We start from the raw sequence: 144,179 nt of genomic DNA on the forward strand, positions 1-144,179 counted from the left end.
TCTCATGACCTCACCTAAATCTGATCACACTCCAAAGATTTCTGCCAGTTTATACTATTGTTTATACTATTGTCTGGGGGATGAGGGCTCTATTGCGAATTTTTGGAAGGATGGCTTTTCAGTTACATTTTCTTTTAAATCTATGTCTTTGTTCACATCTACATGTATAATAGTACAACAGTGCTCGGAGAACCCAACCATCGTTTAATATTTTCTCAAACAGATTTCCATGTTCCCGACTATAAAATGGCATTCTCTGCTAGGGAGACCTGCCTCTTGTACTGGAGTCCCCGTGACTGTGTTCCACCTCTGTTGCTCAACCAGAGGTGCTTGAGCCTCTGAGAAGACAGCAGGTGATGGTTCAAATACTTGGGTTCCTATCTGCCATCCAGGAGATCCTGATGGCGTCCTGGGCTGCTCCTAATGGCCCACTCAATAAGTGTTATGGGCGGTTGGAAGAACACTATCAGATGGCAAGTCTCTGTCTCTCTCTCCTCTGTTCTTTGTGTTTCGCTCCACACCCCCCCCCCCGCTTTCTGTTGCTCAGTCTTTTAAATAAACAAATCCTAAAACGATATGTATCGATGTTCTGGTTTTTGCACGTAGCATTGCTGTGCGGAACATTCTGAAGGTGGTGGTAGTCAGTCAGAAGTGAAGGTGGTGTGAAAATTGGCAACTTGCTAGCACGCTTGAATGCAGTCCCTCCACCTGCAGAGTGTGGGCAGTGAACTCTCCTTTCATTGTGGCACTCAGTGAATGAAATGCATATGGAAATCACTTGGCTGTTCCTCTGCCTTTGGAACTAGGCAGTGCCCTCCTCCTGACTGAAGGGCTGTGAATGAGCCAAACGGTTCTCAGTACAGACAGCATTGTGCCGGAGCTGAAGGGAAGCTCTGACATGAGTCTTGGATATTACTGGGTCAGTGAAATCTGTATGTGTTCAATCTGTATGTGTATAACTTTCGTAGTAACTGTGTAAAGCTGGAATTTAGCCTTTCTAAGTGGTGAGGGTTAAGTGAATTCTCTGATTAAATAGTTGAAGTCAGTGAATTTGTAGTATTGGGGGAAAAGCCTTTAGTTTGTCTTTTTGTGAAACTGTATAGTCTTGTGTCCTTTATTAATGGTGATACATCCTGAGAAATGAATCCTTAGAGAATTTTGTATTGTACAAACACCATAAAGTACTCTTCTCCAAGATCAGCTGGCTCTGACGTCACTAGGTGAAATCATCTATGAGACAGCTATTACATGGATGCCATTGATAGAATTGCATTCTACTAAACATAAAGCTTATTATATTCGTTTCAAGGACAGATTGCTGAACATTGCCTGTTTATGTATTGTATTCTTCCTTGAGAGGGCAAATTTATAGCTATGAATTAGCCACTTGAGTAGTCTAAGTAGATTTTTGGCAAAAATTCAGAAAGGGAAATGTTTCAGAATAATTTTAGGTCAAGGGTAGAGAAGAAATTGGTGGAAATTTGCTTTCACAGTGCATCAGTTTGGTTTCCTGAAGAGTTTGGTGTAGACTACAAACAAAGCTATATCTTTAGTTGTTACCAGAGTTTATTTCTTTCTGAATTTGGGCTCATGGTTTAGGCAAAGAGATTAGATCATCTACTGCTGGAATAGGCCACTGGGAAGAAAATAGATTCCAGTCTATATCTTCTGTTTGCAGCAAAATATCCAGTCACTTACTTGAAGACAATCCTCAAGTATGGTGAGATAGCAAACTTGAAATAAGCTGAAATATTGGTAATGAACTCAACAAGGCCAAATAATGCACTGTTATATGTGCATTGATGGAGCCTCTTAGGAATATTAAAGTTTATGCTGCCTGTTACATATTACTATACTCTTGCTTTACCAATCCATTTAAAATACATTTGAGTGTTTTACATGTTAGAAGTTATGTTCTATATAAAGATAGCTAGGAGAATGATTCTATCATCCACGCCCATCAGGAATGTGAATCAATGTGTGTATGAGGGGTCTTCAAATAGTTCACAAAAAAGTCATGTTAAGAATTAATTATGAAGGGTTTTCAAATACTTTTTGGATGCAGCTTTACTTTATTAATTGAAGTCTTCTATGAATCTTTTAAAGTACTTCCATATTCATGTTTGTATGTGGAGGGTGGGATGGAAAGAGTTAAATAAGTGACTAAATGCTAGAATACAAGATAATAACATTAGGACTCCAGGAGAGAGAGAGAGAGAGAGAGAGAGAGAGAGAGAGAGAGAGAGAGAGAGATCTGAGGAGATCTGAGACCTTTTTCCTCCTGGAAAGGCAGGTCCCCTTGTTGATGGGAGAATGTCGGTTGATGTCAGTTGGAAGGCTGCCTTGCAGCTGAGCCCTTCAAGGTAGGTGGGAGGAGTGGCTTGACGCAGGGCCAGAGGGAAGACTGAGCGCAAAGGCCAAGGAAGGAAAGGTTGAGTTCATTTAACTTTATTTGTGGGTTAGACATATTATGAGCAGATTAAACCTAAATACTAGAATGATGGGATTTGATGTTGGAGTACATTTAATAAAATATGGCTTTTAAAATGATGATTTAAAGTGGCGGAAAAGGAGGGGAACACAAACCTTCCCACCCCAATTTGCCCCAAGTTTCTTTGAATCTGCCTGGGCTTCTCAACCATCAGCTTTATGGATATCGTGGACTGGTTAATTCCTTTTGAGGGAGATAGTTAGCACCATTCCTGACCTCTGTTCAACTGGGCCTAGCTGGGCAAGGAGCAGGCAAGGACGTCATATTTAAGGAGGTAGTCATTCTCAAGGTCTTGTACATTTAAATCCTGCCCTTCTACAACCTTGCAAATAAGTGCCTCCTTAATATTTGGCTCCAGACATCATTCTTGCTTCATCCAGTGCTGGCACTGCCTTTCTCCCCAGTTGTGACAGCCACTGGTGTCTCCAAACACTGCTGAATGTCTGCTGGGGGACAAAATGACCCTTCGTTGAGACTCTCCGTAGTCTTTCTGAAATGACTTTGTGTAAGAGCCCGGAGGAGCAGCCAGCAGGATGACCTGTGTGTTTTTTTTTTTTCTCAGTCATAGCTGATCACAGGTGTACACTGGGTGTGTGTGAGCAGCTGGCCACTGGAGAAGTGACGATCCGCAGAGAGTGCTGGGGAAGGAAAGCACGGTGAGTGAACGGGCTGGTGGGCACTGTTGGTAGGGAATGGCTTGTATCAAAGTTACCCACAGGGGGATCTGTTCTGCTGTGAATCAGAGATCTGACTTGTTGCTGCAATGAAGAATGAGCATTCTCTTGTCCATTTTGGGATGATTATGACGAGGATTTCAAAGTACACTTTTCTGATCTTTGTAAAAATGCTCAAAAAAAAAAAAAAAAAGCTACAGGGCACTTGAACTTTATTTCCTTTAAAAATATTAGGAGCCTCCACAGTGAATACCTCATTAGTATCTCAGCCCTGTTGTACCTGCTCTGTTTTCGTGGGATTTGAAGGAGGCAGTGAATTAAAGACACACCAGGTGATAGTGTACTGCTAATAGGATTAGATCGTAGGAGATCACAGAACCGCAGAGGGTTGTATGCTTGTATGTCTCGGTTTAAGTAAGATTGTTACTTCGTGTTTGGCTGTGGAATTTAATCCCTGTAGCTGTGGGTGTCTCACCTCAGCGATGTGTCACTCCACTCTTTTTCCGTAGCACTTTTTTAAGCAGCACATGGTAATAACAACAAATGAAAACATGCAGTTTAATAATAGCACAGTGACTACAGCCAGCCAGTGTGCTTTATTGTATTTGGACTTCATGTCCAGAAACCCTTACTAGTGGTTCATAATGTTAGCCCTGCTTTCTAGATAGACGTATCAAACAGCCAGGTTCATGAACTTTCTGCGCTTATATACCGCTTGGATCATGTCATTCCAGACAGGCCAGCTCTGGAGTTTGTGTCCTTCAGTAATATTTCAGGGCTCCCTGTAGATGGGCTTACAGATTTGTGCAGGAGACCTTTAACTGGTGACACCCTACAGAATGCACTCTGTGAAAAACACCATCATATTATATGGGCAGGTATACAACAAGCACCAAGTGAATTCCAGTGCTTTCAAGTATTAATATAGTTACTAAGAAAAATTTTTTCAGTGACTCCTGTAAAAAAAGTGTGGTAAGGCAGACTTTATTCAGGATAATTGTAATAGAAAGACATATCATGATAGTGTATTCATAGAACCAGAGCAGAGTGAATATGTTCAATTGTGAATGCAGAATGGGCAAGTGCAAATTTATAGTCAAAGAACAGGCTGTAGGTCAGTGGATGGAGAATCACTAACAGGACATTTCATGGGTAAAAGGGCTTCTGACTGCAGACAGAAGTGTCTAAACCTTCATGTGAGAGATGGTGGAGGATTAGGAACCTGGTCAGGTGGTGATCTGCTATCAAGATAGACAGCATCCTGACATGGCCGGACCCTTTATTGGTAAAGCTGGATTTTATATGGAAGTGCACCAGTGGTTTGGAGAATGTTTAGGAGGCTGATTGAAGTTTGGCTAAGCAGAGAATTTTGAATTTTCAAATGTTCTTCCTGAATGCTATACAGCGGGTGATGGGCAAGCAGGGAGTAACCGTTCCCTTCTCCCCTCCCTCTCTTTTTTGTTTGCTTCCTGCAGGACCAGGCCTAAGAAATGGTACTGAGGAAAGGATGAAATTTAATGGCAAGACTTTTTTTTTTTAACCTACTTGTTTCTCCTATTCTACTGCAGCTGATTCAATTCGGAGAGTGAAGTAACCCCTTTAGAACTATTCCTTCAGCTAGTGTTAGGGAAGATTGTGTAATAGTATTAGAGTTCCTTTTCCAAAGCCCGGTGCTAGAATATTCTCTTGCTGTGATTTATTATTGTCATGGAACCATTAACTTTTACCATTAGAAACTGTACGTATGCAAGAGGTGTTACAGTTGGATGTATGTGTTCCAAATTCTCATTACGTGTTGCTGACCTGTCCCTATAAATCTCATCTTGGTGTTACTAGCTTTCTACTTGCTGGCCCTAATTGGAAAGCTCTCTGCTATGTTCAGGTCCAAAATGCACTATCAGACCTTGAGTTTCTGCCTTTTATTAACGTTGCCTTTGTAACTTATATCCTCAGTTCTCTTTAGTTGGAAATCCAGCTGAAAAAAAAGTTCCTTAGTTTTATATACAAAGTGAGCCTAGGGTAGAACACATTACAAATCATGCAATGCAATGAGCAGAGCAGTCTTAATACTTTTGCCATTAGGTCTTTTTTTTTTAAGGCCCTTACTAAATAATTACTTTTATACCTATTTTTCCACTTAATAGCCTAGGAACAAATCATGCATTTTTAAGCAGTTTGATACTCATTTTACTGTTTGAAAGCCCAAGTAGCTGGTTAAACATAGCAAATTCTGTGAAGAGTTTGCAAGGAGCTGTGTTATAATTTCCTAAGACCTTCCTACACTTCCGCTCTATTTTTAATCAAAGACTCTTTGCAGCAAAAACAGTGTTTTTGACTTGGTTCATATGTTCTTAAGAAAAGAAAAAATTTTCTTGAGAGATTCCTTTGAGTTCCTCATTCTAGAATTTGAGGCTGCTGTCTGTCAAGAAGCAGGAGACTGCATTGTGAGCTTAACCGCTGGAACAGCACTGTCCCAAGCTCTTGGGGTATATGTTCACAGTATTGTAGAAATCTGTATCCCTCAGAAAGTTATCTGAAGCGCATACTTAGAAGTATTTGTCTTTCGAAATAGTTAAGCCCTTATTTCACCAGTTTCAATGAAATAACACCTTAAAACAGCTGCAAAGTATATGTTGAAATACGAGCTTGGATCTACTTATTTTTTTTCTGTTAAAACTGATCAAACCAACTTCAACCGAACAAAATTTGAACTTCATGAAGTCAGGAAATAAAACGACCAAAAATGATGTATAGGTACTATTATGTTGGAATTGATTCTAGGAAATTAAACATGGACTTATTTCTGACAGCATTAATGTCAAGAAACTAAGAGACAAACATTTAAAAATGTATTCATCACTGAAAATGATCATTTTGTAAAATCACCTTGTTTTTTTTATCTATGGGACACAAGCTCTTCACTTTCTTGATGCAGTTATTTAACAACTTTCAAGTAACATGCTTCTTTAATGTTTGTTGATATATATTTTTTATGTTTGCAAATGAGAAGTGTATTATTGATTATTGCTACCTCAGGGTTCATTCAGCTGGGCAGGTAGTAGGTGGAGCACACGTTTAGATATATGATTTTGATTATGTGAATTTAAAGTCATAGATAGAATCCATCAGTACATCTGTTTCATGTAGTGTTGGCACATCGTGTTAATCCAGTTGCTGATATTTAAGCAGATGGGCCTGGCATGTTGATTTTCAGGTGATATGAAGATTTTGAGAAAACAATTCCAACTGCATCTAATTTAGAGGGTTTGTTTCTATTTCCAATAGAAAGCCAATTCATAAAGCCAAATTAGCAATGACTTTACTCATGTCTTTATTACAAAAATAACAGACATATTATTGGTGTAGAATGATTGGTTTCCTAACTTCGACTATCAAAGGTGCGACCACAACAGACCATTCAGCAGTCAGTCCAGCGTCCTACCGTGTTGTCACTGAAAGATGACCTTTGCCTCCAGCTCTGATTGCGTTTAGTGGAGGGGAGGCCATTGCCCACTCTTCCACTGTTTCTATTTGGATATTGAATGGCAAGAAAGAATGTCACAAATATATGGGTTAAACCTTTTTTTTTTTAACAGCATGTATATGTAGAGTACTGCAACATTGACTTTCAAGTCCTGAACACATGCCTACGGCTCAAAAGAAACTGTACAAATTGCATGTGGAAACAAAAGGATTATTCCCCAAATATTTTAAAGATAATTATTTGATATTTTGTGACTAATGATGTTTTGTTTTTTTCTGGTGACCTTTCCTGCTCCTCTGAGATTTTCTATATTTTCACCTCCTTTTCTTTCTGTTGTGCCATTCTCCTGCAAGTGATATCGTCTGCCAATGTTATGGGTGTTTTATATTTTCAAATTGCCAGTGATTTTCAATTTCCTATTTTTATAGGAACAACAGTTATTGAAAGAAATACTTTTAAAAATGAAGCTTTTAACAGTACTCTTTCTGTTGTGTTCCAATTGCATAATCCCTTTTTCTGAAAAAAAAGTTTAGTGTCATTCTATGTCATGCGAGTGTTAAAGTGCTTGCAAACTATAAAGTCACATATTATTTCAATGAAGTAGAAGACGGTCCTGTTTCTGAAATAAGGAAATGTTGAGTTTTAGAGGTTAACTGAAATTTCCAGATTCATGTTATGCATTTAGAATTGATGAAAAAGAGATCTGGCTCGGGCCCGACGGCGTGGCCTAGTGGCTAAAGTCCTCACCTTGAACGCCCCGGAATCCCATATGGGCGCCGGTTCTAATCCCAGCAGCTCCACTTCCCATCCAGCTCCCTGCTTGTGGCCTGGGAAAGCAGTCGAGGACGGACCAAAGCTTTGGGAACCCGTGTGGGAGACCTGGAAGAGGTTCCTGGTTCCGGCTTCGGATTGGCACGCACCGGCCCGTTGCGGCTCACTTGGGGAGTGAATCATCGGATGGAAGATCTTCCTCTCTGTCTCGCCTCCTCTCTGTATATCTGACTTTGTAATAAAATAAATCTTTAAGAAAAAAAGAGAGAGATCTGACTTTTATCCTACAAGTAGTTCTTATATTTTGATAATTTAAATATTTAAATTTTTCTATTTAAATATTTATATTTATGCCAGTTTTTATCTAGCATTGGGAAGAATCAGTGCAGTAGTACATGAGCTGATTTTATAAGTGTTTAGCTAATGAACTTTGATTTTTCAAAATATGTTAATTGTCTTTTGGAAAGTGATTACAGCTTATTATATTTAAATTTGGTGAATGTTTCTGCTTCTTATTTGAAATGAAATCTTGCATTGAGTTGGATTCTTCACCCTCTGAGACAAAAAAAATACTAATAACTTCACTTTTCTAAGCATCACACTTAGTAGTTTTGCTTGTTGCGAGAAGTTAAATGACCGAGATGCTGCAAAAAAACAAAAGCAAAAAACAAACAAACAAAACAGTGTTACCTTTCCTAAAATAGCCTCTGGTTCTATCTGCCTCCATAAGAAGCAGAGCCATAATCCTGTTGACTACTAAAGTCATTTATCATGCCGAGTGTTTGCAGTTCTTAGGATTTTTTTTTTGGGCAGGGGGGAATCTTTTTTTTTCTTTTTTACCAATTGGTTGACAGATATAATGAAAGTTGTTGGCAGTTCCTATCCAAAACAACTGCTGCCATGTATTAATAACTGAAAATATCCAAGTTTCTTTTTGGCAACCTGATAAAGAGTTTGATATTCTAAATGTCTTTTTTATATATACATATCCATATGTATATGGATATATATGTGTGTGTGTGTGTGTATTTTGATGTTTAACTCAAGTTTTCCCTTTTAATCTTACATTAGGAAATTTTTTTTAGAGGAATTGTGTGAATTAAAAAAATGACTTATATAGGCCAAGTGACATGTCTTAAAAAGGATTGCAGTTGAATAAAAGTTTATATTGAAATGTTACATGATACGTATTGTGAAAATGATATTTAACTTCTTCAGTTAATTTCTGTACAAATTGGATTATGATACTTGGATGAACTGCAGTGAGTACTAGAGGGGATAGCACCTACAAGTAGGGGTGGATTTCAGAACAGCTTTACACAACAGTAGGCTTATCTTTTAATTTTCCAAACTCTTTTTGAAGGACTGGCTTAGGTGAATGTCCATCCACTGCTACCTCTTGAATGTTGGAGACCTTTGTTGGTCTTATGGACAAAAAGAACAATTTTCCCACTACTTAGTGCTGTGATTTTTTTAAAAAAAAATTATTTACTTCAGGATTCCCTACTCTTTGTTCATTTGTTGCCAAATTCTCATAAGATTTTTTTTCTTGTACATAATAGATATTTATTCAGTCATTCGTTCAAATGCATTTCTAACCATTAACTTTGCTTTTGATGGGGATATTGTGATGGGAAAAAAGTGAAGGCTCCTGCCTGGATCAATAAAACTAGTTGTATTTCTAATGGACTGTCTTTCCTTATGGCTGCCAAAATATACTATGGTTTGTGGTGGCCTTGTCCTAGGTGTCATCACCAAGGCAATTTAGAGCTTGTTTTTGATGAGAAGATAAGCAATAATGGTGATGCTTCTCTATTTTGAAATATCAAGACTACTTCCTGGGGGTTGGCATTGTGGCATAGTGGGTAAAACCACTGACTGGAGCACTGGCATCCCTGGTTTGAGACCCAGCTGTTCCACTTCTAATCCAGCTCCCTGCTAATGCACCTGTGATAGTAATGGAAGATGGCTTATTGGGTTAGAACCCTACATGCATGTGAAGCTCTTGGTTCTGGAATTCAGCCCGACTCCGTTGTGACTGATGTGGCCCTTTGGCCATTTGCGGAGTGAACCACTAGATGGAAGATTCTGTCTCTTTGTATGTTTTTTCCCCTTATTCATTGTAACTCTGCCTTCAGAATAAATAGAATAGATCTTAACAGAAAAGACTGCATTAATATCATTAAAATTAGCACATAGTTCCTAAGAGAAAAATGTGTTTGTACCTACAGATTTTATAATTATAACGTTAATTTACTGCAGTTTAAGCACAATGTGAATTAAACTTTTTCCTGCATATTTCATGATGAAGACAAACTCTGTTAACTGATAATTAAGAGTTTCAAAATGAGGTTTTTACTTTAGGGAGGACATATTTCAGGGACAGTTGCTTTTTCCACAGTGATAATCGCCAAAGTTGTTGAATATAGGAACAATAATGAAAGATGATTGAAAGAGAGCATGTAATTTAGTTCGCAGAATTGAATTAATGATGAAGCAAGATTGTGCTTATGGAGATCAATATAGAGATTCTATAAAAAGTTGTGAAGAATTTGAAAAAGAGTTGATGGAATTTAATCAAAAGCAACTTGTTGAAAAGGCTTATAATAATTAGAAAAGTAGCATTCAGAGTTTTAGAAAATTCATTTTAATACTATAACTTTTAGAAAGTTATCATTGCCAACATATGCTCAAAATCAATGTGTGTTTTCAAATTTCAAAGGTCCTTAGATAAGGCAGTTTAATATAATTCTCTTAAAAGCTGTCTAAAATATTAATAATGGATACTACCTATCTTATTTGGGCTTTGCCCCCTGCATGCAGATTTTATATGCCTATCATCAGTGCTTATTCCAGGATAAGTATTTTAAGATTTATTTATTTTCTTTGGAAAGACAGATCAGATTTATGGAGAGAAAGAGAGACAGAAAGATCTTCCATCTGCTGGTTCACTCCCCCAAAGGCCACAGTGGCCAGAACTGAACCTATCTGAAGCCAGGATCCAAGAGCCTGTTTCAGGTTTTCCACATGGATATGGATCCTAAGGCTTTGGGCTGTCTTTTGCTGCTTTCCTAGGCCAGAAGCAGGGAGCTAGAGAGATGGAAAGTGAAGTAGTTGGGACATGAATTGGTGCCCATATGGGATGCTGGTGCTTTCAAGGTGAAGGATTTAGCTAACTGAGCCATCACACTGGGCCTTCCAGTATAGCTGTTAATGTTTTATAGATGATGAAACAAAGGGTTAGACAGTTCAGTACATTTGTCTTAGTTTAATTTGATTGTTTTAAGAAAATTTACTTATTTACTTATTTGAAAGGCAGAGAGACAGTGAGAGATCTCTGCTGCTTCATTCCCCGTACGGCTACCAATGCCGAGCCCAGGCAAGACCACAGCCAGGAGCCTCAGTGCTCATCTGGGTCTCCCATGGGAGTGGCAGGAGAGCAGGAGTTTGGACATTGCTGTTTGCCTTGGCGCATAAGCAGGAAGTTGGGTCAGATGCAGAGGGACCAGGATGTAAACCAGCATTCGTATAGGATACCAGAGTCACAGGTGGTGACTCACAGTGTTCCATCACAGTGCTGGCCTGAAAATACTCGCCTTTGATTTCAGAACTGTTAAATATCAGGCCTGAAATTTAATCCAGTTCTTTAGACTGTGGTTTACAATGACACCAATTTGTAACACGCCAGATTGATTTTCTGCATGAGTTTGAAGTGACAAGCTTTAAGTGCGTACAGGTTATTACTTTGGCCATTGATTCTGTTATTCAGCAAATGTGTGTTGATCTTTGAGCACCATGCTAGGAAGTGCTTATGTAGCACATGGCCATATTTTACTACTTGTCCTGGTGGGATTTAAAGGGAAAGATACAGGACTTGAAAATACAAGTAACACTTCCGATAAATGCTAAGAAGGAAACAGTTCGTGCCTTGTATTAAGTCGATTTCAGGGTGGGGTTCTATATCGTTATTTTCCTGTGGGTAATTGTAATGAAATATAAACATAGCTCATTTAAGAGGATGCTGAAAATAGCTTTAGATAAGTGGTAGTACATCTGTGTACTCAAGCTGAACAGTCAGAAAGCATTGGTTTGAACAGCTGTAGTGTGGCAGGCAAGGCCAAGTGGGGGTCTGCGGGATAACCTGCGTGTCTCTGCTGTGGGCTGGGAGCTGCCTGTGGCAAGCATGGGCTCCACGCAGACCCAGCAGTGGCTTGTCCAGCGTCAGTTAGAGGCTCATTCTTAGGAGCACGTCGCTGTATTTGTCTGTCTTAGATGTAAAAAATAGTATAGCCGGAGACTCTTAAGGCAGTTTACTTCATGCGACCAGATGTAAATATAAAGTGTGTTTAGAGGATAGGCAGTCCACGGAGGGTTCTGCATCCATGCCTCTAGACTCCCCTCACTTATATTCCCATCATAGAGGTAGGACACACTGAGCTTGGTGGTGTTTCAACATGTGTTCATTAAGAGCACTTGCAGTATGTTTGGCTTTATTCCTTTTCATGCTTAAATGTTAAATACAGCACCAAATAAGTTGTATTTGTTTTCAGTACTCAATGATTTTTTTTTTTTTTTGTCTTCGACTTTCTGAGTTAGAACAGATCATTTATCTGGCTCTGTAAGATATGTGAGATTATTAGTTGATTAAATATCTGCAAGAGTTCTGAAATAAAACTTTTTACTCTAGTTTTTTTTTGTTGTTGTTGCTGTTTTATTTTCCTTTGAGATGTCAGGACCTCATTCCATGAGGTTTCACCCGTGTAGTTGTGTTACGTTTGTTTAGAGCTGAGTTTATATTTCTGATGAATAGGAACACAGCAGAATTTCTTAAAGTCAGTGTGAAAATAACTGCTCACTATAGCCATAAATAGGTTCTATGGTTCTCATGTCACAAGCTTTCCAGAACATCCTGTGACTTTCAAAGATCACCTTTGATGCTTGTATAAACTGCAAACAATAGATTTGTTTCTGGATATCTGGCAGTGTGTGGTGTTGTCTCGTGTCTGTCATTTAGCTGTGGAAGGCGTGTGCCTTTTCACTGTTGTCTTTATGCCCTCACATTCTTTTCAACCTTGCTGTAGTCAGCCACTCATCAGCTGATGTGGTTTTGCGTTTTTGCCTGCATCATTAGTCACTCATGTTAAGTTCTCCTTTCACAAGGTTTGTCAATTGCTGTCAAAGCAAACATGTTTTCTGGGCTTGCGTGGAAAGGAAAGGAAAGGAGAGGGAAATTTCACAGAAGATAAGAGCTGAATTTTTAATTATCTTGACTTTATTATTAATGTTAGCCATTATCCTATAAACTATGGAATTGTGATTGAGAATGTAATGGATACTTTATTTAAGGAAATGTTTTTCTGAAGCACTGATGAGCACTGAGAATTTACACATGCGACTGGACAATGCTGATGGGTCAAAGGGAGACATTCTCTTTCCCGAACAACAGATCATCTGTTATTTCTTCTGAATATTTGAGTTACGTAATACTGAATATTCTTTTTAACTTTGTTTTCTGAAGCAGTGCATTCTTTTTGGCAGACTCTCTTGCTTTGTTAACTACTAATAAAATTATGTCTATGGGCTGATGATTTTTTTTTATTCTTTAGATAATCATCAACTATGTATAAACATGAATAAGAAACTTGCACTTCCTCAATGACGTCATATATTCTTAGCCTTTTTCATAAACAGCTTTGTAAAAATATATTTTATTTATGTCTTCATTAGAAAAGGCTTGTGAGCCCCGGTAAAGCAATTTGACTGTAACTAGAATTCTTAAGACAATAATGAGGTATGCCAGACAGAGAACTTCGTGACATTAGACTGTATTAAAACATCAGTATGGAAAGAGCTGTCAGCTGTCTTTAAAATGTATTGGCATTTAAATACCAATACAAATCATAGCCTCTGAAATTATAGAATTTAAAACATGGTATCGTAGGGCCTGCATTGTGGTACAACGTAATAAGCTGCAGCCTGCAGTGCCAGAATGCATCAGACCAGGGGTTCTAATCCAAGCTGCTCTGATTCTGATCTAGCTCCCTGCAAATGTCCCTGGGAAGGCAAAGAGAAATGGCCCAAGTGTTTGGGCCCCTGTCCACCTGAGTGGCTAGGGTTCTGGGCTCCTAGCTTAAGGCAGCAGCAGCCCTCGCACTTGCTGCTGTTTCAGGGCTGAAACAGCAAATGGAATCCCTCTGTCTCACTGTCTTTGTCTCTGGCCTTCTTTCCACCACTTTCTGTCATTCTGCCTTTCAAATCCATCAGTAAAAACAAATCTTTAGAAAAATCTTTTCCACTTGATAATTTAGTAAGAGATTAGGAATTAACTTAGCTTTCCAGATGCCTAGAGATTCCTCTTTTCGTTTTGTTTTTGCTTTTTGTTTCCTTTGTCTTTATATTTGTCTTGAATTTCACATTCATGTAAATGGGAATTGTTCTGGTTCATAGACTTTTCTAGATGAATATAGTGCAACACGATTTTATTGTTAGTTTTACATTGATATAATTGAAAAACACTTTGCTACTTTTGGTATTTATTTATTTGGAAAGGCAGATTTACAGAGAGACAAAGAGAAAGATGTTCTGTGTGCTGGTTCACTCCTCAAATGGCCACAGCAGCTGGAGCTGAGCTCATCTGAAGCCAGAAGCTTCTTCCACTTGGGTGCAGGATTCCAAGGCTCTGGGCTTTCTTTTCCTGCTTTCCCAGGACATTGGCAGGTGGCTGGGTGGGAAGTGGAGCAGCTGGGACCTGAACTGACAACCAAATGGCATGCTGGTGCTTGCAGGTAGAGAATTAGCCTGTTGAACCTTCATACTGGCCCCTCAAGTTGCTTTTTAAAATCAACAACATTCTCTCTACAACTTTATCTGTGATTTAGACATGTATTTCTGACGGTCAGACATACTAACATTGCTACTGGATCAAAGTAACTTGCAAGGCCAAAAGGGCATGCTTAAACAAATAGAAATGTTCTATTTCATTTAAACTACCTAGTTTTAAGAACTCTTTTATTTGGCAGACATGATATATACCTGTCAAATTAGCTTCTCTCTTCTTTTTCTGTTTTTTTAAAGCACATTATTCCATAAACACTTATCTGTTAAAATGTGTTTTTTCCCCTCTATATAGACATACTGTAAAACCTATGTCTACTGCCTTATTTTTTCATCATAAAATCCTGTACATTAAAGTTAACCCTGTTGCTCTAATGTAGAGGGATATAAAGGAATGGTCAACCTCGCATAGTTGGAATAAGATGTTGACAAAAAAAGAAAAAGAGAACTTTTCAGGCTCGTCATTCCAAGAATTAGTAAGATTTAGATGGGAGATACTCCTATTAAGGAATGGCTTTATACAATAATGGATTGCAACAAATAATACCAATATGTTATTACAGCCATAAAATAAATTACGTATTTCAGAGAATCACTAGAGCAAGAAATTTAATCAAAGCAAGATGTTACGTCCTAAACAATACTTACTGTATGCATCCTGTTTTGCGTAATACTAATACGTTTAATTTTGTCAAGTATATTTTAATATCGATTCTAAATTAGAATTTATTTGATTTTGCTCTGAGAAGCTTGTTTGTGGATAGAATTTATCATGTTATTGCGATTTGTACTAAATTGAAAAATTATATGGAAATACCTTGCTTATTATAGTCTTGGAACTCACACAGTAAGCAGACTGTCAGTCTAAAATTCTTTCCATTTTAGACTACAAGGTTCTCTTGTCAAATGAGGCAACATTCCAAATGCTATCGAAATGACCTCATGTTACCTCTGTTCTCTCCTCTTTGTCCTTGCTTCTGTGAAGTGTACTTATACAACACCAAGCTACTAGAAAATAATCTGAATCCTGTTGGTGTTATGTGCAAGTCGATTATATTCGTTGAATAGTAAAAGAATTATCATAATTTGTGTAATAATTCTTCTGTTTCAAAAGGTAAATTAGTACTCTAAAAAGTTTTACCCACAGAAACCAAAGTTTTCTCTGTGTTACAAGTAGCAACTAGTAACAGTAGTGATCATTTTTGTTGCTCAACAATTTAAGCACTTTGGAAGTGTTAATTGACTTGACCAATCCTTGCAGTTTGGGGAGTAGATAATACTATACCCATGCATAGGAATTGCATAGAAAATCAAGGGTTTGTGACAAAGTCCAAAGTACCTGCAAGAAATGGTCCAATTGTGATGACCTTTTTATAGCGTCTCTGATATATTGTCCAGTCTTGGACATGTTATTGAAATATTGCTTGTTTTTAACTAACGAATTTAATGTAGGAGCTGATGTTTAGGTGCAGTGGGTTAAGTCAGTGCCTGGACAGCAGCAATCAGTGCCATTTTGAGTTCTGGTTACTCCACTTCCGATTCAGCTGCTTGGTTTTGAGCCTGGGAAAAGCAGTCAGAGTTGGTCCACGAGCTTGGGCTCTGCTTCCCCATCCACGTGAGAGGCCCTGATGAACTTACAGGCCAAGCCCAGCCTTAGTTGTTCAGCCATTTAGAGCGTAAACCAGGAGGTGGTAGATCTGTCTCTCTTTGTTGCCTCTCTTTTTCTGTGTGTGTATAACTCTTTCAAAGATATAAGTAAATCCATTAGAGACTCAGGAAGTGCGATGTTTTTATTTTTATTTATTAAAATCCCAAATATACAGGTATACTTTACTATTATGCTACAAACAGTGGAAGAAATGACACACCGGAGTTAATAATAAATCACTGTTTTAAACTCCAATGACTTTAGACTGAAATTAACCTCTGATCTTTTTGCAGAAACTCCTTTGCCTTTTTGAAAATGGCACTTGCAAGAAGAAAGGCAGATACCATATTTATAGCTTGGCTTTACTGATTTTGTCAACTAATTTACCTAAATAGTCGCTCCATGTTTAGAAGAAACTTCAAGTAACACCTTCAAGTTTTAGAAGGGCAAATAGCGATTTCAGCTAGTGCAGCTTATTAGATGCCTTCTATCGGTTTAAGCCACGCATCTCAGTGTTTAAGTAGTTACTGTCTTTCTTCTTTCCTTCTAGGGGCCACTGTTAAAGTACAATGCTTTTCTTTGACGCCTCAAACAAGTGGATCTTGCAAACCAAAGGACTTTAGGACTGTTGGCCAGTAGAGTTAACTTTGTGAGTAGCTTCGGAGTCCTGTTTTAGCTCATCCAGTTATTTTATGTCTTGTTTATGAAGTTGGAGGATCTTAGTGGGAATGTGTTTCTAGTTTGCGCCTTTGATTTCCTTTTTGCTCTGCACTCAGAGAATAATTGTTGACATAAGTGAAAACATAGGAAATGCTGCTCCTGGATGCCTGGTTTACTAAGGGAGCCAGCTTTGCTCCTGTGTCTTCATTATTAAGAGCTTGCACTTACAGGCTCTGATGCTCATTAATTAAAATCTAGTCAAGCATCACTTTTTTTTTTCCTGTAAAATGAAGATAGCAGTTCTGTTGTGAGGGTTAACTGTGTTCATTTATGTTAAATATTCATCACAGAATTCGGCATGTTGTGAGGGTTTTATAGATGTTAGCTATTATTAGCATTGCTTCCATAAATATTAAAGTCTGCAGACTTTCTCTGTTTTTCCAGTTATAAATAGGACAGAGCCATTTTAAATGCACCTAAATTCCATCAGTTTCATAATTTGTTATTTAGTTCATCTAGAAATGTTGCTTGTATTTTCAAATCGCTCGCTTTTGCTATTTTCATTATTACTAATCTGTAGATGAAGCCGAGTTTGCCTTAGTAGTCATAACTCATTTTTTTAATTTGCTTGTCTGCTTTAGCATTTACACATTGTGAATCTTTTGAGTTTGTTTTGATAAGTATGAAAGTTTTCTAGTACTAGGGAAAGTTTGCACATTGTGAAAGCTGAAATTCTATATGAAAAATATTTTGAAAGTGAGAAAAACCTAGTTTGAACATTGAGTTTCTAAAGGCCCAGAATCTATGGAATTGTACCATAATTAAAAATAAAATAGAAGAAAAAGAATTTTTTTTTATTTATATGAAAAACAGATTTTGTTTTTTAAAGATTTATTTATTTTTATGGGAAAGTCAGGTTATTAGAGAGAGGGAGAGACACAGAGAAAGATCTTTCTTGTGCTGGTTCACATGTGGCCACAACAGCCAGAGCTGAGCTGATCTGAAGCCAGCAGCCAGGAGCTTCCTCTGCGTCTCCCACACGGGCGCAGGGTCCCAAGGCTTTGGGCTGTCCATGACTGCTTTCCCAGGTCACAGGCAGGGAGCTGGATGGGAATTGAAGCAGCCACGATATGAACCAGGATCATATAGAGGATTTTGGCGAATGCAAGAGGAGGGCTTTAGCCACCAGGCTACCATGCAGGACCCAAGAGAAAACCTTTTATCTGCTGATATTACTTGATGGCTGCTTGTTGCCCCCCTAGGGTGCACATTAGCAGAAAGCTAAAATTGTTGGTAGAGCTGGGACTGCAACTGAGACACTCCAAAATGGGTTGTTTATATCCCAAGCTGCATCTTTTATCACTCTGCTAAATGTCCACTCAAATAGATGTGTTATTGAGAGCGGTGTCTCTTAAATGGACAACAGAAGTTGCTGCTTTTTGATGCTTGGCTGTGAGAGTTCTTTAGCATGCATTTGGTCAGCATTTTAGAGCACCACAGTAACTATGTTCCAAGGCACAGTACGTTAATTAATTTAGCCAACATGTGTTATAAGCCAAAGCACATTACAACATCTCTAACAGTGTTCACGGCTGCAGCAATTGGTGAAACCTACCCATGTGATGTCATTGTCTTCAATGAGAGATCCCTTGTGTATCTGTGCCTTTTTGCCAAGGGATTGGGTCACGGGCAAATGTTTGTGGAACACAAGTGGAGGTTTGGTTGCTGGAATAACATCTGGGAGACTACCGAATGTATTGAAGTTATATGGGAATGTAGGAAGGGAGGTGGAGTTGAATCCTTGTGGAAATGGAATCTACGAGGGTTGATGTTTGTGGCAGACAGGGGAAGGAACTTGTGCTGAGTCCGTGGCGGAATTTAAGAGAAAGCTGTGAGATCACAATGTATGCTGTGGGTGATGAAGAGGGTGCTACGGCAAAACATTCTGAGCTAGGGAAATATTTTAAAAAGTCCCCCCCCCCCCCTCGTGTGTTTCCTGTACTGGCTGGGCACCTGTTCACTGCCTAATGAAGAAGGAAAAGTCTTAAAGGTTCCATGGTCTCAGATCACACTTCCGATAATCCTGTTCGTTAGTGAGCTGCTGTTGCCAGCAACGACAAAGGGGATTCCTTATGATAGTGTTTGGGATACGTATCTCAGTTTTTACACTAAGTTTTTGCCCTCCCAGGGATACGGGTACAAATCAGAGGCTTAAATGAGGACACAAGTGGAGGCCAGTTTTCCCGGAGTTCCCCGTTGTGAGTGAGCCAGGCAGATGCAGAAGAGGACAGAGGGAAACGGAGAATAGCCAGGGTGGGAATCCAGAGGGAATAAGGAGCCACTCCCGCCTGGTACAGTTTGCTTTATGGGGTAGTGGGTGGTTCCCTGGTTGAGTTCTCAAAGTGAAGTTTGGGTGGATTTTGGTGTGTCTTTTTGGTAATTTCATGGGAACTCCAAGTGCGTAAGTTTTGTGTCGCCATGATACTGCCTCCTTCTTGTTCCTGAGTGAGACACGGGTCTATCATTGGAAAAATGGACATACCAGATTGGCAGGTGAGGGGCTGGAGACATGTAAGACAGCAGGATGGTGCAAATATTGTAAAAAATCGTCTGATCTTGTCCTCAGTGATTTGGGTCGGATCACTCCCTCACCTCTCAGGTCTGTGGTGGATTGGAAAATGAAAGGAAGTGTTCGACGGTACAGTTTTGACTGATCACTGTTTTTCTTTCATCCTTATCAAAGCTTAGAAGAAAAAAAAATACATCTGTGTACCTAAAGGGTAATTGGGTCAGGGAATAAACACAGCATATTTTCTCCTGTATGTTAATTTTTTTCATTGTAATTCTGAAATTAAAAAAATATGTAATCGGAGCCACTGTGGCTCAATGAATGCTAAGATTGTTCTTTTTCAATGAATGTAACCAAGGTGGAATAGTATTGGTCCAGACATTTAAAATGTAGCTGAGAGGCCCATGCTAAGTAGGTCTCAGGCACATGCAGAGTAAACTTTTGAACTAAAGTAAGTCCACAGTGAATTTCTGAGCTGAACTTTTGAACTTAGCTTGCACATACCTACCCGAGTATGTGCTGACTTTGTGAATCGGGTTGAGCTGCAGTTTCTAGAACAGAATCCATCAGTCTCTGCGGCAGTTCATGAGGCCATCGTGCTGTGGGCTAGGCTAGGACCTAATGCTTGCCTCCTAGATGCTTTCCTTTTCTGTCTTGCAAAGCGTATTAAGCACTGAAGAAAGTAATGCAGTTTATTGAGAAGGTGAGGAATACCGACGCACATGGGCCATGTTCAGGGGGACTGGACCAGGAAGGGAAAGAAATAAAGAAAGGTGAGAGAGAGGAGAGGTTGCTACCTTCGTCCTTTGAGTCCATCCATAGAAAGCAAGAGAGAGCAAGCTCTGCTTCCCTGTGAACTTTTAAGGGGCGTGGTTATGCAAGACTCCTTCCCTGAGGTCTTAGGTGATGATAGGTAAGCATCGTTTGTCACACAGATGGGCAGAAAGGGATACATGGACAGCAGTGTGCCTTCCAAACTCATGGCCCCGAAGTAGCTGGCTACCAAAACCCACACAAATCCCTCTTCCTCCCCAAGACTGTGTGCCTTGTCTTTTCTAAAAGATTCTTGCAGACCTTTTTCTATACTTCATATTGAAATAATAAGTCATTTGATGGAGTAAAAAGCAAGAAAAAATAAATTTTTATCTTCTGGTCTATTTCCCAAATTCTTTAATGGCTGGAACCGGGCTGGATCAGAGCCAGGAACCAAAAATTCAACCAGGAGTTCAATTCCATCTGGGAATACTACAAAGATGGCAGGGACTGAAATGCAGGCGTCTTACCCAGGCACCCATGGAGGTCTGCTGTGGCAGGCAGCTGGTGTCAGGCAGCAGATGTCATTGTGCAATCTCGCCATTCCTACGTGCAGATGTCCCAATCCCCAGCTTAAACTACCAGGCCGAATTCCAGATCCCCCAGTCGTTACTACTGACAGACAAGGGATGTAGCGGATACCCTCTTGTAGGTTACACTGCAAAAACAGCCGCCATCTTGTAGAATCTCAGAATGTATCTTCAAGACTGCTTGCATTTAGTGTTTCTTGATTCCGGTCGCAATCACGTCCCAAGTAAATGTAGTGCTTTGTTCTTGACACGTTGATTTATTTCTTGGTCAGAGTGGTAATCTTTCCTTTAAAAAAAAAAAAAAAAAAAAAAAAAACAGGAAAGAAAAAAAAATCCTTCAGTTGGGAAAGGCCATGAGTTAGATGATTCCCATGATGTCTGTGACACTTTTGATTTTTATGTCTAGCTAAGTTACTGGTATTTTCCATGGAAAATGTACACCTGAGCTGTCTGTTCTTTGGAATTTCTTGCACTTCTGATTGAGATGAAAAGCCTGGGTTTTGCAAGTTAAGTCAGTTTTTACTCTTGAGTTATAATGCAAAAAAAAAAAGTCAAAAAACTCACAAGGGAAACGTGCAAATCCTGCAGGAAACTTGGGAATAATGTCACAAACCAATCTATTGCCAAGAGCTCACTGTCATGTGTCAAATTCGGAGATGACTGACCTGTTCCAGCAGCACACACGCTGTACTTGGGTTTCCTCCTAAGACTCCCCTCCCCCACTCTCCTGTGCCACGTGCTGAAGACCTTCGGGAACAGATTACAAACAATCTCACATGATCCTATTTGTGGAGCAACTCTTGAGAATGTGTCACCTTGGCAAGGGTTAGTCACCTTCAGCCAGCTTCTCCCCGGGGCCAGGTGAGCAGGTCTGCTTTGCAGTGCAGCAAACACAGCTGTCTGCGTTTGTCACACACCGCAGGATGCAGCGGTTCAGCTTCCATGATCGCGTCTCTCTGCGCTTTACCGACATGCAGGTCTTGTAAAGCAAGTCAGATTCTTGAAAGCCTTGTCATGATTTCAAATGCGACAAAAGTTGCAAATTCAGCAAACACTAATCCATGATTTGCTTTTTTAGAGAAAACTGAATTTTTCATGATGTGTTAAAAATATTTAAAACAGTGAAGTAATTTATTAGTACTTTTTTTTACATGCAAAGAAGCATAAATTCCACATCCAGAAAGCAAGTATACAATTTACAACGCATGTTTACACTTCTCTAATATGCTCTGTAAATTTAACAGTGTCGATCAGTGGATAATGGCAGTAACTAAAGTAATGCGAAATGAATATAAAACGTATTTTACATGCCCTTGCCAATTCTAGTCTTTATAGATTTTATGTTGTAAATTTATTTTCTTTATAACAGTATTTACATATCAAACTTAAGTGTCCTTTCATGTTTCTAATCTTATTTAGCTTTGGACCTTCTTGTAATAACTAAATAAAAAAGTTAATTATATACAGTAGACATTTTTAAAGTTAGCATTTGTGATCTAATTAGTACCATATTTACTTAATAAAGTTAGTAATTATGCTACTAAATCTGATTTTTTTGTTATATATGAGAGTAGTTGATGAAACAAAATCTTTCATTGAAATTATATTTTTCTATGCTTTTTTTTTAGAAGTAAAATCTATTTAGGTATACATACAGTGGGATTATTTTTAACTAATCAGTAGTTTGTATTATATTAATAATTGTGCTCCAAATAGATGTGTTGAGCACTTTCTCACGTTAACAGGTTTTAGGATGTTGTTGCTTTGGGTGAGGTTCCTTCACAGCCCTAGCAGTCTTAGCCAAAACACAAAGTGGAGTCACTTTCAGTAAAGTTCCACATCACCAAGGGAAACCAGTCTGTTTCTATGACCTGCCGGGAAGTCAGGAGACAGAGATAATGGCCAAATGCCTGGACTGGCAAGTTTCTGTTGGCAAGATAGTAAACCCTCTGACCTTAATCCTCACACAGAACCAAACCTGAAGTCACTTGATATTAAACCAGTTATTTTCCTAATTATTCTGTTTTCGTGTCCCCCCCCCCCCCCTCTTAGAGAGTGATCTTATTATTTTGCTTTTCCTTTCTTCAGCCGTTTTCTGTTTCTGGAACCAACCTTGTCTGCTCAGGCCCAACCCAACATTTGTTCTGCTTCAAGGAATTAAATGTTGTTTGCCTCTATAATAACAAGTGAAGTCCATTAAGATCCTGAAAATAGATTGTTGTAATGTTTTCCTTTGACACAAGGTGCATGACTCACCTTGTTGGGAAAAAGATGTATTGGAGGAATTCTTGGGGAAGGCATCTTCTGCCTTGGTTTACCCAGTGTGTACTGCATGCTTCTAGCACCCAGTGTGTACTGCATGCTTCTAGCACCCAGAGTGTACTGCATGCTTCTAGCACCCAGAGTGTACTGCATGCCTCTAGCACCCAGAGTGTACTGCATGCTTCTAGCACCCAGAGTGTACTGCATGCTTCTAGCACCCAGTGTGTACTGCATGCTTCTAGCACCCAGTGTGTACTGCATGCTTCTAGCACCCAGTGGACTGCATGCTTCTAGCACCCAGAGTGTACTGCATGCTTCTAGCACCCAGTGTGTACTGCATGCTTCTAGCACCCAGAGTGTACTGCATGCTTCTAGCACCCAGTGTGTACTGCATGCTTCTAGCACCCAGAGTGTACTGCATGCTTCTAGCACCCAGTGTGTACTGCATGCTTCTAGCACCCAGTGTGTACTGCATGCTTCTAGCACCCAGAGTGCAATCTGTATTAACACCTCAGTGTGTATGTGTACCTGGTTTGGTGTGAGGTAGTGTTTCCTATGCTTTTGTTTTATTTTAGTTTTGAAGCTTGAAGCTTTAAAAGCGCGATAGTGTAGTGGTTAAAGTCCTCGCCTTGCACGCGCCAGGATCCCATATGGGCGCCAGTTCTAATCCCTGCAGCTCCACTTCCCATCCAGCTTCCTGCTTGTGTCCTGGGAAAGCAGTTGAGGACAGCCCAAAGCTTTGAGATCCCGCACCCGTGTGGGAGACTTGGAAGAAGTTCCTGACTCCTGGCTTCAGATTGGCTCAGTACCGGCTGTTGCGGTCACTTGGGGAGTGAATCATCGGACAGAAGATCTTCCTCTCTGTCTCTCCTTGCTGTATATTTGCCTTTCCAATAAAAATAAATAAATCTTTCTTTAAAAAAAGAAGACATAGAAACATATCATCTCCTTTTATCTGATTAATTTATTTGAAACGCAGAATTTCACAAAGTGACAGACCTAAATCTTCATCTGTTGGTTCACACTCTAACAGTCCTCAACAACTGGGGTTAGGTTATAGCGGATTCAGCAGTCAGGAACTGTGTCCTGTTCTCCCATGTGAGCGGCAGGAGCCCCGAGAGCTGAACCAGCCTTTGCTGGCTCCCAGGATGCACATCAACAAAGAGCTGGATGGAAGTGAAGTTCTCATTGGAACCCAGATACTCCGGGAGAATTCAGTGCTCTCAAAAGGTGGCTTAACCCATTGCTCTGTAAAATCCACCTCACATATTTGGCAAAGTCTTTTGTTTGATGAAGTAGGTCGGGAAGCATGGCATGGCATAGTGGATTAGCCCGCTGCTTGAGACGTAGTATCAGAGTGCCTGGTTGAGTCCTGGCGACTGTGTACTTCAGAATTGGTTTTCTATTAACAAACCTGGAATGGCAGCAGAAGATGGATCGAGTATGTAGGGCTCTGCCAGCCATGTGGAAGACCTGGTTCGAGTTCTTGGCTCTTGGCTTTGGTCTGGACCAGCTCTGGCTATTGGGGCCACTTGGAGAGTGAGCCCATGAGTTGAAGAAATTTCTCTCTGTTACTCACCCTGCCTTTCACTTATGTATCTTAAAATAATAATAATTAGAAGGACTTGCAGAGATTCCTTACTTTTTTTTTTTTTTTTTGCCTACTCAGTGTAACTGTGAGATACATTTCAAATTCTTGCTGTTAAAAATCCTTGCCGAATGTATCTGAAGATTGGCTACTTCTTGAGGCTTGGGGCTAAATAATTGAGTTTTTCCCATGGGAAGTCAAATGCCCTTTCATTCATTGGTTACGGGGTGGCAAACCTGTTCGACTTGGAGTGTGGATGCATGGATGCAGATCCAACAGAGCTGGAATCCAGGACCCAGTATTTTTCAGCTCTCTATTCTCACATAGGTAACAAAATTATGAGTTTTAGTCTTGCGTGTTAATTGTAATGTGCGTCTAATGTGGTTTAGAGAGTGAGATAATGAATGTATGTTTGTGACAAGATGCCGTCCTGGAATATGTGGAATATGTGGGAATAGCTGGTTGTTTCTCCAAAGATCACGGTAGTATCTTCAACTACCAAGATGCAGGGCTGAGCTACAGTGAAATTCGCTCTACTTTCTTTGGTTGGGACATGTGGTATAGGGAGCATGGGTTTCCAGAACAGCTGACCATAGTGCCTAATCAAGCAGAAGAATGAAACTGCCAGGCTCTCCAGGGTCAACACGTGACCTTGACTTCTTCATTATCCTTCCTGATTTATAAGTTACGTGACATTGGACTTGGTGAGGATTCACTATGTTAAGGTGCATAGTACCTCTGCAGTGTGTTCTAGCCACGGTACTAACTCACATGATGGAAAATGTACTTGAAAATGTGGCTGCATCAACATCAGAGGAGAATCGGGAGATTAAATTTAGCAGTTCAAACTGGCAGACTTGGTCACCTTCTTTGACCCAGGATATAATTTAAGCCAGCTTACTTTGCATGCTGAAAAGTATGAACTAGTTGTGCATGTCAAAACAAGCTCTTCCAGAGAGAGAAGGCTACCTTTCCCCTATTTGAGAGAAGAGCGAGGGGAGGGCAAAGCTGAGAACTCTGGAGAGCTGCAAGCAAGTTTGCTTCTGGCTACAAGTTCACGATCAGTTGCCTCTGTTCTCAGCTCTGAATCCTGAGAACCTGACAAACTTGGATTCTTTTTCTATCCAGGTAACTTTACCACGATGTGAATTCTACCCACATTGGCTATACTTCAGAAATTAGAGATGTGGCTTTTATGTTTATTCTGGTTGCTTCATTTGGTTTCATATCAAGTTTATTGAACAGTGAAAAGCCCCATAAAATGGTGGAAGAAGATTTTTCCTATGAAGTATATTGAGTATAGGTTAATGAGGAGCACCTTGCTTACACTATCAGGGAAACATAATTTCAAAGTGTTTTGGAAATGAGACTGAATCTTTACTCACTGAAGCTTTGCTTATACTTGTTTCATAATAAGATCAAAAGTATTCTGATTTTTTTGTGAGTAGTAGAAAAAGTTATATTTTATTTTGGAGCTTAGATCATTTGGGTCCCAAACATTTAGGATGATATTATGGCATATTCATAAAATCATTGTATGTTTGTATTTCAGGTGATACTCTTAGTATAATTTAAGTGTAATTAAAAGCTTCACACACTAAATTTTGCACTGTTCATAGTTGATTTCTAAGCATACTAGCATCTGCTCTGTATAGATACAGAGCAGTCATTCTGCATTGAACTCTCAATACAAAGACATGGAGGTACATTGCTTAGGTCATTGGAGTCATTAATTAGATCCTTTTACATTATGGAGTTCAGATTCTTACTAAGGTACCTGAACATTGCTATCTCTATTCAGCAAGTATATAATAACAAGGAAATTTGCTTGGGTTGGATTCATGCACAAATGCTAAAGGCAAGTGAACTTTAAATGCTAAATGATTTTATGGTATTACAAAATACAGTTTTCCATTTATAATTTTTCTGAAATGAAATTAAGTGTCAGCTTATGATCAGTGATTTAATAATTGAAATTTGGAGTTGCTAGGCAGCTGGGAGATGACCACAGAGAGAAGTCACAACAGTTCCTGGGAATTCCTGGCTTGAGGCAAAGTCTCTATTTACTGGATGACAAATAACGTTAATGGTTTATTAGCCAATACTCATCCGGCATTTTAAGAGGAAGTTGCACTTCATTTCTTACTACATTTCTGTTTTAAAGCATAACTAGGTAAACTAATGTTGCCTCATCAATTCACTGTGTACAATCTCATTGTTTTATCTGCGGTTGGGTTGGTTCAGTTGTATTGAAGTTCAGTTGTGAAAGCAATTTCTCAGATTTGGAGAATTCTGTCAGATCTCGGTCAGGTACACACTAAAGCCAGACTGACAGGTTCACACTCGGACAGTTTAAATATGCAGGTGACTAATGTTTCCTTAAAAACGAAATTCCAATGAGTAAAATCAGGGCATTTAAATAAAAATGAAACATCTTTATTTTAGAAACTGAAACAATTAACATGTAGCCTAAAGGTAGAACTATTTGGCATTACAAAAATATTGTTTTATAAAAATTATTTCATATAATAAAATTTTTATATGGAAATTTGTAAAATAAAAAGTAAAATTAAATTAAAATAAAATTTTTATTTTGTAAAAGCTTATTTCATAAAATAAAAATTTTTATAAAATTATTTTTATAAATTTATTTTATGAAAATATTTTGTAAAAAATAGCAATTATTACTATGTTTCTTCTTTAAGTATACTGTATCCAGGTTTCTTATGTTTTTTTGAGACAGATTCTGTCATTCTTTTAGTCTCAGATATTCATATTTAGAAGCTGGCTTGCATATATTAACAACTAAGTGTTATTATAGTACTCTGGCCATTGGATATTCACTTACTCTTCAATTTCTTATTGCAAAAACAAATCAAATTGATAGGAAAAGTTTGCATCTGTTCTTTAGCTCTTTGTTAGATAATCTTTGTGAGTTGCTACGGTTAACCCAGGTTCTTTAGCAGTTACCCATAGGTATTAACACACACATTTTACATTTTGTCTTAAAAGGGAAATGCATGAACTATAGCAATACTATTAGTATTATGAAGGATGCAGGTGTTGGAAAACTCAGCATCAAAAGTTTCTTTATCACAACTGTCTTTGAAAATCATGGGTACGTCATGCAACTTGGAGCAGCCACGGCTAACTTAGGAGGTATAAATGGGGCTGCAACAATACGAGCAATGCTTCTCGCCGCTTTTTACTGTGAAAATCATTATCTATGTATATTCAAACAGACATATATACACATATATACACACATATATCCATTCATGCACACACACATATATGTATACATTTTTGTCTTTACCTAATTATATTTGTGTAGTACTTCCTAGTCTCATGCTAAAATCCAGGAAGATCGAGTGCCTTACAACTACAGAACCTTTTTCGTTCTGTTTTGGAGGCTGGAAGTCTGAAATCTTGAAACCTGAAGGATCCGCCTTCTTTGCTTGCCCCAGCTTTCGGTTGACCCAGGCTTCCCTTGGCCTGTGACAGTGTCACTCCAGTCTGTCTCCATCCTTACCTGCTGTTTGATCTGTTTCATATTTCAAGTTCATGGTGGTTGGTATGGTAAGCTCTCAAAATATATTTTTCTTTGAAGGACATACTTTAATCCATAGTTTTCTGATTCCTGACTTCGTGAGATTTATGCCGATCCCACATGCAACATACAGCTGGTTTATCCTGTTATCTCCCGATGTCCCGACTAGCTCAACATCACCTGTAAACCCAGATTCTTTCTCAGTTTAGTTATGGGTGTTGAATTTGGGATATATGGGGCAAAATTTTGCTCCATCTTTGGACTTGTGCAAACATATTTTTTGTACTCCTAGGGTACCCTGGAGGAGTATATACAGAGCAGACATTCTCATCCCAAAAGGGAGAGAACGGAAAAATGAAGAGGTGTTGCTAATATCAGATAGGTTCACAGTTTAGCAGGACAGATTCCTTTAGATTGTAAGACATGGAAAATACTTCTCTGTGGCTCTCTTTGTATCTTAGGCCTGCTGAGTTGTCCTGCCTCCTTAGCTCTGAGCATCAAATCTGCATTTTCTAGAAAAGGGCAAAACAGGATTGTTTATTTTTAAGAGAGAGAGAGAGAGAAAGAGAGAGAGGGAGAGAGAAAGAGAGATTGGTTTCCTATCTTGATGGTTGTTTTGCAAATGCCAATGATAGCAGTCCACAGCCATGAGCCTGGAGGTCAGTTGGATCTCCCAGGTGAGAGATAGGGGCCCAAATACTTGGCCAATACCTGCTGCCTCCCTAACTGCTCATTGGACGGAAGCTGTGATTGGAGCATAGCTTGGTGCTGTAATATGGAACGGAGGCATTGCAAGGCACAGCTGAACTGCTGCCTCAAACACACATCCCTGTCTCTGCTCTGAGCAACGCTGGAGAGCAGTGTGTTTGCTCATATGGCATTTTCAAAAATCGTTTCAACTTATGGTGTAATCTATGGGGGTGTTCTCCGTACCTTCTCACTTTATTCTGCTCATGTACATTTGAAAGGTTCCTAGCTTTTTAAAATTCACGTATTATGCTGTTATAATATTCCTTGCATTTCCTCTATTACACAAATGCATTCACCTGTGATTGATCTGAATGTTAATAAGGCACGTCCAGCTCCACATCCTGTTACTTCCTGGTAAGATTTTCAAATACAGGCTTGCGGTGATGGAACAGCTTCATTCAGTTTTTTTTTTCTAAGTTCTTAAGCCTGTGTCTCCCTTGGCTGGAGTGAAAGAAAAAAAGGAAGTTTTGTCATGGGGGTGTTGGGCAGAGGCTAATTTTTTTCTTCCCTCCATTTAGGAGGAATTGGGGATGTGGGAGGGAGACCTAGAGCAGCACAGGGCTTCCGTCAGAGAAACGGACTTTCTCCTCTGCCATCTTGACCAGAGCACTTGGAGTTCCTCCCACCACATGGAGCCTGGGTGTGGAGGAATATTTGTAAAAACAATGATGAGATAGGTTTTTTTTTAAAGATTTATTTTATTTTTATTGTAAAATCAGATACACAGAGAGGAGGAGAGACAGAGAGGAAGATCTTCCTCCGATGAGTCACTCCCCAAATGAGCGCAACGGCCAGTGCTGTGCTGATCTGAAGCCAGGAGCCAGGAACCTCTTCCAGATCTCCCACACGGATGCAGGGTCCCAAGGCTTTGGGCCATCCTCGACTGCTTTCCCAGGCCACAAGCAAGGAACTGGATAGGAAGTGGAACTGCTGGGATCAGAACCGGTGCCTATATGGGATCCCGGGTGTTCAAGGTGAGGACTTTAGCCACTAGGCCACCGTGCCGGGCCCAATGAGGTAGTTTTGAAATAATTGATACTGAGTTCTTTCTGACAACAATAATTCGCAAATAGATTTGATTGTTTCTTGAGCCTTATCCTGAGTTATATGAGTAAGACCGTGTCATCAACAAAGACAGAATGAATACTAAACGTGAGGATCCCATGATCCTGAACAAAATTAAATGCTAAGTAGGTGAGTTGATCACACTGTGTCACTTGTGGACTAAACAGTTGCTTTGTTTAATTTTATTAGTAATAAGATGTTTCACATTAACATTTAATGAATCTATTTTCTTCTCCTTAAGATAGTTTTAAACTATATGAGTAGTGAATAACAGCCTTACAACCCATGAAGACCTTAACAAAGATGAAAAAAATGGAATATTTGGGTTTTTTTGCTTTGACAGTGGACTTGGTATTAGAAAAGCCCTCTAATCATGAAGTTGTGTGTTCCACTTCATGTTTCAGTTCTAAGTGATTTCAGTTGACTTTTCTGGGATACATTGTTACATTACTGAATTTCTGGAAAAGAGAATCAAATTTACCTGTTAGTTCTCCAAGGGTTTCTTCCTCTCTTGGCAGGAACTTTTGCAAACATGAAGAGTATTCATAATCATACACTTCATGGAAAATGTGTATTATGTAAAAGCTAGTGAATTTCAAAGGGAATTTTGTAGCCAAAAACTCATTTTTGTTATGTTTCAAACATTTTTGTCTTTATCTTAGTTAAAATAGAGGAATTTTCCATCCACCTGAGCCTGTCCTCTCCTGCCACGTTTCCAGGGTCCGTTTGGACCCTTCTCATCGACATTCCAGAGTGCGGAAACAGTTGATGGGTTTTGTTGATAAGCTCAATACTTCCTCTCTTATCCCATATGACCCTCAGTGTATAAAGTCTGATGCCATCAGTCAGGGTCCACGGGTGTTACTGTTGGCTCTGTGCACCAAGTCCATCGCTGCGGGACAGCGACACTCTACTGTGCTTAGGAAGGCTGTGGAAGATGACCCCGGTGCTTGGGTCACCACACCCACGTGGGAGGCCCAAGGGAGGGTCCTAGTTCCTGGTGTGTCTGTCTGGCCTAGACCATTTGGGAAGTGGACAGTAGATGGAAACCCTGTTTCATTCTCTCTCTCTCCTGCTCTCTTTCTGTGTAATTCTGTCTTTCAGATAAATAAAATAAAGCTTTTAAACAGCATGCAGAGAATGTATTTTGTATAAAGTGATGAAATAGCAAAAATTACGTGGCAGGAGAGGACAGGCTCAGGTGCACACAAGGTTCCCAAGGATGTGCTCATTTCCTGTTGTTTGTCATTGTTGGCCACCATGCTTGGTGTGGATCTGCATGTGGCCCATGTGGCCCCTGGTGTTCATTTATTATAATCTCAGTCGGATGGTATTTGGAGATGGTGCCTTTGGAAGCTAGGCAGGTCAGCAGAGTTGGTGCTTCCGTGCAGAGACACACTGGAGAGGTTCCTCTTCCTCAGAGGAATCCGGAGGGAGCCCTCACTCCAGCAGGACAGCGCTGACACCCAGGATCTCAGAGCGTGGATGGCCTTTGGCTGTGAGATCCCGAGAAGGCTGCTAGGCACTGTGCCACCTAGTAGAACCCTGAAGTACATGCAGAAGGTCCATTTAAATAGCAGCTGCAAGAAGGGGAATCATCTGGGGCCCAGTCTGTAATCCTCCATGATCTCTGATATAATGCAATCTGTATGGGAATGATAAACTATCAATTATTGCTTCTTTTGATATAAAAGTTTAAAATATCCCCATGGGGGGCTGGAAATGAGCTGGGATTAGATATTCTGATTATATTCAGTGTCTCTGCTTTACATATTATGTGCTTATTCTTTTTTAATGCAACATTTTTAAGGTTTGTATGATTTATTTGAAAGCAAGAGTTATAGAGAGAAACAGGAGAGAATCTTCAGCTGCCACTTCATTCCCTAAATAGCTGTCAGGATGGGTGCTGGGCCAGACTGACGACGCTTCGCTCGGATCTTCTTTCTAGTCTCTTGTGTAGATACAAGGACAGAAGCACTTGGGCCGTCCTCTGTGGCATCCCAGGCAGCTGAATCGGCAACGGGCAGCTGGTACTCACACGGTCCCCATATGAGACGCCGGAGTTGCTAACGGCAGCCTTACATGCTGGGTTGCAATACTAGCCTTGTGTGTTTCCCCTTTAATGTGACTCAGGACTATTTTGTGCTTTTGCAGTCTAATGCATAATTTCCTCGTGCTGATGTACATAGAGACAAGTGACAGTACAGGGTAAATATTCATGAAATCTGTCTTCACATTTTAAATGCAAAATTGCTATTATTTCATTGTCAATTGACCTTCAAGCAATTTGTCAAGACATTTATGAGGGTAACAGCATGAATATGTGTGCCCAAGTGTCTCTTGTGTAAAATATGACTCCTGACTTTTTCGCTCCTGGGATGATTAAGCCTCCAACCTGGAGCTGACAGCAGAATCATTGCACAGACTGATGCTCTCACTGACTAACAGCTGACAGGGCTGGCTTCTGATTTACGATGCTTCTAGGCAGAGATAAGTTGCCTCATTTTTTTCGTATATTTTTTGTGCTCTTTTACTAATTGGATGAAGAAATTCAATTTTCATTATATTGAAGATAAATGCATTTAAATACATTTCTTTTTAAAAATGAAGCTTTTGTTTCCTAAAGCTTAGTTTGAAGTTTATTTCGTTAGTTTGCTGACATGTTCTTGTACTATTTTTTCTGTGTAAAGTGGTTCTTTAGGTTTTTTTTTTAAATTACACATAACAGTAAGCTATTACTCATGCAAAATCTGATAATAATCATTGCATTTTGGTTACCATTTATTCAAACACAGCAAATGTACTTGAAGAACAATTACAAATTAGGCTATTGTGCCTACTAAAAGAGGTTAGAATTTCTGGAAAACAGAGAAATAAAAAAAACTAATTTTACTAAAGAATATTTAGAATTATTCTAGTGCTTTCATTTATTTGTTTAAGAATTCAAGTATTCAACTTCAAAAAAGAAAATAAGCATAAAAATGGAAGGGATAGAGAGAATATATATGTATTTGTTTCCAAGAATATTTTCACTCAGTAATGAGGCCAGCAAGTATTATTTTATGTTACATATTTTCTATATCATTTAGGTAAAATTGGCAAATTGATTCACGGTTATGTAGGTTAGAAGATAGTTAATAGGAAACAGCAAAATGGCTCCATTGGTTTATCTTCCGCCTTCAAGCACAGGGATCCAGTACGAGTGCTGGTTTGTGTACTGGTACTTCACTTCCCGTCCAGCTCCCTGCTTGTGGCCTGATAAAGCAGTGGAGCATGGACAATGCTTTGGCACCCTGGACACACTTGGAAGACCTGGTAGAAGCTCATGACTCCTGGCTTCAGTTCTGCTTAACTGTGGAATCTGGCCATTTGGGGAGTGGAATAGCAGGTGAAGATATTTCTGTATCTCCTTTGCTTTGTATATCTGCCTGTCCAATAAACATAAATCTTTTAAAGCAAAGAAAATATGTTAGTATAACAAATGTCCAGAATCTTCCTAAAGAACTTCACAGTAGAATACCGTCACCTGAGATGAGTTCACGATAGAATCTTCAGGAATGTCATGGAAATGTGCATTCTGAAAATCCTATGCATGGATTTGATTTTTTTTTCATCAGAATAAACTCACCTTTTAATTCAATTTTTCTGCAGCTTTTGAAAATTTTCTCACATTTCTCTCATCGCATTCTCAGCTTTTCCCTGATAGAGATAATTAGTATTTTTAGACACCATTGCTGGTGGTTGCTTGTGTTGCTTTCCAATAAAAAGGAAAACTCGTGATTTGTCTGTAAGGAGAGGGCTGCCACAGATTGTTATTAGACAAACTGTGACTGTTGGAGGTAGTAACAACCGAACTGGATAAATTTGAAAATATATTAACAATATTTTTTAAATTAACTCTGAACCTTTGTATCCAAAAAACAAATCCAGTAGTGTTTATTAGTTACGGCCAACTGGAATGCAACTGAAATAAACGTGTTATCTTCTTTTAGCCAATGTTGACTTAATAAATAGTTTGAATGAATCCTTTGGAGTAATCTGTACAGCTTCAATTCCTTCTAGTTTCCGTATCTGACACTCATTCTCCTAATATATGTAAGGCCTCATTTCTTACTAGTTCTCCAACCCGCTTTCTTTTCTTTCTTTCTCCAAGACCTCTGCTATGAAGTGGTTTTTCTAGAACACCGCAATGTAATCTAACTCGTTTCTTGCTTTATTTTTTTTTGTCTTCAATTACCTTTTTTACACTGTCTCCAACTTGTCAACTAACTTATTTCCTCACTAAAACACCGGACTGTGATTTCCAAAGCTTTAAGATGAAAGAACTGTGTGATTTCCCACACTCATTTCTCTCCAGCTATGAATGGCATGGTACTGTGGTGCCTCTTCAAGACATATCAACTTGTAACTTTTGCTACCTGTCCCCACTCTCATCTGCCACCTGGACTCCAAACATCCTGTGTGTGAATCCCATTCGTGTGTCAAGGTTCGGCTGTCAGTTAGGTGGGAGGTTTTTAGACTATTATCTGCGCTATACAGATTCCTGAACAGTGAGTAGTTTATACAGAATAGAGATGTATTTTTTGTAGTTCTGGAAGTTGAGAAGTCTAATGTCAGTGGTCCAGCATTTTCTTGCAGTGGGGCATTGAAGAAGCATCCCATGGTGAGATGGCCAGCACACACGCTCAGGTCTCTGTTCTGCATGTGAAACCAGAAAATGCATAATGGGGGTTACACCTTCGTGATTTCATCCAACACCAGTGACTTCCCAAAGGCCCCACTGGCAAATAGCAGATAGCATCCTCCTATCTTTAAATTGTCTGTCCTCGGGAACAGACAGCTGTCCTGAGAGTTGGACATATGTGGGTGCTATGCTACCTATCCTGTAATTATGTTCTCTTTCGGATATCCAAATACTATCCTCTCTGCTCACGGAAAGAGAGCAAAACAAAAAGATTGAGAAGCATGTTGACTTCATGCAAATAGATTCTTAGGATGATCTTCCGTTCACTAGCTCTATGAAGGAACTTAAAAAATTCCTAGAAAAAAAACAGAATTAAAAGATCAGCCAATTTTTAAAATGTGAATTTTGTGTTAACTGTCTGAAGACTGCTCATGCAAGCATACAGTTTTAAATCCCAGTTTTACTTCTCTGGAATAATCTCTCTGTACGCAGCCTCTGTGTTTCTTAGAGTCTAGATGCCGTCATGGCTCTTGGCAAAGACCTTTTCATTAAACTGCTTCAGCAATCATAGAATAACTGATATTATTAGATATTACTATTTTAGATAGATTATTATGATTAGATAGGTATTATTTTTCCTAATCAACTGATCTTCTGTAATAGCCTCCGTCTTCACCAGGCGATTCATACAAGTTAGAGAAAGATGCAAATATGGAGGGCAGTGAAGAGGGATTCAGGGTTTGGTAGCTCCTGTTAATGTGTGTGACTTAACTGATGCATGAAGTCTCTTCCATTTACACGGGAATCTCTCTGTCACTGTCTGGTGTGAGGGCCAGCTGGGGGTGTATAATGGAATCAAAGACATTTAGGTGTTTTTTTTTTTCCCTTTGTTGCAGAGCAAGATACAGGTCAGCCGGACCTCTTCAGGATAGGATTAGGTTCAGAAGTCTAATCTGGAATCCACAACGGCAGATAATTCGGAGAGAGTGTGCAAAGACAGGAGGTGAGAGTTAGCCTTTAGGAACACGGATAGGTGTGGGATCTGAGGAAGAGTAATCATACAGAAAGAGAATACAACAAAGTTTCAGTCATACCATACAGTGACATATTGTTAAATACTGAGGGCAATTTTAATGAGGTGAGATGAGATGAGGCTTAGTAACTTTGGAAACTAGGAAGTCATAGCTCATCTTCAGCAGAAAATGTATTCAATTGAACTTTGCAAGAGAAAGATCTAATTAAGAAATTCACCATCCTAGGCAGTGAGTAGAGTCCTCAAAGAAATGTGGCCCTTGTGTGATGTTTGACAGTGAAGGAGTTGAAAAAAAACAACAGGGTGACAGCTTGTGAGAAAGGCACTTCTAAAGCAGGTTTATTTTCTGACTATTCTTGTGTTTGGTGAGGAGTTGCACAGCATTTTGTAGATTAAGAGAAAGAACCAGAACATACTGACAAAATAAAAATGTTTGAAATATATCGACACTGCATCCTCTAAAAAGATGGAAGGATATTCATCAGAACCATCACTGAATGAATTGGCATGAAATGAGAGGAGGAAGGTCATTTCCTACAGGACAGAACAAGAAGGAAAGGATCCTTGAGGACCAAAGTTGAAGAGAGAACTCTTTCTACCATCCTCAGGCTTGGAAGAGTGGCAGCCTGGTGCTCCCAGCTGCTGGAGTGCGCTGTGACGCAGGCAGCCAAAGATCAGGAAATCACAGTGCAGTCTGTGGTGCATGGAGGCACGTCAGGGCTACATTAGGGCAAGAATAGAGACCTGTCTGTCCAAGCCGCGGCCAGGTCAGAGGAAGCACAGCGACTAGACCGTAACAGAAAGGAATTCAGTCTAGCAGGAGGCTTCTCTGGAGTGATGGGCATATGCCAGGATGTCTGATAAAAGGGCAAGGAGGAAGCAAAATCGAATGAATAATTAAGGCATTGAAACATTAAAGTGAGACCAAGCTGACATCAGGCCCTCTCACAGCTCATGTCCTTAGTTGTCATCCAACCTGAAAGAAGCCAGCACATATGTGTTTTTGGAGAAGCCATGGGAGAAAGGAAGCACGACATGCAGAAGTGAAGCTTTGGACAGTTTGCTTCTGTTACGGTGTGGTACACGAACACCACCGCTTCCAAGAGGCATGGGTCACACTCGCAGTCCTGAGTGGTTCAGAAAAAAAATGGACCATGGAAGAATGTTTTTTCCTTCTCTGCATTTGGGATGGTACTTCTTTCTGGTTGTCTTCCCTAAGGGAGAGGCTGCATGGAGATGTTTGATCTGTAGTAAGCAGCTCGTGTGGCACTCATCTGGATGATATTTTACTTCAGGTGTATTACTGCTGTCCTCAGTGCCAACCTTACAATCAGTGTTTCGTTGTTATTTTGAAACAATAACAGGAAATCTAAATATGAAAGCTCTATGCCATGATTTCTGTGGCATGCCCCTGTTACCAAAGCCATCTCTGGATTTAACTCCCTGCTTTAGCTGATCTTATTGATCCTTTATAAGTGATGCTTGTAGTTACAAGTCACCACCATTGTCAGTATACAATAGGTTTGATGGGGGTAATGCTTTTAGAAGTGTGTATAGATCATCAACTTTTATGCATTATTAATGTTATGTGGGGAACTCTTTACATGCTACGGAATATGGTGTTTTAATCCAACAAACTATTATTGACTTGATTGTCATTTATTAGTTCTGCAATAAATCTTAGACTTGAGTGTTTAAGTTGGACTAATATAGGGCCTCAGGTAAACATATAGTTTATGCATTGAGACAACTAATCCTTTAAGAATCTTTTGATTTATAATCTGCAAGATGATGTTTTCATCCTGCCTTTCAGAAAATATTTTCCTGTGATTCATTTGCAGCTAGAGGCAAACTGTCCTAGTTTTGTAAGAACATCCTGTTATATAGCATGAAAATATACTTTGATATCCATACATGGAAAATTATTCAAACATATGCCAGATTTTCTCAGGTTCTCATATAATACTTTTTATGGAAACTACATTGAGGGTTGGGGATAGAATGAATTGTATTCTTAAGAAACTAAGGCTTGGTCTTCAGGAACTTCGAGTATTCAGTTGTCAAGCACAGTTCTTTCACATGATAATTTCAAATTTTTTTCATTCCCTTTAGCTTTTTCCTTTTTTTAAAAGACTTATTTATTTTTATTTATTGTACTTGAAAGACTTACAGAGAGAAAGAAAGAGCTAGGCAGAAAGAGAGAAAGAGAGAGAGAGAATGACTTACAACCCACTGGCTCACTCCCCAAATAGCCAGAACTGGCTGGTGCGAAGCTGGGAGCCAACAGGTTCTTCTGGGTATCCCACATGGATACAGGGTTCCGAAGTTTGGCATCTCCTCACTGCTCTCCCTGACCATTACGGCAGGGAGCTAGATTGGAAGTGGAGCCGTCAAGACTAGAGCCAGCACCGATTTGGGATGCCAGCACTTGCAGGCAGAGAAGTGACCTGAGGGCCCCAGCAGCCCATAGTTTTATAAGAAGCATTGAACAGTTGTTAAAACAATGTATCTGTCTGATGTTCACATGGTGATAGCGTCTTCTCTGAGTGGGGAAGATGCTTGTGTCTCATATGCTTAGAAAATCTGCAAAGACAAACTATTTTAGTGGCAGAGAATAAAGGATTAGGAATTCAAAGAAACCTTGGAGAATACTCAGTCCTGCATGTTTTTTTATAGATTAACTAAGAGATCCAGTGTCTTTTGCCCTAAGGGTTATGGCACTTTGTTAACATTTACTGTGATGTGCTAGAGTTTTTCATAGTGCTGTATTTTTTGCACATAAAGCAAGTCCCTAAATATTGGAATATATACAATTTTAGTTGTATCTTAGTATCTTAATATCTTCATAAAATATGCAAGGGCCTCAAATCTAGAGATATATTTTAAATATGTGTGTTTATATGCATATATGTTTATATCTGTATTATAGATAGGAACATATCTAAATAGTATATGTTTATAGATGATATAATAAAGATGATAAATACATTTAATATAATAAATTTATAGTAAATACGGTTAATATAATAATTTTATATTGTAGATATGTTCATATCTAAATATATAACATAAAATAAATCTGTTAAATATAGATATAAATGCATAGATACTAAAGCCATTCTCAACCCATCTTCTCCCTAGCCTGGTGGCCTTTCTTTGGCTTTGCTCTGAGGAAATGTCTTTACTTGGATTGCAGATGAAGGGCAAGAGACCACAGTAGCTCAGCCTTACCCTGAGTCTTGTTTTCCACAGTTTCAGTTATCTGAAGTTCAAAACTATGGGGATAAGCCATTTGCAAATTTAGACTTGTGCATCATTTGTAGTAGCAGTGAGAAAAGTATCTGTTGTCATCCCATCCCATCCCTCCTGTGTCTGAGGGCTCACTAATGCCAATGTTTAGTTTTCTTGCTCATGCTCCTTGAAAGGTAGAGGGCAGCCATGACTGGGCTGCATTAGCCCTCACCTTCCTCCTTTCATGCTCCTTCCTCCCTCCCTCCCTTCCTCCCTCCCTCCCTCCCTTCCTTCCTTCCTTCCTCCTTCCCTCCCTTCCTCCCTCCCTCCCTCCCTTCCTTCCTTCCTTCCTTCCTTCCTCTTCATCCCATCCCTCACCATCCCCTTGTGTTTCTCACCTTTCTCCCTCCGTCTTCTCATTTTCCTGCTCTTTCTTTATGAACAGTTAAATTGATTGAAAATCCCGCAAGAAAGTTGCCCCCAGGTGGGATTGTCCCTTCCTTTTCTTCAGAGATCTAGGTTGAAGGAATGTGGGAGATGCGTCATAAAGTCAAAGCATCCAGAAATGCTTTTAGCTGACCCTTGGATATGATCTGTACTTTACTGGCTTATTACGTTGGCTAAATGAAGCCAAACCACATGGCCAAGGTCAAAGTCAGTGATTGGTCACTATCAGAGAACAGTTCAAAAAGGTCATGTAAAGCCGAAATGAAGACTGTGTGCATTTTCCAGGAGCATTCTGATGACCACTTATGCTTTACCTGCAAAGAAACACAATATCAATGGATAATGAAAAAATAAGTACAATAGTAATAAAGTAGACTTTGCAAGTTTAATTATTCAAACATGTATAGGCGATCCCCGATTTGTATTCAGTTTTTTTATTTCGTTTTATGACCCAGTTTTATAGGCTCTGGGATTTCCCCCAACCCCTCCCCAAACCCTCCTTCATGTTGGATTCCTTCACATCGTTGCAGTAGTACAGTTAATATCCAGTCATAGTTCCCTCATGGCGAGCATGGACCATGCATAGAGTCCAGTGTCCTATTGTCCAGATAAATTCAACAGTTTCATTGGGAGACCATCCCCGATTTGAAAGTAGAGCTGGCAGAATATCACCTTCTCCAATGTAACGCCACAACACAACATCAATAACAACTTATAACATCATGGAGTTAATTGACATGGTATTGAGTAACCAATATGTTAGAAAATGTATGTCACATCCTGTGACTGGTTTGTATTCAGTTTTACATATTCTGACTCCCATGGTGCCAAAATGAAACACCTTCTGTGAAAATCAAACTTTGCATTTTGAATTTGGACCGTTTCCCAGGCTGCAGCTCGGCAGTGTGGTATGCCCGCACAATGCTGGGAAGAGGCACTGAGCGCACCTTTTGCTCTGCCACGTGATCATAAAGGAGGCGCAACTGATGTTCCCCTGTGAAATGTGGTGGTGTTGTTGCTAGGCTACAGACAATACTTGACCAGTAAGCTGGCGAGCACCTGTGTTGGATGGTTCAAGCGCTGACTTCCTTAGGTTCCTATGCTCTCCACAATCCTCAGGGTGGTCTGCGCTTTCATGACTTTGTACTACTTTCAGAATCACAGAATAATTTATTGTTTCTGAGTTCCCCATCTCATTTCCTTTTTCTGTTGCAGCAATTGCAAGCCAAATCACATAGCTTGAATTGGGGAAGGTGGAGAATTCGGGCAGCTGATCATAAGCAAAATATATATTAAAATAGGCAAAAATATATTTGGGCGTGGAAGTGGCGGTAAGGATACCTTACATAGTTTATAAATTTGAAATAAAGTTGAAGACAATGGAAACTTAGAACATTTAGAGCCTAGGTCTAGGGCCCAGCGCGGTAGCCTAGTGGCTGAGCTCTTCGCCTAGCATGTGCTGGGATCCCATATGGGCGCCGGTTCGTATCCCAGTGGCCGCACCTCCCATCCAGCTGCCTGCTTGTGGCCTGGGAAAGCAGTCAAAGATGGCCCAAAGCCTTGGGACCCTGCACTGGTGTGGAAGACCCAGAGGAGACTCCTGGCTTCAGATTTGCTTAGCTCCTGCTGTTGCAGTCGCTTAGGGAGTGAACCAGCGGACAGAAAACCTCTGTTTCTCTCTCCTTCTCTCTGTATATCTGACTTTCTAAAAAAAAATTCTTTTAAATTTAATTAAAATTTTTAAAGAGCCACACTCTGGATAGAGACAAATACTACAGGTGGAGAGATCCAGAACTTTGCTTCCATTTTTCTGTAAAAGGAGGCAGTAGGTACTCAATGATATTGGGGAAATGCAGATGAAAATGTCAGCTGTCTTGCTTAATGATACTTGTAACATATTGAGTAACAGGTATTATTTATGTGGGTGACTTGTAACATATTGAGTAACAGGTATTATTTATGTGGGTGATTGATAATTAGATAATGTTATTTCATCAGGATTTTTGTCTGGTTACCATCCCTTTTTATCCTTTTTTACCACTTTACAATTAAGCAAGAGCCTCTTTGTTTATTTCACATATGTTAACAATAAAAGAGAAAGAAAAAAGAGAGAGAGATGAGAGGAGGGGAAATAGAGGGAAAGACAGACTTTGTGGGTGAGTAATTCCCGGATTGGTTAACACATCGCTTGGGAGGGTCCTAGCCCCTCTCGGAGTCCCTGGCTTCAAGGGCTCGCTCTGCTGTGCCATACCTTCCTCCTTGGTGCGTTGCGGGGGGCAGGTGATGACTCAAGCTGTGAGATCCCTGTTTCTCCTTGTACCTTCTGGTTCACATCCAGTTCCTGGCTTCAGCCTGGCACATTCCCTGCCATGGTGGACACTTGGGAAGTGAACCAGTTCATGAGAGATCTCTGTTTATTTCCTTCTCTCTCTACTATTCAAACAATTTAGAAAGACTCAAAACATAATCAAACTTAAAACATGAATCAAACTTTCTAATATAGCTACCAGTTTCATCATATTACTTTATAATAACTACTTCAGTCATTTATAGAAGTTTTAAAAACCTACTTTTTAAAATCAAGTATAAAATAGATATTAGGTAAATAAGTGTGAACCTAAAATATTTTACATATCAAATTAGTATGCTAAGACATTATAATTAAGGACATACAATTTTCCTTTATCCTCATCCTAACAATACAGTCTAATTATTGTCATTTATGCATCTCTTATTTCCACAAATTTGGAGTTTTATGGTATAGGTTTACTTTACGTTTCATTGGTTATTTTATGATAAATGCTTCCTATTTTGTTACATAATGTTCTCAGTGATTACATATTGTGTATATAGTAGTTTAACAAGTTATGGTAGTAATATATCCCACCACTGTCCAGAGATGAATATTCAGATTGTCTTAATTACCCCATACTATCTACATGACAGTTGACGGTGGGGGCAGGGATCACAGAATCATGAAACAGTGGCTGATAGAGTGCTGAGTGACAAGAGCATGTGTCATAGATGGAGCTACCTGTGCTCAAGATTCCAAAAGGAGAAAAGGTTTGTGGGAAGTTTCCATCAGCAGGTGGACAGAAGAACTAAAAGACCAGGTCAGCTTATCTTTGGAAGATCTTTTTCTCGAAACCTCTGGCCAGGTTGAGTCACCTCCTTCTTCTAGGAGATTCTAACGTCCTCCCAAACCTTAGCTTCTGTGTCAGAATACCCTAAGGATCGCTTTTACACGATGTTTTGGAAAGATTTAATTTACTTATTTCAAAGTCAGCATCAGAGAGGTAGAGATGGAGAGAGAGCTCTTCTACGCCCTGCTTCTCTCTTCTAAAGGGCTACACTGTCTGGGCTGAGGCAAGCTGAAGACAGGGGCCAGGGACTTCATCCTGATTTTCCATAAGGACATCAAGGCATGGAAACTTAGATCATTTTCTGGTGCTTTCACGGACATAGTAACAGGAAGCTGAATTGAACATGGGAGAGCTGGAACTCAAGCCAGTACCCAGATCGGATGCCAGCATTGCTGGTGGCGGCTTAACTTGCTGTGCCACAGGGCTGTCTCCTAGATTTTTAAAAATGAACGTCTTAATATAAAAACCAGGAAGTCATTCCTTAGTTCTGTAATGTTCCCAGAAACGACTAAGTAAAAAATTACTTTTCATTCATGACAATTAATGATTAAATATTTTTTTAATCGAGAAGAAGGAGTCAAGTGTCAGAAAATACTGAAGGCCACATGCAACAAGGAAGATCCAAAATCCCTTAAATAGAATCTCGCTATTTTTCTAGGCTCATCAGAGAAGGTCTCAAATGTGAGTGTTGCAGAAAGATGGATTCCCACCTAGGCACCAAGGAATTGTAAGCAGTTTAAGAACTGCAGGAATATTAATAGGTGGAGATCCAAGTTCTCTATTTGAATCTGTCCTTACCTCCTCGTGCCCTCATGCATCCATCTTTAGCTGGTGTGGGTAATTCTAAGTAAGATTTTGTTGGTGGGAGTCTGTGGATTTGAAAACTGCAGAGGGATCAGAGGGAGTGAAACAGGAAACACCCTGAGCGTTGCTGTCCATGCTCATGGTAACGCCAGACATTCCCTGAGCCATGACTTTGGCAGAGGAGCAGGTGCTGCAAAGTATTCTAACACATAGGAAGATATATTGAGAAGTTAAGGCAGACTCTTAATCCATACAGGTGGGGTTGTATATCGATGCTATCAGGTGGTAATCCTACCAGTCATTGTTGTAAACTCTCGTGTGCGTAATTTATCCTTAAATCTTTTAGTCACTGTTAAAATCCTCATTTTTCTAATTAAATGTAATAAATGGCTCATGAAGAAAATCATGAAATGGGGGGTTTGAATGTAGGGATTTTTATTGAAGTTCAGAGAAAAAAATAAGTTTTTTTTTTAAAGTAATACTACATAGCTGCATATTAACTCAAAAGTGATCCCCCAAAGTCCTTAGTTTTGGATGTTGTGGTGCAGTAGATTAAGCTTCTGCTCTGGATTCCTGCATTCCATATTGGAGTGACAGGTTTGAATCCTAGCTATTCCACTACCTATCCAGGTTCCAACAGCATCTGATGGATCACATACGTAAGTCCCTGCCACTTTTGGGAGACCTGGGTGCCGTTTCTAGCTCATGGCTGTTGCAGGCATACGATGTATGAACCAGAAGCTGCAAGATTGGCCTCTCCCTCATTCTGTGACACCCCACTCTTAAAATAGGTTGGAGTCATTGCTAAAGGGCCACAAGCTGGTCTGTTCATCTGATGCATAAAAAACAATCTCTTATTATCATGTGGTAGAAGAGAAAAGGTGTCTATCACAAAGTACAGAGCCAGGAGGATAGTGGCCACTGCTTAGCTCCTTGACTGACCAGTGGGTTAATGTCAAGGATTTTACAGATTGGATTTGGGCATCCGTTGGTGTTCAGAGGTGTTCAGTTCGTGTACCAATGAGGACAGCGCTCAGGACACTACTTCAATTGGTTACTAATATTATGTCCTCTAGGGAATTTTGGTGATGACACCGTGAGCTCCAGTCGTTCTGGGGACAATTACAGGTGATAGTTGTTTCTTGGCTTGGACCTGGAATTATCTGGAAAAGAAATCCCTTGACATAGTATTGAGCATCAATGTTAATTGGAGTAACAGAAAATCTAATGAGTCTGATGACAACTGCTCCACCTCCTCAAGTCAGTGAATTCATTTTAGTAAGGCATTGATGTTCAATCTTAAAAAAAAAAAAATAAGTAAGTTCTGTCTTAAGTTTGTAACAGATTGTGAAAGTGAGCCTCTTGTCAGGCCTGGGGACTCCAGGATGGTCAGAGAGACCTTGAATCCCAGACGGCTTCTACTGTTCAGCACTCCCGAGGGCTCCCCTGTGTGTACTCTTCTCTGAGTTCCAACAACATATGTACTTATGTGCACACTTTAACGATTAATCAGCTCAAATTTTTCTGTTTTTTATTTTGTACTAATATAAGGAGTACAGATTTCATGTGTTTCATGGATATACCTCTAAGGAGATAACCACATGTCCCTCTTTTTCTTCCTTCTTTTTTCCCTCTCCAATTTCTCTCTTTCCTTTTTTCTTTAAATTACATTATGATAAGCTAATTTCAGTTTACTTTAAAATCACAGGCTTAGCGCACCACTAACCATGATGTTTGAGAAGTAAAAAATAGAAAGATTGTTGTTCCACAGGGGTAAAGACAAGGGCTAAAATGTTCCTGTCTTATGTTTTATTTATTTATTTTTTTGTTCTACTTTGAGCAATACTCAATTCATGTCCATGCACATAGAACCATGCCTTATTTCTTGGTACTCGTGTGGTAGTGATATGGTCTCTGGAGGGTATGGTGGGGGACAAAGTACCTTCCAGCAATGTTTGTTCCTTAGCCCTGTACTATTAAACAAACAATAACAACAAAACACAGCCTCCAATTCAACATACCCTTTTCCCGATGGCATACCTGAGTTTCCTCCATCAGGAAGACACCCTGTTGAACACATGTGCCTTGAGCACGGAGATGCAGTAAAACTCTTCCCGGAAATCCTCATATATTTTGAACCCCAACCAGACTCCAGTCCATTACTATATTCAGTTAAGCCCATGCTCCCAACTCTATTAAGGGACATGGGGCGCTAATTGTGTGTGTGTATTCTTCCGGGGCTGCGTGCGCTTATCCCTGGGGTTGTCGTCCCTAATGTCTGGAAGTGGAATTGTTAGTCTTGCTCTCTCTTCTGTGTGTCTGTGTTGAATTCCTCTCCTATTCAGAGACAAGTACCTTGGAATAAATGCAGCGGTGGCCCCATGCCCTCCGTGGTAGTATTACTATTTTAAGAACATGTAACCATTTATCTGTTTTCTAGTGATTCAGTTTGCCCCATTGAAAGTCATGGTGCCTGGACATCCTGTATATTGTGCCTGTAAGAAAGAGATCTTCAGAGTGCAGTTGCTGAGTTCACAGCTTTTATAAATAAGCCACTAAAGCTACTATACTAGTATCCTAGGGCGATTGCAACAAATGACTACAAATTTAGTAGTTTGAAGCAATAAAAAAATGTATTCTTTACTCTTCTGGAGGCGAAGTGCAGGTTTGCATGCTCAGCTAGGCTCCCAGGAGACTGTTCCAGGCATTGTCTAGCTCCTGGTGGCGGCTGGCATTTCTTGGTATTCTTTGGCTTGTTATCACCACTGTACTCTGCTTCTGATAGAGAAACCCTCCCCCCGCCCCAAACTGCTTGAAGGAATTGATGCAGAACCTCAGAACTGTTCAGCTACTGCAAATAAAGGCATCCATGACACCAACCCTGGAAGGAAGGAGGTATTGATTGCATTGTGCAGAGTGAGAAGCCAGGCTACTGTGACTTAACTCCTAGGATTCCCAAGGGATCTGAGTGGAGGCTGTGACAGTGTGACGCTCAGACGGAGAGGTCTGTGTTCAGGGCATGGTCAGCTGCCTCAGTGATTGATCATGGGCATGGCCTTGCTTTGGCTGACACTCACAGTATCATGTTTTTGTAGAGACTTCAGTTGATGCCAAAAAAAGAATCAGTCAGTCTAGGGACTACATGCATCTGATAGTTACTTTTTATTTTATGCCTGGAATTCCTGGAATACAAATCCCCCAGGAAAAACCTACACTTGAAAAATATTCTCTATAGGGAAAATAAGTTACCTTGAGGCCTGTGATTGGAAGCTCTGTAAGGCCAGCTGCACCATTCCCTCAGTTGAGTGGATTAACTTTAGTAAGAGCTTGACTTACAATCAGAAAAGCTGGGTAAGAAAACTAAGCCGAAAGAGGGAAGCCGGGAGAGTGGGAGAGCAGGGCCTGTTGGCACACTGTGCATCCAAGGCGGTGTTACGGGCTTGGTTTCACTTCCTTCTTTCTGTCACCACCTCGCCTGTTTTGTCTTTTCTCTAAAGTCCCGTTGCTTTGCGTTGTCTTCAAAAAACGTATTACATTTCAAGTTCACCTAAATAGTCTAGGATAAAGATTGTCTCTCAAGTTCCTTGATTATATATATTTTATTATATATATTTTTCTTGATTATATATATTTTATATATAAAATATAATTATAATATATTATAATATATTAGATGTTTATTATGTCGTATTATATAATAAACATCTAATACATTATAATATATTATAATATATATTATTATATAATATGACATAATAAACATCTAATATATTATAATATATTATAATTATATATTTTATGCAACATAATATATTATATAATATAGGTTATATATTACACATTATATATCATGTTATATGTTACATGCTATTTATATACATATTTATATATACATATTTATATACATATCATACATATAATTATATACATATTATGTACACATTATATATTCCTGTTTATATAATATAAATATTGCCATGTAAGATAACATTACAGTTTCTGGGCATTAGGGCATTAAGATATGGGCACTACTGCCATTCAGTTTATTATACTTTCAACATGTTATTCTAAAAGTATAATATTAGAAATCAGGGGACATGATTGTTATGGCAATTCTATTTCCAATTCTTCATATGGGTTCCATGATTTTTATTAATTAGCCTCTGACACCAGCCTGGCTACTGAATGCCTCATGTTTGGGTGTAGCCAGAATGTCCTCACCAGCAGTGGGCTCATGCCCTTGAACTTCTTACTCTGTAGAACTCTGAGGTAAATAAGTCTCTGAGGCTTACTTTCGCTAAGAGGCATTTTTAGTGTGTTTGACCCTTATCAGATGCAATAGTTTGCATCTAAACATTGTTTTTGTTACATTTTGTGGACTGTGAGCTATTGATACCTACCTTGTCTAGACCTCAGAGTAAATAAGCCAATAGAATTTAAGAGTTGGTTCACTTTGAAGAGTATAAAAGCATCCCATGATTAGACTAGACTAGCATTTAAATCCAGCTACCAGCTAGAAAAGACAATGTTTGGTTCAATTGAATTCCTGTTGTAATATTGGATGAAATGTCAGCAAAACATAAACATTGCATGTTAATTTGACTTGGCTGTATCCTCTTGTGTAACAAATAGGAAACAAACAAAAAAAACCCCATTAGTTGGTCATTCTTTGAGGAACCTGTTAATTTGTACAGGTGAAAACACAGCTGTTTCATGGGCAGGGTGAAGAGAACAGCTCATGCTTTAACTGTGAGCTATCCGGAGGGTTTTATGGAAGCGTCAATAGCATGCTAACACTCACTGATTTTGAGATTTCAATTGCTGAGTAACTCTTTTCGGGTTGTATTTTGAAACATAAAATTCTGGGTGGCATTGATTACTGATAAAGTTGCAGGCTTCTGTACACAGCCTGCCACATAAATTGTTGAAAGTCACTTCAAGCAGCCGGGTGATTTCAGCAGCCATCAAATCATTCTTTTGGCAAAAGTAGAGTATCAATGTGAGTAACCAGATTTAATGGTGAACTTCCAAAGATTTGGGGGAACAGTTACAGTTTTTAAATTCCAAAGAGCAGCTTATTAATTTTCTTAGATATTTATTTATTCATTCATTGATTCATTTATTTAAGAATCAGAATTTTGATTGAAAAAATACATGTTAAAAAAAGATAATGAGGACATCTATAAAAATGTTAAGCCTGGAGTTTTCCCAAAGGGAAAAGAAGCTAAACACTAGAGGTTTGTAATTGTACAGAGCATGAACAGCCTACAAGTTGATCTGTTCAAGTGGAATCAGTAATAGTGGCCTTAATAAGAAGTCTCAGTGTGGCTTTTGCTGTGTAGTGGAATTCCACTTTGGAAAAATCATTTTGTATCTCTGATCCTTTATACCTTCATCAATAACATGTGATTCATAGCATAAGCTTCTGTAAATTCATGGGATTACAAAAATCAATTAATTGAATGCACTAAGGCATTGCTTTTTTTTTTTCATTATACTCTCAAACAAGTGAAACCAATAATAAAATATATGCTGTACTGCTGAAAAGCAAAATTGACACCACAGCAAAGCTTCCAGCTACGATAGCAGGATGCACACTGTATTTAATGTATCCACATTAATGTGTTTAAATTACATTGTGCCACTTTAGTGTGTGTAGGGAAAGGAGTATAATGTAGGTGAATGCAAGAACAATCTTCCTGTGTCATTTGTGGACAACATACAAGAATATGAGTTGGTAATTCTGGAAGAGCCTCTCCAATTAAGCAGCGATAGGAGAGTCTGATCAGATATGCCTTAGGGCGTCCTCAGAATTTTTCCCTGAACATTGAGAAGTTCTTTGTACACAGAGGAAATGAACACAGAATGCATCTTCTCAAAGAAGGGTTTTCTGTCTTTGGATTAACAGTGTAATTGGGGGAAGGATGGATGGTGTAGCGATGCTTGAATTCCTTACCTGTGCAGGCTCCTGAGGCTCCTGGGTGGACCTGGGCCGTCGTCAACAGCTGCTACCAACCTGTCTTTGTTTAGCACTTTTGGTCGGATGGCCATGAATGCAGTGTGTGCTACTGGGTATTTAATTTAGGCAAAGGAAGGCTTGGTCAGTACAAAGTAAACTCTGAAGTACTAGATTCTAAATACTATGTTCATACTGAGGTTAAGATAAAAATATTAGAAAGACATTAGAAATTTAGCATCTTCATGTACACTCCCCACTCCCAGTTGTATTCTAAATCAGAAGACTGTTAAGTCAACTTCTGGTATTCCACCCAGTCTTACTCATTGTAAAACTTTATGATTAATAATATGGGTGTCTAACAATCTCATTTAAACTTTATATTTACATTGTTCATGAAGTTTAACTGAATCAAATTTTAGAAAATACTTTTGAGGCAGGAAACTGTTTGATTGGCAGCTATTTATGTTAAGATCCAAATTTTTGTTTATATTTTACATTTCATTCTTCCCCCACATCTGTTTGCTCATTTCGATCCTACCTTAGTTGTTCCATCAGTAGATTTACAAAGATAAGTATATATATAAATATATACATACACCTGCTTGTAAATTCACATCACCTATGTATGGGTGTGTGCATATATGCATATATACACATGTACATTGACATTTAGTTTTACTCAGTATTAAGAGCTGGTCAGAATTCACTGGTATGAGTTAAAGCTAGTGGCTGTAAGGTGACTTGAGGGAATTTAAAGATTTAGTTAATTATACAGGAAACTAACACTTGTTTCTCTATTTCTTTAGGTAATCAACGTGTGCTCTACCTCTTTTCCTGTGTATTGCCTTTCCATATCATCTTCAAGCAAGAGTGACTAAAATTAAAGAAGCTACATTTAAGAAAAAAATCTGTTCACGAGGGCATCTGTTGATAGGTACAATTACATTGTCAATTCCTCTCTTACTGTTCTTCCTAACAAGGAACAAGGTGTAGTAGTTACAAATTGCATAAGATTTGTGCACATGAAAAAGAAAATGAAGCCAGTGAGTGTGATTGAATTGACTATTGATCAGTTCAATAGCTGCTGATACAGAAGAGGCTGAAATCTTGGCGACATAATTTTCTAAGGTCCAGTTTGTTCTAGATCTGTTTTTTTTTAATGAGTTTGTTATGAAATCTGAGATGTCGTTTTATGTGAGAAGCAAAATAGGTAGCGTAAGTGTGTTTTATCTAAGTAAATAGCTTCTACAACAATACAAGGATAATTCAAAGAGCAAACGTGTTCTTTGGACTATATGTGTTTAAAATAATACGAATTTAGACCATAGTAAAAAATCATAATTTCTAGGGACCAGTGCGGTAGCCTAGTGGTTAAAGTCCTTGCCTTGCATGTGCAGGGATCCCATATGGGTTCTTTTTTTTTTTAAGGTTTATTTATTTTTATTACAAAGTCAGATATACACAGAGGAGGAGAGACAGAGAGGAAGATCTTCTGTCCGATGATTCATTCCCCAAGTGAGCCGCAACAGCCAGTGCTTTGCCAATCCGGAGCCAGGAGCCAGAAACTTCCTCCAGGTCTTCCACACGGGTGCAGGGTCCCAAAGCATTGGGTCATCCTCGACTGCTTTCCCAGGCCACAAGCGGGGAGCTGGATGGGAAGTGGAGCTGCCGGGATTAGAACCGGTGCCCATATGGGATCCTGGCGCGTTCAAGGCGAGGACTTTAGCCGCTAGGCCACGCAGCCTGGCCCAGAATTTTAAAAATGTTAAAAAAAAAATCCATGAGAATTTGTTGTCCAGAAGTACAGTGTTAATAACTATCAAAAGGTTTCAATTTTTTTTTCTTTCAAGGTTATTTAAGTTTCAATCAGAAGAGCAGAAATGCCACCAATGCCGAGTGGGCCCCCGCTTTACCCACCTCCTGATGGGGGATGGGGCTGGGTTGTGGTGGCAGCGGCTTTCATCTCCATTGGATTTTCATACGCATTCCCCAAAGCCGTGACAGTATTCTTCAAGGAAATTCAGGAAATATTCCACACAACCTACAGTGAAATAGCCTGGATCTCGTCCATTATGCTAGCTGTCATGTACGCTGGAGGTAAGGTTCCCTCAGTGAGTGATGATCCGCCTTAAGAAAAATCATTGGCTGATTTTACATTGTGGGGTCTTCTCTATTACCATCCTCATTTCCCATTAGGTTCGCTTACTGCCACTCAAAAACATAGTTGAAACTCAACTTTTCATGATTTTAATGGGTCTACATCTTGAACTATTCAGTTCATTTTGTCTTAACAGTATTTGGTCACACAAGCCAACATTTTATCAAATGATGGGGTTTGAATAGAAAAAAAAAAGCTACACAATACTGTTGAATTCATTCCCTCCTGTTGCTACAGGTAACTTCAGTTGCGGGATTTATAAGCCCAGAAAGTCTTCATGTTAAACTAAAAATCTGACGTGTTATCATGTACACTCCGGACTTGTGCACATTTGTGTCATTGCAGTAATTGCTGCTCTCCACAGGACTCAGTAAACACGCTCTCTTGGTATTTGATGGTTGCCTGACCGTTATCTTGTTATATTCTGTGTTCAAGTGAGTGTATGAGTCATGAGACGTAATGAACACATCAAAACACCATCACATTTCTAAAAGTTAGAGAAATTATGATATCATTGCTTCTCTTTCAATCAATCTCAACAGCAGACCAGATTGCCGTGTGGAGTTTTAAAACATCATTAGGTAAAATATACGGATCTTAGAGCTAACCTTTTCTCCCCTGGATCTTTAAAGGATGGGTCTCAATTCGGCATGTAAGAATTTCAAGATGTAAACTTTCTCGTGTGTCATTGTATAAATAAGGGTAATGAGGCTCTTAGTGAAATCCATTGCTCATCAGCATGTGTGCCCCAGCATGTGTCTCAGCACGTGGCGAGTGTGACATGACTTGGTGGTCTCACTTCTCTTTCCATTCAGTGGCTAGGAAAATAGATAGAATAGTGTTTCTAATGCAAAGAGCTTATTAATTGCAGATAGCAATTGAGACTCCAACTGTGTAACTACTATGTTCGCTCCCTTTCTCTTACTTTCCTCTTTGCTTCTAGAAAGTGATCTCAGACAGGCTCTCTTTTGGTGTCCTTGCCACTGTCGTGCAATGACATGTGTGCTACCCTCACGACTGTTACTTATCCTGTGGCGTAAAATAATTATTTAAGATATTCTTTCTTTATTATACTTCACAAGAAAAAAAATGATCCTGAAATATCCTTGTGTGTATGTGTTACTGTGGGTATGTTTTCTACTTTGAGATTGTTTGTATAGATTAATCCAACAATGTCTCCCTTACTCTTTTGATTAGAATAGATTTGTATTCAGTATCAAAAGTTATTTTTAAAATGCTGTTCATGCATGTCTAAAATGCCTCTGGGGAATCACTTAGTCATTTTAAGGATGTGACACTATTGCGTAAGTTTATTTATATATTTATTTATTTTACTTTATTTGAAAGGTTGTGTATGTGTGTGTGTGAGTGAGAGAGAGAGAGAGAGGGGGAGAGAGATGTATGCTCAATCCATTGGGTCACTTTTCAAATGTCTGCAACAAGCAGGGTTGTGTCAGGCCAAAAGCGATTAGAACTCAACCCACGTCTCCAAAATGGGTGGCAGGTGTCTAACCGTTGGAGCCATCACCTGCTCATCCCAGAGTAGGCCTGAGTGGCACAGTGGATGAAGAAGAGCTGGACACTCACCCCTAGGCACTCCAGTATGGGATGATGGTGCTTCGAGTGATTTCTTAACCTCTACACCAAGTGCTCATATATCATTATGTTATTTTTGTTAATAATACTCATATCTTATCAGGATAATTAATTTTTAATTCTAGCAAATAGTAAGTTTCCAGCTTCCATATTATGGGTCTCTTATTTAAAAATGCTAATTTCATGCTTTATTTCAATCCTCTCTCTTTTTCCTTTTTTCCCTCCCTCCCTTCTGGTTTTCCTTCCTTACTTACTAGAAGAATTTAGAAACTTTGATTTTAGCTAGTGGTTAATAACGCAGGTCAAAAACAAAATCAAGTTTCAACAGACCATCACAGAGTGATGGGTTTGAGTCCCAGCTGCCGATTCTGGCTTCCTGCTCACGTGCGTCTTGAGAGACAACAGTGCAAGTGGCCCAGTTACAGCTGTGCCAGGCATTGGAAGGGTCAATCAGCAGATGGGAGCTCTAAATATGTCTGCCTGGGTTATGTCACTGTAAAAGAAAATGCTTTATTTAAAAAATATTCACATTATCCTTCTAGTATTTAGAAGATCTTCGCTTATAGAAGCCTTTTAGATTGATGATTACAAAATAAATTCAAGGATGATGAGATGAAAAGGCATATACTTGGTTATGAATCATAAGGATTCCACCAAGGAACTGAACTATTTTGTTCACCTTAATGCTAATTATATTAGCCTGGAGAGCCTCTAAGATCTGGCAGACTCATTAGGGCTTAGCATGCACCCTATTAATCACTATGGTGGGGTCGCTGAGTAAGATGGAGCATGATCTGAGTCCTGGCCTCTGATATCAGGCCTGAAATCTCCTGTAGTAATTAGTTGGCATCTCAGCCGTGGCAGTAAGGCATTGTCTTCAATTCAGATGTCTGAATTAAAAAAAAAAAAGAAAAAGAAGAACATTAATTAAGATATACAGGAAAGAGGTGAAACAGTGAAAATTATGTTTATACCTTATTTCATCCTTAGGATAATGGCCTTAAATTGTAGTGGCCCATCTGGCTATCCATATGGTATCCTGGAGTTCTAAAAAATTTCAACAGAGAGGTCAAGCAGAGTGGCCACCCTATTAATAATGCACTAAGTAGAGGTAGCATGCATGTTGTAGTTTAGACTCTGTGTCATCTAGGGATTTAGTTTGTAAACAGTGTGTTCAGATGATTGTCTTTCAGTGCAATGTTTGTCCTTGTTACTCTGTTACAGGATGATTAGCTTCTAAGCATGATTAGCCAAGTCATCGCTGAATGCAGATTTCTAGCTACCAATCACTATGAGTATCTCTTGTGATTTTTTTTTCTGGTAATGACTGTTCCAGCTTGGAAGAATCACCCATTGTGGAGAGCAGAGTTGACTTTGTCTCCATGGTAACCTATTCTTTTATGTGAGCTGTGCCCGCCAGTTGTGCTACAGTCGGGCTGATGGTTTTCTGTTGGATCGCTTTCCACGGGGATCAATCAACCATGAGAACTTTGGAGCTTACTTTATGGATGCCAAGAAGCAGAAGTTTAGCATAGCAGATGAGTGCCCATAATATACCGAGTGTACACTTATATTCTTCTTTAACTTTACATAAGTTTACCTTGCCATTCTACTTTCTACTCTGAACATTTTTTCAGACTCAGGGAGATTATTAAATGCATTCACGTAGTAGCACATCTTACTGGCAATTGAAAGCTTGTTCCATTCCTGTGTTTGAAATAGTAAGAGCTTTTAAAACACAGCTTTGCACAAATCATATTTTTAAGTGTTCCTGTGTATTTCTCAACTTCTCTGCCCTTTGGTTGAGGCCAAGTGACTAATGCTGTCCAGGGAGATGGGAGTGGAAGTGTGCAGTCAGCCCTGGACAGCTGCTGGACTAGGCAGTGGGAGTTGATGTGCATCTTGCCCTTCCTTCTCTTGCTGCTATAATCTGCTTGCCTAAGGCGTGGCTACAAGGGGAATGACCCATTTCAGATTTTGAACGAATAGATAAACGTTGAGTTTCTGAGAATTGTTACATAGAAGTGGTACGATACTCTCCATTACAAGCAGGAGGGCTTTGTTTTATAGCTACAGTGTGAATTATGTAAATTATTACATGAGGATGAGAACAGGCTGAGAGATGCTTACAGTCAGTTTAGCTCACGACACTTGGTGTGTGTGCTGCATTGTCAGATGTATGCAAGGGAGGAAGAGGGAGTGTTAGTTTCCAAAGGGAAAAAGAGTTGCTAAGGTGATATCAGGTCTGGTTTCATGGGAGAGATAGGCACATCAAAAGAGAGAAGACAGCAGATGGTGCTCACCTCTGTCTGAAGAATTTAAGGAAAGAAGGCAGCAGAGATCAAGGGAAGACTGAAGAATGTGCACGCCAGTGCAGCTCTTCTAGGGAGCTGCCTTCTTGACAAATGATTGACAATGTAGTGCAAATTCTGTGTAAATATTATTTTCAATGGAAGATGTAAGGGCTTATGTTGAAATTCTTTCTCATGGATATATATGCCTTAGACAGTGAACCTGTCACTGATTTATAAAAATAATCTGTTTACTAACTGATAACCTGGTAAGAATAGGAATTTGGTTCTTGGGTCTTTTCCTTCTTTTTGGCTAAAAATTCCTCTAAAATAGGTTATTTTATCAATATGTACTATATGCAGGTGCATTATGTTTGCAAATGAGAGAAATCTGATTCAAATGCCCTCAAGTCTGCAGGGCAATGTTCATGCATACAAATCAGAGGAATACAGAAACCAGTGTTTTCCAGGCCAAATAGCATCAGTGAGTCTATTGATGTGGCGTATGGATCTTTATCCTCTCTCCTTTGGTTTCTCCAGAGGTTGGTTACCTTTGTGGCCTCAACATTGTGTCTCAGCCTCAGATTGGATGCAAGACAGACTGTCCCACTTCCCTAAGTTACATTCTGAGAAATCTAAGGAATCAGAACCCAGGATGCTTTGCATGTCCTCTGCAGGCCATGGATCGTCAGAGACAAGCCCTGCAGCCTCAGCTGAGTGTATTTCTTAAACATTAAGTTTTCAGTTCCCCATGGAAGAGGAAAGGGAGGATACCGAGGAGTCAAGCAGTAAGTTCCAACTGCTCTAATCTCTTTTAAGAAATGCGTATGTTGTTTTCCAAGAATGAAAAGCCTATATTGGCATTCACAAAATCATTCATGAACAACTTTACTACCAGGCACTGCCTGTGATGGATTGCATGTCAGAAAGTGTAGTCTCCACTTAGAAATTTTGTTGCCTAATAAAATACTAGTAATACACACAGAAGTAGAGTAATCACCCAGAGGACTGCTCTGCATCATGTGTGAGTTGGTCCATGATGCGGAACCTGCATATGGAAAGAAATGAAGTCTCACACTACTTGTTAGGCTTAATCATCCAACTAGAGTTACAAAAAAATAATGACCTCCAAAATAAGAGAGGTGAAATTTGGAGTTGGTCACTTTGTTGTCCAGGCTGTTTAACAATTGACTATGGACCGAAAGTTTTCTCATCTGTGAAGGATCACAGAGGATAGGCTGGTATAAGGATTTCACAAAATGATTGAGGAGCAGTGGAATTAAAAGATATGATTGTATTGACACTAAAAATTGAAATTCTTGTGCAACCTTTTGTAATTAGCACTTTCTTTCTGCTAATTTTTGGAAGTCCCCTTGCTTGCTTCAATTCCAAAATGCTTTGCAGAAGAATAAACTTGTGTTTAATTTCATTAGTTTTTTTTTAGAGACAAATTTATTTACTTGGATACAAAGTTATAGATTGAGAGGGAGGCATAGAAAGAGACGGAGAGACACAGAGAGTAAGCTCTTAAAACCAGTCCACAAATGACAAAATATCCGAGTTTGGGCCAAGCAGGAGCCAGAAGCTAGGAGCTCCTTTCAGGTCTCTAGTGTAGGTGTTGGGAGCCTGGGTACCAGGGCTATGCTCTGTTGTGTCCCCAGGTAATATTAAGGAGCAGGTTCAGCATGGGAGTAGCCAGCACAGGAACGGGCACCCTTTGGTGATGCTGGCTTGAACCATTGTACCATAATTCCCGCCCTTCTACTGACTTTTATACACCTTCTTGCATGTGTATAATGCGTAGTCCTTGTTCAGGGCCATTGTCAGTAGTGAATACATCACTGTATTGCTGCTACTATTCTTGATATAATCTATTATGCAGTAGACAAAATTGTAAATAAGGAACCATGGAAATAGTTTGATTTGAGGAAAATGTTCTAACAAGGTTTTGAAAGAGCAGTTAAAGAAAGAACTAAACAACGCATAATCTGGTGTAAAATAAATATGTCCTTTGTTCATATGCCTATGGTATTTTCCCAGTGCTTCCTATTATTTGGGTAGCAGTGTGGCCAATCCTCATTCTTTTGGCTGTCCTATATCATTGAAAAAAAAAAAAAACAGACCAAAAGAAAAAAACTTTCTTTGCTTCAAGAATTTCTAGGTTTATTATTTCTTGTGTTGCTAAGGAAAATCCAGTAATTGAGTTTTCTCGGAAATCTTTGCACTTTGAACACAGGCATGTGACACTCAGTTTAAAAACCTGGGAATGTTTTGCATTGGAAGCTAATGATGTGACAATCAGACATTTCGAAGAACACATCCAGGTGAAGTGGATGTAGATAACCCAGAATCCGTGAGCACAAATAGTAGTGTCCGTGTTGGTGTGGGGAGACAGTGCTCTTTAGAACTTGTGATGTGGATTGTTGAGTGTGTGACTAATGGTGGTGGTGACATCATTGAGCATTACATTTTATTAGTGTGATTTGGACAATATGAAAACTGATTTTTAATCCTTCCCATATTGATTCATTTTCCATTGCTTTAACAAAATACCTAAGGCTAGGTCTATACATTAAAAGAAAGAGGTGTATGTGGTTTACAGTTTGGTGGGCTGAAAATTCAAGTGTGAGTAGTCAAAGCCATCAATTTTATCTGTTTAGGGGGCTTCTCTTTATCACAGTCCATGATGTGGTATTTTTTTCTTGCGTTACGGCTGAGGGCCTTGTGATAGAAGCATGATTGAGAAGGAGTGATCATAAGTGGGAAGGCAGCCAGAGGGACTGGGAAGGGACCAGTCGTCCTCTTGGCTAACAACCCACACTAGGGCGTGGTATCCGACGCCTAATCCCTTCTCAGGGTAGGCTCCCGGTGACCTAACAAAGCCCCTCCACGCTCAGCTCTTACATATCCTGCCGCCTGTTAGCATGGCCACATTGGGGAACCAAGCTTCTAATGTGTGAACCTCAAAGGGACACACACTCAAGCTACATTCAAATCATAGCCCATTTTGATATTCTATGATTCAATTTCATGAGCTTATTGAGTCCTTCTCTCTTCAGCCTACTAGGATATTTGATAGAAACGTATGGAAATAAGTTCCTAGAAGATCTTATGATGGTCTAGCATGAAATAGTTTCTTGAACTACATTAATGGTTTTGAAAACTTTTCAAGAATGATTATTTTAAAGAAACAGGAACCTCTTTGCTCCCTTCCCAACCCTTGCCTGAACAACATTTCCATTTCTTAGAACAGAAGAATTTGCAATGATTTCAGTTATGTTATTATTATGTGTTTCCACTAATCTTTTCAATGAACTAATTTTAAAGGTCCTTGTAAAATAGGAATTGAATTTTGTATTTTCATAAGCTATGAATAAGGTTGGGCAATGACATCAGAGAACTCAAAATAAATACGTCTTCAGTATCTTTAAACCATACCAGTATAGTTGTCAGGATATGAATTAGCAACTTATTCACTCATTTTCTCATTGAATGACAGCTGTGATACATTTTCCCAAAGAAACACAGTAGGCACCATGTAACTGAATAAATAAAAACTGATCTCGTAATTGAATGATCAAGTGACACGTCTTTGTATGTCCTTTATCCTCTCAAAGATTATTATGTTGAAGTCTTGGTTCCCAAGGTGTTGATGTTAAGATACAGGGCACATGGAGGTTGCTTTACATCAGACAGAACATATGGTAAACCTTCATTTAGATCAATAGCCCTTTCAATACTCTTTTTGTTGCATCTCATGGTGTTTGATATTTTTTGATATGTTTCATTTCTTCAAAGTAGTTTCTTTTCTCTTATTAAATTCCTCACTGACTCATAGGAGAGACTGTAGCATCATTTTCTCCAAGAAGTTTTTTTTAATTTTCATTTTTTCAGTGACACATTTGTCATTCGGTAGCATGCTATTTTAACTTCATGGCATTGTAAATCTTGTAGTTCTCTTCCTGTTGTTGATTTTATTTTATGGCTTTTCATGTAAGGGGATGTATAGTAACTGTGTAATAGAGACTGTCATATCCAGATGTGAGGATCAAATGCAGTATGCATCTCTGCTTCCAAACCAAAGATGGACTCCCAATGAAGCCGTTAAGTGTATCTTGACAGTAGGATGTTGGACACTCTGCCATTGTCGATACTCGCAATGTCAGGATAAACTTAAATATCAGAATGGTGGACTTATGACTGACTGCTTATGAATGGCTATACCATTATAATAATATAGGGGGAATCAGTGGGGGAAGGGAATTGGGGAGGGAGTAAGGGAAATCCCAGAGCCTGTGGAATTGCATCATAAAATAATAAATAAAATTAAAGTAAAAAAAATGGTATTGGGCACAGTTGGGAGGTCCTTAGCCCAACTCCTTAGGCATTGGAGTTGCCTCCCTCGAAGGGAGCAGCATGGCTCTAATGGCACTCTAAGTTTTTGGAGAGGGTCATTACAGCTGAGCAAGAATGACCCCTGGCTTACCTTTGTCTTCCTGTCTCATGTGTTTTCTAAGGACATCTGCCAGATGATGGTCCTGATGAGAGAATTCTCAGGAAAGGCCAAGGTGATGGGGCTACTCAGTTTTGGACTTTCAGCTTTCCAAACTACAAACAGAATAAGCCTCTTTTTCTCTCCTCATGACTCTGATAGGCATTTCAAACAGAAAACAGTGCTAGTGAAATTGCTTTAAGCTGAATGAGAAGGATGAAGAACTAGCATGAAAAAGGGAAGGGAAATATTTGGGCGACAGGAAACAAATGGAAGCTCCAGACAATCATGGAGAGTTCTGTTGGCCCCAAATTAGATAAACATGCTTTACATCACATGTCGTGCGTGGACTAAAACATTGGAAATGGCCCTGGGCCATGTATTATATGTGCACGAAACACTAGAGAAACAGAGTCAAAAATGCTTAAGGATGAAGTATTAGCCTACTTGGGCTGCCGTGAAACCAAACCCACAGACACAGTTCTGAGGCAGGAATCCACTGTCATGATGCTGGAAGGGAACCCTGTCTGGCAAGGCCGCTGTCTGTTCTCTACAGGATGTCTGCCCTTGCTCTGTGCCCGCAGGTACTTTGTGTGCATTGTCTGTCTGTCTGTCTGTCTCTCCCTCTCTTTCTCTCTGTCTCTCTGTCTGTGTGTGTGTGTCTGTCTCTCTCTCCCCTTACTTGGACATCAGTCACAGAGACACAGAGCCCACCCTAACATTTCCTATGGCCTCCTTAAACTTAATTACCTCCTTAAAGGTCCCAGCTCCACAGTCATAGTGAGGGTTAGGAGTTCCAAGTGCAGTTTGGAGGAATACGGTGAAGTTGACGGCAGGTACCAGGATCCCAGTTCTGAGTACTCAGCGTTTTCAATCTGTGTTAGGAATTTGTGATCCAGACTGTGCTGCATGGTGGTTACTGGCATTCTCATGGTAGTAAAGCTCTAACTACAAACACTAAGGAAATAAATACTGAACTGCTCCCAGAGGACATGCGGGGCTAGGGACCTGTGACACTCTAGTCCTGACATGTTTATAGATGGAGCATTGCATGACCTTATTTCCTGTGTATTTTGGTTCAAGAACACCTTATATAACAGATATGTGTTTTATTCACGCTGAGATTATGGCTAACAGCATCCGAGTGAAGCTGACCTCACACATCTGTTTTCTCGCTGTGCACATGACAACATTCTTGTCTTTAAGAACACTGACTAGCACTTCTGTGTAGTGCTCTGAAATACGCAAGCAGAAAAATCAGCGAGAAAAAGCACAGGGATTTAGAAGGGGAGCCATTACATAGACCATGAAGTGGACACTTAGGGGAAAGGAAACAAGAAGGCAGATCGTCATGCTTCACATCAGCTGGGAACACACATTCCAATCTTTCGTACTTGGCACAGGCCTGCCAGTGACTGGCTCGCATATTGAATTTGAGGTCACAAATGCATTTTCATTAGTAGACAAATTTAAAACTATAGAATCTTTGTGGAATGAGCGTTGGTCATACCCTATAACCTTTCCCTGACAGAACTATAATGTCCTCTGTATTGTATAAAAATATGTGTAATTATCCAGTATTTCTGTTACTATTGTTTCATCTGCACAAATGCAGACTAAATTGCATTAATGCTTATGGTCATTAGTTATCACTCCAGAATCTATTGAAATTTTTTGTCTATTGAAATTCGTAAAAGGCAAGCTTTCTTGGACTGTCATTCTGGCAGAGTGGGTAAGGCCGCTGTGTGTGACGCTGGCACCTGTGACACTGGATCAGGTCTTACCTGCTGCATGTCCAATCCAGCTTCGAATAATGGCCTGGGAAAAGCAGTGGAACATGATGCAAGTGTTTGGGTCCCTGCTTCCTGTGTGGAAGGCGGGCTCCCTGGTCCCGGGCTTTGTCTGGAGAGTGAGCCAGTGGATAGATGAACTCTCTTTTCTCTCTCTGTCTGCTGATCTAACTTTCAAATAAAATAAGTATTTAAAAATCAATAAAATACACTTTAAGCTATGAAAATAGTAATAATCACCTTTTGATGTATGCAAAGGCTTGGTTGCAGGAACCATCTCCATCCTCCCACCCTCAACTTCACCCTATGGATTACAAGATCTAGGGACGCTTTAGTCCCTAACATAGTTCCTCCTTATACATGAAAGTCATCTCTAAATTGTTTATAGTTCCTAATACCATGTTAATGCTGTGTGCATGGTTGTTATTCTGTGTCATTTAGGGAAGATGATAGAAAAAAATTGTGTCTCCCAGTTAAGCATAGACAGTTTTATTCCATGTAATTTCAAACTGAGGTGAGTTGAGGCCATAGTTTTGGAGTCCGTGGATTCAGAGAGCCAGCTATACCTACACTTACAGTCTTTCAAATCAGAAGGAGGGCATTCATGTGATGCTTTAGAAAGGCTCGACGGAATCTTTGATGGGTTCTCAATAACCGGTGCTCCTCAGCATTGAATTCATGAGCGTGCATTGAGCCTGTTCCAGGAGTTTGACGACTAGCATGTTGTTTTGGTTTCTGTTCTGTGTTCGCGTCACCCATCACAGTTGGTGGTAGGGTTAGAGGACCTACATGGAAGTACATTGTTAATTTTATAAGCATCTCAGGAAATGAATCTGCACTATTGGGAGGCTTAAAAAAACAATGTCAATAAATAGATCCCTGATATACTGCAGATTCATCTCTTTGAGTGGTGAGTAGCAAATATCTGAGAGTAAGACTGCGAAGGAAATTTGGAGAACATCGGGGAAACATTATAATGTGAAAGCGATTTGAAATTTCTTTTAATTTTTTCATTCCTCCTCCATGCAATTCAATGTTTATCTCCATAACTTACCTTGACAGAAAAAACAAATAAATCATGTATAGACCAAAATCTCTGAAAGTTCCCTTTGAGTACCGTTAATCAGGAGGGAAAGAAAACATACAGTACGTGCAAAACATTTGGGATTTTGTTTTCAGCTCGTGTAAACTGCAGTGATATTGATGGGAAGATGAAAGAGTATGTGTTTTGGCAAAGAGTGGTTTTGAAACCTGTGGAGTACCAACAATGGATTGTTTCTTACTTGCCTTTTTGGCAAGAACCAGGCTGGTGAAACTGCTGTTGAACCAAGCCTTTCTCAATGACGTAGATGTCTGTCATCTGTCAAGGAGTCAACACGGATCTGTAAACGGAAATCCTTACGTCTCCCTGTGTGTTCTGTGTCCCTCCCTAGCAGAAAAAAATAATCTTTCCCCTGTATCAGAAATACCCACAGGAGTGAGTCCTTGAACAATCACAAGTTGCCATTCACCTTCCAAATGCCTCTTAGGTGCCAAGAGCGTTTAGTGATTAAGTTAAAATAGATGTAAAAATAACTACGTAAAGTTATTTTGCCATTTTCAAATAAAGAAAAAACACTTTTAATGAGTTAGTTCATACAGAATGATGTGTTTCACGTAGCACATGATGAATACTGCGTATCTTTATGTTATAACAAAAACATAGCAGTTTATCTTGTATCAAACGTGGTATTTCTTAGAAGTTAGATATATCTTCCCAAGGTGGCATACCTCCTACTTCTGAAAATTAGCTCCCATATTCGATCAAACACAGCACGCTGGAAGCCTCAGACAACCTACGCGTGTCCCTGAGACTTCTTTCCCTAACAGAGTGGTCTGGTCCCTGTGTGCTATAAACTTTGCAAAATATAAAAAAGGGAGAGAAAAGGAAAGGTGTTTGGTTTACTTTGTGTTTTAAATTCACATCTGTGATCTTTTATTTTGTCTGTTGAACTGCTGCTATTTTCTTAGGTTTATTGAATGAAACAACTTTCTTAGCCACATAAGACACACACACACACATACACACACACACACACACACACAAATTAGAAGTGCTTTTTCTTTTCTTTATGTGCTTTTTTAGCCATTCATTTTTGTTTAGAAGGGTCAATTTTAATGGTCAGAAAAACACATTTCAAATTATTTGAATTTATATTTGCTTTCAAACTGCACTTTTTGTTTCCCTAAGTCTAAAGATTTACTTACTACGGAATAAATGTAGTATGTATAAAGTTAATTAAATACAGTAATACTAGCTGTATCTTAAGTGATACTTACATAGTATTCACAACATTTCAAAATTAAACTCTTCATTTCTTCACAGTGTTTTTTTTTTTTAAATAAGGATTTCATTTGCCTATTGGAAGACTATTTCATTTATCTCTTTGGAGTGTGTAATCATTGATGCTTAAGTGAAAAAAATCAGTGTATTTTCCAAAAAAATCCCAGCATATATCCCAAAACATACTTCCCCAAATTCTCCGATATTAGTAACTGCGCTTTTGCTGAATTCTCAGACATTTTCCCTTCTCCGATTGCTTTCTGGGGGCATTACATAGTGGACCATGGAGTAACAGAGGGGTGAGATACGGCAGATTTGGCCAGTGTTATCTGCTAGCTGAGTGTTTGTTTTCTTTTTACAAGATATGTATTGATTTATTTAAAAGGTATAGTTGTAGAGAATGAGAGGGAAATGGAGAGAGAGAGATTGAGAGACATGGGAAGATCTTCCATTTGCTGGCTTACTTCCTTCAAATCGGTACAGCATCCAGAGCTGGGCTGGTGTGAAGCCAAGAGCCAGATTGTTACGGTTTTCCACCAGTGTGGCAGGGATCCAAGCACATAGGCCATCTTCTACTTTTCCCAGGCCACTAGCGGAGAACTGGATTGGAAATGAACAGCTGGAGTATGAACTGCACCCAGATAGAATGCCAGTGCTGCAGATTTTCTCTTTGTGTGATATGCACTGTGCCAGCCCCCTAGTTGATAAATTCTAGGATACTTATTACTTCCATACTTTAGTTGCTTTTTCACAGAATGTCCATGTTTACTTTTAGTAATTATGTATTTTTTTGGGAGGAGGAGGCGGAGAAGAGAAATGCTGCCATAATCCTAGCCACTGGTTCACTCCCTAAATGCCTGCAACAGTTGGTGCCAAAACCAAGAGTTAGGAACTCAACAGGTCTCATTTATGGATACAAGGAATGCAGTGACTTGAGCCATTATGTGTCGACTCAGGTATTTTAAAAAAGAAGTTGGGAGTCTTGCTAGACTAAATGAAATCCCTGCCCTGTGTTTGTTTTCATCAGTATATATTTCTGAACCATGCTGATCAGTTTTAATTCCTCTAAATGAGCACAATAAGCAAGGGTAATAGGAAAATAAAGGCAAAATGTCTTATTATCTAAACCATACAGCAAAGGAAATGTTTTAACATTGCTCTTACATAAACTGTCTTGAAAACAACAGTTATCCAAAGACATATAGTAGAGAAGTTTTGAAGCATAAGTTCAGGAGGAGGAAAAAAAATCTTGTGGTAATTCCTGCTTTGTCTCAAGATTTCAACATAAAAAATGATAGGAAAATAGGAGAAGATGATCCAACTTTCTGTGACTTCGGGCATTGTTTGCCTACCTTCTGTTGAGGCTTGGCTTACGTTAGACAACTCAACATTTTGCTCTGACTTTATATTCTGTCTTCTATATTGCCTGTTCCCCATCTGCGTTTTTTGCACTGCCGTCGTCTGAAAAAAGCTGTCTGATGCGGTGATGCATAAATCACAGATTCCATTGTAATTACGTGGAGGCCACTGGGCCTGGGCTTTGCACCTTTTCCTGGGAATAGCTGTGTATTGTGTTTGAACAGATTTTAACACAATATGTGCTCAAAATGAGCAGCATCCTCCCTAACGTAATACAGCCAGAGCAAATTCAAAACAGAGAAGCTAAAATGATTGGAAGCGCATGATCAGGAGTGTATGTTTGTTTCTGAGGTAGAGAACACCGCTTCTCGCAAGACACAAATCAGGTTTTGTTTTTGCAGTGTGGAAATAGCAAATATACGAAGAGGTACAACAAGGTAGTACGGATTCCTGAAGGGCATGAATTATGTGAACAGGTGTGTAAACTAAGTTCTGGACTATTGGAATTGTGGTGGGGAAGGAGAAGAAAACAATGTCCCAAAGAAGTCTGGAAAGGATTAATTTCAAAACATAAGGGAACAATAATGTTATATAATCTATAGTCTCAATAAAAAATGAATTAAGCCAAATTTTAGCAGAATCAAATTTTAGGTAAATTCACTAGTGATAAGTGTAGATATTGAAGGCAGCTGAGATATTCAATGCACATTTTTTATCCATTGCTCCTTATTGGGGTTGTTGCCTTGTGCCTATGCTAACAATAAGACAGCGCTGGTTACAGATAAGACAGTTCCTGTTCCTAGGACACACTGAAGACAAGTGCTAGACTTGGATCCAGCCAACCTTGAAGTTCATGCTGTGCTTTGCTGCTCTGTTTCAGTGAGGCGTGATGGTCTCACTAGTATGCTTCCATTGACTTTTCTGGCTTGCCTCATCACTGTTCTGTTAAACAACCATATATTCCATGGCATCCCTCTCTCATGGCATCATTTATTCATAAGAACATAGAATTGAAGCAACGGTATTTTTACCTCTGTTTGAAATTTTTTTTAATGTTAGAATGATTTATGCATTTATAGTTAACTGAAATTTGAAAATTTGATACTTGGTTTTCTCCTCCTCCTCCTTCTTGTACTTCTTCTTTATAAGCACATGTTCATGAATGTAGGTTGTTTTCTCTAAATATGTTGTAGCATTGTGATGACATAATTAGTTCCCATGCTGATTGGAGTACACAAGTGTTCCTCGATACAGTGATTCTGTAGCATGCCTGGGAGGTTGGTTCCAGCATCCTCCTGTAGCTTTTGACATCTGTGAAGGTCCTATTCCCTAATATAAAATGGAACATTATTTGCCTACAAACTGTAAACTTCCTCCCATATACTTTAAATCATCTCTAGAATATTTATAACAATATAGTGTAAATGCTTTGTAAAATGATTAGACTGTGTTAAGGAATAATTTCAAGGAAATGCTCAGGAAGTACTGCTGACAACAACAACAACAACAAAATCTGTACATAGTGTAAATGCAATTTCATTTTGGAGTATTTTTGATCTCTGGCTCGTAGAGTCCAAAGATGATATACATATGGATTCAGAGGGGTGACTGCAAGTCATTTATTATTGAAGGGAATCAATAATAGCAATTGAATTTCTTATATCACTACAATGAAAAAGTCACTTAAATCACTACAATGAAGGTATGAGGCAGGGAGTCAGGTGAATCCGAGATGCCTATTTCCAGTATCTCTTTGGCATGTTTCCTATCTTTTGTAAGACTTAGTGTTCTCTCTACAAATAGGAGAAAATTATAGACTCCATCCCTGATAATTACTGTCATAATTGTTTCTTTTTAAGTAGGTATCATTATTCTTAGCAGCAGCAACAGCCTCCCGTTCCCTCCTCTCCTAATCACCCAGCTGCCAAGTTCTTGACCACTCTGTCTCCAAGAAGACTCTTAACCCTCATTTGTGCTCTTACACTTACTGCTAATAAATCTTAAAGCCTCAGTAATCTCAATTACTCTCCAACCAGCAGGTCCTGTCTGCCACCCACACTTTCAGTACTGCAACTCTAATACTCTTCAGCCTGTCGGCGCTGTCAGCCTGCCACATTTATCACTGTCTTGCTAGTCCATCCTCCTCACCCAGCTGTATTACAGATTCAATGACTGTCATTTCCTCGCATTCTGAAGTTGCCTGTATACTTGTTTTTTTTTTTTAAATTATTTGTCCCTTGATGCAGTCAGGACTCTGGTTGAAGCTCGATGTTTGTCTGCTCAGTTCCTGCATGTTTACGGGTGAACTAAGTGAAAAATGTATGTATATCCTACAGGGCTTTCTAATCTGATTCCCCTCATCTCTTGTCATCTCAGGTGGAACCTTAAGGCTGCCTAGTTGCCACACACTCTTCTCCATCCTCATCGCCCCTTCTGTCACACTCCGTTAGCAGTTACCGTTCTTGAGCATAAAACCACAACATTCTGGCTTCCAACACGGGGAACACAAAGTAAGACAACTGCAAAGTGCTCACCAGGCCAGACTGCCAGCCACACACTATTTTTGTCCTTAGCATTGAGCAAAGCTTGAAAAGCGAGCTTCAGTGTGTCTCTCCCCAGTCTGCTTGCCCTCATACTTGTCAAAATCTCGCTCCTGCCACACACCGGACATCATTGTTTCTAACCTTATGGCTTTTGCATAATAAGTGTACTGTTTATTTTTCAGTTGGCAGTAAGCTAAACCTTTTTTGTTTTTAATATTATAGTGTGTAACTGTTTTCCACAAGGCATTTTCTGGTTTTACTTGTAAAAACTACACATGAGGTTGTGCATTGAGGCCGTTTGCCACATCTTTGTGTTTTGCTTTTCTTTGGTCATTGGGAAGATTGTTCTTGGTTCTCTTTTCTGTAGTTGCTGGCTCCAATCTGGTCCTTTTGCTGTTTCATCATTGTAGTAATCTCAGTCATTCTGCTGTATGTTTAGCTTGAGTCATCTGTTGTTTTTGTGATTTCATTATTTCTTTATGTTCTTGAAAATTGCTGAAGTCACTTGAAGCATTTATTTTAAATTCTTTTTTCAGAGAGTTGATAGGTATCTGTTTATTTGAATTCAGTTACTGGAAAATGATTTAATCATTTCAACAGCGTTATTTCTCCTTGGTTCTTCATGCATCTTATTTCCTTACGCTAATAGCTCATATTTTCTAGTTTTATTTTCATTTTTAATGTTGTTTAAGTGGTTGAGAGGGATGGGTGCCAATGTGGGCGTCTGAATAGGGTTGGAAGGGTCAGGTCTGGAGAAGGTGGGTGGGACACGTGTTTCAGTCTTATTGTTCTTCCTGTGTCTGCAAGGGAGGAGAAGGAGAGGGCCGCTCCTTGCTGTCAAACCACATCAGCACCTGGGGATGGAGGACAGTCTGTTGATGACACCCTAGAGACACTAGTACAGAAAGAGTGTTCAGAGGTTGTTACTTGAGTGGTTTCGATAGCATTGAGACTTTGTTGGCTTTCTTGCTGCAGGGTTGAGAAACTCTTTCCTGGGTCTGCTGATGGACAAAGTCCACCTTAATGCATCCACAGACCCGGAAACATGCTGCAATGCTTGGCCAGCAGAACTGTCCAACCTGTTCTGCTTTTCACCCTCTGATGAGGCAGTAGATGTTCGCTGCTGGCTTAGATGAGCTGGCTGTCATATCCCTCATGTGCATCTAGGCATGCTCTCTACTGTACAGACAGCAGCAGCTGATCAATTCCAGTTCTGATGCATGCACTCCTAGGTCTGACCACACATCCTGTGATTTTTCCCTGTGACCAAGGTCTGAATCCAGTGATCCAGTTGTGGAGTGCCTCAAGAAACATTGCCTGGAGTGACATCAGACTTGACTCTTATGTGTGGCAGCCAGTACAGGGTCAGGTGTAGTTTGTGATCTGCACCAGCCAACACATATGCTGGCAGATGCAGCTTGATCAGTTCTGCCTCAGCTCCGTGTCTCACACGAACTGTCAGGTGCTGTGGCTGAGCCCAGACTGCCCACTGCAGACCCGGTCGTCATGCATACCAGCAGGTGCCAGTGCCTAGTCAGGGTCACTGCCAATAGCCTCTACCAGGCCTGCTCCAACTCGGTTTCTGTGCTCATCAGTGATAGATCAACCTAGCAGAGGAGTGCCCACAGTTCCCCTGTCAGGCATGTTGCTAGTGCTGTATCTTGCACCTGCCAGGATTTACTGCAGTCTAGCCTGAGATGACTTACACCCAGTTCCAGCATTTTCTGGCTGGTGCTGCAGCCTAGGTCAGCTGGCCCATACCCATTCTGGTTCTTGTGCATGTCGGCAGGTGCAGCAGCCTTGCCCAGTTTGGTCCACCTACAGTCTCAGCTCTCATGCTCGCCAGTGGAAGCAGCAGTCCAACAAGGGAGTACCTGAAGTTCTGCCACCAATCCTACTTCCAGGCTCAGGTCTTACAGGTGCTGAGACCCAGTCTGAGATGTCCCACCCCCAGTGTGAGCATTCGCCATGCCAGCAGGTGGTATAGCCTGGTACAGCCTGGCTTAGCCTGGCCTGCACCTATCCCAGCCCACACAAACACTGAAGAGTGCTGCAGCCTTGCCCAGCCTGGCCCGTCCCCAGTCCCAGTCCCCATGCTCCTGAGAGGAGGCTAAGCACTGGTAAGGGAGTTCTCCAAGTGCCCCTATCAGGCTGATCCCAGCCCCAGATCTCGGGTGTGTGAACAGGGGCAGTGCCCTTACTTGACATGGTCTGCCCTCAGTTCTGGGCTTTGCATGTACCAGTGGGTGTTGGAGCCTGCCTCACAGGCCTTCTCCCAACCCCAGCCACTGTGAATGTCAGTTGAGTTCTATGGTTGCCTGGCATGGCCCTTCAGTGCTCCCAGCTCTCCATGTAAACCTATGGGTGCTGTGGTCTCACAGAGGCGAGCCCACAAGTCCCCTACAGAAGCTGCCCTCAGATCCAGTTCTCCTGTGTTCTGGTGGGTCCTGTGCCCCAACCTTACCCTGGGCTACCACCTGCTCCTGACACTCGTGGGCAGGTACTTGAGTCTGGCCCAACCCCAACCTTTGCAAGCACTGGTGGGCACCAGTTGATGCTATTTAGCCCAATCCAGGTCTCCCAAGTGGGTGTGTGTCTTGGTCTAACCCAGACATGCCCTCCAATTTTCCCACTTTAAACTACTCCATCTCATCTCCCTCTCCTATCCGTGAGTGCAGTAGTCCAGTCCGTGGAAGACTCCAGAAGTCATTCCTCCCCTGTCAGACATGCCCTCAGCTGCCCTCACTACAACACGTCCCTAGATCCCCTTCCCCAGGCAATCTGCAGCGCCCCCCAGGCTTTAGTGGGGGTGTTCTACTCTGGAGTTCCCCACCTTCCCTGCTTACATTTAAAAGAGAATAATAAGCAAGTAAGCTGGCATACTGGCATGATTAACATAAATTAGGCATTAACCAGGCCCAGAATGCCAGCCAGATATTGGTTGCTTTTCTCCCAACAGTGTGAACTCGCCGAGGTACAAGGAAGCCTAGGCAGTTGCCTACAGCTGGGTAATAGCTGGTAATTTGAAGGAGTAGGAATGCTTTCCCGTCTTGGCAGATGAGTTTTATCTGAAAAAGCCTTTCAGTAATGAGCCAGTCAAGAAATTCTGGGTGGGCTATCTGGTGTGTTCGGAGAGTGGGCTTCCTCTGGAGTCCTTAGGTCAGCTGGTCTTCTGCCTGCAGTAGTAAGTAGGCCTGTAGGGTTGAGTGTGAAGCCAGGCTTTCTTTGGGTGGACCTGTTGATTGGGTCTGTAATGGGCTGAAACCTGGATCCATGATGGGAATGGGAGAGCAGCCTGAAATCCAGTTCCCCAGAGGCTGATACAGTGCTGGTGTTTTCTCTGAAACCCAAGCTTATGGGAACCGGACAGACACAATGACATGGGCCTGGTTCCAGAGACCATGGGACAAGCCTAGGGTCTGAACCTACAAAGCTTGGCCTGGCACTAGGTAGGGTCTGAAACCTGAGACTTCAGTTCTAGATGTGACCCTGGTCCTGAGGTTCTGAACCAAAGCACCTAATGGTCTGGGAAAAGCAGCTGAAGATGGCCCAAGTCCCTACGTCCCTGCCAAAAGAGTGGGAGACCTGGACGAAGTTCCTGGTTCCTGGCTGAGGCCTCACTCAGCCCCAGCACTTGCAACCATTCAGGGAGTGAATTAGCAGATGGAAGATTCTTGTTCCCACTACCCTCCCTCTTTGTTACTCTTGAATTCAAATAAGTAGGAAAATATTTTTAAAAAGAGAAAGACATGACCCGTAGGAAGGTATTTCATCTAGTTAGAAAAAAAAGGAAAAAAATAACAAAAATATTAAAGCTGAGTGATATGAAGACAGAGCCTTGCATTTCTTCGGTAGAAGTGGGAAGGAGTAGCAGAAAGGTTTTTTGGACAAATGAATACAGGGTGCAAGAATAAAGCAAGATGTTCTAGCTGTTAAAGTGATTTACAAATGTTTGCAAAGAATCAGCCTTGTAGTAGAAAGCTTGCAGAAATAGTTTTGAAATTATTTCCTTCAACTAATATAAACTATAGGCTACCTGGATACAAGACATTGCTTAAAATCACTCCATGTGCCGTCAGAAAGTCACTGTGAAAACATGCAAACGAGCTCCTAACTCTTCCCATTACAAAGTTTTAAGACAGTTAAAAATTACTGGTTTATAACTACTGTTCCCATTTGTATTTTTTTTTTTTTATTTCAATGCCGTTCTTTCCTTTAAAGAAATGCTTTCCTACTCATAGTTAGTGAACATTTCAGAAATGATCCTTTCTTATTCCTGAATGGGCATGCAGGTTATAAAACTTGAAAATGTGGATGAAAAGATCAAGACTACGCCTGTGTCTAACATCTGCTCCACGTGAATGTGTGCCTGTGTGTAATTTTAAGTGTCAGGGATGCCTCACCAACTCCGGAAGTCCTCAGGCATGCTTTCCAAGACAAGTGCACCAGCAGAAAACCCCAAACGCCATGGAAGTGCAGGCGAGCTCTCTTGGCCTCGCAACTGCAGGCGGTCCCTGGTGCGCCTCTCTCGTTCTCCCACTGAAGATAAAGTGACAGTGGAATGAAGAGTAACGTGATAAAGCAGGGTAGCTTTCCGCCTTTCACACCAGCCAAAGACCGTATCGGATGTCTTCACTGAAAGTTTAGTTGATTGTCATTGTGCTTTACCAGTTCTCAGGTATGGACTTGCGTAGACATAGGAAAAGAAAAAAATTCATCCGTATGTTTTAAGATAAATTATCATTGGAGTAGCTAATCTGAGGTCATCTACATCTCTGTTTTGTATGTGTAGTACTTTATTTGAAAGAAGTGTAAGCAGACTTGCTGGAACCAGTTGGCTGCTTCTGTCTGAAATGCGTGCCTAGCTGCACGAGAGAACAGCGCTGGCGTTTAAGACACAAATGTGACTCTACGTTCAGTCTTACAAGACTTGACTCATTAGTGAACGAAGTCACACAGAATGTTTTTATGCAAAGGAAGCATTTTAAATTTCTTGTATTTCTGATATTTGAATTTCTGATATTTTCAGGATAGTGTCTTTAAAATTAAGCTATTTGTGGAATTTCTACTTTTTGGCGTATCACACTATTTTAAAGCCCCATGTATATTCCTGATCTGTGAAATGAAGATAACTGTCAGACAGTCATAGTGTGTGAAATTACACACACACAAAAAAAGTAGAATGTGTTTTCTGCCATCTAATCAATGGCTCTGAAAAAAAAAAGGTGGGTATTGATACGTCGGTCCCAAAAATAACAGAATTTTCTTGAAGTCTTGTTGAGTGAATACGTGAATGAATTCCACTTCCCATCTTTTTTTGACTGCGTAGATGAGGGATGAATCTTTGCCTGTATACAAACAACAGTCGGTGAGGAGTTTTGCCTGATGCCTCACCATTGGCTAGTTCATCATGAATCAGAAGGCATTTCCAACTCTGTAGATTTTACTGTTATTTAAAGAAGTGCTTCCCAAGTAACTATTGTTTCATCTAGACCACACTCCACAGTGGAGCCTCTGAGCTCGACTCCACCCTAATTCCAGGTTCTTGCTAATGCAGCAGCAATGATCCTGGTGGTTGAATTTGTTTCCCCCACAAGGAAGATCTAAATTCAGTCATGGGTTTGTGGTTCTAGTCCCAGCCCCATCCTGACTGTTTCTATCTCTGCATGTGGCTCTGCTTTCCAAGAAATTGAAAATAAATACAGACATTAACAAGAGAAGCAACTTTGCTCAACCATGTTTCATGATGAAATATATTATAGATATAAAATTTCTATACAGCTTTATTGCACTCTGAGTAATGCCAGGAGTATTTTGAAAAGTATACCGAGCAAATATAAGCTATATGCTAATTGTCATTATTATACTATTTACTGAATAATAAATGCCTTTATTTTTCAGTATATTTAAGCCTTTCAGTAAATATAAAGCTTTATTTCCTTACCATCCTTAGAATTGTTTGATCAAGCTACTCTTTTTTAATATTCTTTGATTAATCAATTCCTTAGCCTTACTGTAAGAGCTTTCATTTGTTTCTCCCTGAACTGCCGTCTTACACGTTATTATGATCATTCCCTTTTTGAGAGTTAACAGTTTACCTGGCACTGTTCAAAACACCACATTTTCTTTTCAGGGAGAGGTGGCTAAATTTGCAACATTGTGTTCTGTGTGATCTCAGCAGGCCACAGAATTCATGTTCATTGGACTAAGCCGTCCCCATCAAGTTCAGGATACGGAGAAGGGATCAAAGTAAAAAGCCAGTGCTTAGGATTCAGAAATCTGTTTTAGCCTCAGTCTCACTTTCCTTCTGACCGTGTTTAAAGTTGTGCAGTTAAGCTGAAGATTGAGTACCTGTGATCAATGAGTCGCCTTAGACGTTCACATGATCAGAATGCTTCTCTCCATTCCCCTGACAGTTGTGCCGAAAATCAAAGTAACTTGAAATTCCTTTGTCAGATGTCTGGAATATAAGTTATGATGGCTCTTTACAGGCAGCTAAGATGTGTATGTGCAATCAGTCGATATTTCATTTTATTTTGAGTCTTTATTTATTTGAGGAGCAAGAAAGAGAAAGTTCCCGTGCCCTGGTACACTCCCCCGGGCAGAGGCTAGGAACAAGTTCCCAATTCAGGTCTCTAGCTGTGGGGCAGGGATCAGGTGCCGTGAGCTGTCAGAGACTCGTTAGCAGGTAGCTGGAGTCTGGAGCCACAGTGGAGACAAAAAACAAGAATGGATATTTGGGGCTTTATGTCACTGCAGTCTCACCATAGTCTGACCTTGTAGAGGGTAGGTCCTGTAGTAGGGAGAAAACAGGAATGTAAGAGTTCAGGAAGAGGTGTGTGTGTGTGTGTGTGTGTGTGTGTGTGTGTAGTAGTATTAGTAGCAGGATACTGTCAAGATTCCACTTGAATTTAATCATGAGACTAAAAACACCATTCAGTAAAGGTTTGTGATCCACTTTAGCAGTTGTGAGGTCTCAGGACTGGAGCCAGGGCGAAGGTAGGGCGTGTGAGTGTTGAAGACAGCAGCTCAGCCTGATGTGCCACAGTGCTGTTGCTTGGCGTACAGTCTCATACATAGGCTTTAGTTCTTTATCATACCTACGGGAACCAAAGCTTTGATGGTTCAGCTTTCTCTACAAGAAACTCAACCCTACTTCCCTCCTTAATTTTGATATAAAGAATTTCACAGACAGAAGATAATTACCAATCATGTTTCTGTGATTTTTTAAAATAGTCATATAACAAAATGATTCTGTACTAGTGAACAGATTTTCATTCATTAATGGCTTAAATTAATGTATTTGTGGCTCAAATGTGTTTAAACACACATAGGCATGTAGAATGACAACTCTGGAAAGACTAAGTATGGCTTGAAATACTGTGGTGAAGCTTGCTGATAATTGGCCTCACTTTGTGCTCTGCGTGGTGCTCTGCATGGGAAGAGATTGATTCTTTTGCATTGGTGAAAATTGTTATGCATTTGCTTTTACATTTTCCAAGTCACCTCCAAGCCTGCACATCTACAGAAAGGTTGTTCTCTCTCTGTAAAGCGTCATAGACCAAAAGGAACTTAATGTTCATTTGATTTACTTAGACAGTCATACAACTGCCTTAGTAGAGTGGGCTCTCTAAAATTAGACATAGCCAGGAAACAGAGGCCCTGAAACTATGGTCTCCTAGCGTTTCCCAAGTTTGCCCTTTCTCTACAGTTATAGCTCATATGTGGGATGTGTGTCAGCATTTTGAGTACATATTCGATTTACTGTTACTTTGTAACAATTGAGTAAAAACATAGATAACTAAGAAAGCGATGTAAAGAACTCCACAAAGCACAGAGAGTAGTTAAGGGGAAGTAGGTAGGTAGCCTCGCTAGAGAGGGTGTTTTGCCCTATTCATTTTCCTTTTTTCTTCCTAATTTATTATGAGAGGCATTTTGATTCCAAAGGCTATTTGTACAGTTAGCCACTGTCCTTTTAAATACTTCAGAGTGGAAAAATGGATTATCATCCTATTCTAGAATAGGACTTTGTTACTAGTTTTAATGTTAAGCTCTCAGATTACATACTGCAAGTGAATTGAAATGTAGATAAACATATCCAGATTTTAAAATACTTTATACTTGTGTATCTTCAAAAACTTAAAAAATGAGATAAGCAGCTGCCGTGTTTACAGGACATTGTCAATTGATTACTTGACAGTATCAACACCGGCCATTCATGTAACATTTTACAGTTTACAGCATCCTTTTACACGTGTTCATTTGTTTGGATTTTAAATAAATTGTGAGTTTGGGAAACAGTAGGATCACCACTTTGCAGATGACAGAACCAAAGCTCAAAAAAGTAAAGACGTGCCACACAGTGTGGGCTGCATGTGGCGACTGGCAAGCCTGGTGGCCTGAAGGTCAGCTCTCTCCGGTGCTCGGGAGGACGCCCACAGTTTCCCCAGGTAGCTCTGTGCGGCAGGAGAAGGACACAGTTGTCAGCCTCAGCTCCGCCTCCAGGAGCTGTGTGTCTCCATGAGCCTTCTGAGCAGCTGTGGTTATGTTCACTACAAAATAAAGAAGTAACTCGCCTTCCTATTACAGCCTTCTCAGCAAGTTCCAGCCCCTCTCTGCATGTGTTACCCAACTTCGTCATACACTCAAGCGCTTGCCTTTTTTTTTTTTTTCTGCTTTATTGAGGGACCTGATAATAATTGAACTGGTCTGTTCAACCCTGACTCCTCTTTTAGTGGTGGAATTCACTGTCTTCCCTCACCTTGTTACATTGATGGACTGCTGAAGTCAAGTTTTGCCAGAATTCTGACTGAATCCACTAAAAATCTTCTTTTCGCGCCTCCGTGCCAGCATGATTTTGCAAACTAGAGGGTGTTAGATCATGGACCGACTTGTTAAAGGGTTGACGTAAGAGCGCACTTACAAAATGCATTTGTTGATTGTACCATTCATTCTGATTGTGGAAAACCCATCCCTAACGTTGCCAATTTGAGGGAGACCCACACGCTTATTGTTTAGTTTCTTAAAATTCAGCCTGAACTTTGCTTTCTTTTATTCCAACAGTAAGAGCCACTGCATCGCCTATACAGCTAAATCATTCTGAAGAGAGTTTAAAACATGATACCAATATGCAAACAAAATTGTGTTTTATAGCTCATGAATATAATTTAAACATCCCCTTGTGCCTTGTGATTTAGGTGGCAAACAAGTGAACTGTAAATAGTATAGCACTAGTAGACTCCTGAAAAGTCATTTAGATTTGATGTGTATTTAATTTCTACCTCAAAGACATAGTTTGTATACTGAAAGAAAATGTTTCTGCTACTAAGAAACCTCAGTAATTTCTCTTCATGAGCATAACAGGTTCTCTCTTTCTGAAGTTGGTGTGTTTTGCCGCATCACTTTAATGTGCTCTGGCTGAAGAACATCAATATCGCTCTTCAGATGAAAGGTGGTTCCAGTAATGCCTTGTGTCTGGGCGTCATTTGTAATACAAATGATGGGGAGCCTGGGGCTTAATGGCCACTAATTTATTTTGAATTTATGATGCATTGAAGCCATTAGAAGAAAGGCGCTTTACATCACTTTATGAGGAATAGAGCTATGTTTGTGGTGGGTTTTATTGCTTGATATCAAATGGGGAAATATGCCCATTTCAAGAATGGGAAAAAAGGAGAAAAGTCGGCAATCAAGTGGGGCTAGGTCTGAAATCTCCCAGTGCTGGGTAGCAGTTCTCATCCATTATACCTTTCACTGGGCTCTATCTTGGGTAACCGTGGGGGTGTTTAAGATGAAAAACTGCAGCCCTGCTGGTTCTGCATTATGCTCAAGCATAAATTTAACATGCAATTTCCACTGTATTTTTATGAAGACTGTTTCTTAATGTATATTTAGTATGACATTTTTCAGGGTAAGGAATATATTATAAATTTTATGTAGAGGAGATTGCCATCTATTTAAGTACACACCCACATTAAAATATAACTAAAATGTCAAATAATACTTACCTATAAATATTCTATGATTGCAGTAAAAAAAAAGAAAAGTAGAAAGCATCAGTTGCCCTACAAGGAGATTACCTTCCAGTGGAGATAAAATATCTTGGTAGGGATATATATTTTAATGCATGATTTTAGTAAGAACACAAGGCAACAATTGATGAAATGCCACAAATGACAAGGGATTTACTCCCCTGCTGACAGTGGGTGCTATCAGTGATTGGATAATATGAAAGTCAATCTCCAAAGTCAAAGCCTTTGTGAAAATGATTGACCTTGAGCTCAATCTTAGTGAAAGAGAAAAATCATGGTGAAAGTAGAAGGATTAGAAGAATAACTAGAAGGTGTCAAAAGATAATTTGGAAGCAAAGATTTCATGAACGTGGCCTGATAGAAGAGAGGGCAGGTTTAAGTGACCTGCACTGTCCCAGACTGCCAACTCTGGAACCACTGAAGTGCATTGAGGGCTGATTTCTCTCGATTGGTTTGTTCCCCCGTCTGCTTCTCAGGCATCACTTCCGGGCTGGACTGATCCAATTGGCTATAAATGGTCTGCACTGGAGGCTGCCCCAGACTCTGCAATTAAACAGTCTGTTTTGCTAGCAACTAGGCAAGTCACGTTAGGAGCTTAGCAGAAGTTCTTTTGACCTGAGATAACCAGCATGATTAGACCTGGCCGTCCAGTTCTGCCTGGCAATTAAGAGGTATTACCTAATAATAGTTACTATTATTATTATTATTAATATATCTTTCTTCAGTCCTTGATTCTAAAAAAATCCAATCATCTGCTTTGCTTGGTCCTTCCTTCCTCTGACTAGTGACTGATGCTCGTACTAAGACTTGTAGTCTCATTTTAACCCCCTCTTGGTCCTGCCTCCTGAGCGTTCTAGGGCTGCCTTTACACGGTTCTTGTTCTGTTCCTTAACCCCTGTCCTCTTTCACTGTAAGACCTTCCACATTCTTATTTTAGGCAAGCCCTGAGTTATTCCCTGACTGATCTTCCCTTTGAATGGAGATAGCATATTGTCCCATAGCAGTTCAAGAGCAAGTCATCCATGCCCTCCCCACACATGCCAGGGTTCACAGTTGGTGCAATGAGACACAATTGCAGAAAGACGAGGGGGCAGTAATGAAGCGTAAAGTCGTTATTGATTAGTCAGTACCCAATGGAGGCGCACCTCGTGACACCCTGTTTACCTAATGCTCCCGGCTAGGCTATGTTCTTTAAAAAACATTTACCTAAAAGCTTAGAAAGTGATCATAAGGAGGCTGCTGATTGGAAAGCTGTAATGGAAATGTCATAGTAAATTAAAATGCCATTATTTGGTTAATTACGTTGTAGAGAAAAAGGAATTTCAGACTAGTGTATTAAAGTTCTCAGAAGTGATTTCGTTCAGTAATGGACCTTTGAAAATAATCAATGCAATTTTTAAAGTTTCTTTTCTTTTGTAACGTTATTGAATAATTTTTGGCTTGCACTTTGATCTGTTAAGCATTTGGTTACTAATAAAGTGTTGATGTTCCTAAATTGTTGTGGGTGGAAGAAAAATGCTGACTTGTTACATATTATATAAATAGTTTCCTAGTATTTTTGTTGTTGTTGTTGTTATGGTGGCTGGGACTTCTCATGGTTAGATTGTCCTTGCATTTGTCCCTGTTATAAAGATTTTTCCATCTGTGAACAGTCGTTCCTGGATCTGGTCAATTAGTGGAGCTGACCCATCATTTGGCCGTGTTTATTCTATCTTGTTGAGTTGTGAACCAACCCACCAATGAAACAGTTCCTTGATTCCCTAATGGTTTATACACCAGTTTGCATCTCATAGGTCCACATTCCGATTCAGTATGCACTGTACAAAAGGGCCATGGATTGCACACACTGCAAGCTTTGTCTCTCCAGGATGATCACCATCCTTGCACTTCAACTCGTTGTTTATGACCATCCCTCCTTCAGGGAGGGCTGGTCTGTGTATCCTCTGGGGGCTTTAACACAGAGAAATTACACCTTTAAAATATGTCACTTCTACTCAGGGCACAGAGCTGTCCTCAGCTGTTTGGCTCTGCGTATTTCTCACATTTGATTTGGATGTTTTTGGGGTTTTTATTTGGAGGACCAGTTTAAGCAATCTTGTAAAATCCATCACAAGGATTCAGTGTTTCTGTCAATGAAACATAATTTTATCTACCTATACTATAGCATTTCCAAAGGTACGAACTCTCCTCATCAAAAATATAATTCTTGGAAGCTTAAGGGTGAATGATTATAAAATGCATCTATGCATCTAAAGTGAGCAAGGAATTTACACAAAGAAAAAATAGGTTAGGATTATAAGTGTAGAATGATGTTTCAAATTTTTTTTTTTATGATTTTAGTATCTGCTGACTTGCAAGGATGCAGGGGAAAAAAAAAAGCAAAACACTGGAGATGATGGTTCTTGCTTGATGCCTTCTGCATTCTGTAAGTTGGTGGTTTGAGAAATCCCTGATGCCAGGGTAGGAAAAGAAGAAGCTTGGATGTGAAAGAAAATAGCCAGCGGAGAAAATTTAGGTAACTTGACATTAAAAACTATAATAGGTCTGAATTGTCTGTACCAACAATGTCGAGCTACACTTAAATAAGAGACTGATAGAATTATTATTCCTTATGAAGCACTACACTGTTGTAACAAAATGGGAAAAATCTGACAGGGGGTAGGAGTTTTGGGGGATCTCAGCCTATACAAAATTGTACCACGTAATTCAAAATTCAAAATAAAAATATATTTTAAAAACTATAATAGGTTTGCTGAGCACATAAGAAAGATTATGGATTATTATTTAAATATAGTTTATTGCTAGACTTTAAGGAGTTAAGGATGAGCCAACATCAGGTGACTAAATTGGTTTTGATCAGTAGTTAGCGACATTGTCAGCAACCTAAGGGAACAGCTTGCTGTTGACAACTGGACAAAGAATGTGTGCAAACAGGGTTGGTAGTACATTTACAAAATGAGGTAAGTCAGCAATAGGAAGACTCTTCCTTTGAAAATGTTCACGATTTAATCAAATCGAGGGATTCGATTATTTCTAAAACACTATTGCCTTTTTGCCTATATATCTGATAACAGGCAACCTGACTTATTTAGATTGAAGTGCTTTACAAAGGCAAGTAGGTGGTACCTGTCATGGGCATCTTATTCCATGCAAAAGTGCAAAGGGCCAGAAGCTCTGAAAGAATTGCTCTGGGTCATGTTCTGCCTCAGATTCTGGTTCCTTCTTATTTGCTACTGGGGGTTTACGGGTAGAGTGATCTACATGTTTGTCAAAATCATTCCTATTTTTTAAATCTTATTTTCCAATTTCAAAATCTGATACAGGCCAACTCATTGCCTCTGTTACCAAATTATATGCTGTGTCTTGGCATCCACCCTACTCTTTGTTGGTATTTTAACCTTTTGTTTGCCACTGATTTTCATCCTTTATGCTATTGAATAAGGCTAGTTAGCCATTGTACTTAGCCATACCAAGCCTTGTGTCAGAGAATGAATGTGCTGATGACAGGTCATAGGGGAAACTCTAAAAATGCAAAGAAATGTAACCTTAAAATGAAACAGAATCTCTTGACAAAACTGGTCTTTGTAAAGAGCAGACTTCTTTTTCTAATGCATCCTTACAGCTTGTAATGTCACAGGTGTAGGATGCAGCCATCGTCCCTGGGAACACTTTGGGAACTATTACTAATGTGTTTCTAGGTGTGCTGTGAGGAGGGGCCAAGTCTTCAGAGCTGCACTGAACAATGGCTAGAATCTTCACCATCATGGCCCTGGGTTCTACATTGGTCCTAAGAGCAATAGACTTGTTAGAATTCTTGTAGGTACTTATTAAAAATGTGCCCCCCCCCCAAAAAAAATCCAGAGATCCAGCAGGGGGTTTATCCTTTTCATTGCAAAGAACAACAACTTGTCCTGCAGACGGTGTACTCCTGGAGTCGGCATTTTCGTTCTCCACTGTGCTTTGCATTTAGTTTTACTGCAGTTATCTTTTTAAGATGAAGCCAAACGACATTGACTTGAACTTCTAAAGTACAAACCAAACCAAAAAAGGGAGCCTGAGGTCATCGGTAGCTAGGAGCAGACTACTCTACTATTGATTCGTTGGTTTACAGTTAATTTTAGGGCACAGTGGAGAAGCGTGACTGTTCAATACCCACTTTGCTGCCAACCAACCCTCTACAATATCCCAAATATCCACTGAAGAGGAAGTCGGTTTGGATATGAGGAAATGACTAGAGGGTTCCACTGTGACAAGAGGAATTGAAGGCAAGAGAAATATCCTAAAGAAAGTTGATGGTAACACATGGAACATTCTTATTTTAAGGTTTATTTTGCTTTTATTGGAAAGGTAGATATATACAGAGAGGAGGAGAGACAGGAAAATCTTCAGTGCGCTGATTCACTCCCCAAGCAGCCTCAACGGCTGGAACTGAGCCGATCCAAAGCCAAGGGCCAGGAGCCTCTTCATGGTCTCTCACATGGGTGTAGGGCCCCAGGGCTTTGGGCCATCCTTAATTGCTTTCCCAGGCCACAAGCAGGGAGCTGGATGGGAAGCGGGGCTGCTGGGATTAGAACTGGCACCCACATGTGATCCCAGTATTTTGAAGGCGAGGACTTTAGCTGCTAGGCTACTGTGCTGTGCCTGGAACATTTTAAAAACAGTCATGCTTTTTTTTTTTCAGTCATGCTACTTTTAATGTCAGGATCTGAAAGATAGGATCAAAGAGTGAGCCCTGAGAATGAGTTCATGGTCTAAAGAATAAACCCAAAGAAGAGCACCACAAAAACAACAAAACTTGTAACTAAATGAGAGTATTATTTATCAGTATGAACCTCTCTAAAGCTGTTATAGCTTATACTAGGAACAAGGAGAAAGAATCGGTGATTATTTAACAAATAGGAATAGATTTTGTTTCCTTTAAGAACCAGGCATGTCATATGATTTTCCTATTTAAGTTTAGTTTTGTAACTAGAATTATATTGACTGGATGTTTATGAGTAACAATTCCCATTTATAAGGAATGACATATGTTTTTAGATTGTTGCACAAGATTCATGGCTGGCATTTTGATGCAACTAGTAAAAGAGTCCTGCAGTGCCAGCATCACTTGTAGACATCAATTTGAGTCTCTGCTGCTCCTTTTCTGATCTGACTTCCTGCTAGCGTGCTTGGTAAAACTGTGAAGATGGCCCAAATGCTTACGCCCTGGACATCTGCATGGAAAATTCAAATGCTGGCATTTGGTTTCGGCATGGCCCAGGCCTGGCAGTTGTGGTCATTTGGGGAGTAAACAAGTAGACAAAGGATTGTGTTTCTCTTTTCTCGTCCTTCTATAATGCTGCATTTTAAATAAATGAATAAATCTCAAAAATGCCCTCAAGTATATGATTCATGCATAAAATTATTCTGGTAAAGAAAAAAATCACTCCTTCAGCATTTAATACATAATGTTAGGCTATAAAAGGAGTAATACTTGAGTTTGCAAAGGAAATATTCCATGTGAATGCCAGTTCTCAAGGAATCTTTCATGCAGTTTCACTAATTAACAACATTATTGTAAGAAGAATGTACTATTATTATTAGTAGTAATTATTTGAAAGGCAGATTTACAGAGAGAGGATGAGAGATAGAGAATCTTCCAAACACTGGTTCACTCCCCAACTGGCTGTTATAGCAGGAGCTGGGCAAACTAAAACAGGAGTCCAGAGCTTCTTCCAGGTCTCCACTTGGGTGCAGGTGCCCAAGTATTTGGGCCACCTTAGGCTGCTTTCCCAGGCACATTGGCAGGGAGCTGGATCAGAAGCAGAGCAGTTGGGGCTCGGCATGATAGCCTAGTGGCTAAATCTTCACCTTGCATCCACCTGGAATCCCACATGAGCTCCAGTTTGTGTCCCTGATGCTTCACTTTCCATGCAGCTCCTGCTTGAGGCCTTAGAAAGCACTAGAAGGTGGTCCAAATCCTTGGGACCCTGCACCCGTGTGAGAGACGCAAACAAAGCTCCTGGATCCTGGCTTCTGGTTGCAGCAGCTTGAGGAGTGAATGAGCAGACAGAAGATCTTCATCTCTGTCTTTTCTGTTTTTCCAATTAAAAAAAGTAAATTTTAAATCATAAATAAGTCAGTCGGAAATGGAGCAGCTAGGAATTGAATAGGCATTTTGAGATGCTGTTAAGAAAAGAGAAAGAAGTTGAAATCGTTATTGAACAATCAAGACAAAGACAGGTCTTGTAAATTATTTACCTATAAATAAATATAATTTCTCTTCCTTAATGTCTTTGGATGAAGACTACAGTCCTGACAAAATGTAAGCATTTTATTTGAAGTCATCTGAGTAGTTTTTTCTCTCTGAATTTGAAACACATGATAGCAGGGAAGTAGACATCGTCATTGCATCACATGCTTTAGATCTGTAACGATTTATGTGCGTCCCTGGGGATGCAGGATCCTGTCAGGTAGACATCATAGTGATCTCAATCATCATAATCCCTTACGTCGCCTAAACATCGCTTGTAAGTATCAGCCGAACGGAAGGAATCCGCATCTGTTTTGTAACATTTGCGTACACAGATTTTCCTCTTGAATAAGAATTTTAAAAGGTTTCGTTATACACATTAAGAGTACTTCGTCCAGATATTACATGAAAAGTTATTTCTTTTCCTTTCACTTGAAAAGGCAGAAAAAATAGAAAGAGATGTTCCACCCACTGATTCACTCCCACAGCAGCTGGTGGTGGCCAGGTGGAAGCCAGAAGACAGGGGCTGGGTCTGGGTCTCTCACTTGGATGACGGGACCCCAGGCACTTGAGCGGCTACGTGCTGCTTCTTGCTGGTGTGCCTGGAAGAAGCCGCATGGCAAGTAGCTATAATTTGAACCAGGCAAGCTTGTAGGAGATACAAGTGCTCCAAGTGGCGATTTAACTACCATATCGAATCACAGATTTTTAAATGTGTGATGTTTTATTTAAATGTTTACAATTGATACGGAAATTTTCCAAGTGCATTTAAGTTTCAGATTTTGAAAGTGAGGGATTTTTTATACAAAGTTAACTGTAATTGAAAATATTTTCAATCAGGAAGACTTAGATTCAGTTCCTGGCTCTGTAGTTTGTGTGATAACAGGTAAGTTACTCAACTTTTTGAAGATTTAATTTCCATATCTGTTGAATATAAAACTGATTATTTTACAGAGTCAGAATAAAATAATGTATTTTGGTCATTTAATGGAGCCGTTGCAGTTCATTTAGAACTCAGTAACTGTCAGAGTTAGTATTAGAATGTGTTCTGTTAAGAAACAGATATCTGGACCTGGCACAATGGCTTAGTGGATAAATCCTTGCCTTGCCTGCTCAGGCTCCCACATGGGCACCGGTGTGTGTCCCATTTGCTCCACCTCCCATCCAGTTCCCTGTTTGTGGCTTGGAAAAAACAGTAGAGGATGACCCAAAATGACTTGGGACCCTGCACTCGCGTGGGAGACGTGGAAGAAGCTCCTGGCTCTTGACTTTTGACTGGCTCAGCTCTGGCAGTTACGGCCACCTGGGGAGTGAATCAGTGCATAAAAGATATTTTTCTTTGTGTAAATCTGCCTGTCCAATTAAAATGAATGAATGAATGAATAAATCTTAAAAAGAAAATTAACAGATTTTCTGTTTTGGTTTTCACAGTGAACATAGTTATTATTTCATCTAAGGTTATGATAAGATTATCGTGTGGCTTGAGGGGTTGGGTCAAACTTAAGCTTAGCTGATTCATAAGTGCAGTGATGGCAGGTTGGCCTTCAGAGTAGCTGCTTTAGAAGTTCAGTGATATCACCAGAAAGCAGTATTTATGCTACTTCCCTTATGTCCGTCTTCAACATGACTCATTTTATGATTATGGCTCCCAGGAACATCAGAAAGCATACATTCATATCTAATAGGAAAGACAAAACTTATGATGCCAGTCCCAGAAGCCTAAAGAGGTCTTTTCTTCCATTTCATTGATTCAAATGTTTTTTCATCCGAGTATTCCTATAAAGTACTGGCAAAAAGATGACATGATTGTCCCTGGCTTAGAGTTCTAAGCTGTTCATCTGGAGTTGGAATGGATTTTGAAGAATCAATATCCATTTCATGATAATAATGACCACAAGGAGAGTGGATTTCACTCACTTCAGTAGTATATTTAGCACATACACTAAAATTGGAAGATGCAAAGAAGGTTAACAGGGCTCTTGGGCAAGGATGACACACACATTTGTTAAGTGCTCCATAGTTTGTAAAAAAACAATGAGAGAGAAAAAGAAAAAAAGATAGTGGATCATTTCCCTATGAAATGATATGGAAGTTGTTAAAATTTGCTTTGAATTAAAAAAAGAAATAGAAAAAACTTCTATACATAGATACCAAAGTAGAAATTTTATGAGTTGTTGACTAAACACACTGTCAGTTAAGCCAGATCTTTCACATTTTAATGAGGAAAATGAAAATGCTGTAATGCAGAATTGTGTCAGGTATAACATATGTGTAAATAAAGCAGGTTCCCCCCCCCCCCCTGTGGCAGCAAGAAAAATATACACAGATTGCTATTCAAGATAAATTTTGAAATTTATGCAGAAATTTTGTGTGTCTACTTCTGCTCAGAAATTATTCGAATTAAGGTATCAAGAGACTAGGAAGTTTCTCCTTCATTATTTTACATTCTGTGTCTAATATATAGTACATGCTCAGTATTTACAAATGTATTAAGTTAGTAATTTTCAGAAACTCACTGTAGATCGGGAGAAAGTTAAAAGCCAAAGTGGAGATGTGGATTTGAAGACAGATGACTTGATGAATAAATCATGTGTTATTTATGATCATTTCATCTTTATTCTTAAGCTGATAGTCCTTAAAGGGTTTTCAGGAAAGTTGTAGTAAATAATCACTTTTTTGAAAGACTACTCTGGTTGTGTTTGTGCCCAATAAGTGGTGGTATGAACTTCAAAGTAAATAAGCAGCAAAAATGCTGGAAATAAAGAATTAGCTTCACAGTTTTTTTCTTTTCCCTTTTTAAAAATTTATTGACTTCAATTGGAAAGGCAGATTTACAGAGAGAAGGAAAAACATAGAAAGATCTTCCGTCTGCTGGTTCACTCCCCGAGTGACTCAACAGCTGGAGCTGAGCTGATCCAAAGGCAGGAGCCAGGAACATTCTCCAGATCTCCCGTGTTAGCTACAGGGTCCCACATCCTTGGGATATCCTCCGCTGCTTTCCCAGGCCGCAAGCAGGGAGCTGGATCAGAAGTGACGCAGTCAGATCATGAACCGGCGCCCATAGCACTGGCACTTTAATGGGGCAGATTAGGCAACTGAGCCATTAGACTGGGCCCACAGTGTTTTCAATAGCCAGGATTGGAAGTAACATGTCACCCAGCTTATTTTGAGGCATCATTGACAAACACAGGAGAAAATACTGTTTGTTGATGATATGAAGAGAGATATTTGAGTATAATTTTGAATGGGGTACCCACGTGGTAGTTAAGGTCTCATTAAAGCTGCGAGAGGAGGAGAAGCTGGTTTGTATTGAATTAAGCAAAAGAATATTATCTGTTATTATTTGGTTAGTTCTAGTTACCTTTACCAACATTATCCTTAGGAATGTTCTAGTTTAGTTCCAGCCATATCGGCATCTCTCATCTCTCTCCACCCATTCATCTGAACCTCGCAGAAAAATATTTTCCCTCAAACATATTGATGAAATTGAGAGAAAAATAAGAATCTTATGGATAAAAAGGTTCTTGTCATCTGATTTTTTTTCCCTCCAAAATTCAGAAAGCAATATCCAGTTTCTTTATATATGAAATGAATGATAATCACTAGCAAGAAATACACCTGCACTTAGGCGTGCTTCAGTTTGTAGAAATTTAAATTGAAAAATTAATTTCAGTTAAGCAAAATGAGATTCATATCTAAATTTTTTTTTTGTAAAATCTGTCTTGTACCAAAATTTATCTCATAGTTTTCTTTTCAGGAAAAACTCTTCTGTATTTGCATTATGTTCATGGGCACATATAATGAAGGACCATAAAAAAATCATTATTTAATCAGCAATTAAAACAGATTGTATTTTTGTAAGTTATTAGGCTATTCTTGAATAAATCAGTGATTTGAATAAATCTTATAGCTTTCATTCTTATGACAATGAAATTATCATCTAAAGCAGTACCTCATGATATATTTTGCAGAAAAATTAACTATTACCACTTTTAATTACAAAATTGTAAAATGTTTTTTTATTTATTTATTATTTTTAATTCATTAATTACATTGTATTATGTGACACAGTTTCATAGGTACTTGGATTCTCCCCACCCGTAAAATGTTTTTCTAAGTAATATATTTTAACTTTTCTCTGATAAATCCATACCAGACTGTATCACCCTGCTTACCGATCCTCACCACCTATATAGGGTCTTATTATTATTAGCCACTCTGGCTAGTCAAAGGGAAGAACAGAATCTAGCAGCGGAAAGCATGGCAGTAAGAAACCATGAGTGAAAGCAGATAAGTCCCCAGCCACCACTCGGGATGCCTGCATCCCATATCTGAGTGCCTGGTTGGAGGTCTGGTTGCTGTCTTCTGTCCAGCTTTCTGCTAGTGTACACCCTGGGAGAGGGAAGGTGATGGCTCAGGTACTTGGGTCCTTGCTACCCGTGTCAGGAGACTTGAGTCAAATGATGACCGCCTGCCTTCAGCCTGGCCTAGTTCAAGCTTTTGCAGGGTTTTGGAGAGTTAACCAGTGAATGGAAGATGTCCCCATCTGCCTGTCTCTCTCTTCCTTTCAAATACAATAGGAATGAATAAATTCTGAAATGTTTTTAAATAAGCGATTCACATCATTAAAGAAAGACGATATTATTCAAGGACTCAATACATTCACAGAGTAACCAGCCATAAAACAGTTCTTCGTCTCTAGACTTGAAATAGGTAGCAGGGGTGGGGTACCTTTTTCCAGCCAATGCCCATCTGAGTAATTTGTAACAGCATCCGTGGGCCAAACAAAATTACCAAATTAAATAGTAACCTGTTATGTTGAACTTCCAAGTCGGTTGGACTTCTAAGTCCCACATGCTGCTGTCTTGGTAGATCCACACCACATGATTTCACAGCCTCATACAACCTATTGGTCAGGTGTTCCCCACCCCTGTATGAGGAAGTGGAGTCGTGTAACTGGCAAGTTTGCATGCAGAGATTATCTGTGTGTGGAAAGAGGAAAACAGGCTTATTTATTGAGCCTTTTCAGGATTGTATACTGGGCTTCATTGCATTCGATCATCCAAAGATCCTAACGATTCTGTGAGGTAAAATGGTGAACTATTGAGGAGATGCCATGAGATTGCAGACTGGATCTGGGGTTTAATCATGAAGTTTTCCTGACTTTTATGAAAGCATGTGTCACAGTACCTGTGCTCCATGATACATCATATATTGATTTCACTTCCTATCATATACAGCCTATCTGTTTTTATATTGATTGTCCATTTGACACGTACAACCTACAGATAAATTTTTAGAGCCACTGTACTTTCAACATGCTGTGGCGATTTTTTTCTGATCTTGTACATGTGTTGTTTTTGACTTTTTTTCATACATATACTTAGCAAGCTAAAACTAAAGATACAACATCACATTATAACTGGAGTCTAAGATAGTCACAAACCTACAAGTAGAGAGAATAATGATGATTTCCAAGTGCTTGGGTCAGCAGGAGCTGAAGGGGATGGGAAGAACTGAGCAACTATAGATCAAAGGATAAAGAGGTTTCAGCCACACCGAGAAATAAACGTCGAAGATGAACTGTATATAATGGTGACTATAGTTATCGATGTATTGTTGAACATCACTTAGAGAGATTATGGATAATAGTAATGACATTTATATAAAAAATGTTTAAAATCAGAAAAAAAAACCAGTGAGTCACTCTTCAGAGTCCTAACTAGAAAACACAAGTATGTCAGGCAGTGTACATGTTAATCCACTCCACTTAGCCACTCCATGGTGCGTACATATTTCAGAACAACATGTCACACATGATGAGCATATGCTTTTTAAAAATTTTTGGTAAGTATATACTTTTATATGTAAATTTAAAAATAAGCTTTTAGAAAAGCCATGAGACAAACCACTTGAGTCACTTGCATCCCGTGTCAGAGTGGCTGGCTTGAGTTCTGGCCACTTCAGTTCCCATCCAGTTTCCAACTACAGTATTCTGTGGGAGGAACTAGGGTGTTGGCTTGGGAAATCAGGTGCCCACCACCCATGTCAGAAATCTAGATTGACTTCCAAGCTCCTGCCTTTGGCCTGACCCCGTTCAAGCCGTTGTAGCCATCTGGGGAGTGAATGGAAAATCTCTCTCCACCTGTTTCCCTTCTTTGAACGAAGATGAGAATGGATAATTTCAACACGTTTTCAAAGCAACATTGCATTTTATGCTGAAAAGCTTAGGACAGTGGAGATGGATGTTTGGCCCACCACTTGGGATGCTGTTTGTGATGTGCATGTTCCATCTGGGAGTGTGTGGATGTGCGTTCCCACTCTGCACATGATTCCAGCTTCCGGTACTGTGAACCCTGAGATGCAGCAGGAATAGCTGAGGTACTGGGCCGCTTCCTCCCCAGGAGGCCTGGATCGGGTTTTTGACTCAATGAGTTGTGTCGTTCCGTTGTGTGCATTGCAAGCGTTAACAAAGTGAACTGACTACTCTCACTCGGTATCTGCCCTCCCTCTCTGCACTCTTCCTAAATTGACTAAGTAGAGGTCATGTTCAATTTTCTTACCAAAGTAAAATTGAATTTTCAAAAGGAAAGACTTAGAAAAAATAGAGGGACATGATTGCGTAACTATGGCTTGCTAAAAATTGCTTTATTTCCTGTTATGCTAATTATTTTACAACAAGAGATTGGAAAGTCTTAGTTCAATTGGAATGTCAAAATTTTGTTTTAAATGAAAGCAGCACCAAGACAGATTAAAAAAAGAACATTATTATCCTATCATAGTGTAATTGTAAGAGGATGTTGACTGACCCCTAAAACTCTATAATACAAAATAAATTGATAATGATGTAAAAATGAAATCATGGAGAAAAAAGGACACACCCAATCAAATATGAAATGAATCAATACTATATCCCCAGTTTATGTGTACGTAAGTTATCTTGAAAAGAATGTCTAAGCCACTGGCCACTTTACTGAGTAAAACTTCTAGTCTTACAGAGCGAGGCAGTACTTTCTTAAATATGATCATTATGTGTCATTGATGTCTGTTTAATTTGATAAGGAACCCTCAAACTGTTTTTGAAAGTCACTACAATCTTCTACATTCCTCAAACAATAGGAGTTCCTTTTCCTCCATGTGTGTCAACACTTGATGTTGTTGGTGTTCTAGATTTTAGCCACTTGTAGCACGGGTAGGGACATTTCACTGTGTTCTAATTTGTAGTTCAGTTTATTGCTGTTGAGCATCTTTATTATGTATATTTGACATCTATATGTTTTGTTTGATGAGCTTTATGTTAAGGTCTCTTGCACATTTTTAAATCGGCTTTTTCTGTGCTTTTGTATATATTAGATGTTTGCAAGTTTTGTGGCTTTGCCTTTTACATGTAGTTCTTGAATAAGTTTTGAGAATTCATCATTTCAAATGGTTCTGATGCTCTGCTTCTGAGACTAGAATACAGGGATGTATTTTGAGCAGATAAATTATGCAAATATGAGAGACCTTGTCCCTTCAGTGGAGTTATTTTAGGTCCCTTCTTACAAACTCAACCTTTTTTGCTCCTTAAATTGTACTAATAACTAATATTAGCATGACATTTTCACCCTAGCCATTCTGTTTTTCTAATGAGATGTATGAGTATATATCAGAAATAGATGACCTCTGTTCTTAGTGGTCATTGAAAAACTCAATTTGTTCTAGTGAGTTCCCTGGCATTTATCCAGTTCTGTGGATCATATTAGTTTAACATTTGATTTTGATGGCTACGAAGCACACAGACAGTATAACCTTGGTGTTCTGAGAACAAAACAATCTCGACTTCGGCCTTCTGCAACGAAACCAAGTCTACCTTTGAGACTTTCATTAGACCGAAGCCAAGAAGTTCTGCCATTTCCAAGACACCATCTAGATTTTGTTCCCTCTGAGGAGTTTACCACTTGGAAAAAACTACTTGGAAAGAGATATAAAAAGTGTCTTACTTTTCAAACTGTATTAAGCCTGTGACTGCTTGAGCTTCTCTCTGGGTCCTCCCACGGGCTCGGCAGAGACCTGTGAGTGGGTAAGCAGGGGGTAAAGCTGCTTTCATTTTATCACAACCATAAAAAGATGTAAAACAAGACTGGCTAACGGTTTCCTTATCATTTGTTAAATATCTGGTAAATGCTTCGTAGGTTTTCCTGTTAAATATTCAACCAAGTGTATTTTTTTTTTTAATAACTAGTCTTCACATATTTTTGGTGCTTAAACTACTTAAAAAAAAAATCAGACGTATCCTGGACAATGCATTTCATTGAAGAAGTTGTTACAGAGTGTCCCTGTGTTTGTCAATAAAATATCTCTAACTCCCTGACTCTGCCTTTCAAAATGCAGTGTGTGTCACAGGGACATGGGGCATTGCTAAACACTCTATTAGGTTTAGATTTAAGGTTTTTTTTTTTTTTTTTAATAAAATGTATTTACTTACTTAAAAGGCAGTGTGGCATGGAAAGAGACAGATGAAGCTTCCTTTTTCTCTGTTTCTGTTCCTAAATGGCCACAGTAACATGGCTGACCCCAGGGGAATCCAGAAGCCAGGAACTCCAGCTCTCTCACAGGGATTGCTGGAACTCAAATACCTGAACCATCTCCCTCCCCTCCCCAGGCACATTATGGGGAGCTGGATCAAAAGCAAAGTAGCTGGGACGTTGACTGGCCCCCTAAGATGGTGTGTGCGTGTCCCGCGTGGCAGTCCAACCCCCTGCAGCACAGGTCTCCTCCGCTCCTCAGATTCTTTCTTCTTTTTCTATGTAAGAAGCCTCTGTCGTTCAGTGTCTTACAGTGGTTTGTCACGCTTCAAATATTTCAGTAGATAAATGTAATGCTGTTTTAAAGGACTGTGTGTTTAGTCTGATGAAATGCATAAAACATCCCAGAATTTGCAGTTCTCTGTTTCGGTAGTTCATTATCAGGAGTATAGAAGATCCCCCATCTTTACCTTCAGTTTTTTGTTGCCTCTAAATCTCTTTGTTCAGTTCTTTGATTGCGTCTACGCTTCTATGACTACCATAAATTATTGTATCTCATTATTTACGTAACTATTCTGTTTACCTAGTTCTAATGAAGTCAGACCATAGTGTGTGGTTCCATTTGTAGCATAGTTTGGTCTTTAATCAACATTCAGTATGTACAGGTGTATTTGATGGGCATTAGTCACTCAACACTTCAAATTAAAGAGTAATTGCTTCGCGTGAACAACAAACATTCTTGGCAAGAAACATTAAATAACTGATGTCTGGCATAAAATTTCTCGGAAATGACAGTGTCAATGTGCCCAAGGCAAATCTTGGCATGGTTGTTTTCACACGTTGATCTGTTTGTTTCTTTGGTGTCAGGAATCTAGACACAAATGCAGAGCATTTTCACGGTGTCTGGGCACAGTTTCCGTATTTCCTCGGAGACGTCCTGAGGTGGCATTTTGGGCGGGAATAATGGGAGATTCTTCCTAGGCAATGCCTTGTCTCTTCTAGCTAGCTGCAGTCCTCACCTTTCAGTTAATGGGGCTGCTGTCTTTGGCCCCTCATGAAGCTACCGCAACGTAGGATGTGACTTCCCTCTGACAGAATTCTTTACCTTACTTACTCTTAACTCAAGATAAACCACTGGGCAGGCTGTGCCGATCTGCTGCTTTCTGTGAGCTGACCTTATTTCTGCAATGCAGGTTCCTCTGGCCTTACCATGCACTCTGGGAAATGTCTTACACTGTAAATCAAAATGTGATGACGAGAAAAGAACCCTTAAAACAACATACATTCTCTTGGATATGTCTACAAAAAAACCCTTTTTTTTTAAAAAAAAATAGAGCTGTTTTATTTCAGATTGAGTGTCTACATGGAATGCATAAAGTTACCTTCCTGAGTACATTTCCTTTATTACGTGTGTAGTTTGGACACAGACTGTGCGTTGGAAGTCTTGTAAAGTTTTGAAAGCTGGGTCATTGCTTAGGCGTGATCTGTTTGTATGCCTGACCTTAGCCTTTGATGTCAAAATGCACATGGGAGGTACAGTCGCTACCACACAGGCACTGTTAGAACTGAAACATGTCTAGAGGCTTTGACGTGTTCACGTAACAAGAAAAATCGTCCTTTCTTAAGCTATTTTGAATTGTCAGTATCAAGATAATCTGATAAATCTCACATTCAATCTTAGTTCCTATTTCCTTTACACATTTAAAAATTACCTTTCATCTTATTTTTTAATTGCTGTAGGTTTTTCTTTTTTTTTGCAGAACATTATATATAGATCTAGGTGTTAATTATCTGGAATCATAAGGTACTACATGTTTAAAAACCATTCTACCTTTGTTTCATTATAATGATAGAGCACATTTGCTCAAAATTCAAACCATTACTAAAGAAATTGTAAAAACTACCTGGAAAGTGTCTCTTGATGAAATGAATGGGCCTCCTCTGTTCATCTGCAGAGGAATATTGCTTGTTACTAAACAAATTCAGGTTTTAGTTTCTGTTAGATTCCTTTTTTTATTTCATTTTGTTTTTTGCCAAGAGTAGGTACAAAGTAGTAACTTGCTTCATATAAAAAGCAACTGACAAGAACCTGTAAGATGGCATAGCATGTTAAGCCACTCCATGCAGCACTGGCATGCCATGCAGAGAATGGATTTTGTTGCTGTCGTCCCATTTCCTATCCAGCTCTCTGCTGATGCCCCTAGACAAACAGCAGAGGGCAGCCCAACAGTTGGGGCCTCCTGCCCCAGATGGGGCACACCCGAATGTGGTTTGCCGATTTGAGCTTCAGCCTGCCTCAGCCCTGGCTGTCGCCGCTGCTTGTGGAGTAACTGTGTCATCTTCCCTTGCCTTGCGATTCTTTCAGGGAAATACATGTATCTTTATTTTTAAAAGTAGATGATCCCCTGAACCTTGACCCTTCCCACCTTAATCAAATTATGTAAACACGTTCAAAAATGAAGTTTTCAAAAAAGCAAAAAAGAGAAAGATAAAGAAAAAAAGAAGTGAGAATGGGAATTATTTGATGGCCATAGTAACAATTATTTCAATTTGTCAAAATCGCATACTAACTTGTTACCAAAACAAGTTTTCGTATTTATCTGTTGCCCAGCTCTTACATCATGTCTTTGAACAATTTTGCAAAAAAAAAAAAGTAGAATATTGCAAATCATCATAAGCTAAAGGATTATTTTAAGTAAAAAAAAAAAGTTTACCATGAAATTTCTGTGTTGATTGTAACCCTCAGTGTTGGTGTATTTGTACATAGGCCCTGTAACATAGAACAAAAGGTTTGGAAGGGTCAAGACTGAGACTCAGAGCTGATAGAATTAGCATTTGTAGTATTAGGATTAGTACCTTTGAGGCCTCTCATCAGCACCCTTGAGGGCTCTCACCCATCTCTCCCCAAACCTTTGTACAAAGAGGAGGTCAGGTGACATACAATGAAAAAGCAGTCGCCTACACATCAAGAGAGGAGGATTCAGTTAGTCTTCCTTAGGCCTCCAGGACTGCGAAAAAATAAACTTCTGCTGCTTCAAGCGCCCACGCCGTGGTACTTCGTCATGGCGGCCTGAGCAAATGACAGAGTTGTCAGATTGACATTGATGATGATTAAATGTTTTGTCTTGTTGTGTACCTCAAGCACACGTTTGTGATAACTTAAGAGATGTGGACTTTGATCATTCATTGTATGGGAAAATGATGTCCTAAAATTTAATTACCAGAAATACTCCCCATTATCAAATGAAGCAGCTACACTTGATTTGATTTCAGATGGAAAATGTCTGTATTGATTTTTAAATTCAAAATAAACCTTTAAAATGCGTTAAGGATTATTGTAGAAACAATGAAAAATAGATTATACTGTGCTTCTTGTGGAAGCTCAGTCAAAACTAAAATGATTTTGATCTGACCTATGGTTTTGGAAAAAGATTTAAAGCTAGAATAAATGTAGGTGATGCTTGTGATATTCCTTTTGAAATTCAAGTCATTTTGTTTGGTTTACAAACAAAATTATAATTTTATTTATGAAGTACATACATGGTGAAAGGCACAACATTGTTTTAGAAAATATGTGTGTTAGAATATTTTAAAAATCAGGTATAAACATTGAGAGATACCTCATTCTTTTATGGTACAAATTAGTATCAGCTTTTCCTATGCATTCAATGAAAAGTAGTATATGTTGGCGTAACATCATTGATCCAACAACTACCAGGAGCTTCTTCCAGGTCTCCCATCAGGTGCAGGGTCGCAAGGCTTTGGTCTATCCTCAGTTGCTTTTTCAGGCCACAAGCAGGGAGCAGGAGGGGAACTGGGGCTGCCGGGACACGTACCGGCAACCATGTGGGACCCTGATGCATGCCAGGCGAGGACTTTAGCCGCTAGACTACTGCGTAAGGCCATTGAGTGTTAAATCTTTACTAGATAGAAATTGAAAGCCCAAGATTGACTTCAGATTCCTAATCACATTCCACCACTTAACACTGTCCATGAACAAGTTATTTAAATACTTTGCATCTCAATTTTCAATTAAGTGGATTTAATTAGGTAATTATGTAATAGGATTATCATGATGATCATTTGCAATCGTGCTCATACAATTCTTAAAATACAGTCTGCTGAGTATTGTTGATGAGTCCTATTAGTAATTGCCAACTACCTTCAAGAAACTCAGCATATAGTAAATAACCAAAGCAAATTAAAAACATAAATGTTTGTTTTGTACATATTACCAATGATAAGTGCAGCAGAAATGATCAGGATTCGTACAAGTTTTCTTGCCAGAATAACCATACTTTGTGATGAAGCCAGAACCACAAGACGGTCAGCTATCGTTCAGAAGACAAAGATGGAGCTGGTAGATAGCTGACCGTGTTGTGACCCTCACACTTCTGATGAGGCTATCCTTTGCAGTTTCACAAAAGTGGTTGATTCTAGACACTAAAGATTCTGCAGTGTAGTTGGGTATTTTGCTTAGCAGTTGAGATGCCGGTTAGGATGCCTACACACTACATCAGAATGCCCCTGGATGATTCCAGATTCCTGCTAGACAGACCTTGGGAAGTGGTAGTGGTTCAGGCGGTTGGACTCTTGCACCCCCTGTGGGAGGCCGGGCTTGCCTGGACCCTGACTTTTGCAAGCATTTGGGGAGTGAACCAGTAGTTAGAAACGAGGTTCCAGCTCCTCCGTTCTCTTCTGCTTTCCCTGCCCAGCTCCCTTTTTTTTCCACTTGCTACCTTTTTCTTGTGCTCTCACATAAAATTAACTTAAAAGAAATAAGTAAAAATAGCTTAGGCTGATATGAATTATTTTGTAAATGTTTTCAGAAAGAAGACATTACTCTTTTTGCTCATCTTTTTTTTTTTTTAGGCTTGACAACAAAAGAAAGAAAAAAAAACAGGACAAAACATTTTGCTCAACAATACCCTTACTCTACTAAGGTGCTCAGATAGCGCTCTGCAGGTGGAACATTTGCATCACTGATCTAACTAATGATGAAACATTGCGGTTATTTGGAAAGCACAGGTTCAGTACAGCTTCTTGAATGACTGGATTAAATACAGAAATGAAGGGATGAGATTAAAACATAATTCAGGCACAGGCTCATCATAAAGGGACACCTGTGAAGGTAGCTCATATTTAACAAAAAATCATGGCCACAAGGACATCTCGCTTTATTGCATCTGCTTTAACGCAGTAAACCAAGCTGCTTCTAGAGTGGAGAAGGAAATGTTTTACATGTAATGTCAGCTCAGCAAGTTAATACAAAGCAAATATTCTTCACAATAAAGTCTTCTATTACATATGATAATTTTAAGTTTTAACAACTATTACAGATTAGAAATCGTTTATAGCATTTTACAAACATCATTTTTAAGGGAAAAATTTATTCTTGTTTCTTTTCTCTTGGGCTAGATTACAGATGAATTATGTAAATTTATTCCTTCAGGACATCACCAACTACACTGTATAACTTTAAATGAAAATGTGTGTCAAATTTCTACATCTTTACATCTCAAGAGTTGCTCCTGTTGAAACTACTAAAGCTTATTTTAAAATAGGTGCCAACTCCTCTAAATGCTTTCTGTAATGGCTACCCTTAATTAATCACACCAACGAGGATAGAAGCTTTGATTTGGTTTATCCCAACGTATAGATGAAATTATTTGTCATACATTGGAGTTCAATTTGTAATTCATAGCCCATGTTCAATTTAAATCTACACAATTTAGGTAAACACATTTACAGAAGATATTAATTAATTAAACCATTTGTTCATGTATTTTTCAGGCACCAGATAGAAAATGAAATACAAACTAGAAGAAATATTGAAAATAGATCCTTCTTAGTAATCTGACTTCGTTCTGAAGTTGGCTGTAGCATCCATCAGAGCTCTTAAGATTGTACTGATTACATTCTGGAGACATTGAGCATTGCAGTGTGTGTATTTATTTTATTCCTGGAGTATAATGGCTTTGTAGTGAACCCTAGGATAATACATTGGCAGTTTCGGTTCAATTGAATTGAATCAGACAAAGAAGGAATGCAATGACATGAACCTTCCACAGCTAAGGTTAGTGATTAAAACCAATCAGTTTCTTCAGATTGTCACGTTCTTATAGGACGCTATGTGTGCTAGTTTTATACTTTTCAAGGAAACTCGTTTCCTGATCCTATGTGCCTGTCCTATGTAATACACGGACCGGATCCCTGCTCATTAGCTCCCTAGTTGTGCTGTGCCCCAGCAGGGACAGAAATCACTGCTCTGACACATCATACCTAATTTCCCTTGACTCCATCCATAACCTTATTGTTTGGCATGGCCTTCACAAAGTTTCATTTTGCTTCCTAACATAGATACAAAATTTCATATTGTTTTTACTTATCCCTTTCCATAATCGTGGGTTTTTACCAAAGTTTTTTTTCCCCAAAGCTATTGTTGTGAAAGTATTAAGTACTGTTAATCATTATAGCTTAATTTTAAATGTACAGTGAAGAGATTTTCATTTTCATGCCATTGATTAACCTGCCAGCTGTAATATGTGCCATGTGCGCTCATATGAAAGCTCTCATTTAAGTCCTAGAAGTCCTAGTAGCTCCAGTACTGGAGGATGACCCACACAGGGCCCTGCCGCTCATATAGGAGGCCAGAGGAGGTCCCGGTTCCCTACTTCAGTCTGAGTCAGCCTCAGAAATTGTGATCGTTTGAGGCCTGGACCAGTGAATCAAAGACCTATTTCTATATCTCTCCCTCTTTCACTGTGTCCTTCAAATAAATAAAATAATTTAAGTAAAATTCAATTGACATTTTCCTTTTTAAAAGATTTATTATTTTTGATTGAAAGTCAGATTTTACAGAGAGAAGGAGAAACATAGAGAGAACTTCCATCTCTTGGTTCACTCCCCAAGTGGTTGCAACAGCTGGAGCTGAGCTGGTCTAAAGCCAAGAGCCAGGAGTTTCTTCCAAGTCTCCCACGCGAGTGCAGGGTCCCAAGGCTTTGGGCCATCCTCAACTGAGTTTGCCAGGCCATAAGCAGGAAGCTACAGTGGAAATGGATCAACCAGGACATGAACAAGCACCCATATGGGATCCTGGGTGCATGCAAGGCAAGGACTTCAGCCACTAGGCCACCACGCAGGGCCCAACATTAACTTTCTCTAAATGTATTGATACATGAACCTCAGTGGAGGTGCTTCTCGTGAAGAACTTGTGATTTGCATGAACCAGCATTGTCAGGTAGTGGATAAAGGCAGCACTGTGTCACCAGTATCCTGCATGTGCCCTGGATGGTGTCCTGGATGCTCTACTTCTGATCTAGCTCCTTGACAATGGCCTGGGAAAAGCAACAGGACATGGCCCAGGGCACCCTTCCACCCACATGGGGACTACCGATGAACCTCTGGCTTCTGGCTTCAGCTTGCCTCAAAGTTGCCTGTTAGCTTAGAAGTCATGTTTGTCACTAAGCCAACGGAGAATTCTGACTTAATGTATTTCTTCTTTGATGTTTCATCTAGTTTCAGTTGAAACATAATTTTGGTCAGGAAATATCAGAATAAGACATTTATGCATTGACAGAGCCCATAAGCTGAAAACTCACTGAATCGAAGATAGAGAATTGTTAAGAATTGTTAACTTGTACTTCAGTGGACACAACAGAAACAAAAAGATTCATGCCCACGGAAGTAATTCCCAACATTTCTCAGGATTAAGGCCTTCTTTCTAATTGCCCAAAGTTCTTTTTTATATTTAATTATAGATTATTTTTATTATTTTTAAATTATCCATGAATATTTTACACACACATAACATACTTGAGAATACACGTGTTAAGTTACATGAATAGAGTGAGGTGTTGCTAAGGTGTATTCTCATTGAGCAGCTGAGCGTCCTGAATTAATTTTGAGTTTAAGATGTTGAATACCCTTGATTCAGAATCACTTATTCTCTTTGCTGCTGAGCAAAGTAAATAATCCAGGTAGTGAGACATCCATCACCTTCTCTGGAACTTCATCTGATTAGTTGAACCCATTCTCTACATTTTGACGTTACTCTTCTGCCAATGTTACCAGAATGTGTCAACAGGTCTTTTCAGGCAAAAAGTTAGGATTGCTTTCATATCTTTTTTTTTTTCCAGAACACTCCTTAAAAAGTTTGATTGAAATGTGAGGGACTAAACATGGTTCCATCCAGTCACAAGGAATCACAACCACACTCATGCTTCCGTAAGCTAAAATAGCTGTGCCGCCACGTGCAATTGCCATTTGCTGAAGTGATGTTGGAGAAACCTTCCAGTATAGCCACCCTCACTGCTAATATGAAGTGGGATAGAAGTAGCTGATGTTTTAGAATGAACGAAATATGATATTAAAGTCACAGTTAAAAGTAAACATGTTGAGCTGTCATTGGTGGCATCTGTGTATGCGTGCACAAACCTGAACAATGAAACTCAATACTGAACAATAAAATCCAAGCACAAATCATGTACATAATCCCTGGATCTTGGTTGCATGACTTCATTGCGACATTTTAGATGCTTTAGTAATTCTGTTCTGTTGAAAAAGTGTTTTCCACCACATCTGGAAGGTGGGGTTCATCACAGATGATGCGCTGAGTTCCTCTGCTGTGTTAGGTGCTTTCATGTGCATGGTTGGAACTAACTAGTGAGGGACAGGCATTCGGCGTGGTGTTTACAACTCCAGTCAAAATGCCTGTGTCTCATATTGGAGCTCCTGAATGGAGTCCCAGCTTGGGCTCCAAGTTCCAGATTTCTGCTAATCCAGGCCTGGGAAGGTGGAAGTGATGGCTCAGGCAGTGAAATCCCTGCCACCTTGAGGGTGGCTGGCATTGAGTTGTGCGTTCCTAACTTTGCTGTGAGCTGGTCTTGACTGTTAGACATGTGGACCAAGAATGAGGACATGCAAGGTTGTTCTCTCTGGCTCTGTGTCAGTCTGCCTCTTTCTCGCTTGTTTTTCCTGGGTGTATGTGTGTGTCTTTTCAGAGAAAGTGAAATATTCACAACTATATAGAATCACAGTTATCGTTTAATAAATGTCAAGAACTCTTCATTCTAGTAAATGTGAATTAAGCATATCCTTTGATGGTTAAAATCTGCTTTCTCAAATTTCAAAATCTGTATTAAGCATAAGTAACTGAACGACTGAATGGTTCTTAATCTGCTTTCTGTCTTAGGTCCCATAAGTAGTGTCTTAGTGAATAAATACGGCAGCCGGCCAGTGGTGATTGTAGGAGGTTTACTGTGCTGCTTGGGAATGGTCTTGGCCTCCTTCGCCACCAGTGTAATACAGCTTTACCTCACTATGGGATTCATTGGAGGTAAGCCAGCATTCTTTTTCAGCTGATTTTCCCCTTAATATTCTGCTGTTTCCCGAAGCTTATGAGGAAGAATTAACAGAAATTTCTTATTATTTTCTGTGACTTTACATTGTATAAACAATGCCATTTTAAAGTATTATGCATGTGCTTTATTAAAATATAGTTATCGGACGAGTTTTTTGTTATGTAACTTAAAGAAAATAACTCTTACTTGTTTTTGCTTCTTCATGGATCTGCCAGTTGAGTTGGTATTGTGGATACAGATTTTCTGGTTAAAAAAAAAGATTAAGATTTATTTTTAAACTTATTTTTAAATTTATTATTCCTGTGGAGATTGACTTGTAGTATTTTAAAATTATGCCAGAGATATTTTCTGGATATACTGATTTACTTTAATCATAAACTTGTGTTGTTTGTGTGTTCTAATGAGTAGTAAACCTCACTAACATTTTGCTTTCTTTCTTAAAAGTTTGTTATTTTATTTTTAATATTGTTTATGTGGTTGAGAGGGATGTATACCCATGTGAGCTTCTGGTTAGGATGGGGAGGTTCAACGTGTGGAGGAAGGTGGGTGGGACAAATGTTTCAGTTCAATTCTGGCCCATCCCCAAACCCATCCAACTTGCATGCTGACAGGTGTTGTAGCCTTGCCCAGTCCAACCCTAGACCCAGCTCTCATGGTCAACAATGGGAACTGCAGCCCAGCAGGGGAGTTCCCCAAGTTCCCCTACCATGACTGCTCCAGCCCCAAATCTCATACTTACAGTGAGTGCCCAGCCAGGCATGCTCCAGAGCCCCAGCTTTCATGTGTGCCAGTAGGTGGCAGACAGTGCTATTTAGCCCAGGCTAGGTTGCGTGCATGGGCAGGTGCCTTGGTCTGACCCAGACATGTCCTCTGGTTTCCCACCATCTAAACCAGCCCATCTCAGCTCGCTTGCCAACCTGTAAATGCAATGGTATAGTCTGTGGAAACCCCCAGAAGTCACTCCTCACCCGTGACACGCCCGCGATAACCCCTTCTCCAGTACATGCCCAGACCCCGTTCCCTGGGCCATCTGCAAGCCCCCTACATCTCGGGTGGCATGTCCCCAGGCCCCTGCTGTGAGGCACTGTGTGTGATGTGCAGAGTTCCTCACATCTTAAAAAAATAATAGAATGAACAACTACTGGGACACTAGCAGAGTTAACAAAGATGTGGTATTAACCAGGCCCAAAATGCCTGGCAGCAACTGGCTGCTCTTCTCCCAGCACTGTACCACTTGCCTAGGTACAGTGCAGCCTAAGCAGATGCTTACAGCTGAGGTTACCGAACTGATTCTGTTTAAAAGCCAAGTAAGTCCCATTCCACTAACACAAGTATTTAGATTGCCATTGTGTTTAGATTACTTGTGTCACTTGGTTATCACTGAACAAGAAACAGTGATAACCAAGTATTATTGTGATTTCTACATATAATTCTATTCTTTGGACCTGAATATGTTTATGCTTTTAGAACCAACCGTTACATACACCTGAGACCATTTTTTAGCACCTGGATTTTTGACTTTAATTTTTGAAAACGGAGAGATCACACTTTTAAATCTAACTCTGCACATACTACCTGTGTGGTCCTGGGAAACTAGTTCTTTACTCAGGAAGTTGGAATGATTAATGTGCAAAGTGAACACGTTGTGCACTCCATAATCCCCAGCTTTTGTGTTATTTATAATATTAGCATATAATAATAGTGAAAATGTCACTTACGTGTGATATCTTACAGTTCTAGGGCTTACTTGATTTTGGTAAAGCCCATTCCTTGTTCTTGGTGGTATTGTTGATTTTGAGTGAATTGGAGCTCAAAAACGTCTTAGGGGGTTTTACCCAGAAGTGAAACTAGGTAAGTAGTTGGGGCAGATTCAGATCTGTCGATTTCAGGTTTTAGCACTCATTTTACCAAGCCAGAATGGAAGGGGGAAAAAAAAAAGACAGCCATCTGTTAACAAAAACTTAAAAACCCAAGGCACAACTTCCAGGCGACAGAAGAAGGGAAAGGAAAAACATAAAGAGACTTGACCTTTGGCACCAATACCTAGAGTGTTTTTGTTGTTTGTTTTGTTTTGAGACGGAGAGGGTGAGAAAGTGAGAGAACTCCAATCTGCTGCTACAATCCCCTCCACAAACGGTACAGGATAGAGCGGACTGAAGCCAGGAGCCAGTAGTCTAATCCGAGTGTCCTTCCTGAGCATCTGGGAGCCAACTGTTTGTGCCGCTACTGACTGCCTCCTGTTAACACCTGGGTTTTTGTCTAGGATTTTACTTACATGCCACTTAACCACAAACCAGTCAGTTTATAATCTCTGACTAAATCTGCTCATACTCTGTATATCTCAAGTACAGTTGAGGTGGAGTTAGAGTTCATTCTGTCCTGTTTCTAGGTTCCTTCTTTGCCGCTTTTGGGAACACTTCTACTTAAAGTGCTTAAAGTAAGGAGCTGCGTGTGTTCCAGAGCCAACGCCCAAACATTTGTCATACCATTTTTATTTAGGCAAATTAGTAACTATAAAATGATTAAATAGTTCTTACGATCTGGTTTCTAAAGTATTATGGAATACTGCCTCCACTGAAAGGGGGGAAAGAAGCAGTTTGTGTAAATCGAATGTATCTACCTTTTGGAGAATCTTCCTCGTTACCATTGCCGAGTAGTCCACGGCTATGACTCATTTCTCAAAAGCAATACTGAACACTGCCAAGGAGGTTCAACTCGTATAAACAATAAGCTTTACTCTTTGAAATTAAAATGCTTTATGCGAAAAAAATACTCTGTAGGTAAACAGACATGTGCATATTTATACATTTAATGTGGAATGTACAGTATGTGGAGCATGCAATTAGTGGCATGAATAGATGGCTATCTTGTTTGCATAGTGTGGAAAGTAATGTCTGGAGAGATATAAGATTCTTAGAAGTGATGATCTTTTTAATTTGTTCATCTTTCTTTCAACACATTCTTAATTTCTGCTCTTGGTCACAGGCAAGAAGTCTGTTCCATGTCCGGGTATTTAAATAAACATGAAGAGGATGAGAGTAATTCCTCTGAGACTAAATGGTTTTCAGAAGAATGAATAATTCTATACTGTTTTAAGCTGTCCTATGATTGTTCACAGAATTCTTGGTTTTATTTCCGGGCTTTAAAAACTAAAAGAATATGTGAAACTGTCAAAGGAAATATGCCACTCTGAAGATCTTTTTGTTCTTACGCATGTGTGTTCACATTCGCAATCACTCACAATTTTTAGCCACTTTGTACTTTTAATTCTCCCTTACTTACCTGATAGTATATTGGGAAAAGTAATTTCCTTTGTAGGTGACATCATGTGCGTTTGGTTTTATTTTCTCTTTCTGTTTTGTTCCTTTTAGGTCTAGGCTTAGCCTTCAACCTGCAGCCAGCCTTAACCATAATTGGCAAGTATTTCTACAAGAAGCGACCCATGGCCAACGGACTGGCCATGGCAGGAAGTCCTGTTTTCTTAAGTACCTTGGCTCCTTTCAATCAGTACCTTTTTAACACTTATGGTTGGAAAGGAAGCTTCTTGATTTTGGGAGGTATACTTTTGAATTCCTGCGTGGCTGGTTCACTCATGAGACCCCTCGGACCCCAACAAGCTCCTTTGGACTCCAAAAATAAGACTGGCATGAGCACAGAAGCTTCGGATCCGAAGACAACCCAGAAGAAACCACTGTCGGAGAGAGTCCTTAAGTATTTAGACTTCACCCTTTTTAAGCACAGAGGGTTTCTTATATACCTCTCTGGAAATGTCATCATGTTTTTGGGCTTTTTTGCCCCTGTCATATTCTTGGCTCCTTACGCTAAAGATCAGGGGATTGACGAGTACTCAGCAGCTTTCTTGCTCTCTGTTATGGCTTTTGTCGATATGTTCGCTAGGCCTTCGGGAGGATTCATTGCAAACTCCAAACTTATCCGACCCCGAATCCAGTATTTCTTCAGTTTTGCAATCATGTTCACTGGAGTATGTCATCTCCTGTGTCCTCTGGCCAAGGACTACACAAGCCTGGTGGTATATGCTGTATTTTTTGGCTTTGGATTTGGGAGTGTTAGCAGCGTGCTCTTTGAAACGCTGATGGACCTGGTTGGTGCTGCAAGGTTTTCCAGTGCTGTGGGACTCGTCACAATCGTGGAGTGTGGTCCAGTTCTTCTTGGTCCTCCTCTGGCTGGTGAGCACAATCCTCTTCAAAATAAATAAGTTACTATCTGTCAATGGAGACCTTCTTTACACTGAATAGTGTGTTTGATCATAACACCAGTTGCATGAAATATTGTGGGAAATGTGAATTTTAGGTGTTATTGTGTACTTGAAATTTTCCTAATCAGTTCATTTTAGGCTTAAGTTTGTGAGAGCCTAGATCTCTGAATATGCATGTATATATTTCATAATGGATATAGGCAACTGAAAAGAGATAGCACAGAGATAAATCTGAAATGGGACATTCTGGGACCAGAACAGTTATAGATAACAGCTTAATTTGCCAAGCAACAACACTGCCCCATTTAATCTGTTTATAAAGTGATTTCTTCATGACAGTGAAGGAACCTCTTGAGAGTGAGAAAATGCCTGCCTGGGCAGAAGTAAAACTAAGTTTAAATTGAAAAAAAGAAAAAAAATATATATATATCAATAAGCCCTCAGACTAAATGGCACCCGCTAGTATCAGTCATCAGCTGAAACAATTAGCTGCTTCAGGTGAGTTTGACCTTGACCATTGACCGAGGAAGTGGAGAGGTGACTCCCAAAGTGCCATGGCTATGTAGCCATGGTCAGATTACTGCTCAAAATGATCTCTTGTAAGAATCAAGTGAAATCTAAATGATCCTCTGTAGGGATCAATTGAAATCTTAACAGCTAAGTGCTGGGCATAAAGGAAACCTTTAGTACCTGTTAGGCCCTGTTAGGAACTATATGGAAACCTTTAAGTCTTTGGTTTCTCCTAGAAAATAGTTTTCCCCTCTGTGCTGAACATGAAAGGAAATATAGGAAGGGTGAATCAATGTGGGTACTATAAATGAACAGCTGACTTATATCTGTATCATATGTGTACATAGAGAAATATGCCTCTCACAAATAGTTACTTATGACTCTTGTGTGTCCTTTATAACTTTTTATTGGAGGAGATAGCTTTCAATAAATGTAATGTACTGCTGATATATAATGCTGAGAATGCTGGTTCATTCACTTATTACTTATGTATATATATATATACATACATATATGCATACATGTATATATAAATTCATATTCTGGAGCTGTTTCTCTTTGCTCAAATCCCATTTGATATGAAGTATTAAGGTTATGCAGTTCATCTAGAGAATTTATTTGAACATGTTATGACTTTATGACTATTTTATTGATACCGTACTAAATGATGGTCTTTGTCTTTTAGGCAAATTGGTGGATATTACTGGTGAATATAAATACATGTACTTAGCCAGTGGGGCTATTGTGGTAACTGCAAGCATTTGGCTGCTCATCGGCAATGCTATCAACTACAGGTTGCTGGAAAAGGAAAAGAAGCTGGAGGAAGCACAGCAGAAGGTGCGGGCGCCTGCGCCCAAGGAGTCTGAACCCTTGCACAAGCCCGTTCACGAGGACGATGTGACCATCAAGATGCCCCAAGGGCAAGATGTTCCTCCTTCAGAAAGAGAAACAAATATTTAATAAGTCACATCTCCATCTCAGTGTTGATGAATTTGCTTACAAACGCATTTTTTTGTGTTTTCAAATATGGGGAAAGGTTAATAGCCAAAATCAGGAGTCACAGTTCAGGCTAACGATGATGTTCTCAATGGGAAATTTTAAGTTAGTTTATAAAATCTGATTGGAGTAGTACAAGTTTGAGATTATGCACACACAGAATCCAGGTGACCGATGTACATCCATCCGCAGCTGTGGGGTAGTGGTTAAATACTGATTCCAAAGTCTTCCACTCTTGCTTCATAAGAGAGAGATACATCCTCAGTCCTTTGTATAAGTAGTTAGAAGTATGTTTAGTCCCATACACGGATCCTCCTTGTGTTTTGTTTTTTTTTAAACAATATTAAAGTATAAAATAGAATTGAGGGGCAGTTATCTCTTTCTCTGTGTTCCACACACACACACACACACACACACACACACAGACACACACATTTACATCTATATGTACAGAGTATCTGGAGAACAAACTCAAAAAGAATATCATCATAGTAACCTTAACTACAAAAAATCACGGTGACACAAATTATTATATCTGCATGCTACTTTACAGTGTGGATTTTAACATAAGCACAGGAGTGAAAGTGAGAGTGCCATAGTAAAGCATCTGCATAAACAAAGTAACTCTGATAAACAAAACAGAAAACTCAGTTCATAACCGCTGTGACTTCTAGGCACTGTTAGTCTTGATTAATCCAAGCAATGGACTTCCTTAGGGGTGGGATGGGTCGCCAGCACCTTGTGTTAGAACTCCTTCAAATAATTTTCAGAATTCCTACCTGATGTGAAAATCAATTTAAAAATCCAAATGGCACCTAGCAATGAGTTGTGTCCAGCGATCTTCAAAGGGCTTTAATCATGGTTGAACCAAAAAGTAATAATCAGGGGTTTGTTTTAACCAGGCCTCAGTTTAGCTTTGGTGTCATGCTGAAATACCAAAGTGAGCGGGAGTCAGTAAGTTTATAAGTAGACCAAATGTCCATTATCATGTGGCTGTGAAGATAGAATATGGTATCAAGAATTCATTTGACTAATGGTGGGAGGTGGTTTGTGTGAACCTTTTAGGCCCTCCTGGCTCAGTCCCTTCCAAAGAAAGCAGATGCTAAAAACAACAAAATACCAATTGGCCTTTTGCTCCACCACTGAGAACACCTCCCATGAAAGGGAATGGCATTCTTTGAAAAGTCTGCCCTCTACTGGTGAGGTGTCCTGCTGCCTGTGAACCAGAGGAGGGAATTTGTTTAAAACGGCTTCTAGAACTAAAGGCTCCATGCCATTTCAAGTTTTGTTTTCACCATGATAGACAGAAACTCAAAGTATTGCATCTCAAATTAATTTGGCAGTTTCTTAACAATACCAAAAAAATCTGGAAATCTGAATCGAATCACTTTTGAATAAGGGGCATATGGTCAACCCGTGCTTTTTCTAATTTATATCAGTAGCGTTTCACGTGAGGAAGTAAACAAAGATAGTGTGCATCATGGCTATAACTATGAATGCTTATATCTATAAGTCTAAGGTTTAAATTAATAGTATAATTGATAAAAATACGTTTAGGGTTTATTTAGTGTAATGATGTTGCTCTCAAAGGGGTTTCTCTTTTGTTTTTATTGTAGTACAAGCAGGTGCTCATTGTAATGCCTGTGAGGTTGCACCTGGATACCAAAATTGTGTAATAGTTAACATCAAGGATTCGATTCATGAAATGTACGCACTGTTTCAGCATGCAGCTAACATTTAGGAAGCTACTTCAAATTCCACTTTCCACGTAACATTGTTTTTTTGCTTACAAAGCCGTTATTTGTATTTTTCAAATATTATATAAAAAAAGATGTGCCAAGATCATACATAAATAAATCAGAAAAGATATGACAGGATATGGCTATTTTTAATTTCACATCACCCAATCGTGATTCTTGAATTAGCTGCCTTTTGGTTTTATGTCAAGTCAAAAACCAATTTGTGTTGCTGCTTTCTTTTGTTGTATGAATGAACTTTTTCATTTCTAAGACTGGTTGTATCAAATTACTTGAGAAGTAATGTTGCACTTGGAAATACTAGTGTCTGAAGCACAGCATTCACTCCGGACAGTAGCACTGTACTGTACACAGCTATGAACGTGCCCGCTTGCATATATCAATGTTAAAAAGTAAACCACAAAACACTTGACCTAAGTGATGTATACAGTATTCAAAATTGTTTGAAGGTCATGCAAATGAATCTGCTTCTTTAACCTGCGAACTGGATGTAAGATTTCCTTTGAGAAGAGAGTCAGCTCAAAAGTTTCTATGTTACACAGGTACGAACATGGAGAACCAAATATCTGTTGTATCTGCAGCGATTAGTACTGAATGTATTTCTTACCCGAGGAAACAAAAGGTCGTGGCTGTTAGAGTTAACATAAAGCATGGTCAGAGTGCATTACTAAATTCTGCTAAACAGTAATTCCCCTTCACGACACTGGATGGAAGGAGTGTTTCCCAAACAATGATCACTTCCTGGTTTCAGCATTTTGCCATTTGTGTTCACTGAGCATCCCGTTTGTTTGTTTGTTTGTTTGTTACTGAACCTGCACTGACTTATGAATTCAACATGGCTGGGATTTGTCCTGACTCATCTGCAGCCTTTTTCTTGATCCGTTTTGTTTTCAAGAAATACACTTTTAAGAAATAAAGGATGAGGTCCTAGTGAATTTTACATTGGAGAACATTGTCTTCTCAACCTAAATTCACAAATGGAGTGAACTTAGACTTCACCCGAATAATAAAGAAGAAGCAAAATAATTACACCTTATGTTCAGATGAGCACCTCAAAATTCTAGATATCCAATACTTAATTTTTCTCTGGTTGTACAACATGATGATCAAGTATATAGATAAAATACCAGATAATACATGCTATCAATAAGTTTTTACTTAAATGTGTTATTTCATGAAATCCTCGATTGATTTGCACTTAATTTTTATTCAAAACATCTTACAAAAGGGTTCTTCTGCTGTAGAACATTGCAAATATGCAAAAAAAAAAAAAACCCAGTAAAAACCATGCTTATCAGGCTGAATTGAATAGGGAAAAAGGAGACAAGTGTGAAAGAATAGGTATTTACATTGCGTGTATTTCGCCTACATAATGCCTTTTTATAGTCAAACCAAAGCCATGGCAGAAATGAATAAGTTGATATGAGAGATGAGGGAACGCAAAAATAAACATACAAAGAAGCTAAGAAAATGATTAGAATATGTTATGTGTCAGAACAACAATAATAATTTAAAAGAACTCAGGTTTAACTAAATGCTGAAAAAAGTCCCTGCAATGTTCACCACCATGCTGCCTATTAACAGAAGCTATCAATGCAAAAGTAGATAGAATAGGTAGAAATGTAAACTTTCACAGTAAGACAGCTGGGTTTGATTGTAATTTAAAAAATGTATTTAGTATTTCTAGGAGACTGCACTTCCTTTGGCCTGAGAATGTCACACAAATTGTTTTCTGTCCAATGCAAGTTGTTTCAAAATAGTAGTAGTGATTATACAATAGTTACAATTGTATTATTGTGACTTTTCCATCAAAGAAATCAATGATACATTTATATGATTCAGAAATATTTGTGTTTTACCTAAAAAGTTAGAAGGAAAATTTTATTTTTGCGAATGAGTAATTCCTATATTGATATTATAGCTCAAAAAGTATTTGCCACAGAATAGTTGATTCATTAGATATCCTTAGTGATAGATCATATCAAGCCATCAGGAAAAATGAAGTACAAATGACTTGATTCATCTATTCTGCACCTACTTTTCTCATTATTTAATACAACTTTCCGTACACTTAATCCTTTACGAGTGTCTCTGAACATTATTGTCATTCTCCTTGAGCTGATTTCCTTGAGTGAGAGAACACGCGTCTTTGCTTTTGTCTTCTCGTCTGGAGTTATGAAGTCCTTAGAAGTCCCTCGCCTGTCTTCGGTCCGTGCACACCCAGTGCGCTGCATCCTTCACGAAGTCATCCATTTTGTATCTGGTTTTCTTTGTGATTTTCCCAAATGGCCTGATTCCGTAAGCTGTGGCCAGGACTGTTCAGCTTCACAAGTAGACAATGGTCCTGGGAATTCCTGGTTATAGGAGATGCTTACATTCTATGACTTTTGTTGTTATTGTTGTTAATGTGAATTTTCCCTTACGCAAGACAGGCATAAAATGGATTTAATTCTAGAAAGAGCTCAGTCTTCCTGTGCTATCCTGGATATTTTTGATTTTCCTGAGGTGCCTGTCGCCTTTGAGACGCGAAGGGTGTTGGATCACTGCACCACGGCTCCATGTCATCCTGCAGGTTCTGTCAGCGCACTGACGTGACTGATGCCTGATACCAACTAGATTCCCTCCAAATTGCTCACGATAGTGAGCAGCATCATAAATGAAAGAATTATATTCTTTATCTCATTTTTCTTAAGATTTTGATATCTGTCTATCTCGTATTTGAGATGCATGTTAAAACTAAGAAGCCCAGTTACCAGTAATTTAATGCTTGCATAGTTGAAATCATAATGTTTATCTTCGGTACAATTGAAAATTAATGATTTTTGACCTATTATTTTTATGGCTCTAGTGATCATTGCTAACACTGGTACACTTCAGCTGGTAACTCTGCACAAGTTGGTATGATCTGGTTTATTTTATTCTTTTATTTGAAAGACAATAGAGAGGCAGAGAGAGGGATTCCATTTGCTGGTTTGCTTCCCGAATCCCTGGAATAGCTGAGACTGGGAAGTCAGGACTCTGGACTCCTCTCCAGGAGTCCCACGTGGATAGTAGGGACCCATGCACTTGAACCTTTACCTGCTGATCCATAGGGTATGTTTTACCCAGGGGCTGGAATTGGAAGTGGGGCTGGGACTAAACCATAGGCACATCAGTGTGGGTGTCCCAGAAGCAACTGAACCACTGTGCCAAGCACCCACCTCTGGTTTATTGTAGTCTTTTCCTTACTGCAGCTTTTTTTTTAAAATAATATCACGTATGTGCTAATCAGAAAAGTGTTGCTGCATCATTCAAAAGAATCATTTTGATGTTTTCAACATTAAAATTAATGTTGCAGAAAGATTTTCTTGACTTCAGCCTCAATGGTTTTTAGACAACAGTATCTGATCCCTATTCCCTGCTGCTTTAGCTTCTCTTCCTTTTCTTTTGTTAATTGTTTGCAAAAAGTATTCTCCTTCCCTCGTTTTTTCATGATGTCTACCTGACCGTCTTTGGGACTTTTTCATCTGATTGCAGATGTTTTTGATTCTGGCAGGGTTAGGTACTCTGTTCACCATTTGTGCTGTCTCCACGTTCTCCAATATTCATTTGTATTTTTGCGTAAAGTTATGGTACTTGAGTGTTGTTCAGTGGTCTTAAGTTCATTTTTAACTTTATGTTAGCATAATAAAACTGACTTGCTTTGTTTCCCTTTTTACAATTACCTTAGTTTAAATGTGGCAAACTAGAGAAGCCACCAGTGACAACATGCTTACTGAACATCCAGTTAAGTCCTACACATTTGATAAGTTCTATTTTTATTTCACAAATTATAGGGGGAAATTTTAAAATGTACTGTTGTGACTAAGACTTTTTTATTTATGTATTGAAAAGGGTTTTTTTTGGTTAGCCTTAGTTTATATAACATATTCATTAGTATATAAATTCCTGAAGATCATTCAAGGTACTGTATCATCCTATCACCATCTCTTGATTTTCAACTTAAGTGTGAATATTTCTGGCTTATTAATATAGGACATATGAATTGAAATGTTTATTTTTTGAGCATTAGAGGTAATGGCATCTTGGTTTGTCATTTGCTTTTTATTTATTTAATTTCATCAACAGAAGCTTCTGTTAATTTTGTTAGATATCCACATTCTTAATAGTGGCTAAGATTAGATTCGGATGTTCACCGTAATAAATATAAATCCCCCAAGTAATTGAAGTCTGAAGATAAAATCTAACTCTTTCCCTCCTAAAAAACTTCTTTCTCCGTTGGAATAATGAGTTTCCCTATTGGTAACGGTGACACACAGAGTGAATAAAATACTAAAAACATGTACTTCCAATCTACAGTTAGAAAACCCTTTACATCAAAAATGAATTTTATTTCCCCAATCATACTGCACAATATTATGCTTGCAAAATTTGCAAGAATATCTGGGAATGCCACAGTTGAAGAGTTAGGTAAAATGATTATCCTAGCTAGTGGATGAATGATTTTGCAATATATGTGTTGCAGTAGCAACAGTAAATAAATTTAAAAGTATTAAATTTATTTATTAAACAGTAAATAAATTGAAAAATTAATATTGTATTCTTAGTAAGTGTACATCAACATTTTGTTAATTCCCTATTTTGCTTATATTGATATTTTAAAATCAGGAATCAGTTTTTTCCTATAGTAAAATGGCAGAGCACAGATCCATTATGTTAATTTTTAATTGATTAAGTTTCATACTTGGCATCATTGCTATGATGTGATTTTGACAGGGAACCATACTAAGAGCTGCTTGATCTAAGAACATAAGGGTGGGTTAATAAAATTATTAATGTAGGTCCACTTCAGAAATTCTTGATGTTTAATAGATGCTTCTCCTAATGAAACAGTATCAAAATCCACAGAAGGTTTGTGGCAACTTATGACAATAGCTTCTTTGATTTTAAAAAACGAACAAACCAAAAAAACAAAAACCAAAAAACAACCCTACCTCCACGAGCGTATTAACAGATTTTCTTCCTAGGTTTCCTCTTGTTATTCTTTTTCAGAAACAAACAATGCTGTCAGAATCTGGAGGGGCAGAGCAGTGAGGATTAGCTCACAAGTAGAGGTATAAAACCATCCTCTGTACTCAGGGGCTGCTTCATTCATCAAGGAGATTTGCCAAAAAATATGTCTTCAGAGAAATTTTGATAAACTTGTGTTTCGCATATAAAATCTATGATTATGGAGGATGAAAATTGCATCTGAAATTTGTGATATATATTTAGTTAGTTTCCATCAAAACCACATCTGATTTGTCATTCTGACAGGTGGCAGGCCTTATCAGCTACAGTGAGTGTATCAGGTAAAAATGCCCCCTGTAAAATGATGTCAAAAAATGATATCATACATCAATCCAATATAAGAAAGAGCAGGATTTTCCTCAAAATTTGCTACAATTGACATTCTATTGAAAGCTTTTTTATACAAAAGCTTCCCTCCCTCACTTATTTTAGACTAAATCTTTGCTAGAATGAATAATTCCCCATTCTAAGAATTTTTTGGAAACATTCATGACTCATAATCTTTAAACCAGTATTTCTTTCTTATCCCAGCATCAAATGGGAAGATTAACAATAAGCTTGTCGTGTATATAAGTTATATGCAGCAATGACACTAATAAGGTATATGTACAATTTTAGAAATTGCCATATCTAGATAACTTTTGGCAAGAATCATTTAATTAATTGAATTTAGAAATTAATCAGTTTGATTATTTTAAAGGTGAAGTTAAATTTGCAAGAGTTATGTTTAAAATGGTAGTTCGTTTGCTTGTTCCATAGCTACCTTGATCATATCATCACATGGCCTCTCAAAGACCTGTGCTCTGATCTTAGTAGTGAATTGCAGAGGATAATTTCACACGACATCGAAGCTGGTCCATTCTGCTTAACCTAGATTTTGGCTGTACTATTTCCTTCTTTAATCAAAATTAATAAACTATAAGAGATGCATTTAAATGCCTGTTAAGATTTTAAAACCTAAGATAGAAATTTCGCCTCTGACAGATGAATGTGCTGAAAATGATTTTAATTTGATCTTGGTATGCTTACTTATTTTCAGAATGTTTTGTAAATATAACCTTGAGAAATAAGACATGCACAAAATATTAACCAAAAAAATTAAAGAACTGGCATTTTCATTGAAGTGTTTTATTTTGAATAAATAAAATACGTATTTAATAAAATATTGTATTTAGACTAAATAAAGTATTTAAATCAGGATATATTATTATGATGGTTTCAATGTATATTCAGCTAGATTTGTTCTGACTTCATTTTTTAGGTAAACTTGAATCTTTTACCACTTTCAGTTATACTACAGTGTTATATAAACATAATGTTTTAGAAAAATCTCCATTGTGATTTCTAAGTTCCACTACACAAATTTCAAACCAAATGATGAATTCTTCTATTGGAGTGTACGTATTGCCTTTAGTTTAAATGTTTTCAGACTCATCTCTTTGTTACTAAACTGTGAGCTCCTTCTGCACAGCGATGTTATTTTAGTCATACGTATAGCTTTCATGCCCAGGAAAGTGCCAGATATAGAATAATTCCTTTGTTGAAATGAATTGGTCGATCAGTCTCTGTGAAAGTAAAATATGGAAAACACCTGTAGTGTTTTTGTTGTCCTAAATCAATGTTTTGTGTTGAATAACTGATTTTTATTTGGTCAACCATTCTATGCAAATACCAAAATATACAGCAGCTGAATTTTACTGTGCTTACTAATTAGTTTTATTTTCTTTACAAAATCTGAAATGCTCTATTTAGACTTCCTGGAAATGTTGACAATCATTTTAATGACCAAAGGTGCTACTTATTTTTCAGCATTGACCTTTATCGTAAGTGCTCTTGTCTGCTGAGCTTTATTCATTTCGGGTGAGGGTGAGAGGCAGGTGAATGCAATAAAATAGGAGTATCTGTTTTCTTGTCTTTATTATGCAATTTAGCTCTGTAAGAGTTCCTTTGTACTCTACTGTTACTGTATTTTAATTATTTCTTACTGCTCACTAATTTTTATTGCAAGCCTGTGCTGTTTTCCTAGAAAGCATATGCATATATATTTCTATATTTGTTTAGAAAATATGTATTGCTTATTACATTAAGATTAAAATGACAAATAAATGTTCATGTTAAATTTTTGAAATGAAATCTGGACTGTTTGTTTTTAAGGTTCATTAAATGCTATGAGACTCCATGCTGATCACAACATTTTTGATAGAACTCACATTTTAAGAAGTTTTTGCTCATCAGAGTGGCGCATTCCTTACAATCTTTAAGCCTACATTGACACATCATTATTGGCACGCAGCTTCATTATTGTCAGTCGGCTTTTATCAGGGTTGACTAAATTTTACACATTATATGGATTTGGGTAAATTTATAATGATTTAGAGGGTACTTTACTCTTCTTCAAATACTTGGGGTTCCATCCATTCACCGTCATTCCTGAATCCTGGAAACCATTGACCATTGGTTACCAGCACATGTAACAAGAAATCCAGAAATGGCTGCTGGTGTGTGTATAACAGACCAAGGGGCTTTGTAGTGTTTTGCTTTCCCTTTCTTAACACCATTGCCTTCCACTGTATTTATTACCTCTTAACTGCTGTCCCTTCCATCATTACATTAACAATCCAGACATAATGAAGAGGCAAAGGGAAATATGAAATACAGTGAAGCAAAACATCATACCAAACAAGCTTGAACCTTTTTACTGGAACTCTCGCATTTTCTCTGCAACTCAATTCAATAGTCATTTGACATAACTATTTTATAGCCACTTCTTAACTATTAACTTGGCCCTGGGGAAGTGTCATGGCTACTTTGGAATCCAGTTTAAATTCTCCATCTATGTTTATCATTTCAATAAAAATGAGGGAAGATTTAAATGGATACTAGGCACTGTCATAGTACATAGTTTGGTAAAGTTTGTATATGTTACAGTTAGGAATTCCATCTATGGTACCAGTGAGTTGAAAATCTTTAACTACATATCTTTTTCCATATATTTAGGGGTGTGTGTGTGTGTGTGTGTGTGTGTGTGTGTGTGTCTGTCTGTCTGCGTGTGTCTGTGGTTTCTCCTGGGGTAGAGACCTGGTAGGAATGAGGGATTTTAATCTTATTGTCAAGGAAGGACAAGGTATTTGATGTGTATTAAGACACGGTGATCTTGAGAAATACTGGATGAAACCAGAGAATGAATTAAGGATCAATTTTCGAGTCTTATGATCACATATAGAGCTTTGATTTATAGCGTAAGGAGCATTTATTTCCAGCCATTTGCCATCAAAATGCAAGAGCAAAACAAGAACATTGATGTTATTTTAGATGAAAACCAAATTAACATTGCAGTCCCAGCTCTGTGCACAATGGCATGTCCCATCTTTGGTGGCCTTTCTTTCCTACTCAGGTTTCCACAGCTGGTCCATTCTTTCTCCCAACTCATTTTCTCTCAACTATTTCACATCTAATGCTACATTTGATTTACCTTCTTGATTTTTAACCTTGTGTTCTGCCTATTTATCTTTAAATCAAAGCACTACAATCACTGTTGTAAATCAATGCAGTCCTTGTTTTGTAAAGGAGAAAGGTCATAGACCACAACATGGTGTCTTACTTTTCCAGAATCTTTTTTTTAAATAAATAAACATTTGTAATCTCTAGAATATAGTCTTACTTTCATAAATATATTTTGGCCTCATGTTAACATATTTGTCAACAACATTTTTTTCCCATGTTCTTTTCATTCCTATGAATCAACGGCCAGTGACTGTTTCAGCTACTGATTTTTGCAAAAGGACTCACTAATTAAGCCACAGCAATGGAGGCTTGAATATGTGTTTTTAGTCTTACTCATTTACATTTTGCATTATCACAGGTTCAGAAACAAAAATATCTGCACTTAGGGCTCTGCTTGGTAGCGTAAATCGGCTAAGATCCTCACCTTGCTTGCACTAGAATCCCATATGAGCACTGGTTTGTGTCCCAGCTGCTCCACTTCTAATCCAGCTTCTTGTTTATGGTCTGGAAAAGCAGTGGGAGGTGGCCCACAGCCTTGAGACCCTGAACCCTCATGAAAGACCTGGAAGAAGCTCCTGGCTCCAGACTTTAAGATGGCTCAGCTCCAGCCTTTGCAGCCACTTGGGGAGTGAACAAGCAGATGGAAGAACTTTTTTTATCTCCTTGTCTCTGTAAATCTGACTTTCCAGTGAAAAACAATTAAATCTTGATTAAAAATCTGCATTTGCATTTGAACTCAGGAGAGATTACGTAAACATGGCAAATACTAAAATTTTTCCTAATTAAAACACAAACCATTTGTGTGCATGGTGCTTTGGAAAGATGTTGATATTTGCTCACCACCAAATATCCCACAAATTCTGCTTTATGCATCTATTAGCATAAACATCAAGCTCAATCATGTCCAACATCTCCAACCAAGTACTATGTCTTTCATATCCAATTATCTCTGAATCTGTAATGTTACTCTCTCACCAAGCAACCACTATTCAAAGCCCTCTAGTGGATAAAAAATGTAATTTTTACATGGTGATGGAGCACAGAAGCAGACTTAAGAAGCATTTCACTTGTTCTTGTGAAATGCATATTTACTTTCCTCCAAAAATGTGCTATAAATTTTCATAATGGCAAACATTGTATTTTTATTTGTTTACATTTCTCAGTGAAGCATGAAAGAGACATTAACTATGGGCATATCTGTACTGATGATTTTTAGATGATTTTAAGTTTATCGATTCTCTCATTTTCTTATTTGAATATTTCCAGCAAAATTATATATGACTATAGTTCCATTTAGCTAGCAAGAGGAATTAGATAAACATTTATTAAATCCAAGAACTTGATTTCAGTTACAGTTTAAAATTAGAGGCTTTCATTATTATCTGATGGCAAACAGCCAATTTGAACAAGTGAAAGGAAATTTATTACTCAGAAATGACATGAAGTGCTACCTTGACCCAAGGGTGCAAATTAATTCACTGAGACTCAGTCTATCTTTCATTTGTGCTGTAGCAATTTCTTCTGTACTGTTTACACACTAAGGGTCTGTCAACTGCACGGTGTATGCAGCGGTGGATATCCACGGGTTCAAGTCCAGGATAACAGGCCACCTGCTCCTAACAGGTTTTCACAAGTCCTGGAATTCTCTTAGGTTGCAGAGATCTGAGCTAAATGCTCACAATTCAATGGATTAAATAAATTTCTCTAAGATTCAAGTTTTTGTTTTGCCTGGCTGAATTTTAAAAATGAGCTAACATCCTTCCTGAGACTTTGTAAAAAGATGAGAAGATGCTGGGTACAAATTTCATTGGAAACAATAATATTGTGTTACCATGTCTCCATGCATGATATTTCTACCCTTATGATTTGCCTCAATTGAGATGACTAATTTTACACAGTTTAATTTCAAGAAAGTAGTCTTCTATATTTTATGTATTTTTCTTTATAAATATTACTTATATGCATTTTATTTTAAAATTAACAAGTCAGTCTAATCTTTGAGTTGTTGATCTCCAATATTGAAGCTGAAGTTTCTAGCAAGTATCTACTGGAAAACATTATTTGCTTTGACAAGAGATTAATAAAAATATATAAGTAATTCAACTAAATACAATAGGAATAACCTAGACATTTTTTAAATTCGGAAATGTATCTGACAGACATTTTACAAAAGAAGGCATACAGTTTGCCCATGGGTGAGTAAAAAAAAATGTTCAGCATCATTAACCATGAATGCTGTGTAAGTCAAACTAAGAGGAGATGTCATCACACTGCAGCTGGGATAGATACTATCAAAAAGGCGTATGATAACGAGCTGAGGAAGAGCTGGAAGGAAGGGAATCTGCATACACCAGTACTGGTGATGCAAATTCATGCAATAACTGTGGAAAACTTTATATGGGGTCCCCAAAAAACAACGAATTGTAGCATCCAGTAATCCTGTTACTGGGGACATATCTCAAGGAAATGAATTCAGTATGTCCAAGAGGCAGTTGTTCCAACTTGTTTATTGAAAATCTATACAGAATAGTCAAGAAATAGCAGTGTTCACTAATTGATGAATAGATTTTTTAAAATGTGATCCATATGTGTAATGGAATACTACTCTGTCATAAACAATGAGCTCCTGTAACTTGCGACAGTATGGACATGTTAGGTTAGCAGAGATAAACCAGGAAAGAAAGACAAGTACCACAGGATCTCATTCCAATGCGGATTCTAAAAACGTTTATTTCTGCAAGTGGTGAATTCTGCAAGTGGTGAAAGATGAACAAGAAGGCACTGGGCCACCTGCAAGGGGCAGATCTGAGGCAGGAACACGGGAGCAGGTGCTGACAGCTCAGAGCTGCTTCTCACAGTCCCTTCTCGTAGATGACGCCTGCATCAGGAACTAGTGTCCACTGGCAATTTTAGACTAGGTCAAGTATCAAAGCAGTGGTTCCAGGCCTTCAGGTATCAGTCAACAAAATGTCCTGTGAATTTCCTGGGCATCATCTCTGAGTACCCGTGTCTGAGGCTATGGTTGATCACACGTTCAGCGGACCCAGCAAACAAGTGGACAGAGGCTCTTTTTTGTTTTTCCTGACTGCAGGCTTCCCTGTCATGTGTCACCCAGCCGATTCTCAGTGTCAAATCTATGTCCATAGTTGTGGTTAATAGCATTACCAAGCTGTAGAACCATTTCCTCTCTTTCCACTGTTGGATTGCTACACAGTGAAATCACAGGTTCCCTCTTTGATAAGTCTGATTTGGTAAAGAAATTCAAACATGGCATAGACTAAAGTGAGAAAAATATTCCATTCGTATTTGCTGCTGTGGATATAAATGTAGAAACATCCTGGTTCTTCAAATCTGACTTTGAGTAAAACAGCTGAATGGAAAATGTCTGCCTCTTTTCATTCGTCGCTCGTGACCCTAACATTGAGTGAATCATCATCCCTTGACTGGATCTATTCATGGTAAAATTTCTTGGCTATCAGAGTGAGAAATACCTGTTGGTTATCTTGACAGATGTGAGTTCTTAGAAGCACTTTGTTTCTACAAAGAAGGAAGTGGCTCCTGGTCAACATGGTTCCTCAAGTAACCATGACAGATGATTGATAATTTAGGCACAAATTGTGAGCAGGTGGTCCAGCAGAGGGTAAAAATGGCTCTTTTACTCAGATCCACAGTCTCACCAAGCTTAACAACAAAACCACCCACTTCATCCTTGATCTGAGCGTGTATATCACCAATAGACAGCTGCACAACGTATTTATCTACTTAACACACTGCCCTCAGTGTCATGGCAGATGAAGTCCGTTACTGAAGGAGCAATGACTAGAAACGCTCATACCAGTATCTGCAGCCATCTGGATGTCTGCTACACTATCAGTAAATGTGTCCATACCATGAAAGTTGCGGCTTGAGAAGCCCTTACCTCAGACGAACCGAGCTTGAGAAGAAATTTGCCTTATAGGATCCTTATGAAAATCACACTGTCTATGAGACGTTGGAAATTGGTTGCCAACTGCTTTGAATCTTTCCCCCGAAGCAATGTTCCAGGGAATTACACAAAGTATCCTGAGCAAGTTCTGGCCTTAAGACGACGCTAAGCACCTGCTACTGCTCCAGTATTGCTGTGGGACTCTTAGGACATAGCGAGCTTTCTTCATTCATTTTGTGCTCCTCCTTCACCACCTTGGTGTCAGGGTTAACATGTTACCCTGTAATTAAAAATAAAAATGAAAAAAAATAAATAAAAATAAAATGACTCAATCAATAATTTGATCTCTCAGAAGATGAGTAGAATAGTGTTTTGTGGCCAGTGTTGTGGGGTAAAGGTTTAATTCTATGCTTGCCACACCAGCACTCCATATGGGTGTTAGTTTGAGTCATGGCTGATTCACTTCAATCCAGCTCCCTGTCATTGCATCTAGGAAAGTAACAGAGTATAGGCCAAGAGAGTGGACCTGTGCACCCATGTGGAAGACCTGAATGAAATTACCCTGGTCCAGCCCTATCTTTTCTGACCTTTGGATGAAAGGTCTCTCTGTGTATCTCCTTCTTTCTATGTAATACTAGCTTTCAAATTATATATATTCATATACATGTATATATGCATGCACAACCTATATAATCAGTGATGGCCATCAGAAACTTGAGAGAGTAGCGGACAGAGAGGGATGGAAAAAGGAAAATTAAGTGTCCTAAAATTCAGTTAAATAAGAGAAAGAAGTCCTAATACTCTGTTGTACAGTAGTGTGACTATACATAATAATAATTTATGTATCTGTATACATGTATATGTGTGTAAAATATATATGCAAATATAAACAAGACAGTTTCAAATGTTTTCTGGATTGAACATTGCAGAATGTGTGTATTAAGGCATGACATGGTAGCCTATAAATATGTATATCTTTTATACTTCAGCCAAAAGTAAAAATTAAGGTAACATGAAGAGGTATTGTTCAAAGATATCACTAACAGAGAATTGCACAGTAGAAAGATGCAATTATCATCATGGTTATTTTTTCAGCCTGAAATTGTTGGTGTTTTGAGTAAATTTAATACAGTGTAGGCAGAGCCAGCATTGTGGTTCAATGGGTTGAGCCTCAGCATCTTTGTGATTTTGGCATTCCATAACTGAGTGTTGGCTTGAGTTCTGGCTGTTTTGCTTCCAAACCAATTGCTTGATAATGTGACTGGTAAAGCAGTGGAAACATGATCCATGTTCTTTGAGAGAAAAGGACAGAATTTCTGGTTCCTGGCTTGGGTTGGGCCCAATCCTTTACAACTGTTTGGAGAGTGGATCAGCCAATGGAAGATTCTCTCTCTCTCTCTTCCCAGGTCTCAATCTCTCTATTTATCTTCCTTTCCAATAAGTGCATATTTTAAAAATCCATTGTAGGGCCCATGACAAAGTTTGTGAATAGATATGAAACATAGAGAATCAAAAGATAACCTGTGACCATACATTATGGTATCTCTGGCATGTTGAATGATGCTCTTGGGATAATCTGTTTTTTTCTGACCTCTTTGTTTCTCTGCAACTTGGGAATATCAGTGTGGAAAAAATACCCCATCAGGTCAGATCAATATAATCCTTCAGCAGTATGAAAAAGGACTGTCTCATTGCTTCTTTTTTTTCTTTAAAGATTTATTTTTATTACAAAGTCAGATATACAGAGAGGAGAGACAGAGAGGAAGATCTTCCCTATGATGATTCACTCCCCAAGTGAGCACGACGGCCGGTGCTGCGCCAATCCAAAGCCAGGAACCTGGAACCTCTTCCGGGTCTCCCACACGGGTGCAGGGTCCCAAAGCATTGGGCTGTCCTCGACTGCTTTCCCAGGCCACAAGCAGGGAGCTGGATGGGAAGTGGAGCTGCTAGGATTAGAACCTGCGCCCATATGGGATCCCGGTGTGTTCAAGGCGAGGATTTTAGCCGCTAGGCCACGCCGCCGGGACCCCTCATTGCTTCTTATGCCAACACTGCTCCAAAATATAGAGATACTATGAATGTATTTCATAAATTTTATGGAACCAAAAAATCCAGAATCTGCAATCCTTCTTCTTCTTCAATTTATTTATTTATGTATAAAGATTTATTTATTTTTATTGGAAAGGCAGATATACAGAGAGGAGAAGAGACAGAGAGGAAGATCTTCCATTCATTGATTCACTCTCCAAGTGGCCACAGTGGCTGGAATTGCATCAATTCGAAGACAGAATGTTGGAGCCTCTTCTGGATCTCCCACGTGGGTGCAAGGTCCCAAGGCTTTAGGCCATGCTATGCTGCTTTCCCAGGCCACAAGCAAGGAGATGCATGGGAAGTGGGGCCATGGAGATGAAAACCGGTGCCCATATGAGATTCTGGCACATGCAAGGACTTGAGCCACCAGGCTACCACGCCATGCCCCTCCAATTTAATTTTAATTTATATTTTATTAAAGGCAAGCCATGGGAACTGTTTTAATGAACACATTTTATCCGAAAGTATCAGCAAAATTTTGTGCATGTATTTCTGTTTTTTATTGTGCATGTGCATACTTCTTTATATGATTTATTTATTTATACTTATATTTGAATGATTTTACAGAGAGAGGGGAGACATAGAGGACTTACATCTGATGGTTCACTTCCCAAATGGCTGCATTTGCTAGAGCTTCTGCATTTGCTAGGAGCTTCTTCCCGGTATCCTGTGTGACTACAGACGCCACAGTCCTGAACGTCCTCCTCTGCTTTCCCAGGCCATAGCAGAGAGCTGGATGGCAAGTGGAGCAGCTGGGATGTAGATTAGTGCACATATGCTAGCCCTAGCAGGTGAAGTATTAGCCTAAGAGGCTGCTGCACCAGCCTCATGTGCTTGCTTCTCTGCAAAGGAGAGTGACAGATGTTGCCAGAATTTCCAAGATATTTGTGAACTAAGAAGTTGGAGTCAAAAGTTATTGCTTATTTGGATAGAAATGCATGAACAGGTTTAGCTTTCTGATCTTGGTACATTCTTGGATGATCTAAAGTTGTTGAATATTAACAATATGACTCTCAAAAAGATACATCAAGTGTTGTGCGCTGAGCGTTACTTCTTTTCCCATGTATTATAGCATTTAAGATTTGCCACCATTCTGAAATGGATGACTATGATATTTCGGGAGAGCATAATTGAAGATAATATGAGATAGAGACATGAAATATTAATGTTACACAATAGTTAATAAAGATCCAGAATCAGAATTTATTTCTGGTTCCAATTGCATTATATTGCCAGGAATAGGGTCAACACCCCTTCAGTGTGAATGAAAATGAGGTGAATTAAAACTTTGACATGAGGAATATGTGGAAGTAGGATAAGAATGAAACATGTTTACCTCTCACTAAAACGTCTCTCAACTAAATAAAGAGCAATATTCCCCGGATCCCACTTTCATAACATCAATATTCTTTGCCATGTTAAATATTTTTAAAAAGTGATAATCATCTCATTATTTTGATCACTTAGACAAAATAAGTCTCCAGAATGAGACACAATTGTTAGCAGCAAGTGAAGTACCATGCCCTTTCTCCAGGCATTTTACTGCTGGTAATGTCTCTTTAAGACATAGACATCTCTTGGTTGTACAAACACATTGCTAATTATAATTAAAAAGACCCGACTCATTTTTATTTGAGATTCTGTGAAACTAAAAATCCTTTTTCTATGCACATGCAGTAGACTTTCTGAATACAACTATAGCATTTTGCATCTAATTATACAACAAATCCGACATATATTTGTTCAACTCAAGGCTGAACTGTCACAAATTTTGAACTACTGATTGCAACTTCAAGCAAGTAATTTTCCTTCTTAAAAAAAGAAAAAAAAACCTAACACATAGATTGATCCAGAAATGTAGAAATACAACACTTGGGGAGGATGAGGTTACAGTCATTGTGTTTTTTATCTGGTGGTTAAATGCAGTAATTATTTAGTTATCACCTTCTCTTCTGCCCTCAGAGCAGAGAGGGTAAGCCACTACGTTTTTTGTTTTTGTTTTTTTTATATTCTATATATATTTTTATTCATTGATTGGAACTAGATTGGACTATAAGCCACTACGTTTACCTGCTGGAATTCACCATAGAATGGACAGAACTAACGTTTCATTCTTTTTGTAAACCAGGAAGAAAAAAAGAGTGATGATAGTGCTGTGGGGGGAGCACTCTGTTGGAGAGAATCTTTATTACTCTAAGCCAGTGGGGTGTGTATGTTTGGGTCAGCAGAAGCAAGAGAGAGTGCTGGATGAGGACACCACCCGTGACCGTTTCCTTCTCATCCTTGCTGCATCCCCTGAGGCAACACACACAGTTGGGAGTGATTAGAGTTTGTCACTTTTCAAGCTATGTGAGAAATTAATTAAACTGTTAGAGTCATTGCTGGAAAGCAAATGACACAAAATGGGAAATGATTTTCTCTACGTCCTGGGAAAGAAACGAAGTCACATCACTCAGAAGCCTAAGGAAAGCTTTTTGAAATTCATCTTATACCTTGCGGTAATATGACTGCATACTGAAGTATGTCTTATGAAAGTCATCTCTGTGGCTTATTATTAGTGAAAGTTTATAAATGTCTGGCTGGGAAGAGTCCATTCCCCAAATCTTCTGACGCTCATGATAGAAATGGATTTACCTTCTGAAAATATCATGGACCAGAGAGTCTCAGCCAGCAAACAACCAAACCAAACCAAAACTAAGCAAACACAAGTGGGTAAAAAGATATACAGGGAACTGCTTTCATAATTGCATTTTCACTTGATATAGGTGACAGCTGTCAAGTGGCAAGAGCCAGAAATGAATTCAATGGCATAGGTGACTGAGGCCATCATTTCTCTGGGTGCCTGCTGCTAAACATGCCTGGAGCATCTTTCATCTTTGAAGTGCATCCTGCAAAGATAGGACATTGCAGAAAAAAAATTTAGGACATAGATAGTAAAATACTTTTTTTTTTAATTTAGAGATTTACTAACCACAAAATTAAGGATATATTTGCTTAAGTATTTCCTGAATCAACGTAATAGTTTGTCTTTTATTTCTTATCCAAAGAACTATTCTTTAGAACTAGAAAAGGAAAAGGCAGGTATTTGGGCCTAGTTTTAAAAATAAACACAAGTATCTGGGTTTAAAATAAACCGGAGATAATATAAACAAGAGGGCCAGCCCCATAATGCTACGTTTCTGCTTAACATTGATATTTCAAATTTATGTGTCATTAAAACTGGGCCAGAGAGGGCACAGCGGCGTGGCCTAGCAGCTAAAGTCCTCGCCTTGAACACACCGGGATCCCATATGGGCGCTGGTTCTAATCCCGGCAGCTCCACTTCCCATCCAGCTCCCTGCTTGTGGCCTGGGAAAGCAGTCAAGGATGGCCCAATGCCTTGGGACCCTGCACTCGTGTGGGAGACCTGGAAGAGGTTCCAGGTTCCTGGCTTCGGATCAGCGCAGCACCAGCCATTGCGGCTCACTTGGGGAGTGAATCATCATAGGGAAGATCTTCCTCTCTGTCTCTCCTCCTCTCTGTATATCTGACTTTGTGATAAACTGAATAAATCTAAAAAAAAAAAAAAAAAAAATTGGGCCAGAGAAAGGAAAACTCAATATCTTCTAAAATTATACATGTACATAATATGCAGCAAATGTACATAATGAGCTGATGTCATCGGGGAGAAGTGGTCAGTATCTAGCAGAAATGTGGCTTTGGCCGCTCTTTAGGAAAATGATAAAACATACATAGTCATGTACCTCTTTCAACTTATCTTTTTGTAAAAAGATTTATTTTATTTTTATTGCAAAGTCAGATATACAGAGAGGAGGAGAGACAGAGAGGAAGATCTTCTGTCCGATGGTTCACTCCCCAAGTGACCGCAACGGCTGGAGCTGAGCCAATCCGAAGCCAGGAGCCAGGAAATTCTTCCGGGTCTCCCATGCAGGTGCAGGATTCCAAGGCTTTGGGCCTTCCTTGACTGCTTTCCCAGGCCACAAGCAGGGAGCTGGATGGGAAGCAGGGCCGCCAGGATTAGAACCAGTGCCCATATGGGATCCCGGGGCATGTAAGGTGAGAACTTTAACCATTATGCTATTGGTGCTGGGCCCTCATCTTACCTTTAGATGAAAGAAATAAAAATGTTTTATTTTTAGATAAAATTAACAGAGAAAAATTCATATATTCTACCTCAATTTGCAAATCCAGATAGAGAACTTACATATTTCTAGGACTCAAAATTGCCTCAATTTCTCTACTTAGCTGCATATTAAAGGACAAAAAAGATTCAAAATATCTGTCTAATTAATAACCCATAATTGATAGAAGTGCATTATTTGCTTTGCTGCCTAAAGGCAAACATTTATGTTCTTCAGTGATAGGAGGGAATAGTAGAAAGAAACTGGAGTGATCCAAAGGAGAAACTGCTGAGGAATAGTTTTAAACTGCTGTAAAAATTAGCTATTTTACCTCCACATGTAGATAGATAGATAGATAGCCAGGTAAGAAGAAAGCCATCTATAACCTTTAGGCTTTAACATCTTACTAAGAAGCCAAGCATTAATAAGTTAACACCAAATAATCATTTCCTGTAGTGCTCTCCAGGAAGTGATCTTCAAAACAATCTTCTATTTCTATAGTTATAAAAATATCATTAAAATTATTTTGTTTCAATTTATTTCATCATTCAAATCTTCTCCCATATGCTATAAATAAAATATAAACGAAAGGTTCAGGGATAAACTAATTATGCATAAAGACATACATAGAATTATTTCTAATATGTTAGTTTATATACATTTATATAATACATATAATATTTATACATAATATGTACATATAAATGTACATATAAATTTACTTATATGTAGATATAAATGTATACATTCATATAAATAAATTTACATAGATAAATTTATATAAAATATAAAAATAAATAAATTTATATAAAATATAAATTCATATATATCTATCTCTATATTATATATCTATATATTATAGATAAGTATATAAATACATGTGGGTTTCTACAAATTTAATGTAAACTCTGAGACAGAAATGTGATGAGACATACAGCCCATGCTCACAGCATCTAGAGCCCTAAGAAAGAAATTACGTTGTTCAAAGACTACTCAGTATAAGATAATGTGTTGTAGTGTGTTGTAGCCACCAAAAGGAACCGAGACAGACTACTTGTAGAAGTGGTTGTTGGGGTGTGTGTGTGTGTGTGTGTGTGTGTGTGTACAGATCAATCCCAAGCTCAGTGTCAATTGTCTGTCCTCAGTGGGTATTAGTTTCCTTTTCCTGGCATTAAAGACTGTAGCGAAAACACTTTCACAAAGGGAATTTTTGTGCTTCACTCACACACATAGGGAGAGGGCAAGGAATTCATTCTGTGTTGACTGCTTCTGAATTACTTGCAGTTCAAAACTACCCTGTCGCCAACATGGCATCTTCTAGGACAGTGTACTCTGACACTTCCAACTGAATTCCCACACTTTTTCAAAGGAGTCAGCGTGGACAGGCAATTAAGATGATAGCTAAATTACATGGAATTCAAAAGAAGACGTAGTCAGTGAATTCTAGCAAGTGATCCATTTTGCCATGGACGTTTAGTTTATTCTTTTACTGGCCTAAATGGAAAAATCTAAATATTCTCTATTTACTACCACATTGCCAAGTAAAGAAACCACCATGAAGATAATTGGATGTTGAAACAACAGGGAATGGATGGATCTATTCATCTTCTGAGCATATCTTGGAAATAAACAATAACTAACAACAATCAGAAAACACCTAGTTAGACCCAAATGCGATGAAATTGTTAAAAAGTGTTTAATATTTCTGTGTTGTTCAGGCCTGGACAAACAAGCCTTAAATCTCGGTGCTTTGTTTCCTGCTCACAGGGCATCTTCGTGTGAGTCAGTTTGACTCTACTGCACACGTCTTCTTCACTTCAGGATCCACACAGGAGAAGATCCCCCTCTCTGGCAGAGGGAGAGAGAGTGGGATCAGAAAATGATTGGGGGTAACGTTCAGAAGGAACCTAGGTCACATCACCTTGCGTCTATCAATGCAAGTGACACGCTCAGTACTGACGGCAAGAGACTGAAGAGATAAAACCTTCTGAGGACATACACCAAATTATTCCTTAGAAGCACTCAAATTGGCATCCCATATGGGCACCAGGTTAAGTCCCGGCTGCTCCTGCACCATGTTACTGTCCTTGAGGAAGCAGCGGAAGGAGCGCCAAGTGCTTGAGCTACTGTATCTATGGAACAGATCCAGACTCCTGGCCACGGACTGGCTCAGCTGTTGCAGCCATTTGGGGAGAGAGTCAACAGACACATGTCCTTCTCTCTCTCTCTCTTTCTCTTACTCTCAACTTTTTCTTTAACATTCAAATAACTCTTAAGTCAAAATGTATTTCCTTTTACCTTTTCACAGTGAATGCATGCTATAATTTGGATGTAATTTTCTCCCTATATGTGTGCAGAAGCTTAATCCATGATAATGGTTCTAAGAGGGTAAAAACTTAGCCATCTTATGATGTTTAGAGATGCTGCCTTTGGGAATTGACCGGAACAGATTAGGTCAATAGAAACCCATGACGGAATTTCATTGATGCGAAGAGGAAGAGACTACATGCATGCTGTGTGTCTCCAGGTGAGATTCTGTTCTGTGATGGTATGCTGTCAGCTATAAATCATCTGAGAAGTTCACACAGAGCCTAGACTTGGGCTTTAGGCATTTGGTACAGTAATGAAAAGCAGTCAATGTAGTAAAATTATCAGTTCTCCTCACAAACAGGTTCCAGAATCTTCTTGTTTGTGTTGCCATCATTCATCCCTAGGATCCTGTCTTTCTTCAACCACCATAGCAGCTACTTGCCTGTTTTCTCCATTCCTGGCCTTTAACTTTGTTGTCTTCCAATACACGACTCAAATTCTATGATCAATTCCTTTTCTATGTCAAAACTACAGTTTGTCTTACACATCAACAAGCAACTGTGTGACCACTCTTCTGAATTCTCCTGCACTTTTTATCTTCCTTCTGATACTCAACAGAGATCAGGATTATTTAAGTCTTTTCATGTCTTGCTCTTAAAAAATGACTCATTTTTTCCTGTCAGTTCAGCTGTATGAACTGTGAAGTGTGCTTAGAGTAGAATGTACTTAGTATTATATAAATACATGAAAATGTAATAATAAATGTGCCAAATTCTCAGTAACTAGCATTTTTAGGGTTGTGGTACTGTTCTCTAGGTTACAGTAAAGAATTGAGTAAGCAATGCACAGTAAAGAGTGTTGAGCCTCCTCAGGATTAAAGGTCTGAGCATCCACCTAGAATATGTAAATGTGGTAGAGCATTTGTCAGTAACAGCACTATGGTGAGAAGAAGGCAGGGAAGAGCTCCATCAATGGGTTGAACAAATACCTAGACTAACATCATTTCAGCTGGCTGCGGTGATGGTAACCGCTAGAAAATGGTAGAAGAATATTGCCTATCACTTCAGGGAAATCTGCAGTAAAGCATGACATTGTGCATTTCCTTAGCTCTAATCACTGAGTTTTATTCTCAACATTTCGCTAATCACCATGTTTTAAGCGTAAGCAACATGACACAATCAGTGTGCGTTACACCTGCACACTGCGTGGGTGAGTTCACGCAGGTGTTTTGCAGGGCTGTGACACCTCGCTTGCTGCACATTTAATTTCAGAGACAGAGGTGGTGGATGCTCCTGCACTTGCTGATAGCACCTCTCCTTGAGCATGGGCTCTGTGTCTCATCACATTTCTGTCTCAGAGTGTCCATGAAGTTTGTAGAGACCCACATGGCAGGCATCACCCAACAATGCAAGGACTGTCATGCCAGAGGAGATGGGTTCTGACATGAAAATATTTCAGTTATCTTCTGTAAAGATATGGTTTCTTGGACACTCTACACATGTACCAAGGTATCTGATTACGAGTCCTGTTACCCACAACATGACCACACTCATGCATCTTTCCTTGATTTTTGCCATTGTCTGTTTAATTTTCCTTGTTGCCTCATGTCAGCTTTCTGGAACATATTCCCAAATAAAATGTTCATGCTCAAATATGTGCTTGAGTGTATAAATGGTAGAATGCAAGCTAATGAATTTGGGATAAAAATTTGGAAAACTAAGACTTTTACATAAAGGTTTCATAGAAAAACCAGCTTGTGTGTCTGAGAAGTCACATAGAACAATGATTAAATAAGTTTTGATTACAGTTTTTCAGCTGCAATCAAAACAGTTTTATGTTGTATAATTTGGACACCTGGAAGACTTTTAGTATTTAGTAGAAGTCCATTTGTATCTGTGTTAGAAAGTCATATTATTAGATGTCCCACATTGCTGTTCTTCATCTGCCAAATTAAAATGAATTGAATATACGAATGATATGGTTTGTTTCTCAGAGCTTTATTAATCTTTGTTTTCTTATTACAATATGTAATAATATGATATAATATATATTCAGAGTAGGAATTTCATATATTACAAAAGTATACAGAAAAAATACTTAAGAATACAAATAACTGATGAGACTTTTACATAGTACTACCTAAATCTAAACCAAAAAATTGGATCTACATCTAGTGATCATTTCTTATTCAGTTTTCAATGCAGATTTTAAATTATATAAGCACAAAAAATCTGTTTAAAATGTGACCCTTAGAGGCATGATGCTTAGTAAGAACCAAAACTTTAAGTTAAAAAAGGCATCTAACCAGATCATAGTCAATAGTGTTTAGCCCTTTGAGTCAAACCCAAGCCTTCTCTCATGAGTAATGCTGTCCTCATTATTTTTTTTCCTGCCAGATGGCTTGCTAATTTAAAATCCCTGAAGTGATAGGTGTTTTATTATAGACAACCCACTTGGCTGTGAAAAGGAAGGCTGCTGCTTTTCACACCTTCGCTGATGAAGTAATGAGTTCATATCAACTTTATGAAGCTCATTTCCTTCTTTGGACTTACCACACTGCATTCAGGGAGGACAAACACAGATTTTTTAGTTCCAGGATATTTTGAGAAAGTTGGTCTAGAAAAAGTTACTGAACTAAGAGAAGACTGTATATAGGAGTTCATTACAATTAGGATGCAATGCATCATGCTAGTTTTGATGAGATGGTGATATTGAAGGATGGAGTAATTACATTAAAATAGGGTTTGGAAAAAGACTTGCTAATCAAATTTGGTAACTATAAAAATATGCCTTTTATGATTCAAATGGAAAACATTGGGAGAAATTCAAGATTTGACCATATTAATACAGAGATTACAAATTCTACCTTATCTGAATTTAAATTTATTAAGCCAATAGAGCTAGTAGATGCCCATCACAACAAGATCAAGTGATTGGTTCCATGAACCTATGATTTAGGGAAAAAGTTAAGGCAGAAGCCCATGCCAAAATCAGGTTCTAAGCAAAATGAATAAAGTGACTTCCAACATAAGTTAGACATTCCTTAAAAATCATATTTTTGTCATCACTCTAATTATAACTCCCATATGGCTCTGCATGCAAGAAGTACTTTCTGGGAAATGACAATTAAAGGCTATCTTTTAAATTGAGACCACATGGTAGAACTGAAGAAAATAGTTCTGCATGCTTCAATTGTCTTATCACACATATTGTATCAGAATATACGTAAGATGAGTTGTTTACACAAATCCAAACATGTCTTCATAGGGTCTTTAACAGTTAGATGGAATCTATAAATGTAAACAAACCTTGCATTTTACAGAAATTATGAGATTTACTGAGGAAATGTAATCCATGTTATTATGCCCAGTGGTGAAAACTGAAATACTTTGCATAACTAAAACTTCATTAACCTCAGTCTTCAATTGTCAAATTCAATTTCTTTTCATTCTTTTTTTATTAGTAAATCATAAGCTCATCTACAGGAAACTGTGTTCATGATTAATATTCTTTATGTAGGATAGGAAGAAAATTTGTTAATATTGGTGATTAATTATATCAGATTTCTCATTATTTTCATTCTCAGCTAGTTTGTTTTTAAAAAACATATATAAACATGTATGAACTAAAACCCAGATGTCAATGAAGTAGTTACAGGATATGGTTAAGAACTTGCATTTTCTAACATATTGGTCACGCAACACCATGTCAATTAACTTCATGATGTTGTAAATTATTGTTGAAATCATGTAGTGGCTTTTCATTGGAGGGTATGATACCCTGCCAGCTCTGCTTTCGGACCGAGGATGGTTTCCCAATGAACTGTTGAATATGTCTGGACAATGAGATGTTGGATTCTCTGCGTGGTCCATGCCCGCAATGAAGGAATCATGACTGGTTATGAGCTGTACTAATGTAACAATATGGAGGAATTCAATATGGGGGGAGGGGTTGAGGGAAGCCCAGAAGCTATGAAATTGTGTCATAAAATGAAATAACAATGTTAAAAAACAGAGCATATATTCCTGAACACAGACCAAATTCAATTTGTCATTATACTATATATTTTTATTTTCTTTCTTTTTTTCCTTTTGTTTTTTTTAAATCTTTTTTTTCTTCTTCTTCCTTTTTTAAATAATATATTTTATTGTATTGTTGTTGACAATCTTTACATAGTTAATTATGGTTAAAAAAAAGGTTCAGGGGGTATAGGGAAGTGGGTAATACTATTATGTCCATATTGTTTCCATCATGTATCTGAGGTAAAGGGGGATATTAAGGGAGAAGCCCCACCTGGTTTCCCGCCCACCCCAAGTCCCGGATGTGGGGCATGCTCTGAGATATTTGTTCAAGTGGTTTTAATAGTTCTCCAGTTATGATTCGCTGCCAGTTTCGCTCGATGAGGTCGTCCACTGATTGATATAGTCCATCATAAAGTCTCCGTTTGCCCCATATTTTGCTGCCAACATATAGCGGAGATGAATGATTGACCTGTTCTGTCTTCTGTCTTTTCTTGGTTAGAGTTCTGAGTTCAGCATTTCGATTGGGGAGATCTCCAAAGAAACTTTGAGGTATTCCCAGACCAGATTCTTGTATGTACTAGCAAGCACAGGGCCCGGCACAGTCCATCACCACGATCAGCTGGTGGTTTCAATTGCTGGGTTGGTTCTGTTTGCAGTCCCGAGTTGCACAGGAACCAATGGGTGTTGCAGTCCAGCCTGGTTCTGCCCAGCACGTACTCGGCCCTTATATCAACCAGTAGGAGCTGCAGCCTAGTTGGGGTGACCCACAATAACCCCCAGCAGGTCCGCCCCCTACCCTGGTTTGCCAGTATGTGTAGCAGTGGACCAGTCTGTCCCCCATCCCATTTGACTCCTGTACTTGTCAATGGGTATTAAAGCTTAGTTCCATCTAACCAACTCAACTATCCAGCCCTCACGGATGTTGTTGAGTGCCTTTCTGCCTAGCCACCCCAGCCCCCATCCTAGTTTTCATGCCCTCCTGTGGGAGTAGTGACCCAAGAAGGGGGAACCCACTTTTTCCCTCCCAGGTCTCTCTCGATCCCGGTTTATGCACTCTTTAGGTGGTTCTGTGATTTGACTTGACAGAATTAGTCCCCAGTGCCAGCTTCTGCCAGCTAATGCTGCGGCTAAGCCCAAACATCCGTCTCCCACTCTAATTTATGCTTGCACCCACAGGAATAATCAACCCAGCCTGGCTTTTCCCTGATCTAGTCCACATGAGGCGCACAGGTGTTGCAGCTCTGCTTAGTCTGGTCTGCCCCCATCCCAGCTCACACTCTCCAGTGGGAGTAGCTGTCCAGCAAGGGGACCACCCCTTAATCCCCTGCCAGCTCTGCCCATCCCTTCCTGGATCTCACGCGTGCTGGTTGGGTGCTGCACTCACATCCAGTACAGGCAACCTCACCCTGGCATTCCGTAATGTGTACTGGTTTTTGTTGCGACTAAACCTGGCGCAACCCACCCTCTGTTCTGGTGTTCGGATTTGCCAGTGGATGACATGAACTGATTTGGCCTGGTTTGCCCCTGACCCATGCCGAATGTGTGCCAGTGGGAAACTTTCCATGGCCTATTCTGGGCTGTTTCCTATCATGCTTCTTGCGCTTACCTGCAGGGACTGTGTCCTGCCAGAGGAGTTGCCCAGGCTCTTCCATCAGAACCTCTCCCAATGCCAGATTTTGCACATACCAGGGGGTCCTTGAGCCAGCCCTACTCAGTTCACCTCCTGTCCTAGCAAGCTTTTATTATTTTTATTTGAAAGGTAGAGTCTTAACAGAGAGAAAGGGAAAGACAGAGAGGGATAGAGGACTTCCATCCACTGGGTCACTCAGCAGATGGTCACCATGGCCAGACCCAGGCAAGGCCACGGCCAGGAATGAGGAGCTTCTTTTGGGTCTCCATGTGTGAGCAGAAGCACTTGGACCGTCTTCTGATGCATCTCAAGGTGATTAGCAGTGTGCTAGACTAGAAGCAGAGCAGCCAGGACTAGTCAGCATCATTAAGATACGCCAGTGCTACTGGAGGAAGCGCAGCATGCACAATGCCAGCACTGACTCAATTTCCAGCCTCACTCTTGCTGCCCGTCTTGTTAAGAACAGACTTGCTCATACATGGAAGAATTGCAAACGGCAACAACTTGTTTACCGCTCTCCTGTAAATGGCAAGTTACTTTTCTTTCAAAGAAATAGAGAGATTGCCTTGAGACAGTCCAGGAAATCTCATCTGGGATCTGCAATTGAAAAATTCACAAAATGTTTCCTGCTTTTTAAGTCAGGTTTGCAGCTAAGATTCAAAGAAGGACTGGTCGCTCCAACATGAACTCGGTGTGAAGGACTTTCCTTGGGGAGGTACTATTTAATTTTGTGCATGTTTTTTTTCCCAGTGCAGTTTTCATAACACTTGAGTGTTCTACATATCCTTTCTCATTTCAAGAACAAAAAAAAAGCAGAATATTTCCAGATTTCTGTTCACAACCCAATCTCTCGAGTCCCACAGCTTTCAAATGCAGGGCTCTCAGCCTTTGACATCCAAATACCCTCTGATGTTCATTAAAGAGACTTAGTTAGTTGGTCCAAGTGACAAGAAATGTGCATTAAGCAAATTTGTTTCCGTAACCATTTTCCATTTTTAAATGGTCAGCAAAATCTGTAATTTACTTTTGAACTCAAATATGCTATTAAGAATTCATCCTTTGCTAAATCACTTTTTCTGTATGCTGGAGGAACGCTAGGAGCTCTTTTCCAGCTTTATAGAGTTTTTCAAACAGCATTCATAAGTAAACAGGCATTGTTTAATAGAGTCCGTTTTGTACCATCATCTGGAATTTCTTTTCTAAACTACATCTCCAAGCATTTTTTGACATCAGTACCTCTCTGAAAAAATAATCAGCAGGTGATGACATTACTTTACAAGGAGAGTCAGTGGAACCGCTCCTGAAGCCAACTGTTCAAGGGGCATCAGCAATAACAGATGCCACTTCAGTGCCTCCAAGACAAATATTTTATTTATCAAACCTTAAATGTGTCTTGGACTTTGATATTTTTAGGCGGTTTTGTGACACTGAAAAGGTCTTCTTACATTTGAACTTAATTTGCAAATCTTACATATGCTACAGCATGACATTTTCTTATGAAATCTGTTGTCACCAGCCCAGAGAGGCTGCTGTTGTTTTTCGGTTTATTGCATACAACCTTTTCAGCGAGCTGTGCGACACCATTGGTGCTTCACCTTAGCTATCACTTGAAAGTGGAAACTCCTGTTTCACCTCCCTGCCATGTTATTTCACTCTCATTTGATGTGTTACTTCACTAGATTTCTCTTTCTGGGTGAGAATGTTTTCTGCTAAACAAATTGTTCCCCAGGTCTACCAAAAATCAAGTGATTATTGCGTTTGTTTCTGGGGATCCGTTGATGTTGAAAATAATCCACACCTCTAGTTATAAACTGTGGAGAATTTTTGGAACACTATATTCAGTAGAAAAGACATAAAGAAATAGAAAGACATTATTACCAACCTATGAAAATAGTAAATAGCTTCCAAGAAAGAAAAAAAAAAACTGGTGGTTTTTTTCTTCCATTTCACTGAAATGACACAAGAAATTTTAATCGCTTACTGTTAATCTCATCAAAATTTTCCAAAAGCCGAGTCCTCAAATTTTGCTGTTATTGTACAGAGTGCCTTCAAAAACTGTTGCACTGAACCACAAACTCCAATTAAGTGTAAAACAAAGGGCATTGTTAATAATAAAACAGAAATGTAGTATTTTCAACTGACATTTTACTTGGGTCTAAAGCATCCAAATTACGTAACATTTCTCGTAACAAGTAACAGAGTAGGAGGACAAAGGTGGCTTAAGAAGGTGAATCACCATATGTGACAATTTTTAGAATACAAACATTGCTCAAGTCTGCATACTGACAAACTCTTGGCTGTTGACATCTTGATAAAAAGCAAGCACATTGATGACTTGTAGGTTTTGCAGACTTGATGAATATGAGGAAGGTTTAATGAAGAAATGAAGACAGAAATCTCATGAAGAATTTTGTGCATTGTTGAAGGAAAGCCTACCTATTGTATTACCAAATGCTTCCTAGTTTGCCTTACTTCCAATGAGATGTGATTTGAATGTAGAAAAGTCTTCCTCAGGCTGAAGTGGTTTATGCTACTGCCTGCAACACTGACATCTCTTCATCAGGGCACCGCTTCCAGGCTTGCCTGCTTTCTGTCTAGCTCCCTGCTTCCATGTCCAAATGTTTGGTTCCCTGCTCACCCACAGGGCAGGCCTGAAGGAAGTATCAAGCTCCTTGAGAGTGGACCTGGTCCAACCCTGCCGAGATGTTATTGGGGGAGTGGACCAAGGAGACAGAAGTTCTCCTTCATCTGTCCTTCCCTTTTCTCTGCCTTTTAAACATATAGGCATTCGTTAAGGGAAAAAATATCCTCTTGGAATTATATAAAGAAGCTCCATCAGAATAGAAGGCAGAAAATGTAGATTCTATCACTGTTTTCAGTCATCTTTAATTTAGATCTCTAATCCATAATCCAATTAACGAAAGAAGACAACGTCAGAGTCTGACATGTTGTACTTGTCCTTTGTCTCAAGAGGATGCTGTATTAACATGAACTTCTTTTTCCTCTTATTACAGACTCAAACTTTGAAAAACATCCCACTGAATCCTACGTTAAAAATTTCTGCTTGGCTTCATTTCTGTGGCATATTGTCTAAAGAAACGAAGACTTCCAAGATCTTTCTGTCTGTCCATCTATGGTGTTGGTTCTAGACAGGATACGATATACATCTTGGAAAAAATTATGTAAGAAAATATTTGACATCATTGTTCTGCCTAGGTTTTCTTTTATTTTTAAGATTTTATTTATTTTTATTGCTAAGTCAGATATACCGAGAGAAGGAGAGACAGAGAGGAAGATCCTCCTTCCGTTGACACACTTCTGAAGTGGCCACAACGGTTGGAGATAAGCCAATCCAAAGTCAGAAGCCAGGAGCTTCTTCCAGGTCTCCCAAGACCTCGACTGCTATCCCAGGCCACAAGCAGGGATCTGAATGGGAAGCAGGGCTGCAGGGATTAGAACCAGTGCCCATATGGGATCCTGGCATGCTCAAGGTGAGGAGTTTAGCCACTAGGCTACCAAGCCTGGCCCTACTGTAGGGTTTAATAGCCCCCATATTTCACATCTTGAAAATGAGGGGAAACTATTATTTGAAAGACTCCTTAAGGGGAATACTCATTGTGTTTGTCTAGGAGAGCTGTTCCCTGGCTCAATCCTCTTGCAATACCTCACATTGCATGGTTAGAGTTAGCATCTGTTACATTCCTGCACACTTTATAGTTGATCGAAAGCCAGAAAAGCTGTGCCTTCTTCCCTTCACACAACAGAAGGTAAAGTATTGACACTAATATGTTAAATGATGCCATAATTGAGAAAGGTGTATGTGAAAAGTAGGTAAAAATTCATATGCCTTTTGCAGAGGTGTTTATTCTTTTACTTAAATTTTGTGACAGGCTATGGCATGGCAAAGTAAATAGCTATTGATCATTTTTGAGTCTGTTTAGGCTATATTAGACCAGGGAAGAGCTTGGGAGTTAAACTTCATATCACAAACTGACTTTTTGAGCTCCAATTCACTCAAATTTGCCCTTTAAAACACTGCCATATATATATATATATATATATATACATATATATATATATATATATATATACACACAAATATGAACCAGAACGTTATCTCATATATCCTCTCAAAAATTGCGACTAACTTTTAAAATTAGGATTCTAACTGTTGAATTCAGATTCTGACAAGTTCATTAACAGTGGCTATACAGAGGTCAGGCAATAGTAAGTGTAATGTCTTGAGTAATTTTTATAATAAGTTGCCTAATTTGCAGATAAAGCCTCTTCAAAGCTGTCATCTTCTAATAAAATTAGCACCAGTAACTGCCAAAATATATATCCAAGTGCTATAAAGTTAGTGAACGGTTGAAGAGGGTAAGAAGTATAAGTTCATGGCTAAATATGCTGGATTTGAATTCCACTTCTGTTTCTTGCCTGCTGCACGTTATGGTTTATGCAGCATTATGCACACTGTGCACATTATGGTTAATGCAGGAGTAACGACACAGCTCTTATCATTGCCTCACTTGTGCGTAAAACCATGCATGGAACCAAAACAACACAGTTGGGGCAGGCATTTGGCCTAGTGGTTAGCATACTGTTTGGAATACCAGTATCCTGCCCATATCAGAGTGCTTAGGTTGAAGTCCTGTTTAACTGGCAAATCTGATGTATTGATGATACCCAACCTGCTAGGTGGCAGGTGACTGATAAAGAGTTGGGCCTATCCCTACGCACACAGAAGGCCTGGATGGTACTCCAGTTTTGGCCTGGCTCAGTTGTGCCTATTGAGGGCATTTGAGGGGTGAACTGCAGGATAAGTGACCCCCGTCTTGCTGCCTTTCAAACAAACACACTGAGTATATATGTACAAGCATATGGTGTATATGTATATTGAATATATATGTATATATTCAATGTGTATATATGTGTGTGTACATATATATAAATATATCACATTCTCTTGTTTTTGCTGCATATTCTGTGAAAGTCACATTTATCTACTGTTTGTAGAAGCAGTATTCCATCGCTCACTATAATATCTCTGCATGTTTTGACGTAGAGTGGATATTTTCCCTACATTTGTCTACTCATTTCTTTTTCTACTCTTTTGATAATGCAAACAAAAAAAGGTCTACTTGCTTCTGTGTCTTCTCCAACTGTTTTCTAAGGATATTGAAGGGTACTGAGAAATAAATAACATGTAGACAAACAAGCTGACACAGAGTTCTCTAGTTTAGGAATGTCCTTGAGTTTTTTTCATTTTTTAGTTTTTTAGAAATTTCCATTGAAAGTGATTAACTCTCTTGAGTGTGGACAAGAGGAAAACACATGCTCCCCCTTCTCTGCTGCTCGAATGGTTTTCTATTTAATGCCTTGATCATATACTGTGAAGAGCGAGTGTAACACTGAGTTAGAACCTCACAAGGTGACAGGCATCTGTTGCATTGGCTGCACCTCTGACACCTAAGAGTTTTCTGTTGGTTTAAATGGTATCCGATTTCTAGAATTACATGGAAGCAAGGCTCCCTTCTCCTTCCTTTCCTGTGGGTCTGTCTTCTCTTCCACACTTTATGGTTAAGAGGGTTGTGTTCCTTGAGGATTAACTTTTGGCTTTCAGGGCCAATGCTCAAGTTTGGTGCTCTTGGAGCCATCATTTTCTTAGCAAAGCCAGATAAGCCTCTGCCTCTCTCTCTCTACCTGTTCTTGGTGCTCTAACATTCAGCTATTGGTCTCACGATGTCTAGCAGAGGGTGTGCCTACTGAAATTCATTCCACACTCTACTGCAGAAGCCACGTTCATTGTCGAAGATTACATCTGCCTAACACGAAAGATATTTCACATTTTCAGAAAGAGGTCTCCTGGGTTAGTTATGTCTCTGGTTTCTCTATGCTTGACTCTTGACATGGAAGCAAGGACAGCTTCCAATTTGTTTTTAATGGATTGTAATTTTTCGTCAAGTCTTTAATTGGTACTCAAAGGAAAATGTCTTCTCCCCACCTCCTGATATATAGCACTGCCCTCTCAGGAGACAGACATTTTGTAATATCAGGGAAGTCATCTGGCAAATTGTCCTGTGCAAAACATCACCCGAAAACGAAGAATTTTTATTGGTATTGACATTAAAGATCATTTTTTTCCATTTTCCTCTCTGGTTTGCCTTTTTCTCTTCTCAATAAGTCTCATACAAAATTGGGAAAGAAAGAGAGTTGTGGAAAACTTCTTAAGCCAATTGACTAGTCTTGATTCCATAAACATTATATAAATTTCTTACTTGTGTGTTTGTATTTCATTCCAAAAATTACAGAGATAAACTAGCTATTTTTTTTTACTTATCATTTGCCTATTTGTCTATCTGGTTAGAACATACATTAGCTCTCTCTCAATCAACATCTCTATATCTTTTAAAATATCTATCTATCTATTTACCTATCACCTATCTTTCTATCTTCTATCTTTTCATGTGTATTTTAAGAATTAAATGCAGAACCATAAAGTTTCATACATCTAAGTATTTCCTTGTGCTTTTTTTAAAACTTATTTTCTGCTCTGCCTTCTGGAATTAAAACCATGATGGAAGGCTATCATTTGTTGCTAATGAATTCCCAGCAGCTAGAAAGGATGCTGACACATAGTAGCTTTCCAATGAACAAGGGTTGAATTGATTTGAGGAATATTCCAGATCCTTAAGTTTCTCTTAATCTATGTTTCACCTTCTGTTCAACTTCTAACCTTCTTTGTTGCTTTACCCTTAAGTTTAAATGGTTGTATTATTCATTTTCCACAGTTTTGTTTCTGCTTTGTTGCTTTTCAAATATGTCCTATTTCCTCAGAGTGTCTTGCTTAATTTGTCATAAATGACCTTTATATTTGCAAAGCGTATTTATTTTATTTCGATCTAATTCAAAGCAGATACACACACACACACACAGACACACACACACACACACATTTCCTTGTCTGGTTTACTCCCTAAGTGTCTGCAATAGTCAGAGCTAGGTCAAGTTAATGGCAGGTACCTGGAACTGCACCTGAGTCTTCCATATGAGTGTCAGCATCCCAATCTCTTGAAGCATCATTTACTACTTCCTAAAATGTGTTAAAAGGAAACTGAATTGGAAATGGAGGAATTGATACTGCAATAGACACACTGACATGGATTGGATGTGTCCCAAGCAGTAATTTAACTCTGTGCCACAACCCCCACTTCAACTTTTACATTTTATAAATATGTATTTTATAATGTCCTCATTATACTGTCCAATGGGACTTTGTGTAGACGAAAACACTTCACATCTCCAGAACCATGCTGTGACCACTAAACAATATGACTCTCAAATACTTGAAATGTGGAAATAAGACTGCAAAGTAGAATCCTAATAAAATATTAAGCTAAATGAGATTTAAATTGCTTTGTGTAGCTAATGCTTATTCTCTTTTATGAATTTATATTGTAGTTGTATCAACCACAGTGGCTATTCCTTGAATTCCCTTTTATTCTTTCTTTATGATCTTTTTTTATATGTTTTTACTTATATATTTTTATATTTTGGGTGGTGAGTTCATTTAAATATGAAATACATCTTTGAGGATCTTTTGCCATCTGTATCCTACAAAGAGTTCATATATTTTGCCCAAGATCCCAGAACACACCAGCAGTGCATTTAATAATCATTTTTTTTCAGCCCAAAGATTTTTATGCTAAACATCAAATTTAAATTAGGACTCCAAACATTCTGGAATGCGTGTTCATGATTACATTGGCTCTAGTGAGACTTTTCTGTCTAAAGTTCTGGCTAAAATACAACAGTCTTTACAAAGCTCATAGCAAATGCATATTGTGCAAATAGATATGCGCAGATTTCAAATTTTGTACCCAAATAAGCATCTTTTAATTCCATATGGAATTAAAGGTACTTTTATCTATTAATGAGAGAGAAGTAGAGAGACAGAAGCAGAAATAGACAAACCTCTCATTTGCTGTTCACTCCTTAAGTGCCTAAGAGCTGGGGACTCCATTGAGGAGCTTTGGATGAGTGAATACAATGTAACCTCTTGGTCTCCCTCGCTGATTCTCAAGAAATACGTTAGCATGAAGCTGGAATTGGAAGAAAGTTTGAGACTCAACACCAGGCACACTGATACAAATGTGTACAGCCAAGCTGATGTCTTAACCAGGGCATCAAATGCTTACTCCTCTATGAACTTCTCAGAAATATCTTTCTGAAAGTGTTTTCTTAGAGAAGTCCTGAAAATAAACTGATTAAATTAACAGGTGGCCTGATTTTGGTGGTTATCAACTGGTAGATTCTCATGGTCTTGCCAGGCAGAAAAAAATATTTGTGGGGCACAGCATAAAATGAAAATGCAAAG

At 39.1% G+C, this 144,179-nt stretch overlaps 1 protein-coding gene and 1 non-coding gene across 6 annotated transcripts; both read left to right on the forward strand.

Annotated features, from left to right (window-relative positions):
- The first annotated feature begins 2,325 nt into the window (after positions 1-2,325).
- Positions 2,326-107,364, forward strand: SLC16A7 (solute carrier family 16 member 7). Of its 5 annotated transcripts, none has more exons than XM_058673296.1 (7): positions 2,326-2,431; positions 16,453-16,551; positions 49,797-49,924; positions 50,841-51,087; positions 101,503-101,646; positions 105,043-105,858; positions 107,083-107,364. In XM_058673296.1, exons 4-7 carry the CDS (start codon positions 50,871-50,873, stop codon positions 107,355-107,357), a joined length of 1,452 nt encoding a protein of 483 aa, XP_058529279.1. In that variant the 5' UTR covers positions 2,326-2,431; positions 16,453-16,551; positions 49,797-49,924; positions 50,841-50,870; the 3' UTR covers positions 107,358-107,364. The 5 variants fall into 5 exon arrangements, with proteins under 5 accessions (XP_058529279.1, XP_058529277.1, XP_058529278.1 ...); XM_058673294.1 differs by lacking the exon at positions 2,326-2,431 and adding an exon at positions 3,054-3,147; XM_058673295.1 differs by lacking the exon at positions 2,326-2,431 and adding an exon at positions 9,481-9,518.
- LOC118757615 (U6 spliceosomal RNA) lies at positions 85,727-85,829 on the forward strand. Its single transcript, XR_004995286.2, has one exon. It is a non-coding gene; the product is annotated as a U6 spliceosomal RNA (small nuclear RNA).
- Positions 107,365-144,179: the final 36,815 nt, after the last annotated feature.

Source organism: Ochotona princeps, chromosome 15 (assembly GCF_030435755.1).
Source record: "Ochotona princeps isolate mOchPri1 chromosome 15, mOchPri1.hap1, whole genome shotgun sequence".
NCBI classification, from domain to species: Eukaryota; Metazoa; Chordata; class Mammalia; order Lagomorpha; family Ochotonidae; genus Ochotona; species Ochotona princeps.

Bases quoted from the DNA above. Each gene is read 5' to 3' on its own strand.
- SLC16A7 (XM_058673296.1), top strand. From the start codon at position 50,871: ATGCCACCAATGCCGAGTGGGCCCCCGCTTTACCCACCTCCTGATGGG. The intron at 51,088-101,502 runs GTAAGGTTCCCT...TTTCTGTCTTAG, and splicing joins AGCTGTCATGTACGCTGGAG to GTCCCATAAGTAGTGTCTTA. The intron at 101,647-105,042 runs GTAAGCCAGCAT...TGTTCCTTTTAG, and splicing joins CACTATGGGATTCATTGGAG to GTCTAGGCTTAGCCTTCAAC.